Source organism: Juglans regia, chromosome 3, assembly GCF_001411555.2.
Source record: "Juglans regia cultivar Chandler chromosome 3, Walnut 2.0, whole genome shotgun sequence".
NCBI classification, from domain to species: Eukaryota; Viridiplantae; Streptophyta; class Magnoliopsida; order Fagales; family Juglandaceae; genus Juglans; species Juglans regia.
Genome location: NC_049903.1, coordinates 32,603,951 through 32,747,688, shown reverse-complemented (window position 1 = coordinate 32,747,688; position 143,738 = coordinate 32,603,951). Strand labels below are relative to the sequence as shown.

The 143,738-nt window shown below is 35.6% G+C and overlaps 10 protein-coding genes and 1 long non-coding RNA gene across 12 annotated transcripts; 4 read left to right on the top strand and 7 right to left on the bottom strand.

Moving 5' to 3' along the window:
• Positions 1-4,882: 4,882 nt before the first annotated feature.
• On the top strand, positions 4,883-8,225 carry LOC108994850 (probable 2-oxoglutarate-dependent dioxygenase At5g05600). Its single transcript, XM_018970244.2, has 3 exons — positions 4,883-5,513; positions 7,035-7,365; positions 7,663-8,225. Exons 1-3 carry the CDS (start codon positions 4,978-4,980, stop codon positions 7,909-7,911), a joined length of 1,116 nt encoding a protein of 371 aa, XP_018825789.1. The 5' UTR covers positions 4,883-4,977; the 3' UTR covers positions 7,912-8,225.
• An 18,545-nt stretch (positions 8,226-26,770) lies between these two features.
• On the bottom strand, positions 26,771-29,016 carry LOC108994869 (myb family transcription factor PHL7-like). The gene is made up of 6 exons (XM_035688786.1): positions 28,911-29,016; positions 28,658-28,734; positions 28,265-28,304; positions 28,069-28,126; positions 27,618-27,687; positions 26,771-27,235 (listed from the first exon to the last, which is right to left on the bottom strand). The coding sequence occupies exons 1-6, from the start codon at positions 29,014-29,016 to the stop codon at positions 26,771-26,773; spliced, it is 816 nt and encodes a 271-aa protein (XP_035544679.1).
• A 618-nt stretch (positions 29,017-29,634) lies between these two features.
• LOC108994901 (PHD finger protein ALFIN-LIKE 1-like) lies at positions 29,635-34,613 on the bottom strand. Its single transcript, XM_018970300.2, has 5 exons — positions 34,269-34,613; positions 34,150-34,182; positions 33,371-33,593; positions 30,984-31,104; positions 29,635-30,135 (listed from the first exon to the last, which is right to left on the bottom strand). Exons 1-5 carry the CDS (start codon positions 34,399-34,401, stop codon positions 29,887-29,889), a joined length of 759 nt encoding a protein of 252 aa, XP_018825845.1. The 5' UTR covers positions 34,402-34,613; the 3' UTR covers positions 29,635-29,886.
• A 1,207-nt stretch (positions 34,614-35,820) lies between these two features.
• On the bottom strand, positions 35,821-41,322 carry LOC108994900 (dnaJ homolog subfamily B member 1-like). Its single transcript, XM_018970299.2, has 3 exons — positions 40,881-41,322; positions 40,369-40,787; positions 35,821-36,456 (listed from the first exon to the last, which is right to left on the bottom strand). Exons 1-3 carry the CDS (start codon positions 41,043-41,045, stop codon positions 36,015-36,017), a joined length of 1,026 nt encoding a protein of 341 aa, XP_018825844.1. The 5' UTR covers positions 41,046-41,322; the 3' UTR covers positions 35,821-36,014.
• Positions 41,323-47,781: 6,459 nt separating this feature from the next.
• On the top strand, positions 47,782-52,461 carry LOC108994945 (carboxy-terminal domain RNA polymerase II polypeptide A small phosphatase 1-like). Its single transcript, XM_018970385.2, has 6 exons — positions 47,782-48,215; positions 48,751-48,879; positions 48,963-49,083; positions 49,164-49,245; positions 51,857-52,010; positions 52,112-52,461. The coding sequence occupies exons 1-6, from the start codon at positions 47,877-47,879 to the stop codon at positions 52,244-52,246; spliced, it is 960 nt and encodes a 319-aa protein (XP_018825930.1). The 5' UTR covers positions 47,782-47,876; the 3' UTR covers positions 52,247-52,461.
• A 1,116-nt stretch (positions 52,462-53,577) lies between these two features.
• LOC108994911 lies at positions 53,578-78,172 on the bottom strand. The gene is made up of 27 exons (XM_018970320.2): positions 77,661-78,172; positions 77,099-77,258; positions 76,000-76,092; positions 75,818-75,923; positions 75,529-75,697; positions 66,799-66,973; positions 65,728-65,856; positions 65,074-65,631; positions 64,250-64,858; positions 64,015-64,083; positions 63,691-63,807; positions 63,370-63,612; positions 58,166-58,213; positions 57,934-58,071; positions 57,650-57,814; positions 57,498-57,560; positions 57,228-57,335; positions 57,064-57,147; positions 56,921-56,968; positions 56,573-56,647; positions 55,890-55,985; positions 55,725-55,805; positions 55,562-55,633; positions 55,183-55,227; positions 55,007-55,090; positions 54,373-54,476; positions 53,578-54,203 (listed from the first exon to the last, which is right to left on the bottom strand). The coding sequence occupies exons 1-27, from the start codon at positions 77,876-77,878 to the stop codon at positions 54,041-54,043; spliced, it is 4,020 nt and encodes a 1,339-aa protein (XP_018825865.2). The 5' UTR covers positions 77,879-78,172; the 3' UTR covers positions 53,578-54,040.
• A 3,972-nt stretch (positions 78,173-82,144) lies between these two features.
• Positions 82,145-83,033, top strand: LOC108994883 (rhodanese-like domain-containing protein 10). Its single transcript, XM_035688545.1, has 2 exons — positions 82,145-82,654; positions 82,753-83,033. Exons 1-2 carry the CDS (start codon positions 82,188-82,190, stop codon positions 82,952-82,954), a joined length of 669 nt encoding a protein of 222 aa, XP_035544438.1. The 5' UTR covers positions 82,145-82,187; the 3' UTR covers positions 82,955-83,033.
• A 361-nt stretch (positions 83,034-83,394) lies between these two features.
• Positions 83,395-91,581, bottom strand: LOC108994934 (E3 ubiquitin-protein ligase APD2-like). 2 transcript variants are annotated; one of them, XM_018970370.2, is made up of 11 exons: positions 91,403-91,581; positions 90,958-91,268; positions 90,570-90,676; positions 90,356-90,481; positions 90,133-90,226; positions 89,475-89,549; positions 89,308-89,390; positions 85,457-85,603; positions 85,036-85,108; positions 84,543-84,894; positions 83,395-83,786 (listed from the first exon to the last, which is right to left on the bottom strand). In XM_018970370.2, the coding sequence occupies exons 2-11, from the start codon at positions 91,265-91,267 to the stop codon at positions 83,711-83,713; spliced, it is 1,443 nt and encodes a 480-aa protein (XP_018825915.1). In that variant the 5' UTR covers position 91,268; positions 91,403-91,581; the 3' UTR covers positions 83,395-83,710. The 2 variants fall into 2 exon arrangements, with proteins under 2 accessions (XP_018825915.1, XP_018825914.1); XM_018970369.2 differs by having other exon boundaries at positions 90,958-91,581.
• Positions 91,582-112,757: 21,176 nt separating this feature from the next.
• Positions 112,758-114,386, bottom strand: LOC108994896. The gene is made up of 3 exons (XR_001996775.2): positions 114,320-114,386; positions 113,846-113,967; positions 112,758-112,873 (listed from the first exon to the last, which is right to left on the bottom strand). It is a non-coding gene; the product is annotated as an uncharacterized LOC108994896 (long non-coding RNA).
• A 1,723-nt stretch (positions 114,387-116,109) lies between these two features.
• LOC108994929 (LIMR family protein At5g01460) lies at positions 116,110-125,423 on the top strand. The gene is made up of 14 exons (XM_018970363.2): positions 116,110-116,810; positions 116,920-117,005; positions 121,295-121,407; positions 121,573-121,683; positions 122,178-122,276; positions 122,409-122,531; positions 122,813-122,875; positions 122,954-123,018; positions 123,586-123,695; positions 123,771-123,885; positions 123,991-124,056; positions 124,429-124,539; positions 124,628-124,694; positions 124,799-125,423. Exons 1-14 carry the CDS (start codon positions 116,461-116,463, stop codon positions 124,844-124,846), a joined length of 1,527 nt encoding a protein of 508 aa, XP_018825908.1. The 5' UTR covers positions 116,110-116,460; the 3' UTR covers positions 124,847-125,423.
• A 9,135-nt stretch (positions 125,424-134,558) lies between these two features.
• On the bottom strand, positions 134,559-136,993 carry LOC108994951 (GDSL esterase/lipase CPRD49-like). The gene is made up of 6 exons (XM_018970392.2): positions 136,657-136,993; positions 136,388-136,465; positions 135,603-135,743; positions 135,236-135,312; positions 134,962-135,108; positions 134,559-134,822 (listed from the first exon to the last, which is right to left on the bottom strand). Exons 1-6 carry the CDS (start codon positions 136,765-136,767, stop codon positions 134,603-134,605), a joined length of 774 nt encoding a protein of 257 aa, XP_018825937.1. The 5' UTR covers positions 136,768-136,993; the 3' UTR covers positions 134,559-134,602.
• Positions 136,994-143,738: the final 6,745 nt, after the last annotated feature.

The following is a 143,738-nucleotide window of genomic DNA, read 5'->3' as shown; positions in this document are numbered from 1 at the left end:
AGGTAGATAGATAGCATGGCCGAAATGAAGTAGCCTTCTTCTTCATGCATGTTTTTTTGTGTCGGCCCGGCGTCCTCTTCTCTTTAATTTGTGTGAACTGACAGACATGAGCTCTGTGTAGTTCTTTTTCACTGTCACTTTAATAATTATAGGGTGTTCCAGAACCGAATTGTTTGATCGTGGGCGTACTCGCTATAAATTATTTTTTAATAATAATATATACAGTCATAAATATATAAATATTTTATAATTATTTAAAAATTAATAAAATTTATTATTAAAAAATTAATTTTTTTATATAAATTTTATATATATTCATTATTTATAAAATAATTATATAATATTTACATACTCACAACTATAATTATAATTTCTCTTATTTTTATAAGATTTTAACAAGCAAAAATTACTATTGTCCGTATGTTGTTATTTATAAATTCTTTCCTTTTTTTTTTTGAAAAACATTATATATAAATATTGACCATGGATGCATGATGCATATATATCTTGTAGTTATATATCTCGATGGAGACGTACTCCGAACGAACAAAAGACGAAGTACTTTCTGCGACATTTCTGGCCCAATTTGTCCTTCTCATTAATTAGTATGAGAATTTTTATTTATAATTGTATGTATAGATTTTTTATTAAATAAAAAAATATAGATTTTATAAAAAATAATATTACGTACAATCTTTAAATGAATATTATATTACAAGTCTAGTTAACTTTCTATTTAAATTTTTTTAAAATTATAATAATATTTTTATTAAAATAATACTTTTTTCTTATTTAAAAAAAAGTTTGTACATACAATCTCTATTTTAAAACTGTAAATAGAATTTCTTTTTTAAGAATGATAGTTTTGTAATTTTAAAAAATTTTAAAGATAAAATTATCTAGACTTATATTACAATCTCAAATGAAGATTGTATCTAATATTGCTCAATTAATATATATAACACTACGATATATATAATCGGCTTTTTAAGATGGATGCAGGTAGGTGGACGCAGGTAGGTGGACGCCAATATTGCAAATTAGCCACTGATCATCACTTAACAATAATTATTAATAGGGTTTAATGTAAAATAGGAAATTAATTAGTACTTTGATTTAGTAATTTCTCGTTCTATTTTGTTCTTAATTGGCACCAAAAAAAAAAAAGATGGTAAAGATCGATGATCATCAGTACGTAGAAATAGTATATATATATATATATATATATATATACACACGAGCAAATGATCAGATATTATACGTGGCTTGCCTGAGATTAAAATTAGGAAAGAAATTAGTAGGTTTTAACGCTTAATTTGGAGTTTAACATGACGATGGAGCTAGAACAACCTTTTGATCAGTACGTGTATTTTGGATCAAGTTTGGTTATATATATAGTATAGACCTGCACAACATCCAACCCGTACTGAGTTTGGCCCCGACCCAATCCGTCTGCATACTATGCCCACAACAAACTGACCCGTAATAGTTGGGTCGGGTCGAAAACGAGTCCGCTCAGCATTCACACAACATCACTACACTCTTGACTAATTAGAGTTTAAACAAATAAAGGAGGACTGAAAAGATATCTAAATCACTCTGTTTGTTGCTAGTCACTTGAGTTTTGGGGGGGAGAGAGAAGATTTGGAACGTGGGAAATGGCGAGCGGAGGAGGGAGGTGGTGAAGAACTTTGCCCTAACTACAGACGCAGCAGCCATGGAAGGTTGGATTATGCTCACTATTTTCAGCCTCGGTCTCGATTTCCTGATCATCGACAGCACAGAAACCCAGCAACGTTGATCTTGTCGTCGAGGATTTGTTGCTGATGAAAGCAAATTGAGACCATCCATTCTCGACGGCATCGTTAACCAACGATGGATGATCATCCCAACTAAACAGAGGTTTCATCGAAACCCCTCGTGCGAAAACGTACTGATTCCCTCTTCTTCTGACATATGAGTATTGAGGTTGATGATAAAAACTCGTTGTTTGTTGAACTCTTGCAGAACTCCCAACTGTTGCTCGAAAGCTTGGAGCTTTTGTTGCGAAATCTTTACGCTCTCTGAAACAAAAACACCGCCAAACCAGAAGAATCAAAAGAAACGTAACAACTCCAACGAATGAGGTCGCCACTATAACCAGCATGAACAAAAAGCTTGTTTTCATTTTTAGAAATGGATTGCTGCGCTAGGGATTTTCGTCTGAACAGTTAAGAAAGTTAAGAGTTAATATGTCCCGTCATTTATCTGGTTCAACCCAACATCGAAGCAAAATCGTATTTTGTCAGACGGATCTGATCGGATCAAACAGATTGCTCGGTCTAACGGATTTTTTGCACAACCCTAATATAATACGTTAGTTGTTCAATCTCTCTTTCTCCGGATAGATCTTTATCATCAGAAGTTGATGTTCAAACTACTTACTTTTCTTGTCTCGATCGATATGTGTTTAATTCTTCGGTCATCATCGATCGTTATTTCCATATATAGTCATCATCACATAATAATTAATCAATTAAAAAGGTAGAATTACCACCTTCAAATTCAAACAAATTAATAATTCCTCATATAATTGATAGACAACTGTAACGTACCTTGCTAGCTATCTATCAAATTAATTGAATTTATATAGCTATCAAAGCGACTATCCTCTGTCCCCCTCTCTCTCTCAATCTCTCTCATACACAGTATTGATTAAAAAGTTGATAAATGTTTTGGATCTCGAATTTAGAATCTAAAAGATGTTTCGGATGAGATTTTTTTTTTTTATCCAATGATTAAAAAAATATTTTTAAATAATGTTGTGAATTTTTTATTTTTTAAAATATTTATAATGATTAAAAAAATACATAAAAAAATAAAAATAAAAAAATTTAACACTTTTTGAGATAATTTTTGAATCACGAATTCCAGACCGTAGCATAACTCTAAAAAGTTACATGAAGCAGCTAGCTAGCTAGCTAGCTATATGAAGTTCCAGGTGCAAATTTGTGGGCAGATATAGACGTTTGTGGTACCGGTTGTCAAACCGGCCTAGCTACTTGTAGAAAGAAATATCGGAGAGTTTAATTATAAATAGTTATTTTTGTATATATTTTATTGACGTAATAAAATATATAAAAAAATTACATAAAAATAACTATACATAATTTTTAAATATTGAAACACACTATCGTCTCAGCTTGGAGGTGGTTGGTTAGGTGGTACTACTGGTTCCAATGCTTAACTAATTGGGAACTTATCAAAATATTATAGGTTTGAAGTTCTTAATGATGCTTGCCTAAAATAGGATGGTTCCAAAACCAGAAAAAATACACGCAGAAATGTAGTTCACTTTTGATCACTACTAAATATTAGAAAAGTTTTAATCATCATTTCATACCTCATGCATAATTTTTTTATAAAAAAAAATTTTAATTAATTTAAGAAGAAAAAAATTAAAAAATTAAAAGAATTAAAAGAATTATAAATAATTATAAATAATTATAAAAATAATTAAAATAATATAGGATGTATGGGATGATCAGCAAGAAACTCTTGTTATTAATGAGCAGTGTACCGCTGGTTGCAGACTTACAGCTGCATGGGGAATTGAACTCCACAGTATTTATGATTTAACCTGAGCCTGACACGTCTATCTGAAATTGCTTTTTCGCCATTCATATTAGACACGCGGATTACAACTGGCCACCGGCTCCTATCCCTGCAGATCCACGTGTCTGGAAACTTAAGAGTCAACTGCAACTTGCAACAGATTTTTTTTTTAAGGAAAATACTTTGGAGATAAAAGAATTATACAACAACGAATTTATAAATTATAGTGGTTTAATGTGATATATTAAATTATAAAATTATTTTAAAATAAATTTAATAGATTTTATAAAATTAAGTAATTTTATAGATTTATTTTTTGTAATTTTTTTGTGTATATAGTAATTCTCTTTAGAATTATATAATAGTAAATTTATAAATTGATATGACTTGATGTGGTATGTTAAATTATAAAGTTATTTTTATTATAAAGTAAATATAATAGATCACATGAAACCACATTAATTTATGGGTTTACATTATATAATCTAAAGAGAACTGTTACATATACAAAAAAAATTATGCAAAATATATAAATCTATAAATTGATATAGTTTTATGGAATCTGTTAGATTTATTTTATAATAAAAATAAATTTATAATCTGACATATCACATCAAACTACGTCAATTTGTAGATTTACTTTTGTGTAATATTTTTGTGCCTAAAATATTTCCCATTTTTAAAAAGAAGCATATTAGTACACTAATGTTGGTTTGGATAAAGAAATGATTTCACTTTATTTCATTATTACAATTTTTATAAATTTACACAAATATAATAAATAATTTAATTTTCTTAAATCCCAAAACAAAAAATAATTCGATTTTTTCAAATCTTAAAAAATAATAATATTAAAAAATAATATTTTATTCAACTTTTAATTTATAATCTTAAATAATCTCATCTCAACTCACAATTTGAATCACTAATGTTTAAATATTCTAGATATGTAATGATTTACATAGTCTTAAATATATAAATTTTGTATAATTTTTTTTAAAAATATAGATTTTATTATTAATTAAAATTTTAAAAAATTATTTTAAAAAATATTTTTATATGCCGTACATTTTTATAAAGAGTTATGTAAAATTTGATATTTCCGTTACTCTACTTTAGATTAAGAATGTTAAGAAGATGATAATAAAAAGTAGGGTAGAATTTTCCATTTTTGATATGGTAGGAAGAAATCAAGTTTGTCACGGCGCCGAAACTAGCCGATTCTTCTTATACATCTATCTTTTCATTGTACGTATGTGTCACTATATATGTATGTGTACAGGTATAATCTTCAACTCCAAGTCCTTCTTGTCCACTTCGCAAAGCCTATATATCTAATGCCCACCAAAGCATTTCTCAAACAAAGATACTAAATAGATCATCATGATGAGTTGCTTGCAAAGTTGGCCTGAGCCGATTGTCCGAGTCCAAGCCTTATCAGAGAGTGGGATAAGAGCAATCCCGGAACGCTACATCAAGCCCCTCTCCGATAGGCCTAACCGGCCGGACACTTCCGCCACCGTCGCCGCCAAGAAGAATTCAGGGACGTCGTCTCCTCCCATTAACATCCCGGTCATTGACCTGCAAAACCTTTTCAGCAACGATCAGAGCCTCTGCGACGAGACTCTGAGTCTGGTATCCCACGCTTGCCGCGAGTGGGGTTTCTTTCAGATTGTGAACCACGGTGTCAGCCCTGAGCTGATGAAGAGTGCGAGAAAGACCTGGCGCGAGTTCTTTAGCCTCCCGCCCGATGTGAAGCAGGAATATGCCAACTCTCCGACCACGTACGAAGGGTATGGCAGCCGTTTGGGAGTGCAGAAGGGGGCGATTCTTGACTGGAGCGACTATTTTTTCCTCCATTACATGCCTCGGTCGCAGAGGAATGAGAGCAAGTGGCCTCAACTTCCACCATCTTGCAGGTATGCTGTATTCTGTTTGTTTGTTTGCTTGCTTGCATGTCTACGCGTAGTTGATCTCTCGAATTCGCGTTGAAAATTAACACGCTTGATCCCATGCAAGTAGTTCAATGTTTTCTTTTTTATATGGAAAAAAGAAGATATTTTAACCTTATTATTCCCAGCAGTACTAGTACTCCCTCGTGTCCTAATTTTCCCGAGTGGAAAAAAGTGTCATTTTAACTGTAGAAGTTATTTTAAAAATCAATTTGTTTTAATTTCATTATTAAATAAGTGAGGGAATAGCTTTAAAAAAAATAATGAGATCCTCTGCCGGAGATCATAAAAGTAGACTTATATATAAATATATATATATATATATATATTATAATGAGAATTGTTACGGACATAAAAAAAATTACACAAAAGAGTAATACTATACAACTTTTCCAATCTCCACACATCATATTTTTTAAAATTTTAAAATTTTTTAAAATTTTTAAATTTTTAAATTTTTTTTTTACATTTATTCTTTTTAAACTAATTCAATTATTCTATTCATTATTCATATATTAAATATTTGATAAAAGAAAAAAATATTAAAAATTAAAAAAAAATGTGATATGTGGAGATTGTGTGAATAGTAGGAGGTTGTGTAAAATTTTTGTTACACAAAATAAATCCACAAACTGATGTGGCTAGGTTTATGAAATTCGTTAGATCTACTTTATATATAATAAAAATAACTTTACAATCTGATGTATCATATCAAGCCACATCAATTTATGTGTTTATTTTTTTGTAAACTTTTTGTGGCTAAAGTATTTTCCACATATAATATATAAACCTTACATATTTAAGTTAAAAATAGACACAATAACATTGAATAAAAATAGATCATGGATCGCACGATATATTTCTATTCAAAATTATTGAAAAATCCTAGAAATATGAATATACATGCATGCATTAAGATACATTGAATATACGAATTCCTTCTTATCTATGCGCCTTATCAATGTAAACCCATGCAGCTAATTCTTTTACTAGTGATTGATCTGTAGATTCTTCAGGTTTTCATATGATCCCAATCATCCTAATATATTTTAAAATGAAAAAAGTATTCCCGATCTAATTAAGGATCATGATATCATGCATGTAAACGCATTAATAACCACGTTGTTGACCTGATGTTAATTAAGGATCGTGCGGATATGACTTTTGTGAGTAGATCACGCCGGTCGCGATGCCTAACCCCCAGGCAACGATATTTATGTGGTTTACTTTTGTTGATCACGGGGGTAGTTGAAAGTGAATGATCATGAAATTATATGCATGACTTTTGCATGCATATTATAACTTATATAATTATTTGGTGAAAGTAGCAAGCGATCGAGCAAGACGACGACTAGTCAGTCTTCTCATGATCTGGTTTACATGCATGCATGACTTATTTTGATGAATTAAACTTGTGAGAAATGATGAATTTGATGAATTATATTTCATTATTTTGACAAACTTTGCATGGCTTTGCGTGGGATTTAGGAAAGTGATTGCGGAATATGGCGAAGAAACGGTAAAGCTATGTGGAAGATTGATGGAGGTATTGTCCATAAATCTTGGGCTTGGGAAGGAATACCTCCAAAATGAATTTGGAGGTGAGAACATAGGTGCATGCTTAAGGGTGAACTTTTATCCTAAATGTCCACAACCAGACCTTACACTTGGTCTGTCCCCACACTCGGATCCCGGTGGCTTGACCCTTCTTCTTCCTGACGATGACGTGTCCGGACTTCAAATCCGCAAATGCAATGACTGGGTTACTGTTAAGCCGGTTCCAAATGCCTTCATTGTCAACGTAGGAGATCAAATTCAGGTCCGTCTCTCTTCCTAGCTAGTGGATTAGAGAGTAACGATACACACACAACATTAATTTTTACTATACATGATATCAAATGAGAGTATTTTTATAAAATAGTGTTACTTTTATATGATATTTTATAATAATACCTCTCGTTTTAAAACATGATTATGAAATATGTTGTAAAAAGTACAACGTATTTATCATTTTTCGTGGATTAAAACACTTTTTCTCGTCTCAAGTTTTGCCTTAATTAAAGTGAGAGAGATAGATACGTACTCATGTAGTAGTTTTTTTATATATATAATATAGGTACTGAGTAATGCAATTTACAAGAGTGTGGAGCACCGGGTGATCGTGAATGCAGTGAAAGACAGGGTATCTCTGGCCTTATTTTATAACCCAAAGAGTGATTTACTTATTGAACCTGCCAAGCATCTAGTGACAGAAGATCGACCTGCACTTTATCCACCAATGACATTTGACGAATACAGACTTTATATCAGGACAAAGGGTCCATGTGGCAAGGCTCAAGTTGAATCCTTAAAATCTCCCAGATAAATTATTAATACAACATATATATTTATATGTTGTTCTGATCATGAATAATATTCCTTTCCTTTGTAAAACTACATATATATATATATATATATGTATCCAGTACTGCTAATCGTGCGTTTATAAAGATCACTTGATGAATTACACGAACGAGACAAGGAAGATCATCAGACAATATGTGAGTCACAATGTGAACTTTTGATCTAAAAAGGTGCCCTACTTTTAATTTTAATGAAGTTCGTACATTACTTTTCGTGTCAATCAAGCTGGAAGAAAACAAAATGAATCTGCATATATCATCCGGCCATTTAGATTAATATTGTTTTTGAATGTTATATAAATATATATATATATATATATATATATATTATAGTACAGCTTTTTCTTTGCATGTTTTTCTTGAGAACTTGGTGAAGTGATTTGATTGGTTGATGATATTTTAATTGTATATTAATCTTCGGGCAACAAAACGAATCCGGCCATGATCCAAAGATGGAATGAATTTTATGAACCAACTTTTCAAGTTGCGTGGGAAACTTTGTTCTTTGTTAATGCGGGAAAGAAAATCCAATCATAGACTGATATCCAATTATTATATAATTGGGGCAACATTTTTCAGAGCCTCGTCAGTTTCCAAAAACATCAAGTCGGCAACCAAAAGGAATCATATATATATATATATATATATATATATATATATATATATATGTATGTGTGTGTGTGTATGGAAAATGCTAGATCAACCCATAAAAATGATTGATTAAATTTTTATTTAATGGTTGAGGAAGTACATATTAGTCAATTGATATCTTTTTATTTTTTAAAAATGTTTAAAGATGTATAAAAATGATTAATGAAAAAGAAGAAACAAAAAAATGTATTTGCATTTAACGATCACGGTGCATATAATAATTATTAATAAAACGTTTTAGCAAATTTTCTCTCTCTCTCTTGAGAGTAGAGCCTATACGTATATAATATATGGAAAATGTTAAATATACAATTAAAAAAAATTTACAAAAAACTTACTTCTCCACATGTCAGTTATTAATATACTGAAAATCATGAAATTTGAATTTAAAAAAAATTAACAAAATGAGTCTTGTAAGTAAAATTGTAAGTAAAAGTACTGTAAGTATATGTAGCACTACTTGTGGCGCCCTCGACCCCCACGTACAGAAATTCGAGAATCGAGACGCCCAAATGATAACAAGACGGTCACGCATCCCGACGATAAGTGCCAAGTGTGTATACATGCAATAATGTACAACCAAAACAAAGCAGCGGATATGTAAATAAGTCGACTAAGTACAAGAATTGTTTAATACAAATTCACAAAATAAAAATGTTTTAAAGAGTAATACAATTATCCCATAAAAACATAATAATTCCAAAATACATAATTCAACAAGCGAGAAACAAATCCAAAACACGAGCGAGTGATCCCAAATCACTCTTCCGGCGGAGCCACATCCTCAAGCTCAACATTAGCATCATTTGCATCAAAATCTACTATCATAGGTAAGCAATAATTCAAACAACCCACGAGATAAAAATGTATTAATGCAACTAATAATTATGCATGAATATGATGAAATATGCATTAGACCCAAAACATCATTTTCTCAAAAAATGAATATTTTTCAATGCACACCAAAATCTCATTTTGGCCTAAAACAATAATCTACCATTTTCCCAGAAAATAGTCCACATAAATCCCTCTATTCAAAACACGCCATTTTTCAAGAAAACGGCCCACATAAAAATCCACAATTTTTCCAGAAAATGGTCCACATATCCATTTATCAAAAACCGTTATTTTCTCAGAAAATGGTCCAATATCCATTTTAACCATATGCACCATGATCTCCCCTAAGAATCATCCGCACACCCTGACTCCATTCATCACACCACGGGTAATGACCATGCGAGTGACTTCGAAACGAGTGATGCCCGATTCCAAGCCTAGCACGCTCATGACCAAACATCCTCTAACCCCCGCCAGCAAGAGGGGCCACGGAGTCGGCATGACAGCATTATCATCCCGTATGATCCCGTTGTCGCCCAGCAACAATCCAGGGGACGTCACTCATTATATTCCGATCCCGAGTGACTAGAAGAGCTCCACCAAGATAATATCTCATCTCAGCTTGAGGTCGTGATACACACCCACCCAAAACCATTTCTCACATAAAAACCCAATTTTCAAATATACACATGAACATATATGCAATTATGCGATATCCAAGTTTTCATTTACAAACATAAACATGCGTGCAATTATGCAATGTACAAGACACGACACAAATATCCAATAGCCAACAAATCCCGCATAATCCAATCACACAACAACTCCATCCTCCAATCCAACAGACCCATTTGCTCCTCGGACTTAGTCTGGCACAACCAACCAGTTCACAGTAAATATGAGTTAGCGCAAAAATACATTTAAATCTCAAAAATTTTTTGAATATATACTTACAATGTTATAATATAATTTTCAAATGATCACGAAGGTGCTAGAAGTGGCGGCACAGCAATGTAACAGTGCAAAATAGACAAGGGTTGTGGGTCTAAAAAATCTAACTTTTGAACAGGAATAAACGAAGACTTGGAATGGCTAGGGAAGAGTTTAGGGGTGTTGGTGAAGCTACTGGTAGTGGTGGTTGGTCGTAGGTGGCGGCGTGGACGACAGTCGAAAGCCAAAAGGCACAAATCGAAAAATAAAATGGATGGGCTCCACCAGTGGTAGATTAAAGTTGAGGTTGAGTGGTTTAGGTAGTTGCAGGACCGATGGTGGTGTAGTGAAAAGATGGTGGCCAATGGTGGCACGACAGCGGCATTGGAACGAAAGATGGCCGCAACTTTAAGCCATGCGTGGAGGCTAACAGCAACGAACGGCGCATGGTGGCGCTATGGGATGAAGAGAAATCGGATGGGAAGATAGGGGAGGGTTGTTGAGCGTGCGGGAAGAGAGAGATGCAATGGAAAGGAGGAAAAAGAAATGAAGGAAAAAGAGAGAGAGAGAGAGAGAGAGAGAGAGTGAAAGGAAAGAGATGAGATCCAATCCTCACAACTTGGATCACAAAATTGATCCGATGAAAAGAATTTTAAAACAATAAGTTTGATAAAATAATTTAAATGCAGTGACTAGTTAAAATAAAATAATAATAAAAATCTAACAATACAATAATTTTAAAATCCAACGTTAAACTAATTTAAAGTAAGAGCAATTTAAATGTGAAACAATAATTAATATTAAGAAAGCATATCAAAATAAATTTCACAACTTAAAAATCATAAAAATAAACCAACAAGAAATCCGATAAATTTAAAACAAGAGAACCAACATTTAAATTAATTAAAATACTTATTCAATTAAAATACACTAAAATACGGGATATCACACTACTCAATTTATTAAATGAAAAAGAAAAATTCTACTCATCATCCCATACACTACACACCACATTTTTTTTTTCTCTTACAAAATGTGTTTTGTATGGATGATGAGTAGAAGAATTCAATTAGTTTAAGAAGAATAAAGCCAAAAAAAATAAAATAATAAAATAAAAATTAAGTATGGTGTGTGTGGATGATGAGTAGTAAAGCTCAATGAAAAATATTTTATAAAACTCTACTTATTTTAAACGATTCGATAATTAATATAAGAGTAATGTCATTACAGTTTTAGAGTATACAAGACTCACGCAATCCCTTTGAGAAAAAGTGGGACTCGCCATTAAAAAAAAATAAAAAATTCATGTGAGTCTCAGATTTATCCATTTTTTTTCAAATGAAATACGCAAACCTGCACACTCTAGAATTGTAGATATCATTTTTTTAATATAAATTTTAAAGAAGTTTCGTGAGTAGTTTGTAGAATCTTCCTACTAACATTAATTATTGACCTCTTTATCTCAAAAACTTGGTTGAGGACATTAATCTCTCTTCGACCTAATTACTCTCGATCGTTTGCTTCTATAATACTAGCAAATATGACGAGAAACTTCACAAATTTTGTTTAATTGAAGAAAGGTTGCAAAAGTTCTTTATATATATAATGTTCCAAAACACTAACCATCGTTTGTTTTTAAAAAATATCTCATCTTATTTCATTTAATCATTACAATTTTCACAACTTCCAATACAAAATAAAATAAACAATTCAACTTTTTTAAATCATAAAATAAAAATAATATTAAAAAATATATTTTAACAATATTTTATTCAACTTTTTAACTTTCATCTCATCTAATCTCTGAAAATAAACGAACCCTAATTTGATTATAAATTAGAATCAACATATGATATAGTTAGGATATATCTTTTACTTTGAATAAAATTTAATAACATTTATGATCAATCTATTGATTATAAAACTAATTAAATTGGAGAAAAAAAAAACTCTTTAAAAAAAAAGCATCAAGAAAAATAAAAGAATCTACAAATTTTAAAATTTGATGAGTTATATTTTTAAGAAGTCAGGCCAGCTAATCAAATATTTTTCAAAATTGTTAATGGGCTGATCGGGCTGCCAAATTACAATTAAAAATAAACTCATGTACCTAATTAAGCCACTTTAATGATAGGGAGGTACTACACCCACCGATCGATGATGAAAGATATCGTCGTATCGATTAGTAATTTTTTTAATCATTTGTATGTGTATTTTAAAATAAAATATATTAAAAAAATAAATACACACAAATACTTTAAAAAAGAAAAATATTATTATATCCACTCGTTTTGACCTCTGGTCAATTTAATTTTTTTATTATTTAATGATTAAGGAAGTAATTTTAAATGTATTGATATATTTTTTATTTTTAAAATATATTTAAATATGTTAAAAAATTGTGAAAAAAAAAAAAAAAAAATTACGCTGGTACCGCCCAGCGGTCGAGACTATGGTGTCATAAGCATTTTGGTTGATCGGTCCAATCACTCATAGGAAATATATAGTCCAAGTGATCGTAATCTTGGAAATGAATGAATTAATAATTAATTAATTACTGGGCCCTCATCAATAAATCCACACGTTTCTAATAAGCAAGTACTTTAGTACTAAAAGTAAAATAAACGACATGATATGATCACCTCGTTGACGCGTAGTACGCGACACCATAACAACCTATTCCAGAAGTGGGTCATTAGGACAAAATTTCTTAAGTTTTTTCAATTTTATTTTTTCCAGATAAACATAAATTGAACAAGAAGGAAGAATCAGGAGACAGAGGTTAGGGGCCGACATTACAGACATCTCAAATCATGCGACAAATTAATAAAATAAAATAAAATAAAATGGATAAGATGATCATGGTTTGGAGGTGGAAATCAAATCGGAGGTGCCTTACTACCAGGAAAAAAAATGCTATTTCCGACGAGCCCACCGGAAATAGTATCAAAGGTTGCCGGAATTGCACATTGGGGACAATTTTGGATCGCCAAAGCGTGTCGCTTTTGTAAAACATTGCAAATAATAAGGTTTTTCCGGCGATTTAGCTTGTCAGAAAAAGTAACACATTTTGTAATAAAAAAAAAAAGGCAAACCATGGTTAATTGTCGCTGCAAATCATTTGTGATTTTTCTTGATGCAGAACGTTTTTTCGCACCGCAAATGAATTGTTTGAGAACAATATTATTTTTGGCGAGCTAAATTCGTAGGAAATAACCAAACAGTTGAAGTGGTTCCGACCCAAACAGTTGAAGTAGGCTTTTCGCGATTCATTTTTACTCGCCGGAAATAAAAGTAGTCGTAAGAACTACTTTTTCTTGTAGGGGATCCTCTGCATAAAGCTAATCTTATAGCCTAGAGGATTATTGGACTACAACGACTGCTGCTTAATTAACTATCCACATATGTACAAATTCCTTTAATTCCCATATCAGAAAATATATATAACTAATTACTAATTTAGGATTTTTTGGCCACTCGTCCGCCACTCAATTCATCACAACCCAAAAAGAACTCGAAATTAATGAAATCACAAATCAATGAAATTGCAAAACAATCAAAAAAAGATGAATACTAATCGGAGAAATCGAAGCACAAATTAGAAAATGGATTGATCACAAGGCAAAGAACAAGATCAAGAAAAATGAGTAGGAAAAGGAAAGTGGAGGCCAAGCCTTTGGTGGAGTGGATGGCTTGAAGATACCCACACAGCATACAAAGAACCAACAGCTCCAAATACACATATGGAAACTGAGTCACATACCATCATCATTGACCCAACAGCTACATATGTATATATGGAAACTTAGCACAAAATCCTATGTCCTTAATCTCCTTTATAACGCTCTTTTATTTTCCATGTTCTTGTATTTTATGTTTACACCTTTGTACATACTCTATATATAATGGAAGGATCTCATACATGTTCTCACGATGTGTGAAACATTTATATAAACACTTGGACTCCATTTGTCTTTATGATATCAAGAGCTGTGTGAGAGTTGAGTTGACTTGAGTTGAGATGATAAAATATTGTTAAAATATTATTTTTTAATATTATTATTATTTTGAGATTTGAAAAAATTGAATTGTTTATTATATTTTATGTTGGGATTTGAAAAAGTTGTAATGATGAGTTGAGATGAGTTGAGGTGAATTTGATAACCAAACGTAACCTAAGTGTTAACAATTTTGTTACTCTCAGACTCAACGAAGAGAATTACCCTTTATGGAGGGAGCAACTATTGGCTTTGGAAGAAAGCCAAGACCTCGTCAACCACCTCACAGGCGACTCCCCTCCACCACCCAAGCACTCCATTGGTGACTCCTCCAATGCAAGAATTAAGTCAGTTATACCTTCAATGGTGCAAGATTGTCGTCTCCTCCATGGGTGGATAACTGGGCCTTCGTCCGAAGAATCCCTTGACTTGGTGGTTGACCTTGACACCTCAAATCAAGTGTGGGAAGCCCTCAAAGCAACGTACGCTCAAGTCTCCCAAAAGAGAGAATTTCATCTCACACAGTAGATCTCGTACCTGAGGAAGGAACCAAACTCATCTCTTGTGGAACACCTACGGCAATTCAAAAGCTCATGTGACAATCTTGCAACAATTGGCTGGCCAATGGAGGACAAAATGAAAGTTTTTTTTTCTTGAACAACCTTGGACCAAAGTTTGAACCATTCACCACCTCCATGCTCAAGCCACCGATGCCGATGTACACTGAACTCATGCCGCTCTTCCAAGGGTACGAGCTTCGTTCTCATCTCCATTATTCTTTCTCTAACCCATATGTGGCTTTTTATGGACGAAAAACAGGGCCTAATGGTCTACAGCAATCTGACCAAAATTTATCATCCAAGCGGCTTGACCCAATCTGTCCAACCCACTCACCCATCTAATCCCTTCGCACAATCTGGTGGGTCTCAAGGTCGTGCATCTGTTGGCTTGGCTTTTACACGTGATAGTCACAGAAGTGAAGTTTGTCAGATTTGTGGCAAAAAGGGACACGTGGCACTTAAATGTTAGCATCATTTCAATCATGCTCTTCAACCATATGATTTCCCACAAGCTTTGGCTGCACTCACTCTTAATAACACTGTTCCAGTCAATGAATGGACTACCGACATAGGGGCTATTGCCCACATGACAAGTAATTCACGTATGCTTGAAAATCTTTGTCGTTATTTTGGTAATGACGTTGTTATTGTTGGTGATGGTATTTTACATAAAATAACCCATATTGGTGATACTATTATTGGGTCTGGTGCATCTCAAATCAAATTAAAAGATGTTTTATTAGTTCTCGGTCCTGTCAAAAATATTTCATGAAGGAATCATTGTAACAAGATACTTACAAACGTTCCCAAGATAACACGCAAAAAGCCTTTGGAATTTGCCCGAGAGAGCTTGTAACACCCCATTCCCGTAGGCTAGGTGTGTCACGTATTTTTCATGAAAATAAACCCGGCAAGCGATTCTCTAATTTCATAATTAAAAATAAACTGAAGTAATTTATTATGAAATAAAAGGTCTAATAAAATTGTCTTCCCAAAAACATTAAAGGAATAAACTGAATAAATTCATGATCTAAAAGACACATTTTATTTTAGAAAGTCTGGACAAAAACTAAAATGCTCCTTCTACTCCTGGCCTGTCTGCTCGTAATCATCATCTTCACCTGGGTGATTAAAAATATAAAAATAAACTAAAATGAGTCAATGACTCAGTAAGAAATCTATCACAACCAAAACATAATAAATATAAGATTTTCATAAGAACTTTCATGCTGAGCTTAAAATTCATGACTATTCATGCTGATGCTTATGCTATGTATGACTGATTTATCTGAACTAACTGACTGATTTATTTGACTTATCTGACTGATTTATCTGACTTATCTGACTGATTTATCTGACTGGCCAACACACTTAACCCTGTGTGCAAGGTTGTGCACCAGCCCCACATCCCGCTGCAGCAAGGGGAACTGCTGATAGTATTCTAGCATACTATGGTGGACCACGACTGAGTTCGTGGTTTGCACACCACCCTGAAACTGAACTGCATTGGTACCATGCATCTGAATGGTCATCTTATTAACTGATCTGAACTTATCTTACGCTTGAAATTAAGATGGCTTACATGTCTTATACACATGAGATGCATGACATATTACATACATAAATCATAATTTCTGAATTTAAACGTGATGCGGAATGACATGATCGTATGCTATGCTGGATGACATGCTTGTATATGACATGAGCGGTTCATAAATAATGGCTATCAAAGAACTGGCTTGAATAATACATACATATAAGCTAACTGTGATGATCCTAATTTATGATCAAATTTACTTACCTCGATGCATTTCTTCTTGAATAATACTTCGTAACTTGATACCTATATTCAATAAATAACTATCACTAAATTGTTTGGAACTAAAATAAATGCTAATATTTTACTTAACTAAATCCGGAATTCTAAAATATAGTCAAACCAATATTTGTTTAACACTAAAATCAATAATTCATAGTATTTAAATTACTTAAAATACTAATTTATAATTTAGTAGAAATACTCGAGCTATTTTAAAATAATTCACAAAAACTTAAATTCTTAAACTAAGTTTCATTTCTCAACATAATTATTAAATCTTATAAGAAACTTAATAAATTCCATTAAATTCTTAACATAGAAATTTTATTAAAATCTTACTAAATTGACAAAGGAATTTAACTCAAATATTAGACTTAAAATTATACTTTAAAACATATTTCCAATTCTTTAAACATTTTTATTAAAAAGAAGCTTTAACTAACTATATTTATTTAATAAAAATAAACTCAACTAGTAATATTAAACTCAATAAAACTCACTAAAATAATTAATGAAATAAAATAAGATCAAGTCTAACTTAAAATATAAGTTCAATCAAACATTATTATAATCTGTAAAAAGTCAAAACTCTGGCCCATAAATATAATACTGTACTACATGAGCCCAAACAGGAAATAAGCCCATCCCATCCTCATATGGGCCTAAGGCCCAAGGCCCATCAAAAAGAAACCCACGGGTTCTTCAAGAACCCGAGTACACGGCAACCAAATAACACAGAGTAGAGAGAAAGGGTCTGCGATGGTCTGAAACTCACCAAGAGGGAAGGGCTGACTCGGCGACGGCTCTGGGTGGCTGGGAGTGGCTGGCGGCGCGACTGGGGGTTCCTATGGTGGTGCGGCACCGAGTGAGAGAAAGAGAGAGAGAGAGCTGTGGCGGCTGAGGCCTTACCGGAGAAATGAGTGGCTCGACGGGGTTGAGGGTCGGCGGCTTCTGTGTCGTCGAGGAGAGGTTCTGCGCCTCTTGAGGTGGCTACTGAGGAGGAGAGGCGATGGCACTGGTTCGGCAACAGGGGTTTTTTCGCAGCTCACCAGTTTGTCTTCTCATGTACGGGTAAGCACGTTTTATAAAGGTAGATGATAGAGAATTAGAGAAACCCTAGAAGAGCATAGACGTGCACGTGCAAGAGAGTGGAGACATGCATGTATAGAAGATACTAGGCAACAGAGTTGGATTTTCCACTAGGATGCTAGCGAAAATCACTCAGAAATATACAGTTTGGTGGTTTGAAGTTTTCAAACAGAGGCTAACAATGTGATGAGGTTCGGTGACAAGAAGAAAAAATTAAACTTTAAATTTCAAAACAAAACCGTAGTAAACATAATCTGATACACTTTAGAAATCCTTATTAAAACAAACTCTAACAAATCATAAATAGCAACTATAATAGAAAATATAAAGATAAAGTAAATATAAATTCTGATAAAACTATAATCATAAAAATATAAATTCTAAAATAGAAGTTTACTAGGAAAAATTACTTATATACCCTAAAACCAAAACTGGTATGTCACAGAGCTTCTAAGGGTTTCTTCCCAAGAATGAGGGTGAAAAACGGTGAAGTGAGGGAATTGGTGACCTTCCCACCTCAAGTACTTCTGAAAAGAGAGGTATTACTTTGTATGACATCTTGAGGTATGGTGATTAAGTCACAAAAAGATAATAATAGTGAAGGAGAGTGGGCTGCTGTCGTGTAGCAATGGGTGATGAGGTGAAAGGGAGTCGGCTACTGTTGCTGGCATGTAGAAGGGGGTGATGGGGTTGTCATGGGTAGAGTTTAGTCTACCATGGATGGGGGGAAACTTCCTCCCAAGGTGGCCAAACTTCATAGGCCTTAATGGGTCTTAAACAAGTTGGCTTCATTTGGGATTTAAAGAGGGTTTGAAATTCTATCAAGTCCAAATCTTTTTTTTTTTTTTTTTGCCCAATCAAATTTCCAAAGTTTACAGGCTTGGATAATGATAACCATATTATCGCCCAGAAAGACCTTTACAAGGTTAAAATAACTTTTGACCAATCAAATAACCACAAAATCAAACAAACAAGATACTCGTGAAAACTAGACTCAAAGACTAACAACTTTCATGAGGAATCATTGTGAGAAGATACATACAAAGATTCCAAAAATGGCTCGAAAAATCCTCTAGAATCTGCCTGAGAGAGTTTATAAGGGTTTCTTCCCAAGAATGTGGGTGAAAAGTGGTGAAGTGAAGGAAATGGTGACCTGCATGCCTCAAGTACTTCTGAAAATGAAGTTATGACCTTGTATAAGATCTTGAGGTATGGTGGTTAGGTCACAAAAAAGTAAAAATAGTGAAAGAGAATGAGTTGTTGCAGCTGTCGTGTAAAAAGAGCTTGATGAGGTGGATTTTTCTCTCACATCAATGGACTATTTAGGGTTGTCATCGGCAAAGGTTGGTCTGCCATAGGTGGGAGGAAACTTTCTCAAGAAGTTTTGTCAAGGTGGCCAAAATTCGTGGGTCTTAAACAAGTGGGTTTCATTTCGACTTTAAAAATGGTTTGGTTAGGGTTTGAGATGCTACCAAGGCTAAATCCAAATTTTCTTGACCCAATCAAAATCTCAAGGTTTACAGGGTTGAATAATGCTATCCAGATTATCGCCCAGAATGACCTTTACAAGGTTAAAACAACTTTTGACCAATCAAATGACCATACAATCAAACAAACAAGATACCCAAGGAAACTAGACTCAAAGATGAACAACTTTCATTGATGAATCATTGGAGGGGATACTTACAAATGTTCCCAAATTGACACGCAAAAAGCCTTTAGAATCTATCCAAGAGAGCTTCAGAGGGTTTCTTCCTAAGAATGTGGGTGAAAAGTGGTGGAATTAGGGAAGTGGTAACCTGCACGCTTTAAGTACTTCTAAAAATGGAGGTTTGTCCTTATATGAAATCTTAAGGTATGATGGTTAGGTCACAAAAAAGTAAAAACAGTGAAGGGGAGTGGGCTACTGTTGCTGCCTTGTAGAAGGGGGTGATGAGGTGGATTTTCCTCTCACATCAATGGACTATTTGGGTTGTTATGGGCAGAGGTTGGTCTGCCATGGGTGGGGGGAAACTTGCTACCAAGGTTTCCAAAATTCGTGGGCCTTAATAGGCCTTAAACAAGTTGGCTTCATTTGGAATTTAAAGAGGGTTTGAGATTCTATCAAGTCCAAATCCAATTTTCCTTAGCCCAATTAAATTTTCAAGATTTATAGGGTTGGATAATGTTATCCAGATTATCACCCAAATTACCTTTACAAGGTTAAAACTACTTTTGACCGATCAAGTGACAATGAAATCAAACAAACAAGATACCCATGGAAACTAGACTAAAAAAATAACAACTTTTATGAGGAATAATTATGAAAAGATACTTACAAAGGTTTCAAAAATGGTAATAAAAAAAGCCTCTAGAATCTACATGAGAGAGCTTTTAAAGGTTTCTTCCCAAGAATGGGGGTGAAAAGTGGTGAAATGAGGGAAGTGGTGACATGCACACCTCAAGTACTTCCGAAAAGGGACATATGACCTTGTATGACATTTTGAGGAGAGGATTTGGTTAGCGTTTAAGATGCTATGAAGTCTAAATCTAATTTTTCTTGACCCAATCAAATTTTTAAAGTTTACACAGTTGGATAATGCTTTCTAGATTATTGGTCATAATGACCTTTCCAAGGTTAAAAGAACTTTTTACCAATCAAATGGCCATACAATCAAACAAATGAGATAATCACGGAAACTAGACTCTAAGATGAACAAGTTTCATGAAGAAATCATTGTGAAGATACTCACAAACGTTCCCAGATTGACATGCAAAAAGCCTCTGAATCTACTCGAGAGAGCTTCTAAAGGTTTCTTCCGAAGAATGAAGATGAAAAGTAGTGAAGTTAGGGAAGTGGTGACCTGCACGCCTCAAGTACTTTTGAAAATAGAGGTATGGTCTTGTATGAAATCTTAAGGTATGATGGATAGGTAACAAAAAGGTAAAAATAGTGAATGAGAGTGGGCAGCTGTTGCTGCTACTGTGTAGAAGGGGGTGATGAGGTGGATTTTCCTCCCACATCAAGGGATTGTTTGAGCTTGTCATGGGCAGAGGTTAGTTTGTCACGGGTGGGAGGAAACTTCTGCCAAGGTGGCCAAAATTCGTGGGCCTTAAACAAGTTGGCTTCATTTGGGATTTAAATAGAGTTAGAGATTCTATCAAATTTAAATCTATTTTTTCTTGACCCAATCAAATATTCAAGGTTTACAGGGTTGGATAATGTTATCCAAATTATCACCCAAAATGACATTTACAATGTTAAAATAACTTTTGACCAATCAAATGACCATGAAATCGAACAAACAAGATATCCACGGAAACTAGACTAAAAAAGATGAACAGCTTTTATGAAGGAATGATTGTAAGATAATGCTTGCAAAGGTTTCAAAACTGGCATGAAAAGTGCCTCTAGAATCTGTCCGAGAGAATTCTAAGGGTTTCTTCCCAATAATGGAGGTGGAAAGTGGTGAAGTGAGGGAAGTGGTGACCTGCACACCTCAAGTACTTCTGAAAATGGAGGTATGGTCTTGTATGAAATCTTAAGGTATGATGGATAGGTCACAAAAAGGTAAAAATAGTGAATGAGAGTGGGCAGCTGTTGCTGCTACTGTGTAGAAGGGGGTGATGAGGTGGATTTTCCTCCCACATCAAGGGATTGTTTGAGCTTGTCATGGGCAGAGGTTAGTTTGTCATGGGTGGGGGGAAACTTCTGCCAATGTGGCCAAAATTCGTGGGCCTTAAACAAGTTGGCTTCATTTGGGATTTAAAGAGAGTTTGAGATTCTATCAAATTTAAATCTAATTTTTCTTGACCCAATCAAATATTCAAGCTTTACAGGGTTGGATAATGTTATCCAAATTATCACCCAGAATGACATTTACAATGTTAAAATAACTTTTGACCAATCAAATGACCATGAAATCGAACAAACAAGATATCAACGGAAACTATACTAAAAAAGATGAACAGCTTTTATGAAGGAATGATTGTAAGATAATGCTTGCAAAGGTTTCAAAACTGGCATGAAAAGTGCCTCTAGAATCTATCCGAGAGAATTCTAAGGGTTTCTTCCCAATAATGGAGGTGGAAAGTGGTGAAGTGAGGGAAGTGGTGACCTGCACACCCTAAATACTTCTAAAAAGGAAGGTATAACTTTGTATGACATCTTCAGGTATGGTAGTTAGGTCACAAAAAGGTAAAAATAGTGAAGGAGAGTGGGCTGTTGTTGCTACCTTGTAAAAGGGGGTGATGAGGTGGATTTTCCTCTCACATCAAGGGACTATTCGGGACTGTCATGGGCAGAGGTTGGTCTGCCATAAGTGGATGAAAACTTCCTCAAGAAGCTTTGCCAAGGTGGCCAAAATTCATAAGCCTTAAACAAGTAGGCTTCATTTGGGGTTTAAAGAGGATTTGGTTAGGGTTTAAGATACTATCAAGTCTAAGTTCAATTTTTCTTCGGCCAATCAAATTTCCAAGGTTTACAGGATTGGATAATGATATCTAGATTATTACCCATAATGAAATTTCTAAGGTTAAAATAACTTTTGACCAATAAAATTACCATACAATCAAACAAACAAAATACCCACAGAAACTGAACAGGTTTTCCTCGAACTCTCGTCGTCACCTGTCATCTTCTATGAAAACTTAAATGCCCTTCATATGACAGGTAATCCTGCTTTCCATACTCGTAGCAAATATATTGAGATTGATTACCACTATGTATAAGAATGAGTTGCTCTTGGCCTTCTCCAAATGTGACATGTCCCTGCGCCACTTCAACTTGCCGATATTTTCACAAAACCTCTTGAATGTCTTGCTCTTTCTTCGCTACATTCCAAACTTGGCCTTCCACCTCAGCACAGTTTGCAAAGGAGTATTGAAGATACCCACACAGCACACCAGGAACCAATGACTCCAAATACACATGGAAACCGAGCCACAAAACACTACCACAGACCCAAAGGCTAGAAACACCTATAGGGAAATCGAGCCACACACCATCACCACAGACCCAACGGCTAGATATGTATATATGGAAACTTTGCACAAAATCCTCTATACCTAATCTCCTCTGTAATGTTCTTTTATTTTCCATGTTCTTGTGTTTTCCGTTTACACCTTTGTATATACTCATATATAATGGAAGACTCTCATGCATAATATCACGGTGTGTGAAACATTTATACAAACACTTGGACTCCATTTGTCTTTACTAGGGACAAAGTGGATGAGTCTCAGTACTAGTCAACATGAGCTTGGACACAGTGAAGAAGAGAAAGGAGAAGTAGCTAGGAGCGACCGAGAGAAGAATAATTAGGAGAATAGATGGTGCAATGATAGGATGAAAAAAGTATCATTTAATATCTCAAGTTAAAACATAAGTTGTAAGGTGAATGATCCATTATGTGAAATTACTACTTATCCTATATTAAGCTTAAGTTGATGGGGAAAGGTAAATTTAATTATTTGTATCATATTTTTAACACTCCACCTATATTCTGATACCATATGAAATCATCACTTATCCAAAAAACTTAAGCTAATGGGAGAGGTACATTTAGTTATTTGTATTATATTCTAACACATTTAAGACATTACCTTCAAAATTGTATCATATCACAATTTTATTTTTTGTTTATCTTCGTGATTAATAGATCTTCACTAGTGCATATGTTGTAATTTTATGTTCCAAATTGGAGTGCAAAATCATAAACTCGGTATTTTTTTATATCAAGTTAAAAAGTAGATCGTGATTGGTTTCATTACTTATGGTTATAGTAAGATGATGATCACTTTGTTCATCTTTTAATACTTCAGCTAATTTATCTTCAGTCAACTACTGTTTTTGGGGCAAGTAAAAATATATTAAGCCTTAACGATAGTAGAAGTTTCATGAAGTTTTGTAAAAAATAATATAAATAATTAAATCTGTCGGCCGCATGCAGTTTTGTAAAAAATATATTATGAACTATAGTAGAAGCTGCATGCAGTTCTGCAGAAAAAATAAAATGGTGTGGCATTTTTAGCAGTCACAAAACCTGGGCTTTAGTGTTTTAAATTCGGCCCAAACCCAATATAAATAAGGTAAGGCTGGTCCTTACAGGTGGGTTTTCACTTTAAAATACTTTCAAATGGACAGGTTGAGAAAGTTTAGGCTAAGGCCCAATTCGTTGCCATTTCGCATTATCAGTTTCTTATGGTGTTGGGGCGATATGTTCATTCAAGCCATGCTATTTTTTATTTGAAATTTTATCATTTTTGTTTAATTAATTTTTTAATGATTTTCTACATCTTAACTGAAAATGATAAAATGTAATATAAACAGTATTTCTCTTTATGAAAAATGCATGAATTCCTGTGAAAAATAAGCCATAAAAATATTCCGGATCTTTTTCTATGCCAGCCAATTAAGTAATTAATTCTATTAAAAGTCTGAAAATAATTACGAGATTTTCATGAAGCTGCTAAGGCAGAAGAACGCTATAAGGATCGTGAGAACACCAAATTACCATCTTGTGTAACAAGATTGAAATACGTGTCGATATATTGGCATTTGGCATATATATGTGTGTACATATTTTATATATATATATATATATATATTAAATTGAAGCTTTTTGTAAATATGAATATCATTATTTTATAAAAATGTTCTCCATTAATTTCAAAACCGAATTGTAAAAGCTAGCGCCGTAAAAATGGTTGTCTCCATCATTCAGGTCCCTCTAGGTTAACTTGCCAATCTCTCAGCACAAGTTTCCGATATATAGAGAAACCGCAGTCTAATGCATGGTAAATGATCTCTCTTTGTTTATGTTCTTTTTAAAAAAATGACTGCATCAAGACGTACGTGTGTGTATATATATATATATGAATTAATATATCCATCAACCACTATATATTACCTCACACCATATGAAAAAAAAAAAAAAAAACTCTCAAGTGTGAGATGTGAGGTGAATAGTGACTAATGTATAGCAAAACTATATATATATATATATATATATAAAAATAAAGTCTTGTAGTCGAGTGTTGAAACCAAACCACAGGGAGCTTCTCAGTTAATTAAGATGCCGATGCATAAATTAATAATTAAGGCACATGCATGAAGCGAGTGTTAGGAATGATAAGAGAGAGCTAAAAATTAAAAAATTAAAAGTACATAAGACACAAGGTTCGATAATGTAACTACGTCTACAAAACTATAGAGAATTTTTTATTTTAGATAACAACAAAAAAAAAGGCAAAGGTTGTACAAAAGTGTTAATGTAAAAATGAGTGTGTTGACATATTCTTGTGAAAACTTTTATAAAATTGTGTTGTAACAAGTGTTGAAGTGCGTCTTAGTGAAAAGTGGGTCAAGTGAGCTCAACTGGCTCAAGCATAACACATACAGGAAGTGTGCAAGAAGTTGGCTTGACATGGCTTGACACAGCGCTCGAGCGAAGTTCACTCTATATGACTTAACACACCGCTCGAGCTACATTCAAGTCAGAGAGTTCGCTTGATATGGCTCGACACTTCGCTCGAGCGACGTTCAAATCAAAAAGTTCATTCGACATTGCTCGACACTTCGCTCGAGCTACATCAAGTCAGAGAGTTTGCTCGACTACGCTTGACACTTTGCTTGAGCGAATTTCAAGTCAAAGAGTTCGCTCAACTACGCTCGACACTTCGCTAGAGCCAATGTTCTGAAAACTTAATTTTTCCTTAGGTTTGAGTGTCTTTTTCTTGGGAAGTATAAAATGAAACTTTTTGTTCTTCTCTTTGGGTGGCAAATCAAAGCTAAAATAGAGCCCCTTTTCCAAGAGCATTTGAGGGAAACTTTTCTCCACATTCATAGTTGAATCTTTTGGAAAATATATCTTCACCAAATCACACTCAAGATATAAACATAGTTGAGTCCATTGGAGTGGACGTGTTTGTTGGCCGGAAGGTTTCTGGAACTGCTGTTATTGCAGAGATGGAGAGGTTCTCGTGGGATGCTATAGAAAGGTCGGAGTTTTGATACTACATGCATGTAGAGATTGAGTGGGTCACTCATGGAGTTGCAAGCCAAGTTTAGATACTACAAAGTTTTGTGAGTCTCTAAATTGGTTGTAACAATTAAAGTTTCTATAGTAGATTTGAGGTGGTGTCTTACACCCAAAGTGGTTTTAGATTTTGAAGAAGTTCTTCAAATGAGTTACCACTTCGTGACCAAATTTCTGTGATGATTATTTGTGTGATTTGTTTCATTATTTAATTGCTTGCTTGTCAATATTTTTTATTAGACTAGAAAAATCGAACTATACCTATTCATCCTACTCTAGGTATTGTGTTGGGTAGAACCACTGCTTTTTCAAAAAGTATAATATAATATAAGTAAATCTTAATTACCAGGTCATGAGAGCTCTTTATCTAAAACGGGTCAACAAATTCTTCTTCATTGAAAATTCAACAAATAAAGCTGCAGCGGATCCTTATCGGGTCAAGTTATCAACAAGATCACCGCAAACAAAATTAGGCTCCACACAAAAACAAAAACAAAAAAAATATCAACAGAGTATAAATTTAAAAAATAAAATTATATATGTAGATCGATATTCTCCTCCGGTACATCATGAGACGTAGCACACAATATAATTTTTATTTATTTTCAAACTCAGATAAAGCAGAGCATGCTCAACATATATATACATAAAAGATCAAAGACATCATGGTTTCAAGTATATATATAACTGTTGCCATGATCGATGCATGCATATTCTTATTAGCTAAGAAACACTCGTTATTGAAGATATCTATAGTTGCTTCCAATAGATCATCATAGAGAGCTACCCACTCCATGCATTAATATACGATCGATCTAGTGAGCTAGCTGTGGAAGTAACCGATAATATCTCTGATGATTATTTATTTATATATAGCAAATTAATGTATTGCTCTCTCTCTATATATATATTTGAGAAATCTAGAAAAAGCTGGGAACCAAAGGGGATGAGCTGCAGGCTGTGAGCTGATTCCATGCAAAGTTGATATCATGGGCGGCAGGATATGAAATTTGAGCTTGATGGTCGTTTGAATTAAGAAACATGCCTTGAAAGTAAGATTCCACTTCGAGTGAAGCAATATCGTTAAATCTCGGAGATAAAACATCATCCTGATGTTCAACCCTAAGCCTCTTTGGAGCTCTGTATTCTTCCACAGGATCATTATAATGTATCTCGCCGATCTTGTCAGCTTCTGAATCGGAATCGGATTCTTTTGCATTAGACTCGGACTCCTCGCAAAGGGAAGGCAGCATTAATAATATTGGAGCAGAAGGCAGCTTGCCCGGTTTTGTAATGTTATTGGTCGTGCGGTTTCGACGTTCCTCAGCAATTGTGTCGAGGAATCTCCATTGGGCTTCCATTTTAAGCTTCAAGCTCTTTTGAACCTTCAGCCCGAGATTGGATGAGAAGATTTTATATAAAAATTAAAAATTGAATAAAATATTATTATAATATTATATTTTAATATTATTATTATTTTGAGATTTGAAAAAATTGAATTGTTTATTATATTTTATAAAAAAATTATAATGATGATATAAAATAAAAATGTTTCTATATCCAAACAAAATCTCAATGTATAAACCGAAAAGGGAAAAAGATGTTATATATTATTGATCATGTAAAAGCTTAAGTATTTACGTGTAATTTTTCTCTCTTTTTTTTTTCCCAATAAATTGGTTTCTTCTTGATCTTTTAGTTCTTGCTCGACCTCATGATCATGAAGTTATTGCAAATGCAGATATACGTATAATTAATCAAGATTACCTCAAGTTGATCACTCATTCGCCTTCGTACTTCCATCTGCATTTGTATAGCTTCACCGAGTTGTGCAGCCCTGTAGAAATCAGGTATTTATATCAACGTAATTATATAGAATACTAATTAATATTCATATAAATATTTTACTATTTATTTTCAATGTAATAGTATAATTTCTTATTAGGAATATTATAATTTTAATTTAATTTCAAATCTAGCTTATTTAATAGTCCTCCTCTATTTAAAACATAGTTAAAAAAATTAAAAAGAAAATTAAAAAATTCTGTGTGTATATATATATCTATGTATGTAAATTATATATCATTACTCCAAAAATTAATTAACGTACGTACGTAACTAGAACAAGCTGCCAAAATATAGGGTAATTATCAGAAATTAAGCACGATAAGCTCGCACTAAAAAATTAATATACGATCGAGTAATTACAACAACTCACGATGTTGTACTGAAATTAGGCAACATTTCTGAAATAGTTCTATGCTCAAACTTGCCTCCTATAAAAACGAAAATAACATTAAATAAATTAGAGAATTAATGAAGCAAGAAGAAATATTAGTAATTAGTTTATTATTTTAGAATTTCTTAGTGATGAGAGAATTCATTTATAACATTTTTATTTGTTGACTTACCACGGCCTATCGTTTCTGGAATATATTTTGAGATCCTGTATTTCTGGGAAAAAAAGGAAAAACCCAAAAAGATTATTAGCATAAACATAACCTACATGGATAAAATTAATTCAAAGATTTTTACAATAAAAAAATTCATATTTATATATATACATATATTAGTATTTTTTTTTAAATATATAAAAGTAGTACTATGCCCGATACAAGAATTCTGGAACTGTACTCAGTTTGAAGTCTATTTAGAGAAAAACACCGCAACTGCTCATCTTGTAATTATTATCCAAAGTTCGTTCTAAGCTAATGATCCGAAGTTGCACCATAGTCTCCCTAGCAGCTATATATATATATATATATAGAGAGAGAGAGAGAGAGAGAGAGAGAGAGAGAGAGAGAGACCTGTAAATGGCTTTTGACATGATAGATGTTTAGCTCAGGAATGCCCATGGTCTTCAGAATACCCTTTGGAGTTGCCCCTGCCAGTGCCAGCCAACCCAAAAAATAAATAAACGTAACTTAAGGCCTGAGGTTGACAAAATGTTCCAACTCAATAAAACCAATTCATGCAATATATATGAAATCAGCTGCTAATGCAATTTCTTCAAAATTATCTTTAATTTCCAACAGATTTTATCATCGGATCGAGACTTACTATCGGGACCCCCAAGCTGATTAACCGCCTGTACAAACTGATCATGTAGCTCTTGTGTCCATCGCAGGCGTTCTTTCCCGGAGCCATCTGAGCGACTCGAACCCATTTCGATCCGAAGTGGGGAGCGGAGCAGGGCCCAAAAAATTGCATGAGCACTGGCCTGTTAAAGAGGAGGATTATAGTGAAAAGAATCGAGACAAAAAAACGTGTTGTTGGCTGGAAAAGGACAAAAATATAAGCCGGCGATGGGCACTAAGGTTGATTGAGAACTTTGGATGCCATAAACTGTCTCTAGTTGTCGGAATTAACCAAGTACAGGCATTCTAAAATTTCCTTTTCTTGTCTCTCTTGTCGAAAAGACATGCTGTTCAAACCTGACTTGACGAGCAAATCTAAGGTTAGGACCTCAGGTTCCTAGGAATAGTCTTCTTTACGCGTAAGTCAACACAAACCATAGACGTATGAAAGCGAGAACCATATGGTTGGATTGGTATTAACGCCTAGAAACATGGAGAGTGAAACAAAGCGAACAAATACAATCAATCTCAGCCCATGCCTTGAGTCCTTGCAAATGCAAGCCAGTGTAAAGAAATGCCCTCTACAAAACTATCATAGCATGATTTGATATTAAAGACAAGAGAATACTCGGAACAATCATGTCATTACAATCACAATACAGTTAGGTACTACGTTTCTAAAATTTTCTTGATAAAGAAAAACAAAATCCGGACATCAACTATAGATGCATATCATTCATGATTTCTTCTTTCATAAAATAAACATTGTCATTATACAAGCAAATATTTAACCAAGGATTCACAGGGGAAGACTAACTTAAACCCAATCAATACGCTCCGTTAGACAGAAATATCACAGCAAATTCATTACATAACATTAAAAGGTGACACTGTTACACTACTTTGTCAGCCACTGGAACAATGCTATCCATCCACCAACATTGGCTTTATAGTGACTACTACTGCCTCCCCCTCTTCATACAAGATGGGCATTTGTATTGCTTGATGTTCTCCGCCTTAGCAGGTGTTATCTTCACACACTTTCCATGGAACCACTTCTCACAAACGTCACAGCCAATCCAAAACTCATCTGCACTGTAATTCCCACCACAGCTCCCACAAAGGGCTTCGCTATGCTCATCGTCTTCCTCTTCATAAGTCTCATCAGCAAGCTTAGGGTTGTTCTTAACTTGTCCATCAATTGATCTCTACAAAAGAGCAAATCCAGTAATGATTACGGATCTGAGCATGAATTTTTACTATGAAAGAGTAGTAAGTAACTAGGTCTAAGGAGAATAAAATTTCTTCTTGCAGGAAGTCAATTGTTTATATTAAAGTGCTCTGCAAGACTTAGGGTATGTATGGTTATGAAAGATTTAGAGAATATTTCCAACTTTTTTTTAGATGTATTGTTTATTGGGTTTTTGGAAAGGAGAGATTTTTGAATAAAAGTTTTTTGAAAATAAATTTTGCATTGGAGCTTGTTAAAGCGAATAGGTAGAGTTGAAAAGTTGTTTGAATTTATTTTTTTAAGATTATTTTTGTTGTGAACTTTGTAAAAGTTGTATTGATTTTTGTATTTGGGTGATGATTGCATGAAAAGTTGAAATAGAAATCTTTTTTATGATTGGGAATGAAGTTATGAGAAATGTTGAAAAACTTTTCCAAACAAGGCCTTAGTCATCTCAGGGTATCCCTTATTTGAATAGCATTTTTTATTTTTTATAAGTACTTGAATATCATTTTTAAAAAAAGCACACCGTCATTCTCGAATACAGATCATCAGAGAGGATGTTCTAATAGAGTTCTTTTTTATTTTTTGACTATCATTTTAAAAAACAGAACATCGGATAACCAGAGGCCGATACTCACTTTTCTTTTCTTTTTTTGATAAGAAAGACAATTTTATGCAAACGAATGAAATAGGTGAAGCCTATGTAGACAGGGCGTATACAAAAAGAGGCCGAAACTCCCCAACTTAAGTACGAGATATTCAACCAAAGATACAAATCAAGAAATTATTAAAAAAAAAAAAAAAAGAGTTAATATATCTAACCTTTGTGCTACCCCGAGATTTGCTTCCACTGTCCACGCTGGGCTTGTCTTTCATAGGCTTCCTCTCTGTCACAACTTCAAAAACGGTGGGCAGATCATTGATCAAGCTAAATAGACGCTTCCTGTCAAGCAATGTCAACTTAGCTGCTGATGAATGAAGCCATACTTGAAGCACGTTATGTTAAATAGACATTATAACAAAGAAATGTTGCGTGATACACAAAGATCCTTCTAGATCATTCCAATAGTGGACATCAAAACATAGTAAAAAGTGAATAAATTTTCATTAGAAGGTGTGGACGAAAGAGCGGCCTGATTCCTATGTATGGTGCAAACATATATGAAGAATAACTCACTCTAAGTCTCAGTCCAACATCTCATCTTTTTTTTCTGAGTTCTTTTTCCTTCTGAATATTCCAACTTCTCATAAACCGTAAAATAAATTCCAGCATACCACTCACGGGTAATATCTGACCCAAAACTGCCAACCTCGCAGGATGAGATGGGCTTGAACTTGAACAAACATGGCCTTGGGCACCTTGTCATAGCATGGAAGAGAAATAATATTCACGTCTGCTAGTAATTTGCCATTGGTGCTATAGTTATTTTAGAGGCATATGAAATCATTATAACATATAAAGTATCTCGAGTTATGCAATATGAACTTAAAAAGGCATGAGAAAAAAACTCAGCAGATTTACTGAGTAATGATAACATAAACCAACATAACGGTTGGAGATAGATAACTTAATCACCCTTCCCCTTCCACTAAAAAGACTAAAGTAACCTGAAAAGCAAAAAGGAACTAATGTTTCCTTGTGCATTCTATAAATAATCGGCTAGCAACACATCACAATATCTTCTCATAGTTTTTTTCCTTAGTACAATGACTGAAACTCTTCCATAATACACAGACCATGCTCATGAATCATATTTATTTTCCATCAATAAAAGATTAAATGATGTAAAACTTAATGAATTAAATGTACATCAGTGGAGAAATGAAATAGAAATACTTTTAAATTTTAAACAAACAAAAAAGAACTATGGCAAGCAAGCAAAATCACATTTGGAAAGAGAAAATTACAGAAAGAATAAAGCATATTTGTTTTATCAATGAATCAATCCTATTAAAGAAACATGTCATGATAATGCTACTTGTAAACCAGGCAAAAAGACACCTTTCAGGAAAGGAGATTTGAGTTAGAATGTATGACACGCAAATGAGCAGATTAAGGCTATGTTTGTTTCAGCTGAGAATATTTTCTAGGAAAAATTTTCATCTATCGGCCTATTTGAAAAGCGCAGAAAAGAACGGTTAATGGAAAATGGCTAGTGGGTCAATGGGAAAATCATATGCATGAGGTGGAAAATGGCCTACCCCTCTTCAGGAGGGTAAGTCATTTTCCACCCCTTGCTTTACGCATTATTTTTTCACTCAAACAATAAATAGCCGTCATTTTTCACTCAAATAAAAGAGAGAATCTTTTGTGAAAAAATGTTATTAGTGCAAAAAACCTTAAAGATTATTTTTTTTTATAAGTAAAAAATTATTAATATCAATAGGCATAACCAAGTATACTGGGTGTACATAAGAGAGAACACCTAGCCCATAATAGACTGGGTGTATACAAGCAAATAACCTTACAGGTTATTAGATTTGATGTTTTCTTCCACTAACATGCTCTCTCTCTCTCCATCTCTCCATCTCTCCATTCCTTAACTCTACATTTATAGTGAATCAAAAAATTTTTATTGAAGCTCATAAATCTTAAAAAGTATTAGATTGATTTTCTATTTTTCTAAAATATATTATTATTATGAATTAAAATTATTAATATACGAATCATACGAATACAGTCATGGTTTTCAATGCAACCAAACAATAGAAATTCTTTTCAGTATCATTTTCAAGGTGTCAACCAAATATCAGAAACAGTAATTCTTCCAGAAAACATTTTCATCTGAACATATTTTCCTATTTTCCTCGTTTTACCTTGAAACAAATGCAGCCAAAAATTAGGAAAAAGAGGAACTGACGCACACTTAAGTCAAATGGCTCTAGTTTCTAAACATACCATTTGAAGTTAAAATCCATTGACAACAATGGGGCCAGCAGCGATAATTAGTCATTACCACAACTTATGTTGTAGATCCATGAACTTCATCTGTGAAATGCATTAACTCTTCAACCTTTACCATGATGATGGCTGACCCCTTCATTGTATATGGGCTTTCAGCAGAAAACTAAATATGAAATACAATGGGGAATTCAAATTACTAAAGCCATCCAAGATATCAGTAACAAGCATGTCAATCATGATGATCTCGAATTAACAACCCAGATCAACCACATCCTCAAACCAACACCAAAGTGAAACACTTTACCTTTCATTGCGGTTAAGACGGGCTCCAAGATAGAAAGCTACAGAAAGCAACCAAGAATCGCTGTGCACGGCAACCAACGAAAGCCAATCTTTCCGGTTCATGCCATCTCTTGCGAAATTAATTCCAAGTGCTGGCTCGGGAAGCTCTGGTGGAACTTCCTCGGCTGGCAAAGTTACTTCCCAGGTTTCATTTGGATGTCCATACAAACACAAGTTCTCCTTTTCTAAAACAAATAAAAAAATATGGTGTAATAAAAAATATATATATATTAAAAAAAAAAAACTCAAAATCTCCACTTGGATTGAGAAAAAAACAGGGGACTCAAATAAGTTTTTTCTACAATTGCTTGGCCGACGCTGTTGTTGCACCGAGTTGAATTTAAATTCAAACTCGAATTGCATGAACGTAATTACTCCATTTTCCAAAGAAAATGTCTCATACAGTCCACACCACAGATCTACCGAATTTCAAATTGAAAGAGCAAATAAATGTTGCACGTAAAGCGCAACAAAGAAATAACCCTTTGGACCTCCAGATCCAATCTCCGGGCTCTTATGGCATACCAAGCAACGAAACATAATCACCGGAGAGTTTCTACAAACCAAACGCAGAAAATACGTACAAAACTTCAAGATTCCATCCTTTTCTCTCCCTCGGTTTCTCGAAAACCAAACGGGACTCTTATCCACACATCGAACAACAAAAGACTCGAAGCAAAGATCACAACCGAAAGCGAGAATATTTAAAGTAAATAACAACAGAGGCAGATAACACAATACCTGGATCACAGAATCCATAAAATTCATCAACATCTGCGCCAAAGCAAAAGAAAAACATGAAACCAAACAGTCTGATATACGGAGAGAGAGCGGTAGAGAGAGAGAGGGAGGGAGAGTACCATGAGTCAAAGCCCGAAGGAGACCAACTCTTCGGGCACTGTAATCTTTGAAGATCTCCTCGACGGTTCGCGGACTCGAAGAATTGGATCTAGCGGAAGAATTGGAATTGCTGAGAGGGTAAAGGGAGACCATTGAGGACGGATCGAAAAGAGAGAGTGGGAGACAGTCTCAAGAGCCTCAGAGATGCACGTAAAAACGTGGGGAGGAAAGCGAGGCGGGGCAGAGAAGAAAAAGGGAGAATTTCAGGTGGAGTGTACCAATATAACCAACCCTCTCCCCTAATCGCTATTTCCACTCCTCCTTTATGTTTCCTTTGGGAATCCGAGGACGAGGAGTTGGACAACAAGACCACCTCTGGAGTGTACACCGTAAAAAGGGAACTGTGTGAATCGTAATTTTCTCTTTTCACCTTTTTCTTCGCTGTATTCGCACAAATGCCCATTCTTTTTTGTAGTTTTGATCTTGAACCCCCTCGCTATATTATTCTTTACAATCTTAACCTTATGAGTTCTTGTTGACAATTAAAAAGAAAATATATAATATAAAAACAGATCTAACGTGTCTTTTGTTTATTTTACAGTATAAACAGTTTTATAATTAATATCAAATATCAAATCATATCAATTTATAAACTTTATTTTTATGAGATCACTACGTGAATCGGGTACTTCTCTTTATTCTAGGGTTTTCTTTTTCTTATTTTGCAGATAAGAATACCACAAAGAAGACTTGAAACATTTGAAATTATCATTTGCTTAAAAACTTAACTGATGAAAAGAAGTATATTTAGGGAAGGTTTGAACAGTAAGTTAAGATAAGATGAGTTGAGATTAAATAAAAATAAAATAAAATATTGTTAGAATATTTTTTTTTAATATTATTATTATTTTAGAAATTGAAAAAATTAAATTATTTATTATATTTTGTATAGAAATTTAAAAAAATTGTAATAATTAGATGAGATGAATTGAGACAAATTGGAGACCTTTTTGTATCCAAACCGGATCTGAATTATTTATATTATATCCTTAAACAAAACAAAAACAGATAGGGAAAAAACTCGGAGGATGTCAACTGCTTGTCTTCAATCTGAAGACTGCAACTTAAAACGTTATTACGTTAGCACCGAATATGGAGTAGCGTTATCTGTTCCAAAATTCTCCATTTATGCCTGAAAAGTGTCATTCCACTAGCAAAAAGAAATTGCAGATTTGAACATTCCAGAATTTAGGTGTAAGCTAACATTTTTCACCAAAATGGTAGGCATGCATGCTCGAGTATTTAATCATTTCATTCATAACAGTGATCTGGTGAACAATTGAGAAATCTGAAAATAAACTGAAGGATGGGAGAAGGGAATATAGCTCAAGCCATTGTTTTGGAATAGATATTTTGTTTTGTGATAGATGGGAAAGATCTCAGTGCTCAAAGAAAGATTGGAAAAAGAAAAGAAACAAACACATGTATTTGGTAGGTCTTCAAGTCCACGACTTCACTCCCCTGCCTTTCCACCCTGTTATTTAGCGAGAGATGTCATTTGAACTACAGCTCTTTACCACTCAAACAAAGATGATTCAATAAAAGAAAAGAAACATAATCAATATTCAACTACTAAACAACTGTTTTTGTGAAATCCTCAGTTCAGCAAAAGCATCAATTTTCTTTCCAGCATGAAAATCAGTAGAGGAAACAGATGTAAGTTTACACAAGTTTTGGAAGATTGTAGGGAGAACCACCACCAGTTTCTACGGAGACGTTAATAATCGCTTGATACCAGTTTTTTGCTCTGAAGTAAGCCTGGTCGGGAACTTGATGTTGAATTTGATTCTTAAGTTCCCTTTTTTGGAAGGTTCCTTTGGTATTGGCATCCCCTCTCCTTTAACAACTTCTTCATAAGTTGGACTAATGATGGAATTGATGGGAACTGTCAGATTCCGACCGTCGAGGGTTGTCAGCTGTGCTGTATAACCAGTCAAAGCCTCCACAAGAGATATCTTCTGGTTGACTATCAGATCATTGCCATCTCTCTTGAAGACACTATGAGGCTTCTCGTCAATAATAAAGATGAGGTCTGATGGTATGACACCTCTCTGTTCATGTCCCTTCTCTGGGAAGGTGATTTTTGTGCCCTTCTTCCAACCTGGCTTGATCTCAATTGTGAGAATTTCCTCCACTGTGACGGTTCTCCTGTACAAAAGAACAAGATAAACAAAACAGTCAAGTACAAGCAACCATAAGAAGCTCCATATACTGTATGCTGGGATCTCATCAACCATTCTACTTTTCTAGTCCTCATCATACCATTTTATTCCGTACTGTAAGTCAATAGATTAAAGTTATGCTATTTACTACCACCCAATCTCACTGCCATCTCACTTTGGTAATGTGGCATTGCCTATGAACCCTTAGATCAGCTCTTAACTTTTAAAATAATGAATTCAAGAGTTGATGGACAATGCTCATCAACACAGTGGAATAACAGTGTGTAATATATGATATATTTTCCATAGATTTATAACATGAATAAATACAATCTTAAAGAAATGGAAATTAAAAGGGAGATTTGCAATAATAACCGAAAATAAGAAAGAAATGGCATTGATTCTCAAAAACAAAAAACAAAAGATAGCAAATTGCATTCTGCTGCACACAAGTATTTGGAAATTCCTGAATCCAAATGAAGTCAGAGACACTTTCCATTCTCTCACTCAGTTGATCCAATAAAGATACATTAATTATCGATTGACAAAAGCAAAAACTCCTGAAAGCACCATTCTGAGTGCACTCTTTCCTAAACTGATCAAGCGTCGAACATGCAGTAGTTTTGGAGCAGTTTTTTTTATAAGTAGGTTTGGCGCAATTATTGACCTGAAAGTGACATAAAGAAAACATGTTTTTTTTATATTGGCACCGGGTGTCCGGGAACGGCGTCCCGACTAACCCGGGAGTGCACCGGCCCTTGGCAAGGAGTTTTCCACAAGTGCACCTCGGCTAATTTAAGGAGAAAATCCTCCAGTCCGATGGCCCCTAGAGATTGTTTGCACCAAGTGAGATTCGAACCTTGAACCTTGGAGGGAGCATACCACCAAGACCAAGGCCTTTACCACTTGATAAAGAAAACATGTAATGCCATGAAGACTTCATTCTATAGTCAAATCTGGAAAATTTTTAAACAGGCAGCATCTTGATTAAAATAAAAAATGGACTTTCCACTGGCTCAGAAAACAAGACCTCAAGGACTGGAGACTTCCTTATAAAGAACAGGCAAAAAAAGAAGTACAGCACCAGTCTTAATTAAAAAAAAGGGCTTTCCACTGGCTCAGAAAATAAGACCTCAAGTATGGAAGCCTCCAGTATAAAGAACAGGCAAAAAATGGCAGTAAAACTAGGGGTGTAACATTTTTTCCTTCGGATCGAGAAAACCGACTGGTTTCGGTCGGTCTGTTCAGACTGGACCGATTAAGGAACTTGTCGGTCTCAGTCCAAGAAAGTAAAGAAATTAAATTTCCGTTCCAGTCTCAGGGTAGGATTTTTTCACCCATGGATCTTAAATCCCCGGGGAGACTAGAACAGCAACCCACCGCCATGGCCTCCCACTTAAATCGCAATTTGATCTCAAGGGGAATCGAACCTGTGACATGGGGCTCATGCACACAAGTTTGCCCTTTTTTTTTTTATTATTGGAACTAGGTGTCCGGAACAATGTCCCGACTAATCCCGGGGGTGCACAGGCCCTCAGCAAGGAGTTTCCCGCAAGTGCACTTCTGATAATTCAAAGGGGCACACAAGTTCGCCCTTACCACTTGGGCTACCCACGGGTGGGTTTAATTCTCTTCTAACCTAATTATTTATGCTTAGATTATATAAAAATTAAAGGTTAAGAATTTTAAGGCAAGGTATTAACTATTAATTTTTTTTTTATAAGTAAAAAGAAATATATTAGATCAAGAAAAGGGCAAGGCCCAAGTACATAGGGAGGTATTAACTATCAATTATTGATAGTACACATACTATTAACATTATTACTTATAAAAAAAAACTATTAACATTATTAATTTATTATATTTAATTAGTCAAGTATATACTTAGTAAGACAACTTAAATTATATCATTTTACATCATTTTTGGTCAAAAAATTGAAAAAAAGAAAAAATGGCCTGGACCGAAACAACCCTATAAGACCAACCGGACCGGACCACCGGACCTCGGTCGGGTCCGGTGCAAAAGCCTTATCAGTCCAGTCTGGTCTGGATTTTTGGTGGACCAAAAAAATCGGTCTAGTCCAAAATTCTCATCCAAGACCGACCGGATCGAACCAATTACACCCCTAAGTAATACGCGTGCAACATCAACACAATTCACTCATATATATATATATATATATATATATACCATGAATCTTTCTGTTTGCCGGCATATAAAGGAACTATTTGACATCCATTCAACAATGGCATTATATACCCCTCCTAACTGCAGCACATAAATCTAATCGGATGTATCTTTTGCATGTCTTCCACAACTGGCATAGAAGTACAGTACACTTTTTAATAAGTAAACAAACTAGAAATAAATATGTTCATACATACACATGCCCTTTCTACCATAACACAATAACATTTCCGCAATCTATCTAACAAGTTATGCTAGACTATTTCAATCAGAGGGGGATTTTCATAGGTGTTGCCATACAAAAAGCCTTACTTTAACTTTACAGACATATGAATAACAGAGCCAAGGCATAGCATCATGCAAGCCTAAACACTGGCATCATCCAATATATTGGATCAGTAGCATTATCAGTTGGCATAAAATATGACAATAGGTAAAATACTTTTTTGATAAGAAATCTTTCATTAGAAAGCAAAAGACGCAACCATGCACACAGCATGTATACGTCAAAATAGGTATGAAAAGTCACCAAAAACTAAAGTTGATGTTGCAAATTTGTATTAGCAATTTAACGAAGGTTCAGTGGATATTTAAAGCTGTTCTCCTAATTAGGTATGTTGGCATGAATCAAGGTAAAATTATCCCAGAGACTACTAATAAACAGGGATAAATACACAATTACACTTCAAATTATGCCAACATTAACAATGTCAGCTGGCAACAAAACAAAGATTGGGCACATTGATCAACCACAAGGCAGGACACACAGAGACACATGTACATGCAAAGAGGAATCTTATAAATATTTAAAAAAAAAAAGAAGAAGCAGAATAATCTTTTAGTTCTGAGAACCAAAAATATTTGCAAAGTAATGATGTTGCAGAATGCTTTCAAGAATAAGAAACAAAACATGAGGAATTTCCTAGGAAGGAAAAACTTTAGCATATAGCTGTAACACCCTGTCCCCTAATATTGGATTGGGTTGTTACAATAGCAGAAAAATTATCAACATAATAAATACGATTCTCTTTTTTTTATAAGCAACAATAAAATATGTGGAATGAATCATATTTGTTGAAGGAACAAATATGGACCATAGTTATTCATTCAACGTATTTTATCACATAAATGCTAAAACTGCATTATGAACCAAACATATAACAAGTTGCAGAAAACCTCAAACGAATTAAACAGAAGAAATAACATATCTATGCACTTGGCACCCCCATATTACTTTAAAGACCATCCCATTGTCTTATTTTGTCCATAATTAATTTCTCAGTTCACTCCATTTCATGTTCAGATCAAAATGAGAACTACAGGAAAGAAAATATCAAGTAGATTGATTCAGAGTGATACCTCGTTACATAACCACATCTAGCCCCTCAACATTTTCTTGAGGTGGTTTATTGGAGAGTGAACATTAAACAGATTTTTTAAACAAATGCTAAGATCCATTAACGAATAACACAGTACACTTGCTAAAATCTATACGCTTTATTAAATTCAGTTTCATTCTCGAAGAAATTATTTCATAAAGAAAATTATGAGCTTGCAAAAGCATAATTACATATAGATCTCGAATCTAAACCCATCTCTAATTCTGCCCTATTATTTGTATGAATGCGATCAATGTGAGACAACGTAACTACCAGAATAGCCAATCCAAATCACACCCTTTAAGAATTGATTATGGGTTCCCAAGCTTACCCACTGGAATCGTTGACGTCCCTCGAGATTTTCATCTTCTTCGTAGTCCCTTTGTACAAATCCTCCAAACTGCACGGCAATGTGCGCTCTATCGCCGAGGCTTTCCTGGGTGCGTTCCCGGAGCCCTCTCCACCTCCACCTCTAAACGAAGCAAAAATATCGTCGCCAAACATACCCCTCGGAAACCCGGACCCGCCGGCCCGTGACCCACCACCGAAGTCGCTCATACCTCCAAAACTCGAAAACCCGAAAAGCTCAGAGAAGATATCGTCCGGACTCCTAGTGGAGAACCGGAAAGACGTCGGTCCGCCCTCAGTCCCACCCGGAAAGACACCGGCACCCGGCGGCGGCACCTGACCTTTCAACCCCTCCTCTCCGTACTGATCATACACTGCTCGCTTTTGCGGATCACTCAAAACCTATTCACATATATACACACACCAATTATCAGAATCTTCCGTTTTTTTCGCAAATAATTAAGAGTGAGAAGGAAGGGATTTTGGTGGGTTTACATCGTAGGCCTCGGAGATTTGTTTGAATTTGGCTTCGGCTTCTTTCTTGTTGTTGGGGTTCTTATCGGGGTGCCACTTCATGGCGAGCTTCCGATAGGCTTTTTTGAGGTCATCGTCCTTGGCGCTCCGGTCTACCTGGAGAATCTTGTAGTAATCCACGCCCATGCCTCTTCTTCTTCTTCTTCTGATGCTTCTTCTTCCGTCTCTGATTTCTTCTCTCGACCTTTACCGTTCTGATTCTTCCTTAGCTCGGCGTGGGTTTAGCTTCGGCTTTTCTTTCACCAGCGCCTCATTTCCTCCCGTAAGGAACTGTGTGCTGAGTGGTGAGTTATCCAACCACTTATGACTCGACCAGGATCTGCAAATGGGCCGGTCCACCTTTCTCACAAAACTAAGTTTACAATTTTTTTTTCTCGCAAGCAATTCCAAGTTCCAAGAAAAGAGTTCTTAGGCTGTATTTGGTTCTTAAAACAAGTTCAATTTATTTTAAATTAATTATTGATGAAATTAATTATTTTTTTATTTTTTTATAAAAATATTAAATTTATTTCAATTTAATTTATATATTTTAACTTAAAAAAATTAAACATATCTCAATTTCAAAAAGTTAAACTCATTTTAATAGGATTTAAAAAATATTACTATTCACAACTCAACTCAATATTTTAACGTAGCATTATTCATTTTTTTAAAAAAATATTAGAATTATTCTTTCATATTCATTAATATTAAATAATTAATAAAAATATAAAATAATAAAAGATTTAGTAATTTTATACAAAACTAATAAAGAGTATTTTATTCAGATAATATCATCATCATTTGATTTGATTAGGATGCCTATCTTATGTTTTTTTTATCAATATAAGTTAACCAAGTTCTTGACTAAAGTTTTGTAGAAAATGATAAGTCTACATTGGACTAGGACTACCTTTCTTGCCCAAAGTCTCCCATTTAGGGGTGGTGCCCACCCCCCGCTATCCCGCCCCCGTCTGCCCCATCCCCGCATGATTAATAGGTATTATCACATCAATAAAATGAAATGTATATAGCATAACTCTTTTAGAATATAACCATCAAACCATTTAACTTTTTCTAATTTTACTTACCAACCAATTGTCTTATAATTTATCGACTTCTTTAAGATCTAACCATGTTTTTCGTCAATCTAAGTCAGATATTAACATGCAAGTAAATTGTAACTTATGTTTCAAATTATAAGGAAAAAAAAACTAACAACCTTGGTGATTTGATTGTCAAACTGCAAACAAAAAAATAATAATAATAATTTGAAGATGTAAAAAATAATTTTTCCTTCGCAAAAATGTTGATTTTGATTAAAATCTTCCTTGTGAAAATTATTTTTCTTATTAAAAATAATAAGGCTGCCAAGAGAAGAGCATATGAGCTAATGAATTTTACTAAACTCACTAGGCTGAATATCAATATCTCACACATCTAAGTCCAATAACTTACTAATGAATTCCTTAGATTTCACAATTTAACCCCCAATTACATTTATTCTTGAATAATGAAATTCTTAGATTTGGGATGTCCTGGGTTTTACTAGTCACTGTGTACATTCAGACTCTTGGGGCTAAGTATCAATAGCTACAAGAGCTAATGACTTTTATTAAACTCACTAGGCACAGTATAAATAGCTTGGATGGGCAAGCGTCACGTATTTAAAATAAAAAATAAAAAAGAGTGGTATTTATCATTAAAAAAATTAAAATTTTTATATAAATCTTATATTTACTTAATTTTTAAAAAAAAAATATACAACGCTTGCGTATTATATTATTGCAAATATTTCTCACAGGTGTATACATGCACAGAGAAAGAAGAGAGATGAAATATTATGCCGGCTATCTATATTAGTCATTGGAATCAGATTACCATAACTTAAAAGAGGAGCAACTCGAAAGTCAAAGGTGCAAAGGATGCAAAGAAAGTGGGCACAAATATAATAGCTTCAGGTCCGTTTGGTTCCCAAACTCCTCTCAATTCATCTCAACTCATCATTACAATTTTTTCAAATTTAAACACAAAATATAATAAACAATTCAACTTTTTCAAATCTAAAAATAATAATAATATTAAAAAATAATATTCTAATAATATTTTATCATCTCAACTCAACTCAATTCAACTCACTTCAACATCCAAACACAACCTCAAATGTTGGGCCTGGAATTGAAGTCTCGATTGCCGCAGTTTTTTGCACAAAAGAGATGACCACAAACATTGCCACAAAAGAGGAAAATCGACTTTGGAACCCCACCTAATTAGATAGGTTTTAAAGAAGAAAAACTCTGGTTGCAGCCGCCTCGTGTAGACGCGAGGCAAACGGGTCCTATGTGGTGTAAATAAAAACGCACCGTTTCGTTAAAGGCGATGCTCCCTTCTCGACATTTCTCTCCCTTGAAGACGATTTCCTCCATCTCTTTTTTTTCTCTCCATCGAATCATCAACGATAACTTCTAAAGAAACCCATATTTCGAATCCGATTCTGGATGACCATCTCAAATAACAAAGAAATCCATAAAATGAGTTACAGAAAAAATTCGATATATTGGAAATAGTTAAGGCATCCAACAACAAAAATAACAACACCAACACACCCGAGAAGAACACTGTCCCAATCCTAACACAAGTACAATACATAATTTTAAAATCGCAAATCTCCTCACCTTTGCAAATGGAGCAATTAACACAGAAACAACTTCCTAGAAGCAAAGAAAACTCAGATAACAACCAGTGCAAACCAACTCAACAAAGTAAAAGGTAAACACCCCAAAATGAAGTACCCCAAAATGAAGCACATCAAATAAAGTAGTCAACCAACAATTACATTAAAAAACAAAAAAAAAACCATTTCCCTCTGTTTTATGAGAAAACACAGGTTTAAATTTTTTTTTAAAAAGGTTTCAACTATTGAAGTGTACACATTATTATTTCTTCGACTTTCTTATACCGAACAAGACTGCACACGCCTCCTTGCCAAATGGGAATTTCTTACCAAGCCAACCTAGACGATGACCCCGAAGACTAAACGCAAAAGATCAGCATTTTTTCCTTTTTTTTTCTACTTTCTTTCAACAATCAAAGCACAATGTAAAGTAAGAAGATCAGCTCATTCTAGTTTTTCCACTTTTCTGCATAGCTCATTCGAAAACTTTTAAAACAAGACAACATTTTCATCTTTCCTCCATTTCTTCTTCTTCTTCTTTTAAATAAAATATAACGGTTGACGTGGAAGGGCCGACTGCCCACCGTTTGCAGGGGCCAACTACCCCTAGAATAATTGTTTAAAGAAAGAAGTTATAGCATTGAGTTCTGTTACATATAGTTATTTTTATATATTTATTGTATACTCTATTGATTTAATTGGTCAAAACAGTATTTTATATTTAAAAAAAGTAACGCAGTCAACCACATTAATGAAGTACGTAAAAAATATATAAAAATGACTATATATAAAACTTTCCTACAGAGCATTACTTGAAGTATAAAAGTGACAACATGCTATCCCTCTCCAAAATGTCAATTAAATAAAAAATGACTCTTAAATAAAAGATCAAGAGTTGTATAAAATAAGCAAGAGTGTAATAGACAGGGACAACTCAATACAAATTGAGGTCTAAGGCAAAATTTAAGTGTGTCATTCGTAATTATAATATAATAAAATATAAATTATTATATAGAATAATTTTCAAAATTTTCAATAAAATAAGATTTTATTTAAAATCTTTAAATAAAGTTGTTTTGAGTTTATATTTAATACAACAATGTAAAACGAGGCTTCAATACAAATTTTGTACCTCAATTTAATAAGATCTTAAAAAATAGTTAAAATATAAATAATTCATTATATTAAATATTAGATTTAATATTATAGGACCTTGCATACATTAAAAGATATAAAAATTATTTAAAATTTTATTTAATGAAATAATTTTTATTTAAAAAAAAAAATTAAAAATATTTCATTTTTATTTTTGGAGCCTTACATAGGGCGGAGCCTTTGGCAATGGCTGGACTTACCATTGCCCGGCCCGAGACTTATAATTAAGTTTGGAAACCCAACGAACTGAAAAATGAGTGGCTTGAAAACTGATTAGCCTGAAAACTAAATGATGTTTAGTAAATAAAATTAATGTTGAGATGGTTATCGAATTGTTTTAATAACTAATACAAAGTGCAAGAGCCTCTAATAAAGTAGTAATAAAGTGTGGAATCTGATTGGAATTGCAAGATATGGGCAATAAAGTGGTAACAAATGGTGGAAGCTAACGGGAAGTTCAAGAGGAGGGCAATAAACGGTAACAAAGGGTGGAAGTGTAAATGTATTTATATTATAATTAGATAAGAACGATAATTAAAAAATGAGGTGACGCAATATTTTTCAAAGATGATGCTTAACTTTTATATATTGTAATAGATTTCATAGTTCAACTCCTAGTTAACTTGTTCTCCAATAATTAAACCATTAGATTCGGTCGTTTTGGTTTTAAGTAGTCGCTGCATGCATTCACACTCTTATGATTATCATATTAGAGAAATTTAGTTGTTCCTTAAATTACTTGATGTGCATTTGTTAATAACTCTATCTCGAAGGTCTACGCACCCCTAAAATTAATCGAGAGTATTGATGGCGTGTTTTGCACACCTGATATTGAATTTAGTCACTTGCAACACAGAGGAAATGGTGGGCTCGGGATTATTTTGGGAAATTTCCGATGCCAAAGTTAGCATATCTCAAACAATTTCTTTTCTAAAAATAAAAAAGAGCCCATTATTACCTGGTGTATGACTTTTATACTAGATATTAGGGGAACAACTCGTACCCTGTGTCAAGGGTCAGCGTCTCGAGCATAAGTGTCAAGCCGTAGTCTTTAATAGGGCGTGACCTCCTGAGTTGTGCTTTGACTTCAAGCGGGCAGAGCCATCACTTCCCGTGCAATCCGTCAAAGGCAGGGGTGTTGTTCATGATCCCGGTCCGTTTGCTGGATACAATCCTTAAATACAAAGTGTTCTTGCATAAGGGTGTTAGAGTTGGTGGGTCTTGTCTGTCCACGTCGACACGGGCCTGCTAGCTCGGGGGCTCATGGGTTGGTGGGTCTTGTACGACTCGTGGACTGGCTATGTTGATGGTTCATGGGCACACTGGAAGGGCGCAACACAGGCTATGATGGACTTTAGTATCTCGGTCAAGTCCAACCCAGAAAGAAGGGATGAGAAGATGAGAATATCCCCTCTGAGATTTTATTTTAGGATATCTTGTAACCTTGTTACGTCCATATATATATGTGTGTGTGTATGTGTGATATATATGATCAATTAAGGTACCATTTAGATAATAAGTTGATATGAAAGTTAAAAATTAAAAAAATATTGTTAAAATATATATTTTTTTAATAATTATTATTTTGAGATTTGAAAAAGTTGAATTGTTTATTATATTTTATGTAAAAATTTAAAAAAATTATAATAATGAGATGAGATAAGTTTAGATCGCTTCTCAATCCAAACAGAACTAAGTGATTTACTTTAAAGTTGGCCATGACGTTGTCAATGTTACGGAGACAAGGCCAAATTCGCAATGCTCATCTGTGGTCTACTCCATACGGCGGATTTACTTTATCACGCCAAAATAATAACTGTATGCCTAATAATTGACTATAGCGGCTCAAATGAATGTGGTCCAATTACATAATAAAAGTTTAAACTTTACTACTTCCCGTGAAAAAGGACTATTACACTTTATTTCTATTTTTCCACCTCATTTTTAATTTTTACAAGATATTACTTAAAAATTTATTATTTAATATTATTTTATACGTGCGGTGTACTACGCATTACCTATCAAGTAAGAAAAGAAAAGAAAAAATAAGAAAAGAAATTATATATATAAGTTTCAAATGCACAAATCTCTTATAAGTACTTTATAGAAATGTGAATTCTATCGTGAAAAATAGAAAAACGTGAAGAAACCAAATTTAGACATGTCTAGTTTGTTTTTAGAAAATATTTTATTTTATTTTATATAATCATTATAATTTTTTTAATTTTTAATATAAAATAAAATAAATAATTTAATTTTTTCAAATCTTAAAAAAAAAATAATATTAAAAAATATATTCTAATAATATTTTATTTTATTTTTTATTTTTAATCTCAACTCATCTATTTCATTTATACAAAAAAATTAAAACTAATTAGAAAAAAGCTAATAACTGTACGGTACATCAGAAACAGCAAAAATACTAAAAGCAACAACGATAAAAATAAACTAAAATTAAATAAAAGGCTAAAGAAAATAAACCTGAAACCAAACCTGTTATTTTCGATGAAGAATGTGTAAACCAGTTTAATCCATACGAACAACTTTACATAATATCTTTATGCAGACTATGAGTGGATTCAAAGAAAACCTTCTTACCACTAAAACGGAATCCAATTTGACAAGTCTGTAGGCTATGTGATTCATTTCTTGAAAAGAGTGAGAGATTCGTATCACTATCGAACTCGTTATCGTTTTATCATTGAACAATTTTCATCTCATTTTTAAATATTATTTAAATATAAATTTTTTTAAATTAATTATTATAAATTTTTTTCAAACTAATTATTATAAAATTTTCAGATTTTTAAATAAAAAATAAAAAATAATTCAATTTTTTCAAAATTTTAAAATAAAAATTATATTAAAAAATTATATTCTAACAATATTTTAATTTTATAATATTTTTTATTTAATTTTTTTTCTCATTTTTCAAAAACTCATAAAATATTAACTCAAATTATCTTATTACTAATCATAAAATTACCATTTCTATCTCATTCCCAATTACGAATAATTAAAAAAATCTTCAATTTTCACGTCAAGTGCTTGATTATGGCCCCAGCATCGGATAGAATTGGCTAAAGAGAGAGAGAAAAAGAAAGTTCCACGGAGGCGCTCAGTGTCTCTCTCTCAATCTCTGTGCAGCTATGGCGGAAATGGGCCAGGCCGAAGTCGAAGTGCGGCGGCCACTGCAAGTGTGGCGAGCTCTGATGGACTGGGTGGCGTTTTTGCTCCACATAATCCTTCAGATCGTGAGGGGCACGCCCTCTGTGGCTCAGTTTGTTCTCTCATACATGGGCCTCAACAGACTCCCTCCTTTTCTGGCTTCTTCTTCTTCTTCCTCTCCCTCCTTCAAGCCTTTGCCCCTAATCGAACTCTCTCTCCACGATTCTTCTTCTCCGTTGGCCAAGGCGCGCGTCAGCGTCGACAGTTGCGTGGGCGAAGATAATGGCGCCGATGAAGATCATCGCATCGCAAAGCTCACGGTATTTATTTCTCTACTAGAGAATTTTGTTGGATGTTTTTATCTATTTCAATTTAATATACTAATTTAGAATTCCCCTGTGTATGAATTTAGACGAGAATGACTTCATTTGCGTTATTTGTAAATCAGATAGACACACTCACACTTTTTGATCGGAGGACTATGAAAACAAATTGCACACCTCCTTTTTAAATTTTTATGGGCTTTTAATGTTTAAGTTTTATTGTATTTCGCCAACACTAACCTGTCCCACTGTGTTTGAATGAATTGACCGTTGTACAATCGGTTTCCTTGAAAATTAAACGCTTGTGGCTTGATTAAGCTGGTGCTCCTGGGGGTTTATGAGCTTCCTATTTTAAGGAATCTGCAATTCTTCGAAACTTAATTATGGTGGTTCGTGTACGTTAAAAAAATGTGCCGGTTTTTTTTTTTTCTTTTTAATTATCAGAAAAATAAAAATGTGTGCCGCTTGATTTGGTTGTACGAGCTTGTCCTGTTTTAGAATATGCCTTTAAGAAGTTGGCTTGGGCATGTAGGTTGTTCTTGACTTGGATGAAACTCTAGTGTGTGCATATGAAACTTCTAGCTTGCCTGCCATTGTTCGTGATCAAGCAATAGATGCCGGGTTGAAGTGGTTCGAGATGCAATGTGTATCCTCAGCCAAGGTCTCTCTCTTTCCGTGTGGACTTATTATCTTGGTTTCTTTTTCACACAAAGGCAATATTGATATGATATTTTTGGGTTGAAGGATTTTGAAGGGAAAGAAAAGGTCAACTATGTGACAGTGTTTGAACGTCCTGGCTTGCAAGAGTTTTTAGAACAGATTAGCGAATTTGCAGAACTTATTCTATTCACTGCTGGTCTTGAAGGTTTGATGTTGCTTCACCTTCTCCATTTGAATTTCTTTTTTCTGTTTTTATTCTTTTAATCGTCTATGGGAACTGTGCAGATTATGCTAGACCACTTGTAGACAGAATAGATGCAGGGAACAGATTTAGCCTTCGTCTTTATCGGCCTTCAACAAGTAGAACGTAAGTATCCCTGTCTAATTATTAATCAATGGGACTCGCATGTATTTTGTTTCTAGGAGAATGTATTGTAATCTCTTCAGCAAATGCAAATGCAGCCATGCAAGGTTTGATAATATATTCTAAAAATCTCTGTGATTGAATGATTGAACCAATTGATATTTGAATAGGTCTGGTGCATCGTAATAAATAATCTTGGTTGATGGTAGGATGTGTTGACATGTCTGTCGATTAATAGGAATCTAGTTGTAAACCTATGGATTAAATGAAAAATATTTTATGTATCTTAGTTAGCATACTTTAAGGTTTTAAACAAGTCATGGAAACTTTTCTTTCTTCCATATTTGGATGCGCTCTCCATGTAACAATATGCTACTGTGGAAACACAGAAGAAATGAAATCTTAGATCAAACCGTTATGTATGGATGGTATGAACTACCTAAACAAGAATTCTTGAACAGAAGAATTCAAAACATTTCCATTAGCGAAAGATGTATATGCATTGGGATATAAAAAAGACACAGGTTGGATTTAATGGTTGTTGCTATCTGTTACAATTCTGTTCTTTGTTATTCTCTAAAAATGGATTCAAAAAATGAAATGTATTTTCAGGAGTAACTGAAAGGCAATTAAGCTTCCATTCCTCAAACTGCTAGAAAGCAAAAATCTTTTTTTTTTTTGGTTTTTTACCTTTCTTTTTAATTGGATCTTTATTAGGGAATCGTATCTTAGATCTATGCCAAGGTTTCAGACAAAAGGAAATAGGTTCTTTCTCTGAATTCCGTTTGTTAACCAGTTTTTCAGAAATTATTTTTTTTGTTAATTGAACGCACTTACAGGTGCATTTAATGGAGATTTTTTTCTTCCAGTCCTTAACTAGAACCTTTGAAAGGGTGTCTGTTGACATTTTGATCTCAAAACTTTTTGTTGAACAATTTCACAATCTAACCCTTACTCATTCGTTTTTATATCAATGATCAGAAACCTCAAACTTTGTTCAAGCTAAGAGAGGGATAAAGATCTATTTATATGATGTACCAAAGTAAAAGGGCATAAGCTGATAAAACAAAAATACACTCATTTGGATAACTAAAGGACACTAATTTAAATTAAAACTTCATAATTTAAATAAATATATTGTTTTTCATTAGGAACTGTAATTTTAAATAACATCAGTAATTTAATTTGATATATTATTTTTTCATTTGGTAATAACATAGCAAGATTCTTAATGATGCAGTTGCATCAGACCGAAACTTATAGTACTGGTCATAAACATGCGCAATGCACTTAACTAAATTTAATAGATGAAAAAATAATCTAAGTAATTAAGTTAGTATGCCTCAAAGGAGTATACAATATATAGAACCTTAAAAAAATGTCAGTCTTAGCATGATGATCTCCAAAATCTTGGTTGACTAACTTTACCTTCTATTCACTACTTTGTTTCTATGTTAGTGATGAGAAAACTCTCAAATTTTACTTGAGTGACAAGAGCTATTTGTATTGTGTCAAAGTAAAAGGTCATAAGTTAGAATAGATAGACACGTGTTAAGAAAATAAAAGGCTATTAATCTTGAATAAAAAATTAGTAATTTCATAGAATTTATTATTTTTCATTTAATAATTTTAGTTCAGATAAAATTAGTAATTTAATTGGATATAAGTTTAACTTGGGTATAAAATAGAAAAACATGTGTTAGGAAAATCAATGGCTATTAATTTTAAATAAAAAATCAGTAACTCAAATGAATTTATTATTTTTCAAATTTTAATTCAGATGAAATTAGTTATTTAATTGGATATAAGTTTAACGTCATGATATATTATTTAATTTTTTTAATAATTACATGAATTGGAAGTGGATGATGTGGTTTTATAGCACTACTTGTCATTTAATAATAATATAGTGGAAAATGAATTATATGGCTTCATAGGAACAAAGTTTCATTCTCTGAAAATTATATAGCATATAGATTTTATGGACAGGCTCAGTTGTCAACCTACAGTGCACTCTTGGTAACTGCTTTTTGTTGAATGTCGTTTGCTTTAGTAGTTCACATGCTCATGTGCTTAACCTTTGTTGTGAGCGTATAAGGTCTTCTGATCATATTGATTTGGAGTTTTATACGGGTACCATCTTCTGATCAATTGAAAGCCAAGATATTATGAGAAGCCGAGATTGGCTGCTATGCTGTTGGTTCAGAATGCATGAAACGGAGAAATATGATTGTAAAATAGATCTAGCACTCTAGCTAAATTGAAGATTCATTAATAAGGACTATAACATTAGTTTTCACTGTTTGGGAGAAATAGAAGATTCGTGTAAATTATAAATCTGGGGTTAGTTGGTCCAGGTGCATGGAAGTGTCCCCCTGTGGTGATTCGAGTCTTGAAACTTTTCTACTAGATGAACGAAACACCAAGCTGAAAAGTACTGCAAAATAACATACCATTCAAATTTTTTTTGCCCTATTGAATTACAAATGCCCTGGTTGATGTTTCTTGTAATTGGATACATAGTGTACAACGTTCAATGATAGGGACTAAAAGTTTTGGACATCAAATATAGAGCTTTAGATTGACAATTTCTTTGACATTTGTGTATTGACAGGGAATATCGAGAACATGTGAAGGATTTGTCATGCTTATCAAAAGATCTCTGCCGAGTTGTTATTGTTGATAACAACCCCTTTAGTTTTCTGCTGCAACCACTGAATGGAATACCATGCCTTCCATTCTCCGCTGGACAGCCATATGATGACCAGGTAATTGGGCCTTATCAATTCAAAGGAAGAATCGAATGATTACATTCCACATGCTAACTACATATCTTGGTTTTATCTCGTCTTTCATGTGGCCTGTGTAGCTTTTGGAGGTCCTGCTTCCACTCCTCAAGGACCTCTCCCTGCAAAAAGATGTGAGGCCTGTACTCTATGAGCGGTTTCACATTCCTGAATGGTTTCGAATGCAAGGGCTTCCCGTTTCTCGATCAATGGTGTAAGATTATTTAAATCATGTGAGCAACCTGTGATATTCTGGTAGCCGAGTATATAGGTGTCATAAAAGCAGTTGTTTGTCATCATTTGAGCAGCTGCCAACCTATGAATTCAAATAGAAATACTACTACGAAGACATCTTGTAAAAGTAAGTTTACAAACTGATATGACTTAATGTGATACGTCATATCTATTTTATATAAAGTGTTTTACAATCTCACATACTATATCAAGCCATGCTAAGTAAGTCACATCAGTTTGTAAACACTTTTTGTAAGATCTTTTTGTAAATCAAACATTCCTTGAATTCAAAATCTTTGGGATAACCTAGGGCCACTATGGTTTAATCTACCAGAAAAATATCTGCAGAGAAGGCTTATCATTGTTGAGTTGGCTCCATAAAAGTCGTGGGAAGACTAAAGGGAGGGCATTATGAAGACGTCCTCGTAGAGGGAGTTTCGGGTGGAGTATTAGTCTTACGGGAGTGGGGGTTGGGGAGGTGTGTTCTATTCAAATTCTGGCTTGATGTATTTTGGATAGATTTCTAATTTTCATGGGCTTTTTGGGTCATTTGGGGCTAACTAGTATGGGCTAGATGTTTTCTTGTATACAATTAGTGTACTTGGTTGCTTCTATTGATATATATAATATGTTTACTTTATCAAAAAAATTGTTGTATCATCACAAGGTCCCAAATGAATTTGCATGATGTCAAACACTCGGTTCAGATTTAGTTTTTGTTCATGTAACAACATTACTATTTATATGTAAATCAGTCAGAGTAGTGAGCTTGTCTCATTCAATATATAATCAATTTGCCTAGCTCACCTACTTATTTAATTGTACATGTGATATATTATTATTTTTTATTGCCTTAAAAGATATCAAAGGGCGTAATGTAACTGGACATGAACATTCTGCCGAGATTACTTATATAAATTATACAATTTGGGTCCACTTCATCTGTAAAACAACAAAACAAGTCCAACAGTTCATTATTAGAATGAGTCATGCTAGGCTGCCATCCAGCAAGACAGCTGGGGGTGGTGCCTAACACAAATCTGAGTTTTTTTTTTCATATACTTAAATATTTTTAAAAAATTAAAAAAATATATCAATATACTAAAAATTACTTATTTAATCATCAAGTAAAAAAAAAATTTAAATACACATACGGTCAAAATAAATCGGCAAAGTAGCATTTTCCTATTAGAATACTCTCTCGTTGAGAGCCACGTAGTACCCAGAACTAGGCATTTGATAAGAAGTAAGGCATTCAGGAAGTTAGAAACTTAGGCATGCTGACAACTCCGAATTTCGATCCTGCACTGACACATTTGGTATGAAGCAGTACATGCACTAGCTACTGCAATTTGCATAAGTGTGTTGATCCACAAAACTATAGCATTAAGTACAGAAGTAGATCCATATCAGTATACACTCAGGTAGTGAGAGAGAGCCACATTTCATGTACAAAATTTTAACACCTTTTACACCGTCCGATATCCCTCCTAATGTCTTCCTAATTGGAAATATTTTTCAGAGTAGGATTGCGATTCCAGGGTACATGGCTTTGGGATAACTGATAATACAACATTCAAACGCCCCATCATATCTAGTTCTACTGATTTGGAGCGAGATAATATCATAGAAGTTCTGGCTTTGGGAGCTTGGATAACCCAATTGCTAAGCTGGGGCACTTTTGGTAGAATAAGCAAGACCAAACTTGAATAGTAGAATGTAGAATCGTACTCGTTAAAATTGGCTTCTTGCAAGGTCAGCTAGAACCACATGGCTCTTCAAGATTTCTCTGTCACCACCTTATCCGAGTTACTCATATGTCCACTGTCAGCCTGACTTGTTTGCACCTGACTAGAATTCTGAGAATCAGGGGCAACTCCAGTTTGTGCTTGACTTGAAGTCTCAGAATCTGGTACAATTCCAAGAACCGCCAAAACAGATCTGAACAAATACATCCAAAGCAGCCCTTTAATTAGCGGCGGAGAAGAAGCTAATTCATCAGGACTAAAGATGGCCTCTTTTCCCCACTTGTCGCCCCATTTTACAAAATATTCATGTGCAAAAGAAAAAAAAAAAAAAGCTAAAAAGAAAATGAAATGTCATTATGAACCTTGGAAGGGAAGAACGGATATTTGGTTGGCTAGCATGAGTGATCAATGGTGCTTTCAGTGCTGCAGTTCTAGCCAATGCGTTTTCTAGCTGTGCTGGAGGTAGCTGAAAGACAATACACGATTAAAAACAGATGAAGAATGAATGTTGTTTCACAACACTATCCTAAAACTGGTGGAAGGCTCGGGTTTAGGAACCACTTCCCTCTTGCATATGGTTTGTTTATCTTACATATAACTCATATTGAATTAAATGGTAAAATTTGATTAAATTTGGGTTTTCTGCATATATTTTCAAGCATGCCTCCCACGTAGTTTTCTGGTCTTTCCTTCGCAGGAATTTTAATTAAATGATAAAAAAAATAGATTAAAAAAAAGCTAACTTTGTATTTTTTTTTTTTTCTTCACTGAATCATTAGGAAGGATAGATATTTTAAAAAGCAATTGAATAAAAATGGAATCGATATGTGATTAGTAACTAACATGATGGGGGGTACTGAGCAGACCCAGTAAAAGTGATATAGTTCAAAAAAATATGATCTGCCATAGTTTCTGTGGCAAGCACATCAAACATGATAACAAATTATGAGGAAAAACTACTGAAAAGAAAAACGGATAGAATCAGAACAGCCGCACCTTAAGCAACACACCAAATGACTGAGGCTTTGTCAAGAAAGCACACTTCAAGAATCCTACCCACAACTTTGGGTATTTCCAAATCTGCAATACCACACCGAATCGGAGATTAGTTAAGAATGAATTACAAAATCACTAGCAATTTAGCTTACAATAAAAAAGTAGTCACGACTCACCTCCTTGCTCACAAGACGAGACAGAATCTCCATTATAAAATCCACCTACATCATGTAAAGTCATAAAGTAACTAAAAGTTCTGATATGTTAAGCAAAGGTAGAAAACTTGAAAAACATGGGTAAAAAAAAAAAAAAATCAATCAGTTGAATGCAGCAGCTAATGATCGGACTTAACAATATAAGCTTGAAAGGACTTTTACGCATTCTAAATTTTAAGTCAACACATTTTTGCGCTATGTAAACATAAATCTAAGGAACTTTATACATATAAACATGTTACAATACACAATGAATCTGCCAAAACACCTAGGGGTGCACAAACAATAATATAGGTCTTCTTTGGAACTTCAAAAGAGAACATTCTGCTTAACTTCTCACCAGTGCTGGGAAAGCACCTATGGCTTGTAATACGGTTCGCATGAACAATAAAGGAAGAGGGATCTGCTCAACCTACAAATGGAAACCTTGGTCATCTGTGAGCTCTGATAGAAGCAATTAGAATTTAGGAGATAAAAGGTTGAGAGCTCTTGAGGGTACAGACCAATTGATTCAAAACTTTTGCAAGCACTTGTTGGGTGAATACTTGCCTCTGCTCAAAACATGCATTGCAAGCGTCTGTGACCTGCTCAAAAAATAACATCACTTAGTTATGGACTAAGGCTTTTTGGCTAGGTTACAAGTGAGAAAAACACAAAACGAGTCGTGCCTTCTTCAAGGGAATTCCATCTTTTTCGGGGTCAATCCCATGGATAGCAATTAGCACTTCAGCTGGAGTGAGCACTGGACCCGAATGAGACAATCCCTGCATATATGTTTTTGTTATATTATGCATATTCCTCTGCCTGACCAAACTATATATAAGGATTGAGCAGTTGATACGGATATGCATTTACAAGCTATCTATATGTCTGCCTCCTTTAGAGAAGATAAGCTGACAAAAATAAGAATAACAAGACATCAAGCATGAAGTGAAAAAAAAAAAGTAACATCAACATTTGCACTCTCGATTTCTGATATTTCACTAAAATGGCAATTGTTATTGTTTGATAATGGTTGAGACAAGCTCTAATATGATGGAGGATGCAGAAAAACCCAGCAAAGTCACTTATACAATGGTGAGCCTGATGTTAGCAAAGTGCAAGGAATTGGAAAATAGGATACAAAAAACCATATGATCAACAGTTATCGGAGTGCATTTCCATAAGCTACTAATGCCAGGTTGTAAAATTCAGATTTTCTATAAAATATGATACAATCAATTGTAAGGCCAATGGTCTAGTCTGCACATTCAGCTATAAGAGATGTAGAATATGGAAATTAGGAATGAACAGCGCTTCAAATACCCAGGGACCACTAGTGTTACAAAGCATAATCATGGAAAAAGTATACCTTTAGTATGCGGGCAAGTGCTGACTGGAACTTTTCTGGTGGAAGATTCACAACATGGGGAAAAATCAGCTTAACCTAACAGAAGAAGTTAATTAAGTTATTTGCAGCAAAAGTAAACGATCAACAAAATATTTCAAATCAATATATGAATACAAAGAGAAAAGTTAAATAGAAGAAGGAAAACTAAAAAACTGAAAAGGAGTAAATCCAGAAAATGCCAAGGATAAGCTAGAGGTTATTGATATATGAGAGAAAATCCAGGTCAGTGAGAAGAATAATAGCAGCTATTTGATTACTTCTGTCAGCAGATCAAATCAGTTATATCAAGAAAAAATAAAAGGAATGAACCTCATCCTTTGGAAGGAATGGCAAGATCGGGATAACAATCTCTAAATCCTGAAATCAACCACAAGCGAACATATATTAGCTAGTAGCTTCACTTCTTTTCCGCTTCACTTCTTTTCCACCTTTAAGAAAACAACATGATATACCTTTACTTTTGAATCATATAACTTTCTTATTGTAAACAATAATTCTGAGGAGGGAATCGTCCCATCTGTCAGTATTTGCAAAACCTGATGCCAAAAAAGGGTATTGTTACGAAAATTTATCTGTTGCATGGTGACATGAAAGTTAGATGGTTAATTCACATAACCTGCATTAGAAGGTTCTTGCTTCCACTTGGAGGATCCGAAATTATTTCAAGTAGATCTGATGATGAGCCCATAGTACGGACTAGTACTGGAATCTGGCGGTGAATGGCCTGCAACATACAATAAACAAGAAGCAAACTTATAGCAGGAATGACAAGAATTAAAAAAAAAAGAAGAAGAAACAAGTTTATTATAAGTAAAAGAAATATTAAGTTGATCATGAGTAAAAAAAAAAAAAAGGAGAAGAAATATTAAGTTGATCATAATCAAACCTGCTTAACCGTCTTTGGCATGCTCTTATAGACTACAAATATTTCGCGGAAAAGGGAGTGCTTCTGTCAATTAGGTCACACGATTAAAATATTAATACATGGGTAAATGATTGAACGCTAGGAGTAAAGAAGATGAAAAAGTAAAGTACCACCTTAGTACACAAGGCAAAATACAGAGACATGCAACGCTGTGCCTCTGAGACTGAAAGGGAGGAAACACTGTGACACATGCTCGATTGATGAGTATCAGAGGAAATATCCTTACTGTTGGCACTCACTGACAGACGTTCATCCACAGGCTTTTCAATCTCAGAATCCTGGATTGTAATTAAGTTACAGCTATGCAATTGAATAGAAAGGGAAAAAGATAAAGAAAACATGTATAAATGGCCTGGCTAATGTGGAACTTCACATTGGCGAAACAAAAATCCAATACCTTCTGTGCTTCTCTGACTGATCCTTCAGTATCAATTCCATCTGCCACATCATCACCTATTACAGAGAACAACATTTCTTTTGCAAAACTTTCAATCTGTTTGGCATTCGATGATAAAGGAAAAAGCTTGTTTGCCACCTGTAAAGTGAAATCACCCCCAGAACTGTAACACAGTTATTATTTAAAAAAACTGACTTTTTGCTGCTTCAATCGGAAGTTATGGGCTAATTACCAGACGTATTGCCTTCATACGCACTTCCTCCAAGTGATGGACTGCACTCTTTCAGAGGTAAAAAGTATAATCGAAGTCAATTTTTTTTTTCGATCGGTAATCAAGAAATTTTATTCATAATAATAGGCAATAATTGAAGTCAATTAAGAGACAGGAATATTGAAAGTTCAGATTCAAAATCAATGACTTTCATAGAATATCCATCTAAGAATTGGAATTCACAAGTTGTCAGCTTTAATGCTGGGAGAAATGTCCAAAACAATAAATGAAGATGTGGAAGAAAAAGATCAACTACCATATTTTTAAATTTATGGAGGATTTTACCAAATGGATTACTCAACAATTCAATATTTCCACGAGAAATAAATACAAGTCAAGCAGATGTCAACAAGGTTCTTTGCTTATTCACTCAAGTCTGGCTGGAGTTGTTGTTAACAAGTATGAGAAGGAACATGCATTTCTCAACAGCAAACATTTTTTTTTAAGTAAGAAAGACATTTTTATTCATCGAATGAAATAGGCGAAACCCATGTACACAGGAAGTATAAAAAAGAAACACCTAATCACATTCTAGAAGCATAAAACAAAAACAAAAACTCATTAACAGACCCTCCATTAAGTACAATAGCAGAAAACCATTGAAGTAAGGAGAACACAAAAAATTGACAGATTTCCTCTACAGTACACTCCTTATTGTTAAAGCACCGTTCATTCATTTCCAACCCAATACACCACATAATACACAAGGAAATCATCTTCCACGGAGCAGCCACTTGAGGAAAACTATGAAGCCCATTCCAACACTCAAGTAAATCCACTACTCTTTTAGGCATTACCCAAACCAGCTCAGCTCTACAAAGCACACCATTCCATAAAGCCTTAGCCACCTCACAAGGTAGAAGTAAATGATCCACTGATCACCATATTTCTTACACATGAAGCACCACTCCATAACAATCAAGTCACACTTTCTCAAATTATCAATCGTCAAAATATTCCCCAGCAATGCTGTCCAAATAAAATAAAAAAAACTTTGGATGGCACGTGAGCCCTCCAAATGCTCTTCCGTGGAAAAGAAATGCGATGTTGAACAGTCAACACCTTATAATATGACCGAACAGAAAACTTTTTACTCCTTGTATGCTTCCTTAACATTCTATTCCTCTCATTTCTATCCCTCTCATTTCCTCCAATATCTACAGAATACAAAAAACTGAAAATATCCGCAACCTCATCAAGTTCCCAATCCTTTTTTTTTTTTATAAGGAAAAAGAGATTTTATTAATCCACGTAATTAGGCAATGCCCGAGTACACAAGAAGTATACAAGAATGAGCCTAATTACAAACTACGCGCTACGGAATGTAGCATAAAAGTCATTAAAACTCGTTCCATTCAATACAATAGATGAAGCCCAAAGCAACAATGTATGAAAGAAAAAGGCCCTAAACCATCCGGAGAGCATTCCCTATTGTCAAAACAATTACCATTTCTTTCATTCCATGTGCACCACATTAAGCATAGAGGCACCATCTTCCAAACAGCTACAATGTGACGATTGCCCCAAATCCCTCTCCAACATGACAATAAATCTATCACCCTCCTAGGCATTACCCATGCGATACCGAGCCTAGTGAAGACTTCATCCCATAAAGCCTTAACTACTTCACAATGAAGAAATGAGTGGTCTGCTGATTCACTATTATGTTTGCACATGAAGCACCAATCTATTATGTAGAGGCCACATTTTTTCAGCTTGTCGATAATCAATATTTTCCCATGGGACGCCAACCAGCCGAAGAAGGCAACCTTGAGGGGAACATTGCTCTTCCTAATGCTCTTCCAAGGGAAGGCATTGGAAGAGTGAGTCATCAATGCCTCGGCCTGAAAATTTATTGTTCCCTGTAAGTGTCCAAAGTAATATGTCCTCCCCTCCTGCCTGTAGTTTCAGCGCATATAACACTGTAAAATTCAGCAATGTCTCCCACCTCCCAATCCTGTACAGCTCTAGTAAATCTCATCAACCATTGAAGGGAATCAATGGAGATGCTCATATTATCGGCCACAGATGCACCCTTATCTGACGCAATCCTATAAAGAGAGGGGAAAGCGTTTTTCAAAGCAACATTACCATACCAAATATCATGTCAAAACCTGATTCACGTGCCCCTTCCCACCTCAAATCTGAACAGCTCTAATAAAACAAAAATCCCACTGCACAGCTCCATTAAAGCAAATCAACAAATCTGAAACGAATACCTGCTAATTAGCTACCATACGAAAAATAGCCAGAAACACTCTAAAAAGAGCACGTTCACCACACCAAACATCAAACCAAAAGCGAATCCTTGAACCCTCACCAACATCAAACTTAACATGTTTAGCAAAGTCATCCCGCCCCTTTCTAATAAATTTCCAAAGACTCACACCATAAGTTCACCTCTACTTAGAACCCACACCAAAAAAAAAAAATCACTCCCATATCTCTGATCAATTACCTCCCTCCACATCGATTCCCCTTCCATTTGATACCTCCACAGCCACTTTCCCAACAAAGCCTTATTAAAACTACTCAAATTTCAAACCCCCAAACATCCATTAACAATAGGACAACAAACTTTATTCCAGCTCACAAGATGAAATTTGTTCTCCTCTCCAGCTCCACCCCAAAGAAATGCACGAAATAAATTCTCAACCCGATTTGCCACACCTACAGGTAATCCCATAAAGAAATGAAATAAGTTGGAAGGTTGGAAATGGTACTTTTGATAAGAGTGATTCTACCCCCTTTTGATAAGTATAGCCGCTTCCAACCCGCCAATTTTTTCTCAATCTTCTCTATTACCCCGTCCCAAATATTCTTAGCTTTGTAAGACACCCCCAACGGAAGACCAAGGGCACGTTTGGATTCGCAAGTTATCTCAACTCATCTCAATTCATCTCACTACTATTCATTACTATTCAGCAATTTTAACTCACAAATCTCACTACTATTCATAACTCATCTCATTACTATTCACAATTTATCTAAACTCATCTTCGAATCCAAACATCTCCCAAGATATTTCATAGGAAGAGAAGCGACTTTACAGCCCAAAGACCTGCCAATCAGTTGATATTCCGCACATCATCCACCGAAACCATCTCCGACTTTCCCAAATTCACCTTAAGGCCCGAGACAGCTTCAAAACATAATGACACAGGCCTTAAAGCTTGAATCTGCCCACAATCAGCATCACAAAAGATAAGAGTGTCATCTGCAAAAAGGAAATGAGAAATTGAGATAGTTCCATTATTAGCATTTCCCCCCGAAAAACCGGAAAGAAACCCCCCCTACAACAGCCTCCACCATGCGGATCAACGCCTCCATAACAATAACAAAGAGAAAAGGAGATAACGGAACCCTGTCTCAAACCCCTCAAACTCTAAAAGAAACCACAAGGATTTCCATTGACTAACATTGAAAACCGAGTAGTCGATACACAATGTCTAATCCACCCACACCACCTCTTCTTGAAACCACATCTCCTGAGCATGTAGAAAGGAAATCCCAACTCACATGATCGTATGCCTCTTCCATGTCAAGCTTGCATAAAATTCCCAGGACACCCTCCTTCAACCGACTATCTAAGCATTCATTAGTAATCAGCACTAAATCAAGTATTTGCTACCCAAAAAAAAAGTATTTTGGGGCTTAGAAATAATCTTATCCATCACCATACTCATACGATTTGCTAGCACCTTAGAGATTATCTTATAGATCCCACTTACAAGGCTGATGGGGCAGAAATTCTTCAACTCAGAGGCTCCGGAAATCTTAGGGATGAGGGCAATAAAAGTGGCATTAAGAGACTTCTCAAACTTATGAAAAGAATAAAATTCTTGAAAAACCCGCATCACATCTCCTTTCACAATGTCCCAAAAAGCCATAGAAAAGTCATCCAGGCCAGATGCTTTATCTTTACTCATCCCACATACCACCTGATAAACCTCAATATCCTCAAACAGTCTCTCCAACTAGCTTGAAGTGTAGAAATCCAGTGACTCAAAATTCAAGCCATCAAGATTTAGTCTCCAATTCGCTGTCTCGGTTAGTAGAGTTTCATAAAACTGCACAATGTGATCCTGTATCTCATTAGGGGATGAAAACACACTATTTTCATAATGGAGTAACTCAATAACATTATTACACCTATGTGAGTTAGCCATTTTATGAAAAAAAAACTTAGTGCACTTGTCCCCCTTTTAAACCAAAGGACCCTCGATTTTTGCCTCCAAGATATTTCTTCCATCAATAATACATTCTCAAACTCAGACACCACTTCTTTCTTCCTTGACAAAGACTCCTCATTCATAACCTCATTCTCCTCTCCAACCTCCAAAGCATGCAACTCCTCCCAAAGAGAGTTTTTCTGCAAATCAATATTCTCAAAAACTTCACAATTCCACTTCTTTAAGGCTCCGTTTGGATATAGAAACACTCTCAACCCATTCCATCTCATCTCATCATTACAACTTTTCCAAATTTTCATACAAAATATAATAAAAAAATTGAACATTTTCAAATCTTAAAACAATAATAATATTAAAAAATAATATTCTAATAATATTTTATTCAACTCATCTAAAACCATCTCATCTCATTTCTTCTCATCTCACCATCCAAACAAGCCCTAAATCAGCCTTCAAAGCTTTAAGTTTACCTGCCAGCGTGAAACTTGGAGTTCCCATGAACTGATAAGAAGACCACCAGCTCCTCACCCTATCAACAAATCCATTAGCTTCAAGCCACATGTTTTCAAACTTAAAATAACGCCTACCCCATGTATACCGCCACAATCGAGCATGATGGGAAAATTATCAGAGCAAACACGAGGCAATCTCTTCTAACATAAGTTCGGGTAATGAGTCTCCCAAGAAGGAGAGGCTAGAAATCTATCCAGTTTTGACCACCCTCTACTATTGGACCAAGTAAATACTCCCCAACCAAGGGAAGATCCAAGAGATCCAAGTCAAAAACAGCTCCGAAAAATCCTCCATAGCCGAAGAAAAAGTAGATACTCCCGCCCTCTCACTGGGAAACCGAATTATGTTGAAGACCCCACTCAACAGTAAACATAACAAATATAAAACTAAAGTAGATGCCATGCTGCCAAAAAATAACACAAACAGATATTATGAAGTTCACGGTTAAGAGAAGAATACCTGTAAGGCAATTTTCAAGCAGACATCTCGAATGGGTGGCCTCTGTATAATCAATCTCCACACAACACTGAGACCTTGAGTAACACGATCCCCACTCTGTAACTCCTCAGCTTTATCAAAGTTTCCAGGAGAACACATGCTTTCTAGTAATTTTAAAACTGACTTCGGCAGATCAGGAGCTTCATCAAACAATCTACTTAGTGATTTATCTGAAGGTGGAAAAGAATCTCTAAGTGTCTCTGCCTGCAAAGGAAAAAGAAAATGCTCAGCATTTACCTTGAAAATGGACAAGCGAACAAAATATGGCATATAAATACACACCACAGTAAGAAGGAATTTTTCATATTCAGAAGCCGCAGCTGTGTAAGAAAAGAAGTCACGGTCCTCTACTTGCTCGCCATATAACCTGTAGAGGACACGCAAGGTCAACTCATGTCCCTGAAGACATCCAGTAGTTAGTGCCAGTTGGTAGAACTTTAGATAAACGCAATGAGCAAAAACAAAGTACATATGGAAAATGTTATATCTTGTAGGTTGCCTTGCAGATGTATATATGCAAGGTTGGTAAATTTCTGAAATCCAAACCCATCATGTGAGAGCTAAGATATTATCTAAGTATAAAAGAAAAAAGAAAAATTTACTGACCTCATGACCCATGTAATCTTCCAGTATATGCTTTTGTAACAGTTTCCAAGGGTCTAGCTCCAAGGGAAACTGCCAAATAGAGTCAAATATATAAAGTAAAGAAATGTTGACAGAATCTTATGAGGCATCTTTTTCATTATAAAACTTATTCTATCTATATATAATATAAATCGCCTATTTCTGTTATGAACAGTGAAAATGGTAAGAAACATCTTTTAAATGCTACAATTTTTACCTCAAACCCTAAATATGCAAGCAGTGAAAAGCGGACTTGTGCACCTCCAGCAACTGCTACTTGCTTATATGCCTCAACAATGCGTATAAAAGCCAATTTCTGCAAATGATCCTTCTGTTCATCATCAAGGTAAACAACAGGTGCTGACATCTTGGGCAAGATGACATGAAAAGACAACCCAACAGAAGTTTCTGTTGATGAGACCAGACTGCTGACATCTGTAACAGCTGCCTTTGGGCTAAGTTCCTCGGACCTGTCTGTTGACATTGATGGATGTAAATTCAGTGTTGTCTGAACCAAACTTGTAACTTGCTCTTGACTGGCATCTTCCAGATCAGTGGAGGCCAAGGAGGAAGCAACCTGTGTCTCTGACAATCCATCAGTAAGAGCAGAAGAATCCAAGCCAGGTATCTCACTCTCTAGATTCCCCATGTCATGGATATCAGATGTAATTGGAAAACAACCTTTCTCCATTTCAGACAAAACAATATCAGAAGAAGCTGATACACCAGCAGGCAAAATTGCATCGTCAGAATCATGGTCCATGTCAGAATGTGCAACAACACTATCAGCTACAGAAGCAGCATGTTCTTCCTTGCTATGAGGTTTCTGCAATCTCACCAACATGCAGATCTTAGAATAGAAAAACTGAAAAACAAACAAAAATAAACTAGAATACAGATTGGAATAAATACCTTTACAAAGGACTAGACTGGAAAATAAAAACGTGAAATCACCAGTCTCCAACATAATTGGAGACCCAAAAAAAAAAAGAAACACAAAAAAGGAGCACTTGGAATCAAAATCAGTAGAGAAAACCATACCACTATTTCATTGGACATAGACTGGTGAGCATCTAACAGTGAGACTATCGGTGGGAAAGTACTAGAAAGTGACAGAACGTCTGCTATAAATGATGGAGGATATTTAGCATCAGTATCACTCCCAACTATAGTCATGTTCATCAGCAAATCATCTCCTTCAGCTTTGGAAAGATTGGGAGGAAGGTAACGCATATTAGCCATCACTACCTCCGCTAGCAAGTCAGCAGAGATACTTGATATAAGAATCTCTAAAGAGCCAATGGCTTTTTCGCCTTGAGCAACCAAGGCACCAAACATAGCAACAAGTTGCTGCGCAGGTCCAGTATCAACATCTCCTCTGGAAGTGGTTGGCCGAGTTGATGGAATTCCATCTTGAGGAATTGTGATACTTTTATCCAACTCTCTAGTAGATTCCTCTGAGACACTAGGCGATGCTTTCATACGCTTTTCAGGCATATCTCTATCTTCAGCCGGATCACTGTTTCCTGGTGCTCCAGATCTTTTTCTTCCCAAATTACTATCCACAGCATCACCTGCTATACATGTAACCTTCTCTTCCTGTAAAATGTTTAAGCCACTGTCAAAAACATCTGGGGTAAGTGAATCTATCTGTATATGCCTATGAATAGAATGGGAAGCAAAGTCGAGAGGTACCTTAATAACTGGGAAATCTTCTTTTCCTTCACCTAGACTTCCAGTAATCTTAGAAAATTGGTGAAGAGTTTGCTCTGCCAACCCTCCAGCTTTCATCTCTCTCAAGGCATCCACCAAACTATCTCGCCACTGCAGAAACCAATAACTCCCTTATTTTTCAGTTCTGAGTAACAAAGCACAAGTTCAAAGTAGAAGCTGCAATTTTCTAACAAATGATGAGCCCACAGTATGATAGGTAAATAACAAAAAATAATACTGCACTTACCCAATACCCAAGGGAGAAGTGATAAGTTAGTTCGATGATGTGTTAAGGGAACTATTGATGGATGTGCATGGGAATACTGAAATACCTAAGAACTTCTCCCAGTTCAACATATCATAGATATAAACTATCTCAAACAATTAGAATCTGCTAATCTATTCATAACTCTTCTAGATAAACCCACCCTCAGTCAAGAGTCCTGTGGAAACCAATTGATAACTGAGGAAGAAAGAACAAAATATAAGGTGACGTGACAAATTTTATGAGCATGACACTTTTATAGTTAACAAAAAAAGGGGCCTAAGCTTGAACACCATTTCATTAATGAATATTTAAAACATACTTGCATATTACATCCATCCGTATATGAATACATACATTAATACATGCATAAAAATATACACATATTTTGGTGTGTGTATATTTGTGGATGTCAACATAAATGGGTTATGCCAAATATTATGCTACTATTACACTTTCATCCCACTAAGTTGATGTTGCATTATCTATTAACACTTGAATTGTTTTTTTTTTTTAAAAGAATGACCTGATCCAAGGATTATGGACAATATTACATATTATATACCAGAGATTTTATGTTTTAACAATTAATCAAGGATGAAAAAGAAAACAGTAACCAAAGTAAAACCATATTACAAATATCAATATTTTATTAGCTTTATGAGTGATGCACACATTGGACAACTTTAATGCAGTATCTTGTAAACTTATCAGTGCCTATCTGTCTTTAGGCAAGCCTAGTAATTCACTTATGAGCATCAAGTATGTGTTCGGTATAAAAGAGATACCGGTGCAGCACCCGGGTGAGTACATTTCAAGCAGGTGAGGAAGGCGCCTTTTAAAGCATGATGTGCCGCAGAAACATGCATTCCATTGATTACAGAGCTTGAGGGCTCCAAACCAAGTAAAACTGGCAGAATCCGTCCATAGAATGCAGGCCTTTGTTTTGCGATTGCTGAGAGACTGGTAAGAAACATATACAGTACAAAGAAAGATAAAGTAAAATCTCAATGCATGTGATCCAAAAAAATCATAGTAACGGAAAGGACAAAGTACATTGAGTTTTGGGCTGAATCATTACCCATTTTTATTTTTTATATTTTCTAAGTTTACCCTTGAATTACTGGTTGTTTGAACCTTTTATTTGTTTCATTTTTTTAATTAGGAACAACAGTTTGAGGTTAGGTGTATTAAGGGAAAATAGTCAAATAGAAATTTTATATTTTTGAATTTTTGATATCAGGCATATATTTAGAACCAACCACAATTAAAAACTCAAGAAATATTGTTGAAGTTGGAACTGTGGGCATTTCATGTGAAGGTTTTGAAGAACAATTTCGAGCATTGCTTATAGCTATTGAGTCGGGACACGAGGTAAATACAAGGGAAGGGCACCAAATTTATTTTTAAAAGGCACAAGATCCTTTCTTGGAATGTACGGGGGCTAACTAATCTCAACAAGCGCCTCCTTATAAAGAATTTGCTTTGCCTTTGGAAAGTTGATATTGTGTGCTTGCAGGAAACTAAACTTAGATGTGTAGATAGTAGTATCGTTAGAAGTGTGTGGGGTTGTTTGTATGTGGTTTGGGCTTTTCCTGCTTCTAAGGGGGCTTCAGGTGGTGTTTTGGTGATGTGGGATAAGAGGGTAGTGGAGAATTTAGAGGAGTGGATTGGGGAGTATTTGGCAGCATGCCTTTTTAAAAAATGAGGAGGATGGATTTGATTGGGCTTTTGCAAAAATATATGGACAAAACTTGGATAGTAGTAAGAGACTTATGTGGGAAGAGATAGCTGGTTTGTATAGCTGGTGGGATGTGCCTTGGTGCATTGGAAGGGATTTCAATGTTACCCGATTCCCTTGTGAGAGATCGGTGGAGCATTGTATCATCCCGGCCATGGCGGACTTCTCCAAGTTTATTTTAGTTGGATCTCCTGGATTTACCCAAGTGGGGTGCATACACGTGGTCCAATAATTGAGCTTGGTCTCAATTGGACAGATTCTTGGTATCATCTTCTTGGGAAGCTCATTTCTCGGAGGTGTATCAGAAGAGATTACCTCGGATCAACTCAAACCATTTCCCTATCCTGTTGGATTGTGATGCATTCATGGAGGTCGAAGATACTTCAAGTTTGAAAACATGTGGCTTAAAACCGAGAGTTTTGTGGATTTGGTGAGATAATGGTGGTCATCTTACCAAATTCAGGGCACCCCAAGTTTTATTTGGGCAGGTAAACTTTTTTTTTGTTTTGTTTTGTAATTCGCTGGGACCTACTAAATCCCTTCAATTTAGCATTCTCCTAATCTTTTTCTTTTTATCGGTAAACTGTCATGTGTGAAGGAATTGTGGTGTACCCAGCCGCTAAAGAGTCCAGAATGCTATGCGTTCTCCACTTTTGAACTTATATTGATGAAAAGAATAGGCAAGAGCCCAAGTATACGGGACGTATACAAGAGCAACGCCTAAGCGTGCTAGTTTAGTGATACAAAGAATTCATGAAAGGTCATGCCATGAAAATCAATTACAATCGACCAATGTAGTAAAGTAGTGGAAAATAAGTTTCTAAGTTCATGTATTGACCGCTCATGATCTTCAAAACTTCTTGCATTCCTCTCCCTCCAAATACACCACCATAGGCACGTTGGGACCATCTTCCATATTGATGCAATTTGAGAGTTACCCCGAATGCCTCTCCAAGAAGCTAGGAGGTCGCTTACCCTTCTCAGTATCACCCAAGCTAGTCCCAACCAAGCAAAAACTTCATTCCACAAAGTCCTGGCAATCTCACAATGAAGTAGTAGATGGTCAATGGACTCTCCACTCTTTTTGCACATATAACACCAATCCATGACTATGATTCAACGTTTCCTCAAATTGTCTAGAGTGAGGATCTTCCCCAAAGAAGTTGTCCATACAGAAAATGTTGCTTTAGAAGTGCCTTTGTCTTCCAAATGCTCTTCCATGAGAATGGATTTGTGTTGTGTATAGTCATGGCTTGGAGGAAAGAGCAGACTATGAATATCCCTTTCTTAGAGCATTCTCATTGGATTAGCTAAAAGTTAAATCCAATGAGAATTTAGCTATTAAGTCATAAAATAGCTCACATTGAAATAGCTATATTCCAAATATTTGGAATATAGCTACAGTAATATCTAAAATAATTTCCAAATTTGAAAGGAACTATTCATTCATCAAATATATTTTATATTCTTTTTTTCTCTCTCATTTTAATATCAATTATTTCTCTCTCCATTTTAAATGACAATTGAAAAAATATAATTAAAATACAATTACTAATTAATATATAATATTATGAATAGTAAAATATGATAAAATAAAATCAATTCATAATTAAAAAAATTAAAAAAATTTCAAAATTATTTACTCATTACTATATAATGAATAAATGTATAATCTAATGTGGAGCTTTGATGTGAATAGTCAAAATTAAATTCATCTTATATTATTTTATTGTCATATAATGAAAAAATGGCTATTCCAATGTAGAAACTTATGTGAATGTAATAGCTAAATGTAAAATTCATCTTACATTCATAAAAAATGTACTTTAACTTTAGCTAATCCAATGAGAGTGCTCTTAGAGGGGCACCAGAAAATCTTATCTTCAAATCTCCCCGACAAACGAGTGTAATACACAAGGTCAAAGAACATCGAAAAAAATCAATTTCTCAATCTTGTGTATCTCTAAGAAATGTAACATTCCATTGGGGAATTGGAGGTGATTAATAGGTCAGCAATCGAGGCTTCTTTCATTCTTGCTAAACCATAAACTTGTGGATAAGTTTCCTTGAGTGCCCTATCTCCGCACCATACATGATGCCAAAATTTGACCTTAGCTCCATTACCCACAGTAAAGTGGATATTACTTGCTTATGTATCCCAATCTCTTCTTATATACTTCCACAACCCCACTCCATAAGGTCCACTCACCTCATTAGAACACCATCCTCCCCATGGTTCCCCATGCTTCAATTCAATGACGATACTCCACAAAGCCCCCCGTTCATAGTGATATCTCCATAACCATTTACCAAGCAAGACTTTGTTGAAGGATTTCAAGTTTCGGATACCCAAACCTCCTTCTTTGATGGGCAAGCATATCGTGGCCCATTTCACCAAGTGAAATCCCCCCACCCCAAATAAGAAGTCACGTTGGAGTTTCTCCATGCGATGAAGCCACCTTGGCAGGTAGCAGGAATAATGAGAGGAAATAAGTTGGCAAATTGGAAATAGTACTTGATTAAGGTGACCCTACCACCTTTGGATAAATACATCATCTTCCAACCAGCAAATTTCCTCTCCATTTTTTCTAGAACATCGTCCCAAATAGATTTTGATTTGAATGTAGCGCCTAACGGGAGGCCAAGATATTTCATGGGCAGCTAAGATATTTTGCATCCCAAAATGGAAGCCATACTCTCCACATGAGGAACATTCCCCACTGACATTACTTCTGATTTGGCCAAGTTCACCTTCAACCCTGATACAGCTTCAAAGCATAATAGGAGAGCCCTCAAAGCACAAATTTGATCATGGCTAACCCCACAAAAGATTGAGGTATCATCGGCAAATAATAGATGAGATATGTTAAGTGAGCCAGTAGTTGCCTTCCCTACTAAGAATCCATATATGAACCAATGTTTTGAATCCCGTACCGGAAGACGTACCGGTCAAGGTACTGGAACGAAATATTTCAGTACCAGTACCGTTTCGGGATAATATTTTGGGATAGTCGATATATAAATAAATTATATTCTAAAATTATATTCCAAAATAATAGTCTATATATAAATAAATTATATATAAATACATATATATATTATAAATAGTCTAGTCTGAATTGGGGGTTAAAAAATAAGATTGTAGTTTGAAAAAACGAAAAAAAAAAAAAAAAAACTGGCCGAAATATCGGCCGGTACAGATCGAAATATCGTCCGGTACGACCGGTACGAAATAGATATAATACCTGTACCGGCCGGTACGGTACGAAATTCAAAACTATGATATGAACCCACCCTCTACGACGCTTGAAATCATCTTACTAAAAGCTTCCATCACAAAAACAAAGAGTAGCGGAGATAAATGGTCACCTTGTCTCAATCCTAGTGAGCTTTTAAAGAAGGCTTTTGGCATGCCATTCACCAATATAGAGAAACATGCCATAGAGATACAATGATGGATCCAAGTACACCATTTCCTACCAAAGCCACATCTCTCGAGCATGTATAGTAAGAAACTCCAGTTGACATGATCATAGGCTTTTTCCATATCAACTTGCACAAAAGCACCAGCTCTCCCGACTTAAGTCTACTATCCAAACATTCGTTGGCGATAAGTACCGAGTCAAGGATTTGTCTACTTTTGACAAATGCATTCCGAGACTTCAATATTAACATATCCAACACCTTCATCAACCTATTCACCAATATTTTGGAGAAAATTTTGTACAACTCGCCCACCAAGCTAATAGGACGATTCTTTTTTTTTTTTTTTTGATAAATAAGAAACTTTATTGAACAAATGAAACTAGGCGAAGCCCATGTACACAAGAAATATACAAAGAGACACCTAATTACATTCTAGAAAGCTGAAAAGAAAACAAAAACACATGAATATTCACTCCCTTTAGTACAATAGCAGAAAACCACTGAACCAAAGAAGACACAAAAAAATTTCAAATTTCCACCACAACTCACTCCTTGTTGTTGAAGCACCTCCCTACCAAGCTAATAGGATGATAATCTTTTACCTCTACCACGCCAGGCTTTTTTTGTATGAGCGCCACAAAAGTTGCATTTAGGCTTTTTTCAAACCTCCAATTTTCAAGAAATTCATGGAAGACCCCCATGATGTCTTCTTAAACCCCATTTGGATGTTAAACTGAGTTGAAATGAGTTAAGTTTTTTATGAATAGTAGTGAGTTGAGATGGTAGAGTGAGTTTGGTGGGGGCCGCCTAAGATGAGTTTAGATGTGTGTTTGATATTAAGATGAGTTTAGATATATTTATGGAAAGCTAGTCTCATGTGTAAAGAGGTGTTGAGTTTAAAAAGGTTGTGGGTCCCACGTATAAAGAGGTTTTGAGTTGAGATGAGTTTAGTGATTTGAGAGTTAGATGTTTGGATGTTAGACTCATCTTAAAATTAAACTGAACTGAGTTGATCTAGTTCAGGCCAAATTCCAAACAGGACCTTAAAAAATGATTTAAAGGCATGGAATGCACACAAGTTTTTGAAAATGTTGACAGCTGGAAAAAATCTCCTTTTGAAAAGCCGTAGGGTTTGGAGAGTAGGGTGGAGGTAAGTGCTCTTTCAAAAGATGAGATCTTGAGGATAATTCAGATTATTTCGGAACTTGAGAGGGTGATATTGATGGAGGTTTCGTGAAGACAAAAATTAAGGGCACTTTGGCTAAAAGAGGGGGGCAAGTGCACAAAGTTTTTCCGCCAAGTAGCTAATTCTCATCGAAGGAACAATGCTATCAAGATTATTCAGGTTGATGATAACATCCTCTTATAGGTTCATGAGACCAAGGACCATATTTGCCTCTTTTATGAAAGATTGCTTACAGAGGAGTTCACTTGGAGGCCTAGGCTTGACGGCTTAGCCTTTGAGACCATTGACATGCCGAGTGCTAGTTGGCTGGAACAACCGTTTAAGGAGGAGGAAGTTAAAAAAGTTTTAAGAAAGATGACTAAGGATAAAGTTCCTGGGCCAAATGGCTTCACTACGGCTTTTTTTTTTTTATGCCTGTTGGGATTTATTTATTTATTGAATGGGAAAATATCATTAAGGTTTTTCATGAATTACATTCTTATGGTAAGTTTGAAAAAAGTCATAACGCGACCTTCATTGCTCTTATCCCAAAGAGGGCAAAGGCTTTGGATGTGAAAGATTTCCACCCCATTAGTCTTGTGAATGGGGTCTATAAGATCATACCCAAAGTTCTTGCTTATCGCATGAGTACAGTAATGGAGATGATCATCTTGAAACCTTAATACATTTTTGTCAAAAGGAAACAAATTTCTGGAGAGTAGGATTTAAACAGGAGTGCCAAATATTTTATGCAAGCTGGACATGGAGAAGGCTTATGATCATGTTAATTGGGGGTTTCTTTTGTACTTGCTAGGGAGATGTCGTTTCAGGAAGTGGTGGTCCAATTGGATCAAGCATTGTGTATCCATGCCTTGTTTCTAGGTTATGGTGAATCGCACCATTGTTGGCTTCTTTAATAGTTCCCGTGGATTGAGACAAGGGGACCCATTGTCTCCTTTTCTCTTTGTTATAGTTATGGAGGCACTTACTCGGATATTGAGGGCTGCAGTTGGTGGAGGTTTTCTTGCTCGTTTTTCGGTGGGGTGTACTAACAACGGACTTGATAATGTTTCGCATCTTTTGTTTGCAAATGATACATTACTTTTTTGTGAGGAGACAGATCTTAGCCATGTCCAGTTGCTAAGAGCTCTTACTTTGCTTTGAGGTTGTCTCCAGTCTTAAGGTGAACCTAGGAAAGTTAGAGAAGGTGCTGGTGGGCCCTGTTTTACAAGGTATCGCCTCTACCCATGAAATACCTCGGTTTTCCCTTAGGGGCTGCTTATAAGGCAAGAGCTATTTGGGACAGGGTGATTGAGAAGTTTGAAAGAAGGTTTGGTGGGATGGAAAAGGCTTTACTTGTCAAAAGGGAGAATAATCACTTTAATAAAAGCACTCTTTCCAATCTTCCCACATATTTTCTTTCCCTTTTTCCGTTACTTGCGGGTGTGGCTAATCGGATTGAAAAAATGTTTCGAGATTTCTTGTAGAGAGTACCGAGGAGAAGACCAAGTTCCATGTGGTTAGTTGGGACAAGGTTTGTTCCCCAATTTATGTGGAGGGTTGGGGGTACGGAGGGTGAACCATTGAAGACCTTTAATAAACCCTTTTAGGGAAATGGCTATGGAGGTATCATCAGGAAGGTGAGTCATCGTGGAGAGCCATGATCAATTCCAAATATGGGAGTGCTTGGGGGTTGGTGTTCTAAAGAGGTGAGAGGTGTGTATGGTGTGGGGTTGTGGAAACATATCAGGAATGGGTGAGAGGAGTTTGCTAGACACATTAATTTTGTGGTTGGTGAGGGCTCCAGGGTCAGCTTTTGGCATGACACTAGGTGTGGTGGTGTGGCCATTAAGACTTTCTGTCCCACTTTTTCCGAATTGCTCATGATCAGGATGCTTCAGTGGCGAACCTTTAAGAAAATTCTGGCGGTTCCCCATAGTGGAATGTGCATTTTCTGAGAGCTGCACAGGATTGGAAAATTGATGCAATTTCCGAATTGTTTCACTTGTTGTATGCTATGAGTATTGGTAGGACGACAATGGACAATGATTTGGAGTCATTCTAGGAATAAGAAGTTCACTATTCACTCTATGTACAAGGCTTTGTCATGCCAGAACATTGTACATCTTTCTCTTGGAATGCATATGGAGGAGCAAGGTGCCTTCTACAGTCGCTTCCTGCGGATGAACTGGATCTATTGAGAAAATTCTGACCATAGATAACTTGAGGAAGTGGGGATTAATTGTTACGCATGTTACATGTGTAAAAAATGTGGCAAAGCGGTTGATCATTTACTACTTCACTATGAGGTGGCAAGGGTGTTTAGGATGAGATTTTAAATAGGATTGGATTGGCATGGGTGATGCCTACAAGGGTGGTGGATCTCTTGGCTTGCTGGAGAGGACTTTGGGGCAATTTTCAGATTGCTGCCATTTGGAATTTGATCCCTTTATGTCTCATGTGGTGCATTTGGCTTGAGAAAAATAGTTGAAGCTTCGAAAATCAGGAACGCTCATTGGACAAACTTAGTTGTTTCTTTTTCCATAACTTATTTTTTTGGGGTTTGACTAATGTATTAAATGGAACTAGTGTTCATAATTTTCTTGTATCTTTTTCTAGTTCTTAACTTGTAGTTAGGTTTTGGCTTTCGTATACTTTCTGTGTACTTGGATTTTGTCTATTACTTGTTTCAATAAAATCTTTCTTACTTATCAAAAAAATTAAAAACTCAAGCACTAATAACGTAATGGAGTGTCTACTTCTTATTCCCTTTTCTCTTGCATCAGTCGGTACTTGAGAGGAGAAAATTAGAGTGAGGCATTAGAGGAAAATTTGTCATGGGCAAACAATATTGAAACTTTTTTTTTATAGTAATCGAAGATATTATTATTAAAAATAAAACAAAGGCATAACCCAAGTGCACAAGATGTATGCATACAAAAGAATTGTTACATCTTCATTCTTACAAATCTCTCTAAAGCCGTGAATTATATTTTTCACACTTGTCACATGAACTTAAAGTTTTTTTTTGTTGTCTTAAATATTAGCTTATGCAGAGACCAGGCACCTAACACTTATCCCTTTTGGCATTAAGAGATCCAGTGGTCTCAAGTGACGGATTAGTTAATATAGCATGACTCTTGCAGAAAATTTGAATAAGCATATGACCAAGAAAGGCAAGCTTACCTATTAATGAGCACAATTATTGCAGAGTTACTAAGAGATCTGACTGCTGGAAACCTAAGCTGATCAAGCAATAGACCCAAACTATGAGTGGCTTCAATTGACAAATTTCCAACATTAAGCACTGGATGACCCGCACGAAGCCAAGATATATTAAATTGCACAGACTCTCCTACAAAGTATGTCAGCATGTTGTGTGAGCAAATACAAGTTGTCTAAGTCATATTGTATCCACAAATATAAATTGCATATCCTCGTCTCTCAAGCCCACTGAGCCTGAGATGCTTATTACCTTCATTAGTAGGAGGCTCTGACAAGCCATTAGGATCAGGTGTATAAAGAAGAATGACAGCTTCAACAAACTTCAGTGCCAGCAACCTTGTTCCACCACTTCCCAGCTAGTAAACATGCCGTTACAATGAATCAGAACATGGGAGATCTCCAGTTCTATGTTATCATAAGATCATTGTTTACCTGAAAAGCCATGGAATATATTTTGTCCTTGAATTTTAACATCCATGCCCATGATGACTCAACTGAACTGCTCAATTCACTTGAATAGAGACCCTGACCATCACAATCAAAAGCAAGTAAGGAATGGTAAGGTCACAGAATTTTATTTTTTTTATAAGTAAGGTCACAGAAAAATGTATACTGGAAGATACACAATATCTAAATTCGCAACCCAAGTACACAGGAAGGTTGGCAAAAGGTACTGAAAATGCTCAACAATTTTCAAGATTTCTTTGATAAGTATGAAATATTAAAAGCACAAAAGGCACAACCCAAGTACACACGAAGATTTAAAAAAGTTTATACAACCAAGCGATCATGGATGTGACTATTATCAGATCCAGTAGTTATATAAATATCAAACAAGATAGAAAAGACTCAAATATATCAAACTACAGACAAAGCGCCTGAATTGCAACTCAAGAGTTGAATGAAATAATAAATCCTTCTAGTGATGGCTTGTCGAGTAACAGCTGGTGTGTGATACCCCATATGATAAGTGTAAGGGTAGATGGTGAATGGGATCCCACATTGTTTGGGAAGGAAAAAAATCTTACTTTTTATAAGGTTCCAATGGGCTCCAATTGTATCATTGACTAGTTATTTTGGAGTATAGGCTATGTGGTTTAGGTCTTTCATTGGGGCGTTAGAAATGGTATCAGAGGCTATCACAACCAGAAATGTGGGACTTGAGCCGTGCCACCTACAACAGACAGGCCCGACGAGGACGTCGGGAATTTAAGGGAGATAGATTATGATACCCCATATAATGAGGATAAGGATAGGTGGTGAATGAGATCTCACATTACTTGGGAAGGAAAAATTATTTTCCTTTACAAGGTTCCAATGGAATCCAATTGTATCATTGATTAATTATTTTAGAATATAAGTCATGTGGTTTGGGTCTTCTATTGAGACGTCACAACCAAATACATGCAAAGATTTAAAAAAGTTTATACAACGAAGCAATTATGGATGTGACTATTATCAGATCGAGTAGTTGTAGAAATATCAAACAAGATAGAAAAGACTCAAAGATATCAAACTGCAGACAAAGCACCTGAATTGCAACTCTTTCAAGAGTTGAACGAAATAAATCAATCCCGCTAGTGATGGCTTGTCGAGCAACAGCTGGTGTACCATCGTCCACAACAGTAATCAGCGCAGGTACAATTTCAGGTAGGAATTCCATGTGCTTTAAGCCGATTTCACCTATCATCCTACACTTAGAAGAAGGAACAAAAAGCGGGTAAACTTTAACATGGTACACAATATTGTTATAAAATAGAAATACGCGAGCTGCAACCCAATTCCTTTTTTATAAGAAATATACATTGAGAAAAAAAGACTGCCGAATTCAATAAAACCTAAATTAATATATACTCGTCTCTGTGCTATAACGTTGAATCATTCGAGGAATTCTCGTCCTCATACAAAAGGAAGTGATAGAACATAACTTGATGAATGGTTTTTTCCACTGAAACTTCAACTCAGTTATCTCTTATTCTCTTCGTCGGAAATTAAAGTCTTGTATGATTATAGAAAGATATATATAATAAAAGAGGGAAAACGAAATTGAGTTGTAGCGGGGACAATGCAGCTAGGGTTTTGGCAGAGCGTACTCTGCAACGAGCTTGCGAACCGGACTGAACCGATCGGACTGGAGGTCGAGGAGGGGAGAGAGGAACTCGGAGAGCAAGGAAGGGTCTTCATGGAGCAAATTCTGCTTTAATTGACGCAAGGATTCAAGTTTGGACGGTATATCGGAAGCGGACTTGGCCGAATTTATCAGACTCGCGAGCTTCTCCCTCTTGTTCGTGGCCATCATCATTGCCACCATTGCGGAAGAAAACCCTAAATTGAAAAAAAGGTCATGAATCTTTAGCCTGTGTAGGGTTCAGAGGGAGAAGAAACATTTGAAATGTTGGGGGCCCGCACGACGAGGTTGCTTCTCTCCCACGCTCACACACCGTCGTCACTTTTAAGTCACTTCCCTGCGTTCCGTAGCGTTATGATCCGCACTTTATTCGGGTCGGGACCGAAGCTTCATGCGAATTGCCAAATGGGGGTGGCTGGGCTGGACGAACCCGACGAAGGCCCGGCAAGGAAACATTTTAGGGCCAACGTTGACTGACGGCGATCCGAAAGAGCTCCACTCCTAGTGATAAAATTACATGGCTAAAAAAAACCGAAACGTCGGTTTCGGTTCCCCATTTCATAATTTGAAAATTGAATTCGGTCGGATCGAATTGAAATATATATAATTTTTAATTTTACTAGTAGTGACTCAACGTGTGAGCCATTTGTTCAGATGGAAGAAAAAAAAAATTAAAAAGTTTTAACGGAATATAAAAGTCTTTTATAGAAGCAGATTATAGCACAAATTGATTAAAAAATATGTTCATTACATTCAATACAAAGGTATTGATATTAAAGTTGTAATAGCTTAGAACATAGAAAATGATTTTATGTATAATTATTTCAACTCTATCAGTATATATCTAATATGAAATAATTATGTGTTCACCAAACAGTAAACACAATATAACTTTCTACATGTAACACAAAATTACATCTCATTGAGTTACTTGTTAGTTCACAATCAATAAAAAGACTTAAAAGTATGTAAGACTGATCAGTAAATTATTTAACTTACAAAGACACAAAACTCAATATTAGTAGCCAATTATCTAAATTTCCTAAAATAAATAGCAATGCATGAATAGATAAAATGCACGAAGAGATAGTAATGATAGGGTAAAGATACACAATAACTACATTCTATTCGTAAAGTACCAAGTCAAGCATAAATAAATTCAAACAAACCATAGGTTGATACAAGTTTAGTAAAGAAAGTAATCCATGGGAATTGAAATTACAATTTTTTCCCAGCGCTAATTTTTTTAAGTCATCAAAATAGTGGTTAAACAGTTTGGGAAAAATGTGTATTTAGAGGTCATGTTGTTTCTTCGGCATTGATGAAGAGGACATCCCTATTTGGTTGATAGACTCAACTGAGTTCAACTCAGTTTAGTCTAATTTTAAGTTGAGTTTAACATCCAAATACTCAACTCTCAAGTTATTAAGTTCATCTCAACTCAAAATCTTTTTACATGTGGGACTCACAACTTTTTTTAATTCAACACTTTCTTATGCGCGGGACCCACAACTTTTTTAAACTTCTCATAAATATATATAAATTCATTTTAACATCTAAACACATTTAAAACTCATCTTAATTAGGCCCCACGAAACTCACTACACAATCTTAACTCACTATTATTCATAAAGAACTCAACTCAGCTTAACATCCAAATGCTGCCTAAATCTTTTATGACATTGTTATTGAAGTTGATCTATTTCTACGCTGAGTTGGATGATCCATTCATTCTCTGAAGTTTGTGTTACAATATTTTGTAGATAGGGTAAATGCCCCTGCATTAAATGAATTTGGAGTCTTAGCATAGTTATTGAAGAACTGGGAGGAAAAAAATACAGAACATCCAAAGTATGATAAAGAAACATAAATGCAGGAATTGAGTAATGGTTTTGAGTCTATCTCAAAAAAAATACATAAACAAAATTTAAATATTGTTCTTCCTTGTTAGGTTGGAAAAAATAGTGTGATTCAAAGCAGGGGCGGAACTACCAAGGGGCTCGGCCCTCCAAAATTTTTAAAATTTGATGAAAATTAAATTTTGAAATGTGTTTTTATAAAGTAAATTAATGAAAATTAGTATTTGGCCCCCCAAAATTATTTTTTTGTAACTTGGCCTCCCCCAAACCAAATTTTCTGATTTCACACCTGATTCAAAGGTATAAACTCAAATAATCATCAAACTAACTGACTATCCAGCAACACAATTCTCATGCCAAAAAAGAAATGAAAAGCTATAAGGGGATAGTTCTCTTATGCATGTCAATATATATGATCAATCTGTGTTAACAAAAGTTTTGTTTTGCATTTTCTTTCAAAACCACCATATAATTAAGATCGCATAATTCTCTCTTACTAATAAAAAGCTTTTTTTTTTTTATAAGTAATAAGATATTTTATTTATCAAAGAGTAGGTATAGTCCAGGTACACTGGAAGTATACATGTGAATACACCTATTTAGAAACTAAAAACAATTACAAGGAAGTCATGGAAGCTGAGACCATGCATATCTAGAGCAATGGCACACATAAATAAAGTCTTTCACATAAAATTCCTAAACTCTTCTAAGGAATGTTCATTATCTTCAAAAAGTCTATCATTTCTTTCACTCCAAATGCACCAAAGAATACATAAAGGAGCCATCTTTCACACTGCTGCAATCTGTGGTGTCCCAGTAATCCCTCTCCAACTTGCTAGTAGTTCCACCACTCTTCTCGACATTACCCATGCAATTCCCATTCTACTAAAGAAATAATTCCAAATTTATCTTGCAAACTCACAATGTAAGAGTAGATGGTCCACCGATTCGCCACTATTTCTACACATACAATACTAATCTGTGATAATTAAACCACGTCTTCTAAGATTATCAATTATCAATAGTCAGACTCTTCCCTAAAGCTGTTGTCCAGACAAAAAAAGCCATCTTTGTAGGTGCCTTATTCCTCCAAATGTTCTTCCAAGGAAAATTCTACCTCTGTTGTATGGTAGATGATTCATAGTAGGAGCGTACAGAAAAAATCTCTTTCCTATAAGGTCTCCATACCATCTCATCTTCATTTGTGATAGTAATATCAGTAGTATACAGCAAGTTAAGAAACTCCACCAACTCCGCCACTTCCCAATCATGTGTATCACGAGTAAGGCTAATGTTCCATTCTTGTATGCCATTAGTAATAACCCTCAACTCAGCCACCATAGCTTCTTTATCCCGTGTAATTCTGAATATAGGGGGATAAGCCTCATTCAACGCCATGTCTCCCATTCACACATAAAAGCTAATCCGATTGTCATTCCCCAAACATAGCCGAGTATGACGAACGAAGGAGCACCAACCTTTCCATATGAACTTTCATAACCCCACACCATATGCCCCCCCTCCCCTCTCTAGAACTAGAGCGTGAAATGCAACCTATCGGTGCTCAATGCGGCTCGAGGTCAAGGGAGGTCGCCCACATTTGGTTTTGGGAGAGGAGGGGATCACATAGGAGAGGTGGAGGGTAGGGGGCTTTGGTGGAAGAGGGGAAGGGGAAGAGTTACGATAGTTACTGGGGGTTATCAACTGTATGCAGGGATATTGGATGTGAAATGGAAAAGCTAAGTGGCAAACATCTATTGGAGGGCAGTTATTTGAGGGATATTAGACCTACCGGTAAGAAGATTTCCTCTATTGTTTATGGAGTTGATATATTCAAATCAAACTCTTTCGTTTTCAATTTAATATTATTAATTCATAGGTTTAAATTGAAATTTTTTTTGTTGATTTAAAGTAACTAAACTTATGATAACGATAAATCAAGCATGTGCCCGCTTAACTAGTATTAACTGTACGGTAGGTTTAGACAAATTTTAGGCTCATTTTAGATTGAGAAACACTCTCAATCTATCTTATTTTATCATTATAATTTTTATAAATTTTTACATAAAATATAATAAATAATTTAATTTTTTCAAATTTCAAAACAGTAATAATATTAAAAAATAATATTCTAATAATATTTTATTCACATTTTAACTTTTATCTCAATTCATCTCCTCTCAACTCCTATCCAAGAAGTTTTCAAGATTTGTTTGGTTACGCAGTTCAGATAAAATGAGATGAGATATTTTGTTAAAAGTTGAATAAAAAATTTTAATATTATTTTTATTTTAAGATTTAAAAAAATTAAATTATTTATTATATTTTATGTAAGAATTTAATAAAAATATAATAATTATATCATAAGATAAAATAATTTAATTTTATATAACCAAATCACCTTTTAGACATGTCAACAAACAAACTTGTATTTGTCAAAAAAAAAAAAAAAACAAACTTGTAATTAGATTCTACTCTTCAATAATTGTTTGGTAATAAACTAGCCTCATCTATGGGGCCTACGTTGAAATCCAACTACGCAATGGCAGCTCTATAAATAGTTAGGGAAAAAAAAAAAAAAAGTAAGAGTGAGTTCAGGATAAGAGAGAGGAGAGGCAGGGACAGACAGAGAGATGGCCGTCCAACTCCAACCGAGCTTTTTATCCATATTCAATTCGTTGAAGCACGAGAATAAACCTAAGCCGCCCTTTCCCACAACCCAAAGAAGACCGACACTTGGAGTCAAAGCAGCGTCCAGCAGCAATGCCCGGCAGCTCATACAGTCTGGGGCCATCAAGGCCATACAGCCAAAGGACGCCGCGGCAGCCATGGATACCGAAGGCTTCCAACTCCTGGACATCAGGCCCGTGTGGGAGAGACAGAAAGCACATGTGGAGGGTTCGCTCCACGTTCCATTGTTTATCGAGGACAAGGACAACGGTCCCATTACTCTTCTCAAGAAGTGGGTGCATTTTGGCTACATTGGGCTATGGACTGGCCAGTATTTCACCACCATGAATCCTGATTTTCTACTGCAAGTTGAGAAGGCTGCTCCTGAAAAGGACTCTAAACTCCTTGTAGCATGCGGTGAAGGTCTGAGGTGAGAGTTAGTTTCGCATCTGATGAAAATGTGCATGAATATTATTCAGCAGGACTTGAAAATTCAACCAAATTATGGTGGTTTTTTTTCTTTCTCAGGTCCATTATGGCAGCTACAAAGTTATATGAAGGAGGATACAAGAACTTGGGGTGGTTGGCTGGGGGGTTCAATCGTGCGGGAGAAGATGATTTCACAGCCGTACAAGGGACTGAGAAGTTGCAGTATGCAACAATAGGGGGTGTGTCGTACTATTTTCTTCAATTGCTCATTTTCATAGAAACTGTGGGAAAGAGTAAATAAAGCTTTTGGTGATGCTGTGTTCGAGTTTTTGTTATATCGAGGGAGCTGCAGGCATTTTGGCCTCTAAGCCAGTAGACTACACCCGCTGTACACAAATTAAAAAAAAAAAAAAAAAGAAAAAGAATGGCTGAGGGAGGCCTGTGGAAAAGCCTTTTTCACAGGAGGAATGGTGAAGGCAAAGGGGACCTAAAAAAAGGCAAAGTGAACCATGTGCATCGTGATTTGTTGTATAGTCATACGTAATTGGTATAATTATAACCGGGGAAAAATTGGAATAAAATATCCAAGAATCTTCACTATTGGTAGTATTAATTCCATTACTATTTATTATTTTATTATTATTTTTTACTACTATTAATTACTATTTAATATTCTATTATTATTTTTTTACTACTATTCACGAAATATCTGAAGATCACCTAAACCCAAACGCAACAAAATGAATAAAAAATTCGTTGAATTTAATGCGCGTACTGTGAGATTCCTATACCAAGAAATTGTATTACATTGTGGAAATATCCACCAGGGAAAAAAAAAAAAGCAAGACATGGTCATTCCTTACACCTTCAAATGCTGCTACCCGATGCTCCAGCTACAATTTGTTATAGTGATGCGCGCCCTCCCCCCCCAAAAAAAAACAATTTACTTTATGAATGCCATAGAGCAAGCAGCATGAAAGCAAGGGTGTATATGAGCAATCCACTTGCAAATTACTCAACCAGGTCTTGGCCATCTGACAAGAAGCAGATATGTTGCTTAAACTGTGAAAATCCTTCTCACCTTCTTCATGTTCCTACGACAGACCGGGCAAGTGCCAGCTGCCTCTGCTATCCTGCAAGCATTAGATTGAATAAAATCATAAGACTGGAATCACCATTGTTCTCATATCCTGTCAATATAGGTGCTACAATAGTTCGAATTGTAAAATTAGATTGAATCAGCAGACTTGCAACTTGGAAGAAGCCAAACTTTCACCATGCTTTAGCTAGCAGTGAGAAATAAAATGCTTAATAAACATTCTGGCAGGTTATATTAACACCTTTACCCACAACCATTTGTAAGTCATCAATGATTACTCGTGCTAGAGTGAGGAAGAAGTCTCAGCATGGGGAAAAGTCAATGCCAAGGAACGTAGTTGTAATTCAGATGACAATAGAGTGTAATTGTGTTGGACTAGAAAAAGTGAGATGTACATCTCACCAATTAAAAAATAAAAAAAGGAAAATGATTTCTAGTTTTATTCTTGTCAAACTTGGGTTTCAAGAAGGTTCGGGCTTGTTGGAAATGAAGTACTGAACCTATACCATCACCGTACAATTGCATCATTTTATATTTGTTACGGGATAAGGTCACTGGGCAATACTTTTTATATAATAGAACGCAAGCAAGCAGAGTGAATTCCAATAATTCGAGATCTGGATAGCTCATTGAGCTAAACAGCAGAAATTGGACCAAAAGGGCCAACATTTGTCCGCCGGACAGCAACACCACAGGGTAAAATGACAGGATGAGATTGTAGTAGTCCTATTTAATTTTCCTCATCACAAAAGACAACATAAGGAGTGCAGAAATGATGAAGAGTGATTACCTAGTTCCGCATTCAAAACAAGCCACACAGTGCCCACATGGAAGGAAAAAGCAGTCCCTAGGAGCATCAAAGCAAATTGCACAAAGACGTCGGGTATTGTTACTGTTTTCACCATCTCCCAGTGACTTCCCTTCAGGAGCACCTAATGCAAGAATGTCCTCAATATCATCCTCGTCTTGTGACAAAGAATCATACGATGAACCCCAACTTGAGAGATCATCATCTTTGTATGAAAGCAGAGGGGCTCTTTCGGATCTTATATCCCCATATTGAACATCTCTTCCATCTTCATGGACAAATTGGAACTTGTTTAAGTAGTTGAAGGCCAAGAACATGAGCAGAGTCATTCCACCTACAAGCAGAAATATTTAGGTACTACATTTATGCATAAAGTTTCTCTTATAGGAAGGAATAAGAAAAAATACCTTTACTTTTTTTTTTTTGATAAGTAAAAAATACCTTTACTTGTAAAAAACAAATAAAGAAATGATACCTATGCCAACAATATAAGTGGCCCATCTTGGTCCATAAGACAGTTTGACATGCCACTCATCACTGGATTTTCCCTGTTGCAACCAAAGCAAATTCTGAATAAATGTAACATTAGGAGTTGATGATAAATTTATATTTGAAAAGGTTCAGTCCAGTAAGAAGGGTAAGAAGGTACTTTTCCAACGTCTCCATTTTGAAACCATGGAATACAATTTAAAAATTTTGGTGATATCGAGTGAATTAATTATTTAAACAACATGAGGCATCTATGGCACAAAGTTTTGAAGATATGAACCATCCACACTGATACATAGTTGGATTTTCTATGTTTTCACATCTATTTTACTAAATCCTGCTTCTTAGTATTATTCTAATTCGTTAACCATAAGAAGGCATTAATCACCAATAAACTAGAGTTTTACCTCTTCTGGAATAGAAGAGGTTAAGACAGCAGCATTTCCATTGGGAAACAAAATGTCCAAGCCACAGAGGCCATCAGCGAAAGTACACTTATAATAAGCTCCTGTCGTATTGTACAAATAAGCCTTTACTCTGAGGTTTAAGCGTACCTGCATCATGGTGAAGAGACCAATATAAGTTATTAGCATAAATGGTGACGAGGAAGAAACATCACAACTGCTTAGAATAACATCAAACAATGCTAATATAATCTAGAAAAGATCGGCAAAATTTTATCGAGGAAAAGGTATTTCTTGTAACATAATTAAATGTTTCAGTCACCTTATAACCATCTTAACCCTTAGTCAAGACCTAAATTCCATTAAAATTGTGTCCTTAGTTTTTTTCTCCCATACTGTCCCACCTAGGGCTACTTGAAACTTACCAAACTAGCAGCTCCATGATTACGCGAATTCTACAATTCTGACAAGCAATTAGCCTTTTTGCCTATAAAGCTCTGTGCGTTTCATTGTAAAATGATTTCTGCAAATAGATTTTTATTATTCTCCGGTGTTTGGAAGTGCTTGAACAAGTTGATCAACGAAAAATTATTTCTGTTGATCAAAAAATTTTTATTTACCTATAAAAAAATTAATTTTGACTTTAATTTCATTTCTTATGTGTTTCCTATTAATGAGGGTGGACAAAATTAGTAACAGATGGACCCGATCCAAAATGAACCATGGCATGGGGTTTTTTTTTCCAAAAAAGCACATGCAGCGAATCTCAACGTAGTCAAATCAGAGGGGTATTTGACGAAAAATCCTCACAAATAACAGCATAACAGCATATTAGTCTATGAATTTTAACGATGGCGCAAGCAAGGGGGTTCCTTCAAAAAACAGTTAACACAGGAAAAAAAAAGAAAGAACAAACGTCATGCTCAAAATATTCATATAGATTGATTTGGATATCAAGCATAGGCCACCTGCCATGCCTCCACCATCTTCATCTCTGTCTTCACATTCAAATTTACGTAGTGCTTCAAACTCTACCTGTTGTTCCCAAAAACGATACCCGCTCTTATATCACAGAAACCCTAAAAGTCAATTTGTCTCTTTTCATGCCTTATCTTCTTCATTCTCTTATTTCACTTCTCTATTTTCAAAATTCAATGCTCCTAAGATATTCAAGGATTATCTAACCCGGGTTGGAGGAAAGCTATGGAGGCTGAGATAGATGTCCTTCACCACAATGGGGACATGGGATCTTGTTCCTTTGCTTCTTGTTAAACCAACCATTGGATGTAAATGGTTATATAAAGTGATGTTCACTCTCGATGGTTCTATGGGATGTTTGAATGTACATTGGTTGCTAAGGATTTTATCCACAAGCCTATGACATTATGAGGAGACCTTCCCAGTTGCCAAAATCTCCTCTGTTCAATTGATGATATCCCTTACGGCTAATCTTGATTGGCCATATTTCAATTGTATGTTAAAAAAACATCATATACATGGTGACTTACTTGAAGAGGCTCACACGGTCTACCACCAGGGTTAGTTGTCTCAGGGGGGATATTGGGGTGCTGTGTGCAAGATAATGAAAGCATTATATGGCTTAAAGCAATCCTAAAGAGCATTGTATGGAAAGTTATCTAATGTTGTATTAGAGTTTAGTCTTCTTCAATGTCAGACAGACCATTTGGTATTATGCCAACATATTGATGTAGTTTACATTTTGTTGCTAGCATACGTGGGCGACACTGTAATTACTAGAAATGGCTCGGGAGGCATTGATATGTTAAAACAGTTTTTACACTGTCAGTTTCACAAGAATGACTTAGATAAACCCGATATGCTTTCTTGAGATTAGGTATAAAAAGGGTATTAGCATATCTCAGAGGAATTATGTACTTAACCTATTGGAAGAAATTGGTTTATTGGTTGGTCGACCTATTGATATACCTACTAATCCGAATTGTAGACTCTTCAAGAGGAAAATCCACCAATCCGATGGCCCTTAGAGATTGTTTGCACCCAGTAGAATTCGAACCTTGGAGGGAGCATACCACCAAGACCAAGGCCTTTACCACTTGAGTCAACCCCTACGGCTTAGTTAGGACGCTATTCCTGGACATCCGGTGCCAATAAAAAAAAAGGGGGGGGGTTATTTTAAGACCCAAGCAAGTATCATCAACTTGTTGGAAATCCAATTATCTTATTATCACCAGAACTAACATTTCTTATACAATGAGTGTAGTGGGTTAGTTCTTGGAAACTCATGGGTCTCACGTTGGGATGTTGTAACCTTTAGTTTTCGCTATCTTAAGTGAGCTCCTAGTCTTGGATTATTATAAAGGCGAAATGGACATGTCATTGTAGAATCCTTTTCAGATGCTGATTGGATAGGGTCTCCTTCAAATATAAGATTTACTCCAGATCTTGTACCTTTTTGGAATGAAATTTGTTTACATGGAAGAGTAAGAAACAAACCATGGTAATTCATTTTAGCAACAGACATTGAATACAGGGCAATGGTTCACATTACTAGTGAGTTGACATGGTTGCAATACTTCCTTCAAGAGATTGGCTTCCCAGCTCCTACTCCTCTCTAATTATTTTGTGATAATAAACTTGCATATAACATACTGCTCCTAATCCTATGTTTTATGAAAGGACTAACTAACCATATAGAGGTTAGTTATCACTTCATTCAAGATAAGATATTGAGCGGTTATATTTCTACATTTTTTAGAATTTTGCAGAACAACTTGCATATATATTTACTAAGTCCTTATGTCATAGCCAGCTAAGATTTTAGAAGTCATAGTTGTAGTAAGTATACCCCATTAGGGCATAATTGTAAAATGTAAGCTAAAGTATATACGATGCAATAGCATGAGGGTAGGGCATAATTTTGAACTACCCATCACTTTCCCTTTATCCATTTCTTCTTCTCTATCTCTAAACCCTAACACTTAAAATTGTAAATCAATCTTAGAAACTAATGTTCTACCTTAGATGTTGCGCAAGCAAATAACTTGTAACGCCCCAAGGAAAGCCTTAGCCATATCTGGGCCTATAGTCCAAAAGGAATACTCAATGGTACAATTGGAGCCCAGTTGAAATCATAATAAAGAGCAAGAACTTTTCTCTCCCAAACAATGTGGGATCTCATTCGCCACCTACACTCATTAGGCAGTATGAGGTATCAAAATCACCCCCCTTAAATTCCCGATGTCCTCTATTGGCCATTCCATCATAGGTGGCACGGCTCTCAAGTCCCATATTTCTAGTTGAGATAGGCTCCTATACCATTTGTGACACCCCAATGAAGGCCCAAGCCACATTTGAGCCTATACTGCAAAAGAACTAGTCAATGGTACAATTGAAGCCCCATTGAAATCATTATAAAGAGCAAAAATTTCTACCTCCCAAGCAATGTGAGATCTCATATACCACTTACACTTATTAGTTAGTAAGGGATATCACATAACCTTGGTGGTTCAATTGGTTCTCCCACAAAACACTTTAGATATTACTACTATTTAAGCTTGCAAATCACAACAACCAAACCAACTTGTCTTAATTTAATAATCTCAAATACCCAATCCAAATGTACCATATAATGAGAGATGGGCGTCCAAAGCTTCCAAAGAAGAATTAAACACTCGTTACTTAATTTCATTTTTCAGTTATACCTAAATCTCACTTCTCATGGAACAAGAAGGATAAGAAGCAGTAACATAATAAGTAATGGATTTGTGGACTTCTTGTCACGAATGCTTCAGCAATAATGAATAGATCAATTTGGAGGCCAGAAACTTATCAAACCGATTACTTTTGATAAGAATTTAAATATTTGTAATTACCTCCACTTCCTCCGTGTTTATGTTTCCCACTGCAACATAATAACTAGAAGACTCAAATATGTGCTGTGTAATCATACCATTTCCTGGTAAGCAGAAGTTGCCAACATCAGTTTAGGATTAGAAATTCAAAAAGACAGAACAGACATACTTTCTAACTTGCATCTCACCATGAATGAGGTTCCACGATAAGGTAGTATTAGGATAGTTAGGATCCTCAAGCCACTGAGCAAGGCCTTCATTCCCTGCAATGTGCCAGATTCAGAATAATATGGAGACTGAATGCACAATTGCAATCAGTTTATAGAAATACAAGAAAGATCACAAGAAAATTTCACATTATGCGCCTAGAAGATTTTGTGAAAAGTATAGGGAAAAAAAGTAGTTGTGATTCAAGTGGGCCTTATTGTAGGTTAAATCTGGCTTCAGTGTGAAGCTTGATCTCCAAACCTCACTCCTACTTTATGGCTCCAGATTGACCCAGAAAGAAAAGGGAGAGAGCAGACAACTAGACATTATTAACAAAACATTTGAATGTACAAATCTACAATTGACTTGGAGAAATGAAGGCAACAGGATCCATTCCAAAATATTCGCTTTAGGGTTCTATCAAATAATGTAGGTTCAATTGCTTGCCATGACCTGTGACATTGACCATCATTACTGGCTATCAAACAAATTCGCGTAGCAAAGATAAGTAAATATACCGTAAATATACTCCATCTTCAAAAAATATGACCGAATTTCATACATGAAGGACAGATTTGAATCAACCATCAGAAACCCAATTGATATATAACACTAACAATTTCTAGAAGAAAAATTTACCTTCAGCAATTACGAGAAAAGCCGCGGAGCTTGGGGGGTTCAGACTATATGAAATATTTATTTGAGAGCCCTTGTTTAGGAAATATATCCACTCCTGAAAAAACAGAAAAATCCCATCAAATCAAGAAGAATATATCGAGGTTCAATAAATGACTACAAATGTTAAAAAAGCAATAGTTAATAAGAGAGAAGGAGAAGGAACATTCTAAAAATTCAAACTTGCCTGGTGAGAATCACTTTGAACTGAGACATTAAGAGTTTCAGACCAAGTGGTAACAGTATCGAGTGGTGGAGTTTTATAGAACCCGTATAACAGAGGCCCAGGGGCTGACTCATTTAACTCTTCCACCTATTAAAAACCAACCAAGATTACCACACATCACCTTAAAGAACTACTAGAATCAGTAAACGAAGTAGTACAAAAAGGGGCTAATTACCTTTATATACTGCACAAAAATGGGGTTAGGTTGCACAAGAAAGGAGCAACTAGGGCCAAGAAGTATATTCACAGGCCCGTAAACCCCCAGGATAAGAGTCATTGATACTGCATTATTGAAATAATAACCAATATATTAGCGAAAATCAGAATTACAGTGGAATGTGTGAAATACTCAAAACATGATCAGATTTGCCGCAATAAGAATGGAATGTGCGAAAGACTCAAAAAATGGTCAGGTTATCACACCAACGAATCGCAGTCAAACTAATTATTCCAAAAATGGAGGACAAAACCTAAATTACCAATAATTGGAGGGGAAAAATTAAATAACCAATGAAATAGTGGAACGAAGAGCAAGAGAAAGAGAAAGAGAAAGAGAGACAAACCGAAGAACCAGAAGGTGAGAAGGACGACGACGCAAGACCAATTATCGTCCCGGATAACCGTCGATGAGTCATCAAAAGCCGGTGGGTTAGAGTTTCCTCGGTAAGGCACGTCAAATTGTCGAGGTTCTAGCTCTGGATGTGGAAATTGGTGTTGGTATTGGTCGAGGTAATCTTCCGATTCGCGAACTCGAGACGAGCTCGAAGACGACGCCGCCTCATTGGCTGAAGACTCCCTACGCGTCGCCGAAGAAGATGAAGCAGAAGAAGAAGAAGAGGGAGCTGTATTCGCACCCTGATATGGTTCTGCCATTCTAGATATAGAGAGAAGTTAAAAGAGTGAGTGACAGATTCAGAGTAAGAGCCGAGATTTGAGGAAGGAAATTGAAAGTTGAAACCCAAACCCTGGCCCTAACCATAGGGATTGGGGGGGGTAGAGAATAGGCACCTTGGCGTCGCGGAAGAGAAAGGTCCATGGAGCGAGGGAGGGAGACAAACAGACAGGGACGGAAGCTGAAAATTGCACCAATCGGTCGTCGTGTTCTTCGCAGGAATGGTAGTTGGAAAGAGTGGCTGTTATGGAGGTTGGTGTGACGGTGTGCTTCTCTGCGGTTCCGTCTTTCACAATTGCACCATAACAGACCCAGTAGAAAAAGAAAAATCGTACTCATGATCGTGTACACATAATTTTTTAATTTGTAATTGTTTTTCCCTTATTAAATATGTTATATATAAATAATGAATAGCTAAATTCAATTAATATAAGAAAAATAAAATATAAAATAATTAAAATATAAAAAAATAAAAAAATAAAAATAAGTATAATATATAATATATAAGGATGATAAATAACAAAACTCGATCCAATATAATCACTGTATTGGTGTATTCTCGTCATTTCAATAAGTTTTTCTATTTATTATTTTCACACAATTCACATCATATTTTTTTTAATCTTATTCTTTTTAAATCAATTGAATTATTTATTTATTATTTATATATAAATGAAGAGTAAAATTATATGATAAAAATATGTAAATGATGAGTAAGAGAAAAATATATAAAATTAAAAAATTATGTGACGTAGGAATGGGGAGTAAAATTATGCTACCGGGCATCTGAAGATTATTAGTCAAAGACTCAAACGGCCCTGTTAACCTCGTGGTATCAAGTAGTTTAATGTTTATTATTAAAAAATTATATATTTAAAAATGTAAAAAAAATCGATATTCTAGATTTTATTCTACTTTTATATTTTTTTTGTTTTTTTAATAAATTACATGGTCCCACGTACAGTATTATTGAAAAAAAACAGCGATAGAGCCACGAAGATTCATAAACGGTAAATTGTTTTGCCAATCAAGTATAAAATATAAGTCCCACGAAAGAGAACCGTAATTTTATCATTAATGAAAAGAAGACATTGTTAAGATTAAATACAAAAATATTTCTATTATAATAAGCAGCTATCCAGCTGCTACAGGATTGAACAGTAAATTCATTGTCCTTGTATTTTGTTTATGTTTATTTTTCACTCTTTTATTTTACAATTCTGCTAGGGGCAGTCGACATTTACAAACGGCGCATAGTCGGCGCTTAGAATAATAAATTTTAATTGTCACGTCAATAAATAAAAAAATAACAAGGAAGAAGAAATGTAGGAAAAATGAAATAAGATACACAACCCAAGGGCGTGAACCACCGAGGCCGTCCGATCTGATTATCAATTCCTTCGACTGCTCAAAGTACTCTTTCAAGCTCCTACGCTCCACCCCTGAATCCTCGGACGTCGCTGCTGCAGAAGCTACCACCTCAAGTTCATCTTTACCCATATCCAGCCTTCTCTTGTCTGAGAAATCACTTCTCGTTGAAGTATAAGGCTTTTGTTCGGTGGAAACAACAAGTCTCCAAGAAGAAGTCGAAGATGCTGCCATCATCTATAATGGTAGAAACCCTGTACTGGAAAGCACCAACTCTCAGCGGCACACCTACAACAATTATGGCTGCCAACCTCAGGAAGTATAAACTTGGGTTTTTAGAATCCGTCAACATGGGAGTGAACTTGTACGCCGGAGATGCTGCCAAAGAAGATTCTCCAAGGGACAAGAAACCCACTCCGGTAGATGCAGTAAAAGCTTCAGGGAGACAGTAGGAGAAGGCATAGTCGTATTTTGAAGACACTTGACCGGAGAGTTGGTCACGGGCTAAGCCCACTATACCATCAGTTCTTCCAAACAATCCCTGGTTGTCTTGTCCACAACCATAAAGAAAAGGGGCAATGTATAAAACGACGTTGTTTCCTTTTTCCACGTCAGCGGCGTTTGCTTCCCGCTTGCATCCCGCGTTTGCATTAAGCGTTTTTCTTTATTTTATTCTGTTTACGGTTCGTATAAGTTAATTTATTTTATACATGGTTTTTTATTATGAGTGATGGCTTCTGTCACTCAGTTTGTTTTATTTTTTTATATGTATTTTTCATCTGAGTGATGGATTGTGTTAGTGCAAAATTGTGTTTTCCGATTTTGTGTGGGTGTGTGAGGGTGGGTTGTGTCAGTTATTTAATTGGGTTTTGCTATATACAAACGAGTTCGTACACCATATCACATACCGATGATCTTTTTTATTTAAAAAAAATAAAAAAAAAATTTTAAGAGAAGAAGAAAATCTCATATATCATAAAAATTATTTTCATTTTTAATTCACATCGTTTCGTTAAACATATATATTATATATCAATATTGATGCACAAACTTGCTTGCAATAAGATTTTTCTTATTTAATTTCTGTGATTTTCTGTTGATTGTTTTAGTGCATGCATATAGATAATGGCAGTTCATCAGGCATGCATACGAGTAATTGTATCAATTTACATTTTTAAATATTTAAAAAAGAACTGTATAAAAGTCGTGCTCACTACGGAAGAAGGAAAAAAAAGATACATGTCTCATCTGAAAAAATCACAAATATTTAAAAAATCTAAAAAACAATCAAAATAAAAAAAAAATCACAAAAACCATTAAAAAATTATTCTTAATTAGTGGATATAAAAAATCTTTCTCATTACTGAAAAAAAAAATAAAATAAAATTCATGCATGTCTTATGCCCGTTCATGGTCCTGTTATTGGTCAGTCTTCTACCAACACTTTATTTTTTTGATACTCCAAATTGCAATTTCCTACAAAGTAAAATAAAATACATGTCAGAAAGATTTTTAAGAAGAATACATCTATGTGGGTAAAAAAAATTGTACTCATTACTAAAGGAAAGAAATAAAAGAAATCATGTTATTTTTGAAGTTTTTAACTGTGCTCATTATTGAACAAAAAAAAAAATGCATGCATGATTTCGCTAGTTTTTTCTCATTTCTGATTTGTAAGTTTTTATTTTTCCATATTTGGTTTGATTGGTTTTGCAGTGTCTTGATTGATTTTGCAGTAATTTGATGGGTGATTGGACGTCTGGGAGGAGAGTTCAGGAGATATTGCACGTTAAAAGAGTCTTTGAAGGTTATTTTCTTTTACTTACTTATTTTGTTTGGTGATTTCTTTAAGACCTCTAGATTTCATCACATTTTCTTCTTGGGTTATTTTTCTTCCCCTACTAGCTTTTCCATTTTTCTTTTTCTCATTGTTTACTGCTGGTTTTTATTAGTGATTTCTTTTCAAGTCTTCTTGGTTTGGGACTTTCAGAGTTCAAAATTTTTGGTTTTTATCTTTGTAAGTGTTCTGATTTCTTTTCATTTGTTGTTGCTTAGATTTATGTTGTTTTCTGGTTTGGTCCATGCTGGTTTATGCTTATATATAAGAAGGTTCAAAATATGGAAAAATCTAGAAAGATAATGTGTTGTGTTGTATTTGTTTTCTTGATTCTTTCCATTTTTTGGTGTAATTTATTTTGTTATCTCCCTCTTTTCGATTCCTTTCATTTGTTGTTGTTCAAATTTATACTGTTTTCTAGCTTGGTTAATGTTGTATTTAAGGATACTACTATATTCAAACAGACTATATAATATAAAAACGTACATTATATATCCAAAGATCTAAAAATAAAAATGTGTTCCAATATATATACTATTTTCAGATCTAAAAAATGTGCTCAAACCTCTAAAAAATATTGTTCAGATTCCAATATATATTGCTTTCAAATCTAAAAAATGTGTTCAAACCTCTAAAAAACTTTGTTCAGATTTATGTTTTTTTTTTGACTTGGTTGATGTTGTATTTAAGGAACTTTTGCCATATATATAAAATCTTGTAGCATACGCTACACAGAAATAGTGGATGATTAAACTTTTAGTAGACCTCTATTGACTCAACCAACATCAGCATAAGAATTTCAATGTCGTCTCTATTAATATTGTATAGGATGACACAAAATGATGGATTATAGTAAAAAATCAAATGACTCATATTTTGAACTGATGTTTTTGTTGGGTTTGTTGCTAAAACTATCGATGTTATAAATATGTGTTGGACTATGTTATATTGTGAACTAATGTTTGTATTGGACTTGTATTAAACTTATCGCAGACAATTTTACTAAAACTATCGATGTTATAGATATGTATTAGACTATGTTATATTTTGAACTAATGCTTTTATCTTTTAATCTATGCAGGCATGTAATTATTATACTCTACTTGATTATCATTATTCCTAAATATTTGTTAGATTTCATATTTTTTTTCCATATCCCTTAAAATATTTATTTTAAATAATTATTTCATCCAACGCACTTTTTTTTAAAAAAATATGGAGTCTATTATTAAAAAAAAATTATTTTTTCATAGAAGTGTCAAATTTATCTACTTTTTTTTTTTAAGAGAGATGCATGAGACTTACCTATCTTAAAATGGTAAATATTATTTTTTTAATATATAAATCCAGTTATCAAAAGGCAAAGCACATAAATTATTATAATATCTAACTATTACATATAAAACAGAATGGATAACAAAGACGATCACTTTTATTTGTTTTTTTCAAGTAAACAGAAAATAATATAAATAAACAAAATGAAAGAAGCCATGGCCAATCATATTCCTAATTGATAACAGGTTTTTTAAAGTGTCATCCCTCCGAAAGATCCATGACTGGTTTGGATTTAGAAATTATCGTAATTTATCTTATTTTATTTTATTATTATAATTTTTTTTAATTTTTATATAAAATATAATAAATAATTTAATTTTTTTAAATTTTAAAATAATAATAATATTTTAATAATATTTTATTCAACTCATCTAAAATATCATATTTCATCTCATTTTACTATCCAAATCATCTTTAATTGAACTCATGTACTGTTGTACTGGCACTGTGCGCCCATCCTCCAAAGTCCTGGAAGTCTCAGGAGACAATCTTCAATTATTGAGCTGATTTGCTCTTGCTCTGCCATTATCCGACTTGGAATAATGTTTGATTAAGCGACAAAGGAACAAGTTAGTTGAAGCTGTGACTCTCAGAAGACAAGCCCAAACTTTGCTATACTAATCATTCATCTTATTAATTAGTTGGGTTAAGATGCATTTGAAAATCTGACTTTGCTCTCCTTTATTATTCATCTTATTAGTTAGTTGGGTTGAGAATTGGAACTTTGACTTTGCTTCCCATATTAATGTCTCTATGGAGAGTTGCAACGCAATTTCAACCAAAAAATAAATAAAATTAATAAATCCACCATGGACTAAAAATTTATGGGCTCTCTCCTTTTGAAATGCTAACTAGATAAAGTCTTCAATAATTATAAAAATAGCAAGTTTTATTTCTCTATTTTTCTACTAATAACTTCGCTTGAGTTTAAACTAGGAAAGCCAAATAATTAATGAAAGAATAATGCTAGTATGTCCTCTCATTTTACCCGCTTATTTTGACCGCTCATGTATTTATTTTTTTTACTTATTGATTAAGAAAGTGACTATTAGTATATTGATATTTTTTTATTATTTAAAAATATTTAAAGATGTTAAAAAAATATGAAAAATTCTTTTGCCTAAACGACACGCCAAACGATTATTGCTGGTCGGCAACCTAACATCAATCTTAATGAAATATTATGGATCTGTTGATATAAACGGCAGCCAAAAGGAGAATACCTTGAAGCACAATCTCTATGTTCAAGCCAAACTCTTTCTCAACAAGTGAATCCAAAATGTTAAACATTTAATTAATAAATGGAATAAAATATAGAGTTAATTTAAAATCTCTACCCGATGTCATATTTAATAATCACTGATCTTAAAACTTCAGTTGGTGAAAGAAAAAGTAAATATAATTTAAATTATATCTTAACAAATTCCGGAAGATGTGAAGAAAATGATTATATTAATCGCCTGATGATATTTTTCTGCAAATATTTTTGTTAAAAAAATTAAATGTCTATTAGTTGTAAGATTTTTGATAAATGTTTGTCTTATCGAGAGTGAGTATCGAGAAAGGCTACCGATTATATATTTTTTTTTTACTTAATAGTTAAAAAAATATTTTTTAATAAGTTTGTGATTTTTTTTAAATAATGTTTGACAAAAAAAATTACACGTTGGGTGACTTTTCTAGGTAGATCTAGCATGATCCAACATTTTTAACTTGAGAAGTGATACAAAAACAATCATTTCACAATTATTTTACATCTCTATAACAAAACAATATTTTTTTTTTTTGAATTCAAACACGTCAAAATTAAAACCAAAGTCGAAAGATTTTTTTTTAAAAAAAAACCTTTAATTAATTATACCAACTAGTTGTGTGTAAAAATTGTGCACTGGTGGTATATTTATCACTTCTGAATAATATGACAGACAACCTTGACAGTACCAACAGAAAAAAAAAAAAAATGCTCATTGAAGTCACCAACGATGAGAAAAATACGGAAGCCCGGAGTCAACCTTCCGGAAAAATCACCAACGATCTATAACTAAATCTGACAAAAGAGAACGGGTCAAAGTGATAACAGTATTAAAGGTTGGAATCTTGATGGCTAGCTACGAGATAAATAATATATATATATATTTATATATATATATATAGGATTAGGAGGGAGACAAAAGGAAGGAGAGTCTGAAACCAGATGGGCAATCTGGGGAGCAACGTGAAGGAAAAGACTAAGAAAGTGAAGAAGGTGATTGTCAAACATGGGGAGAGGGTCATTGTCGCTTGCAAGAAAGGATGGTGCAAACTCCGGAGCACTCTCAAGATATAAATTAAACAAAAGGCATTTAGATGCACAGCTCTCTCTCTCTCTCTGTGATCAATTCTTTTATATATAAATCAATGGATTTTCTTTGTTATGGTGCACATGATGTTTCAGTTTCTGATCTTGATTCAATTCAAAAAGAACCAAAATTCCAGAATTTGGATGTATATATTTTGCAGTATGTACTGTAGAGTTGAGGAAATTTTAAATATAATGAAGAATATACGAGTTCAAAACTACACGTCTTGCATTTTTTTTTTTTTTTAATTCTTGAGCATTATTAAATCTGCAGTTCAAGTGGTTTTGTATTTTGGTTCTGCATAATGTTTGATCAACAGTATAATAAGAAGAGAGCATCAAGGAAGTTTGAGGGTGATTTGGAGGACTTTACACACTGCAGATCGTGAAATGAAACTTTGAAAATGCATGGATTTTAATTGAGAGCACCTCAATGCCGGTCGGGTGTTTTCCTTCAATCTACATCCGTAAATTACAAGCTACCACGTAGGCAGTTCAACAAAATACATCTTACACTTGTACACATGTGAAAATTTCTTTTTTTGGACACATCTATGCTTGCTCCGAAACAAAGCATAGATGTGAGAACCAAGCACCGAGAGATCTGTATCGCCAAGAAACTAATATGCATTAATATGAATAAAGAGTAATGTTACATATAGTTGTGAAGTGTGCAAATGTCGTGTAGTTACTTTGAAAAAGAGTGGGGTTAACTATTAAAAAATTAAATTTTTTTTTTATGTGGATCTCATATTTATTTACTTTTTTCAAAACGACTGTACGGCGCTTGCACACTCACGACTGCAAGTATCATTTCTCATTAAGAAAAGGGCAATTTCCGAATACACTAGTCAAGAATACATTGGTCAATGTCTTCTGCCATAGCTTTGTACAAATCCGAATACACTAGTCAAGAATCATTTGCTAGTCTGCTGTGACATTTGCTGAAGTGCTCGGGGCAGATTTAACACAATCTCCACAAATGCTGGGATGGGAAAGTGGAAAACAAAACCATGAAAAGGAAAAAACCATAATTATTTATCTAACTGCTAGGCTGCTAGTTCACTAAATAGCAAACACAAAAAGAAAAAGAAAAAAAAAAGAAAAAGGAACTGCTATATACAAACGTGGTATGCAACCGCGGTATAATCGGTTGACTTCTACGTCAGAAATTTGGAGTGGTCTGAGGATCGTGGTAATTTGCCTAGTAAATTAAGAGGGCTTCTGCGCATGGATAGAATTGGATTTCCCTATTTGCGTACATCGTACTGAGGTATTCACTTACTTTAGCTGGTTTTTACACTTCCTCTTACTTGCTTAAGCTAACTTTTTCTTGCAGGTGATCTTAAGATTGGTTATCTTGAGTCCAATGTACTTTCCTTAATATTGGTTTTTATCTTGAGGTCTAGGTTTTTTGCGAGGTCTGGGTTTTGGTCCTTTTTGCTTATGTGTAACTCCCAGACCTCTGGATTGTAATCACGGTTTTCCTCCGCCACAAGTGAGGGTTTTCTTAATAAAATTGGGGTCCCGTCCTCTTTCCAAAAAAAAAAAAAAAGACAGAAATTTGAGAAAAGTAGAATCTCAGGAATAGTAGACATCTGAGAAGAAGTAGACATTTGAGAAAGATAATTCATCTGACTATAAACATTAGAGAAAAAGTATAACCTCGGGAAGAAGATTTGAGAAAAATTTCATATTTGAGTGAGAGCATTTCGCACAGATCGCGTAGAGAATTTACTGCAGAAAATTCTATGTACAGAAAATTCTACGCCAACCCATATGCATTTCACTTTCCTTAAACCTATTTTCCAAACATTCAAAACAAAACCAAAAGAAACCCAAAAGTGTGAGATTATTTCTAACATCACCGTAAACAAGCAAATATTTCCTTTCAAAAGCACAAAACTCGTTCGTTTGAGATCAGGATCTCTTAGAAAGGCCTTGAAAAGCTTGCACTTTAGCTTGAATTTTGTCGCCATATGATGGCGTTGGTGGTCGTGGTGTTGAAGCCATGTCAAAATCCATTTCAAAGGAAAGATCATCTCTCACGCCTCACCCTTAGTTTTTTTTAGCAGACTTGTTTTGGGTAAGAAGTATTTTACTGAATTTGGATTTAAAACTTCAAACTCAATACCGACACTAGCTAGAAGAATTCCAAGAATTGCTAGACGAGTGGATTTTTTTTTATGGAGCTTTGAAGATTGGAGACTGGATACATTGGCTTGATTTCTTGGGCTTTCAGGGATACCAAAAGTGAATGAAAGTTGTAGTAAAAAACTGGATTGATTTCGTGACCATGTTTTTTATGAACACGATAAAAAGAGAATGAGATCTTGTGCCAAAGGACATGGTGGATTTACTGGCTCGGCCTGCCATGGCTTGAGGTTGGCAGTTGTGGCAGTGGAAGGGAAGAAATGGAGAGAGAGAGCCTGAAACTAGAGAAAACTGAGACAGAGAAGGAAACGAAATGAAAGAGGTAGAATCAATTTTTTTATGCAGCCGATTCAGCGGGGTTCCCTCAGCCAGTTGCAAGTAGAGTTTCTGAAAAACAAATAATGAAGAAACAATGTACGATTTATTGTTCACATAGACACAAGGATTGAAACAATCAAAGTTGTGATACAATTCTTTCTGCACATTAATCTAAATTTGTCTAGTAGCAGTCCAAGCACAGAGAACGAGTTAAGCAGTCAACCAAAATACAATGCTATATACAAGGTAAATCATCATCAACTTCAATCAGAAATACTACCTTGAAAGAGTATCACAAAACAGAAGAGAATGGTCAACACCATGGAAAATATGATGCTGCTGTTAGAAGATGAAGACTTAGAAGCTTTCATCTTCTTCAAGGCTTTCATTCGCTCAATCCTTGCCCGCTTCAACATGACTAGTTCAGAGATCGCCTTAATTAGCTTTTGGTCAGCCACATCCAATGATGGACCTCTAGGAGGTCTGAGTTTGAAGAACAATGGGTTCAAGGGAGGTGAAAATGACCTCTTTTGAAGGAGACGAAAATGGATGTGAGAAGAGAGACAAGGGAAGAGAGAAGAAGGCCAAAGAGAGAAAGGAAAAGAGATATGGTAGAATGGATGTGATTCCACCGTTACTTTAATAAATCCCCTAAGTATTACAACTCTGCTGGCAGGTGTAAAAGTTAAATCTACACCCGACCGGTTTGAAGTTAATCTCATTTTAATTGCCATCCTGTATTCCTTCATTCAAAGGCCGCAAAGTCCCGTGTAATTCAGAAGAAATGATCATGTTGTATTACCTAAGAAGAACGGTGTAATTAACCTGAATTGTCCTTGATATACAGATTATTTAGCATTTCAGTAGTATTTTTGTCACTTCTTCAATGCCAAATTTCTCTAAATTTAACTAATGGTTAGGAAAAAAAAAAAGACGAGAGAAAGTGAATGAATACAACCAAGCTTCATAAGCAGCACTAATCCAAATATTGAAGACGCCACACTAGCATTAATGGCATTACAGGAAGTTGTGGCAAAAAATTTAAAGAAAGTTATCATTGGAGGTGACTCAAACATGCTAGTTGTCAAGAACTTGATGAAAACTCAACTGAGAATTTGATGAAGGTAGAGAGTAATAGCAACAGTGGAGAGAAAAGTGAAAATGTATTGAATTGAGCGTAATGAATGAATTGTATTTACAAAGTTTACACTGTATTTATACTAGAATAGGAACTTAATAACATAATTAAGAGAATATTAATTCTTCTTCTCTAGTTTGAATTTTTCTTCTTTTGACTTTAACTCTATATTTTCAATAAGTGAAGCTATACTTCAACACTCTTCGTCAAGATGAACATGGATATTGAGAATGTTCATCTTGCAAAGAGTATGATGAAAATGTAGTGAACCAAGGTGCTTTGTGAGTATGTCTGCCAGTTGTAGTCTTGAAGGAATGTAGAACGGCTTTATAAGGTTATGTTGTGAGATCTCTAATTTTTACTTATCTTTTAAATCCATTAAATTGGGGTGTTATTTTGTTATTTTAATTGATTAATGTGTTATTTTATTTAATTATTGTTTTTATAATTTATTTTGGTATGTTTTTATTTTGAGTTTTATTCCCTTACTTTTTATTTATTTATTATTATTTTATTTTTGTGTAATTTTATTTGTAGTGATTATTTATTTGTGGGCTCTGTGTGTGTGTTTTTGGGCCGTGATTGTGTGAAGCCCGAAGCCAGCCTTTTGTTTTAAACCTAGCCTTGTGATTGAAGCCCAACCCGTGTGCTTGATTGACCCAGCCCAGCCTAGCCCAGCCCAGCCCGAATACCCAGCCCAGCCCAGCCCGTGTGGCCCGTGTAAACCCAGCCCCCCACTTATCAAAACGGCACCGTTTGGAAGTGAACCCTTTAGAGTTTCATAAGTTTCTCTTCATGCACCGCACGCCCCTTCTTCTTCTTCTTCTTCCTTCGAGCCCCACGCAGCAGCTGCCACGAGCCACCTCCACCTTCCCAAGGCAGCTCCATGTCGCTCGGTTGCGGCTCCGAATGCTAGCTGTCTAGCTGCCACCCCACGCGGCCACCACTCTCCACCTCAAGCTTCATCGGTTGCCCCCGTGTCCTTTGGCAACCATCTGTTGTCAAACCGTGGCTTCGCACGGCCACCACCAACTTCCACCTCCAGCTTGCGTGATCTTCTCCGTGTCGTACGGCTGTGCTCTCCGTTGAGCTGCCATTTTTTCTTCCCCCATCTGTGCGACACGCATGATTCGCAAACCGCCACATTTGGCCTATAAATAGGCCACGGGTTCCTCATCTTTTGGGGGTTCCGAGTTCCTGATTATATTTCTCTCTTAAGCTTTTTATCTCTTAGTAATTTGAGTGTTTGGTCTGTGAATTTTGGAGTGAGCCCGAGTGGTTGTGCCGAGTGCTTTTTGATTATGAAATTGTGAGTTTTAGGTGTTAAATCCGAGAGCTTGAGATTTTGTTGTGCTTGGTTTTGTTCTAATTTGAGGGAAAATAAATCGGTTTGTGTTTGTTGTTGCCATGTGATAAAACCCAATTTTTGGGCACTGTTCTGCCGTGTATCGCCGCCTTAAGCAACGCCCTTTCGCTTGATCTTTCAGATTATTTCCAATCTTCGTGTGTATGTAATTTTTCAGTTTTATAATATAATTATTGTAATTGTATTTTATAAACAGTGGTTTCTGTTGTACTGTTGATTGTACTGATCTGTTGGATTTGGGCCTTGGGCCGTGGAAGCGTTGAGTTGTAAATTGTAGTTGTTAGAATTGGGTCTTGGGCCGGTTTGGAGGACGGAATTTTACTTGTATTTGTAAAATGGTGAAATTGTAATTAAAGGAATATTTTTATGTAAATGAATTATTTTAATTGTATATTCCTATTAATTGTTGAAATGTATATTATTGATTTTCATTAAAAACGTGTTGTGATGTCACGTGGTCTGTTTGTAATGGTAACTCAGTGGAGCTCCTCTAGTCACTCAGGAGTGTAACAGACTGACGTGACGTCCCTGAGTTGTCGTAGGGCGACGACAGGAACGGACGAGATGGTAATGCTCTCGTATCGAGTCCGTGATCTTTGGCTAGTGAGGTTAGAGGATGCTTGTCCATGTACATGTTGGGCGCAGAACTGGGCATCGCTCGTTACGAAATCTCATGCACGGACGTTACCCGTGATGTGACACGTTACTCGTGATGTGACAATGAAAGCCAGGTCGTGCGGACGGTCCATAGGGAGACTGTGGCGCATGCTTATTAATTAATGGTTGTGATTGAACCAAAAATGAAATTTTTGGCGTGAGTGGTTAAAAAAAAAGGTATTTTAAGAAAAGAACATATGGTGTTGTTTTATGTGGATTATGTCTGTATGGAAACGCGTGTTATTTTTATATATCTCTTGGATGCTATTTTTGGTTAGTTACTTGCTGAGATGTCATAATCTCATTGTGGTGTTTTACCTTACGGTTTCGTCTTATGGTGGCGTAGAGTCTTACGCAGAGCTCGAGGGATCAGCTCCGCCGGAGGTTTGACTTGCTGAATTACTGTTCAACGTTATGAGATTTGTTTCCTTTATGTTATTTCCTGTTTTTAATTTATCTGTCGGATTACTGTTTAATCCTTGTAAAGTTACTTTTCTGTTTTTGAATAATTCTGGTACTTAATAAAAAAAGACCTTTTTTATTTTTTCGCTGCATATATTATTTTGTACACTTATTGCATGATTGTACACACTCTGAGCACTGGTTGTTGGGGTGCGTGATCCGTATAGTCATCATCCCGGTGTCACGAACTCCACAAAAATAATACGTGGAGGTCAAGGACGCCACATCTGTTGTATATTCTCTCTAACAAGATGACAATCAATTTGGATATGCTTGGTTCTTTCATGTTGGACTGAGTTTGTGGCAATAAACAAAGCTGACTTGCTCTCAGTATAGAGTAATTATAACATTCGGGTCTAGCACCAAGCCGCTTTTTAAAATGTTTTTGGATTTATATGTATGAAGAGTCTAGTTAATTTTCAAGTATTTTTTTTATATTGATTGTGGGTCCAAATTGTATTTTAGCGGATATCGAATTTTTATTAATGGGCTTGCTATTTTAGTATTTTCCTTAAAATATTTTTGAGTCGGATGGAAAATCTTTTTATGGGCCGAGAAAATTTATGGAACAAGTATATATTTTTTTAAGGTTGAGTTAGGGCCTAAAACTCAGGGAAGAGCCCATTTATTAACTTCTTTTTGTTCACTATGAAACATGGGCCAAATATTTGAAATGGGCAAAAAGCCCGAGCCCATGAGATCGGTATCGGCCCCCCAAGACATGAAAGTCCAAAATCAACCACTGCAAACTCCAGTCCACAGTCCCGTCGCACTCCTCACGGCAACAACCGAATGGTAGTCCTAACAATCACCATACATGCATCACCGTAAGCCTCATGCGTGATATCAAAGACCAACCCCTTACCCCACGTTCACCACCCCAACAGCATGAGGACTCTCTCTCCCATGTCGAAAATTCCACCCAGCCACAACCGCCAACCGCCATCTCATGGAACCACCTCCTTGTGAACCAACATGAAGACCCAAGTTGCTGCACAATGAGACCATCACAAACTCAACGTGAAACCACCATTGCCCTCCCCCTCCTATAAATTGATATTGCCTAGCAGAGGACCTAACCTCACCATGCACGTCGGGGAGTAGATAGTACCGCCCAATTTCTCCGCTTAGCAACCACCTATCGACATCATTGAGGGTAGCACCAGAACCAATCGAAAGCTACCTAGTTCCTCTAGTCCATCAAAAGTCACCATAGCGATGCTCTGCCTCTATTGCCCTACATGCCCCTCCATGTTAAACTAAGCCATGGCCACAGTGAACCACCATGGAAACTACCAATGGAAATGCCCCTATTTTCTACACCTAAAACAGGGCACATTTTCTCTTCCTCAAAGCATGACAGTTCCTGCCAAGCCACCCAGTCGTGGACGTCAGCACCTGCATAGGAGTGCCGCCCGGGCACCTACGCCACCCTAAAGCCACCACTCTCTCTCTCTCTCTCACACACACACACACACACACACACACACACACACTCATTGTGATCTGTTATGCTGTTATGGCAAGCACCACCATCCACCTCACCCAGCCCCGTCGCGACTCCTTTGCTCTCTATGAGTTGTGGTGTGTTGCCTTGGGTCGCACGCTGGTTTCCTCCCGTAAGCCATTATTTCCCTTTGAGTGTTTTAGTTTTCAGTCTCTTACATACAAGTTTTCCTCATTACTAAAATGTCCTTATAGTCAAACTTTGGTAGAATATGTATTAAATTGGGATAGGCTATGCTGCATTATGGCTGACATGTTTATGGGCCACAACTGGAATTATTGGTTAATGGGTATAGTTTGATGTCAAGGCCACGTGTCTGCATAGAAAATATTATAAGACCAATTTATGGAATAATATGATGTTAGGTTTTAATCGTGTTTTCATTTGGAGAAGTTTTGTGAAAATCAAAGCATTTTGGGGAGAGTAGATATTTTAGGATTTCGATGATGTTTAGACTTTAAGAAGAATTTAGATTTTTCTTAATATCTCAGGCTTTTATTACGAAGTACTCGATAAATTGGAGACTTACATAAGTTACGTGTATTTTATAGGCGACAGTTGATACTCGTTTGGCACTGTTGTGGAAAAATTCAGAAAAAGTTAAAAGTTCAGGTAAGCAGGTTCCTATACTAGACTTTGCATAAAAGAAATGAAACGAGGTTGATTTTAAAAATATGCATGATTGCTTTGAAAAGAAACCTAAAAACAACTCAGATATGTGTTCTGTATATTCATGGAATCTGTATATGAATGAAGTATTTTCTGTCATGACTGATGTAGACATGAATTTATTTTATTGCATCCCGTTTCTAAATTGTGCAAAAAGAGCAAATATGAGATCTAAAGGTTTGCTTTGATTAAATGAAATTGTTTTGACTATGTTATTTTGAATATGTGAAAGGATCGAAAGCTGTTTAGTACTGTGTTTTGATATTATGTGTCATATGAAAATCTTGGCATGAATTTCTGATTCTGTATCTGAATATGATATGTTTTCGATGTTGCCTCTGTTCGGTTTCTGTTAAGGCCTCGCCATGGATATAATAGTGGCATACGACCCCACCACGGGTATAATGGTGGTTTATAATCTTATCACGGGGGTTAAACATGGTATATGGTTCCGTCATGGGTATAATAGTGGCATACAACTCGTCACGGGTATAATAATGGTTTATAACCATATCACGGGGTTAAACATGGTATCTATCCCGATGTGATGCTCTGATATGGTATGAAGATGCTGTTTCAGATTTTGATATGCCAAAGGATTTTTTAATAATAATGTTTTCTGAAAGTTTCGCTCTAATATTTTTTATAACATTTTTTGATTTTGCATTCTAAAAGTAAATGTTTCTGATTCAACATTTTGAAAGTAAATATTTTGTTCTGCATTCTAAATTTTGAAAATGCTTATGTTTACATATTAGTATATGCTTTCTGCTTACTGAGTTGTTGATAACTCACCCTTTATCTCTACAATATTTTTCAGATAATTTAGATTTTTCAGTTGAGGATCAAAATTATGAAATATAGGTGAGATGATTTAAGTATAATGGATTAAGCATAGAACGTTTCTATGATTATTGATGAGTTTTATTAAGAAATTTTGTTATGTACTGATGACTTGACATTTTGGGAGATTGATTAAATTGAGTAAATTAATTTGAACCAAAATTTTTTATATGATATTGGGAATTTGGAGTCTATAAATATATTGTTAGAATGTGAGTTTGAGTGATAAGAAGTAACTCTCTAACCACATGCGGGAACGGGGCGTTACAATAATGTTAGCTGAGGATGATTGATGTGTAAGTCTTGTAAAGCATAAAGTAGCCATTGAACTTCACAAGTAGTTGCTAGCAAGTGTTCGATATTCTGCTTCCGCAGAAGATTTACTAATAGTTGCTTGCTTTTTAGACTTCTATGAAATTAGTGACTTGCCCAAAAAGATTGCAAAACCTGTAACATTTATTCGAGTATCAATACAACCTGCCCAGTCACTGTCTGAGAAATTTTTGAGCTACAATTCTAATGAGGATGAAAATAATAGACCTTGTCCTAGTGTAGCCTTCAAATATGTTAATACTCTAATTGCTGCTTGATAGTGACTAATAGGAGGTTTAGCAAGAAATTGACTTAGAACCTTAACAGAATAGGCTAAGTCTGGTCTTGTAATTGTTAAGTAGAGCAGTCTATCAACAAGTCTTCTATAAGCTAGTGGATCCTCATAGAGATTAGGATTAGTGTCAGTTAATTTGAGATTAGACTCCATTGGGAAAGCAGTAACCTTTGAACCAATAATACCAATATCTTGAAGTATGTCTAATGCATACTTTCTCTGGTAGAGAGAAATGCCAATTTTTGATCGTTCTACTTTCAAACCAAGGAAATATTTGAGCTGCCCTAGGACTTTGATGGTAAACTTATCATGCAGAAAAGTCTTTAACAACTGAATTTCTAGTAAACTGTCACTAACTAGTAATACATCATCTACATATACTGGTAGTGCCATGAAAGAAGTTGCAGATTTTTTTTATGAACAAAGAGCAATCAGAATTGCTTTGAACAAAACCATAGCTAAGAAGAGCAGTGGATAACTTTGCAAACAGTTGTCTAGAAGCCTGCTTTAACCCATAAAAACTTTTGAGAAGCCTGCAAACCTTGTTATCCCCTTTAACAATCAATCCAGGAGACAACTCCATATAGACATCCTCATGCAAATCACTATATAAAAGTGCATTATTTACATCTAGTTGGTGAATATGCCAATATTTAATTGCAACAACAACAAGTAATAATCGAATATAGGTTATCTTAGCTACAAAAGAAAAAGTATCAAAGAAGTCTAATCCTTCTTGCTGAGTGTAACCTTTTGCCACCAGTCTAGTTTTATGCATTTCTATAATTCCATCCGCCTTGTATTTGACTCGAAATACCTATTTACAACCAATGATCTGTTTATTTTTATGAAGAGTAACAAGCTCCCAGGTTTTATTTAACTCTAAAACATCAAGTTCATTTTTCATAGTTGTCTACCATTCTGGCAGTTTAACAGCTTGTTTGTAAGTTTTAGGTTCTGGAAAATTTGAAACTGGAGCAAGAAAGATTTTATGTGAAGCTAACAATCGACTAGTAGAAAGAAAAGAGGAAATAGGATAGATATTACCTTTGGTAGAAGAGCAACCAGTAGAAGGAGATGAATGGTTTGCATTTGAAGAAACATTGCCACAATAATAGTCCTGCAGAAAAGTAGGTGTTTGTCTAATTCGAGAGGATTTTCTTATGTGTGGGCTATTTGAAGTGTTATGATGAACAGCCTGGTCAATACTTAAAAGGTACTAATCATTAGATGAAGTTTGTGGGATAATTTGATCATTAGATGAAATATGTTCATCAATAAACAAAGCTAATGATGGACTCTGACCAGGAAAAACATGTGGATTGATATGAAAAGAATCATAGGAAAATTCTGAAAGAGGAAATAAGAATGAGTGATTTTCATATTTAGTAGAAAAAGCTGCAAAGAGAAAGATAGTTTCATAGAATAGATATGAGTTTTTTGTTGGTGTTAAGGTCCATTAATTTGTAACCTTTAGCATTAGAAGTATAATCTAGAAATATGGATTTGGTAGCTCTTGGATCAAATTTATGTCTATGAGTTTGAAGTGTAGATGCAAAACAAAGGCAACCAAAAATCTTGAGATGAGAAAGATTAGGTGTTTTATTAAAAATCATTTCATAAGGTGTTTTATTTTTAAAAAGAGGAGTTGGAATTCTGTTTATAATGTGTGCCATAGCTAGTACACAATCACTCCAAAAAGTTAAAGGAATATTTGCTTGAAACATTAAGGCTCTAGTTGTGCTTAGTAAGTGTTGATATTTTCTTTCAACTACTTCATTTTGTTGTGGAGTTTCTACATAATTTCTTTGATGCAAAATACCATTTTCATTATAGAATTCAGTGAGAAAAAATTCTAGTCCATTGTCTAATCTTATAATTTTGACAAAAACATTAAACTGTGTTGCTACCATTTTACAAAATTTTTTAAGTAAAAGTGACACTTTAGACTTTGCCTTAAGCATGTATACCCAAGTACATCGTGTGAAATCATCAACTATGGTTAGGAAAAATAAAAAATCAAAGTAAGAAATAGTAGCAAATGGACCCCATATATCACAATGAATCAAGTCAAACATTTTATTATAATTTCTTTAAGATACAGGAAAATGAAGATTTCTTTGCTTTGCTAAAGGATATATGTCACAGGCAATTTTATTACAATCAATAGTTATAGAAGATTCTAACTGTTTAAGAGAAGACAACCTTGAATTAGAAACATGACCTAGCCTATAATGCCAAAGATTTAATTGTTTTTTAGTAATAGTTGAAACAAAAGGTATGGAATTATACTGAGATTGAATGTAGGAAGAAGTTTGTGAAGAAGCTTGAGACAAATGATAAAGCCATTGTTTTTCAAATGTAATCCCAATCATTTTCTTCATTGATTGGTCCTGTAAAAAGCAATAAGAACTAATGAAGTATAAGCAAAGATTTTGGTTAGCTTAGAAACAGATAATAGATTGAAAGAAAATGTAGGAACACACAAAACATTATGTAAGAGTAATGTGTTAGAAAGACATATAGTGCCAACATGTTTGGCTAGAACAATATGGCCATTATGTAGATTAATAGAGGCAGTAATTAATTTAGAAGGAAAAGAATATAGTAATGGTGAATATGATCTATTGCACCAGTGTCAAGAATCCAAGAAATATTGGATTTTAGAGTAGAAGAAGCAGAATTGTAAGAAATACGATGATTTACTTTACTAGAAAGCTGAGAAGAGGTAACAAGATTTACAGTTGCTACTGAGGTATTATTCTGAATGGATAAAGGAGATTGAGGTGAATTGGCAAGTGCTAAGAGTTTATTAAATTCTTTAGTAGTTAAAGAAAACCTTTGTTGCTCATTACTGTTTTGAATATAAACCTCTCTAGTTGAAATGACAACATGTGCAGAAGACATATTTCGTCTTCCTTTTGGTCCAGTTCATCCAGGAGAGTACCCATGAAACTGAAAGCACTTGTTAACTGTATGTCCATTATACCCATAGTGAGTACAATGCAAAGAAGACTTCTTGGACTTATCTTTTGAGAACTTAGGTTGAATAGCTGGCTAATTTAACTGCTTGGCCATTAAAACATGCGTTTCATTACATATAGAATTGGTGAGTTGTCTTTGACTATGCTCTTGGAGTAATAGTGAAAAGACTTTAGCCATGCTAGGTAATGGGACATCTAGAAGTAATTGACTCCTAACAGAGGCATATGAGTCATTTAGCCCAATAAGAAACTTCAAAACACGGTCAGATTACTGCCGAAGTAACAAGAAATTGAAAAAATTACAAGTGCAGGTTGACATATTTCCACAAGTACATGTTGGAAATCGCCGATAGCTAACATATTCATCCCAAAGAGTTTTGAAAGCATTGAAATATTCAGTACAGATGAAGAACCATGGTTTATGCAGCTTTGAGATTCTTCAAGATGAAAAACTCTTGGTCTATCACTTCTTAGATATCTAGTCTTCAGCTCATTCCAAAGATCAACAACCGAGACAACATATAGCAAGCTATTTCTAATTTCTTTAGAAATGGAATTCATCAACCAAGAAAGTACCAGATTATTTGCACGTAACCAAGCTGTGTGAGCAACAAGTTGAGCAGCTGGAGGAGAAATAATCGAACCAACAACAAAAGCAACTTTGTTTTTGACATTCAAGGCTATGATAATCAATCGGCTCCAATCTACATAATTATCTCCATTGAATATCTTTGAGACTAAGAGGGCACCAGGGTTATCACTTGGATGAAGATAATATGGGTTAAAAGAATCATCTGAAGGGTTTACAACAGTAGAGTTGGTAGAATTGACAAAATCCATACCAAGAAGCTATTGGAAAATACAAGAATCTTTATTGAAGATCACTACAAAATCTTGAAGAAAATTTTGTAATGCAGAGAATTCAAGAAATAGTATAGACAACTGCACAACCAAGTTATGTGTTAGATTGAATCTGCAATCAATAATAAGAAACATAACCTATTTGTTACATTTCTTTGAAGAATGGAAAGTGCAAAATATTCATCGACCACAAAATCAATACTTACATAGATCAATTGTGTCAGCATCCAACCAAATGTATAGAAACATTCCCCTTATTTGCATCCTCAATGTCTACTGAAATTTCTTAATGAGAAAGACCCACCTCTATATGCTGTATAAATAACATACTACCACTATATGTACTTTGATTTATTTATTAATGAAGTTTATTAGAAAGAAATAATCTAGATGTGAGCTCAAAACCAAAACTATAAATAATAATAATAATAATAATAATAACAACAACAACAACAACAACACTACAATCGCATTTGCGTGCTTTTGGGATAACTAGTTATTTACGACTTTCTTTTATCAAAGAAACTTTTTATTAAAAAAAGAGTGCTTCTAACTAGGGGTGTTCATCCTGGTTCCAACCTGGGAACTCAGGTATACCCGGACCGAGTTGGTCCGGGTCAGACCCGTGCCGGAACCTGGGTGAATCTGGGTTTTTCAAAACCCGGATTCTGGGTTCCGGGTTGAATCCGGATTTTATTTTATTTTATTTATTTATTTTAACAAAAACTTTTTTATTATTAATTAGACTTCAAAAATTTTGTCTCCATTTAGAATTTCAAATCATATTCTCCATACAACATAAGCCTATAATATAACATGAGCCTATAAACAATTAATTAAACTTTTTAACTAAATGCATGTAAAAATAAAAAAATCAATAGTCATAATGTAAAATGCATGCGACATACAAGATGTAATCAACTATATATTACATTGTTTGAACTAATTTGCTAAAAATATTACAAAACACATACATTGTTTTAATTAAACTCTAATACACAACAAATTGTTTGCATTTTTCCAGCAATTAGCTATTCTTCCAACTATCACATGATTGTGGTTTTGACAAGCTCTATTGGCTGAATCAGAAACTAGTATTTGATGCTGTTGCACGCCATATGGGAAAGGAGCATTTGTTACAACCTGTACAAACTAGAAGCTATAATGTAAGTTCCCAATCAACGAGCTTAAAGTTAATTAACCAGAAACAACTTCCATAGCACATCATATTATTTGAACTACCAATTAAGAAAATGGAACAACAAAACGGAAAAAGGTAGGATTTTTTGTTTCTTACCCTTGGTGAAAATTAATCAAATTGAAATATAAGTTTTCTGGGGCAAAGAAAAAAGAAGAATAATCTCATGACATTTCATGGCATACCTTTATTGAAGTACTAAGAAAAAACATGTTCATGAAACAAATATATCGTGAAACCAGGATTTTGCATGAATAGATACGTATTTACACATCGTGCAATGTAATTTTGGAAAAAAAATAAAAAGAAGAAATAAGAAAAGAGCTTATTTTTGGGATAGTTTGTAATTTAAATCATGATGAAAACCACCATTACTATCGGCTAATGTTTCTGGGATAGTTTGTAAGTTTGAAATTGCATCACACAACTTTATATGTAGGTTCATCATGTTGATGCTGAAACAACTGCTACAGAGCACTAATTGTCTAAGATTAAGATTATATTAATATTTTCGTATATATTTTAGATATTAGTCATTTGGATATATTTAGAAGTACGAGTGAACGGATCAAATTATATGATGTTATTGGGATCCAAGTTGAATGATATAGTTGCGTCCTATTTCTGAAAACATGATTCAACTTCAAGTAAACTCAAAATTTTAAACTTACTAAACTTAAAAACAAAAACATTCAAACAAACTCAAAAATTTCACCGACAATAGCAAGACTTTCGTCGAAATCAACAAAACAAACTCAAAATCAACAAACAGAGATAAGAAAACATACCCACGGATGAAGACGACGGCACGAGGATCTAAGTCATAAAAATACTCCTCAAACATTCAAACATTCTCATCAAAACAAACTCAAAATCAACAAAGAGATAACAAAACAAACAGAGAGAATAAAACATACCCAAGGATAAAGACAACAGCACGAGGATGAAGACAACGCTTTACGCAGAAAACCCAGACAGAGCACCTTGCAAATCAGGAAAATCTTTACTGAAAGATCGACGACAGGACAAATCTTGGTCACTAGGGGATTATCAACCCAAAAAAAACCCAAAATAAAAAAAAACAACCCAAATATCAGAGCACATCAAGGATTCTAAGATCAACAAATAAATAAAAAATATAATGCAAATTATAGGATCAGATATAAGAGTAGATCTAGAACAAAAAAACAAAAACAACTCAAAGCCACGTCTTAGATCCAGGAGTAGATCTAAGAGTATTAGGGTTTCGGCACTTGGCAGAAGAAGGCTAGGGTTTCGGCACTTAACAGTCAAAAACTCAAACCCATGATAGAAAATACCGAAATTTCTCTCACCTAGTCGCGAAATGACCCTGGCGACGCGAGAGAGAGAGAGAGAGAGAGAGGACGGACCAAAGGAGGTGATGAAGGTAGAGGAGGTTAGGGTTTCAGCGTGAGAGAGGACATCGGCGCAAGTTGCGGAGAGAGAGAGATCTGAAGGAGTGATGAATTTGCTTTTGCATTAGGTACTGGGTTTTGATAGGTGGGTTTAAAAAAAAAATCCGGGTACCGGGTTTAAATTCGGTACTCGAGCCGGATGAAATCGGTTTTAATCATGCGGGTATCGGCCCTGGTATGTCCCGGGTTGGAATTCGTACCTGGGACCCGGTTATCCGAGTTCCGAACTGGGCCGGAAAAAAATTCGACCCGAATAAATAGTCTTACTTCTAACGTTGTAAATGAGTGTTTGGGTGTTGAAGCGCTTTTTAGAGCCCCAAATACAAAACAAAAAAGATCCTTAAGGCTTCGTTTGTTTTGAGAAAACATCTCATTTCATTTAATCATTATAACTTTTCAAACTTTCAATACAAAATAAAATAAATAATTCAACTTTTTCAAATTCTAAAACAAAAATAATATTAAAAAATATATTCTAACAATATTTTCTTCAACTTTTTAACTCTAATCTCATTTTATCTCATCTCCGAAAATAAACGATCCCTTAATGTGACTTTTCATGATCACTAATATCAAGAAGCATAATATAGTTAATCGACTCTATTAAAACATAATAGTGAAAAACAAGTACAAAATAAATAACAAATAAACAATGTATCCACATTTAACGTAAATAAAGTTAAAAGAACTATGTCTTTCTAAACCTACTAGACTTTCAATTAATGATATGCGACTTATGGACTAAAAACTTCAAAATTATGGATTTAAGGGTTGGTTTGGATGTATTTCAGAATCTTATAAATAACAGTAAAATAATTTAAGTTAAGATGTTTTATTAAATTTTGAGAAATAAGAAAAAAAGTTAAACAACAATATTACAAAATTAAAAAATTGTTTGTATTTTTATTTTAAAATTTGTATTGATTTTTATATTTTATTTTGAAATTTATAAAAAATTTATTGGTTTTTGTATTTAAATAATGATTAGCTAAAGATTATGGCCTGGTTTGCTTTTATCCTGGTTTGTTTTTAAGACTAAAATTTAAAATTTTGAAAACCTTCAGTTTCATCATTACAATTTTCACAAATTTTCATATAAAATAAAATAAACAATTTAACTTTTTCAAATATCAAAATAAAAATAATATTAAAAAAATATTTTCTAACAATATTTTATTTAATTTTTTGATTTTATTCTCAATTCATCTCATCTTTGAAAACAAACGAGGCCTAAAATCCAAAACTTTGAAAATTTTAAAAACCTCTCGTTTCATCATTGCAACTTTCTCAAATCTCCATATAAAAAAAAATAAAAAATTCAATTTTTTCAAATCTCAAAACAAAAATAATATTAAAAAATATATTTTAATAATATTTTATTCAACTTCTTAACTTTAATCTCAATTCATCTCATCTCATCTCATCTTATCTTTGAAAATAAATATGAAAAAAATTAAAAATTATTTAAATTTTAATAATATTTGATTTTTTTTTAATTTTTTTAATTTCATATCTTTATTGTTCCGTCCAAAATCCCGTCCAATTTCAAATGTTGCATCAAATATTTATGTCAGGTTTGTTTTTGTGTTCTTTTTCTCGACGGTAATAGTTGTTTTTCCATGTCCATCTTGTCGACAATTGCGACAGTCACGCTCCCTTCGTCGCGGAGCTTACGATGCCGTTCTGTCAGAGTGTTGAAAACCAAAAGAACTACTTATATACGAGTCGTCTCGCTTTGACAGGCTGTTTCTTTTGTGTATAGCAGGCCGAAGCAAAATATTGCCCGTTTTTTCAATTAAACCCAAACCAGCTCAGTGCTGCCTTGACACCTCCTCGCAATTAAACGATTTTCCCGATGATAATACCGTAATTTCAGACTCACACTTCAAACCCACCCTATTCGTCCTCCCTCAAGTAACGACCTCACCGGAGCCCAACCCCTTCCTTCCCTCTCTCGCTCTCGCTCTACTAATTCCAAAAAAAGAAAAGAAGCCAGATCTACGAAGCTCCATTTTGCAAAAGAAAGCCCTAATCTCTCGATCTATCCCTCTCGGTCTCGTCGATTTCGATTGGGTTCGGTTCGGGAGCTCTGAACGATGGGCGATTTCAATCTCGCTCTTGTGATCGTCGCCATAGTCGTGTGCATCCTCGTCTTCATCTTCAATGTCTACCTCCTCGTCAATTACCAGCACCCTGACGACGCCAACCAGGCCTATTTCCCCAAATTCGTCGTCGTTTTGGGTCTTTCCGTCGCCGCCATTTCTATACTGATGCTACCGGCCGACGTGGCTAACCGGCAGGCGTGTAGGCACGCGATATACAATGGCGCGTGTAATCTAACCCTGCCAATGAAGGATTTGTGGCTCGCTGTCTATATTCTCGACGCCGTGCTCGTATTCTTTGTTATCCCCTTCGCCATGTTCTACTACGAAGGGGACCAGGAAAAGTGGGTACCTCTGAGATGTCAAACGTTAATATTATTAACTTTTCTAAAAGCGAATTTGATTAATTATTATTTTGTCTTTTATGGTTTCGGCACTGGTATATGTGTGCAGGAGTGTCGGTAAGAGGATCAAAAGCGCGCTGCTGTGGGTGGTGACGACGGCTATCGTGTGTGGTCTGGTGCTTGGCATTTTATACGGTTAGTTCTAAACAAAAGCTGATTGTTGTTTTGAGCTACACTCATCACGTATGAATGTATTTTTGTGGAATTTGATGGTTCATGCTTATTTCTGATTTGTTGCTTCGCGGGGGTGTGAAATTATTTATATATTTATTTTTTGTTTTAGTCATTTCTATTGTTCTGTTCTCCTCTATGCTTCTAACTTCGGCTGCTTTTCAGCTCTAGTACCATGATTGTATTCCTCTCTATGTTGGTTCTAGTTTCCTTTTGCATTATCTTTGTGCATGTACGTTGTTTTACTTGAAAAAGGTCGGGTTGAAAACTGTGATAAATTGGTGTATAGTTAAAAGTAGCAACTCCTTAAGCTTTCAGAACCAGGACTCTGAGTCAGGGATCATGGAAATAGAATGTCGGATATTCGAGTATAAGTCCTAGATATTACATGGCTTTAGTTCAACATAGTGGCCTTCTAGACTGAGTAATAATTTGTAATGGCTGTTGTTCATTTGCAAGGCATAGCTCAAGTACATGGGTCATATACAAGAGAAACACTTAGCTAGAGTTAGAAACCTATACAAGGAAATCATGGACATCAAGTCCATTAAAATCTCCCACATGAGCCCAAAGGAATAAAGTGTGAAAGCAAATTACATGATTTCATCCATGGTCCTCTTGTGATCTTCATAATTTTTGTCATTTCGTTCCTTCGAAATGCACCATCGTAAAAATATAGAAGCCATCCTCCGTATTGCTACAACTTGTGGGCAGCTGTTTAAGCGTCTCTAAGATGCAAGAAAGTCTACTAACTTCTTGGCATGATCCAAACTAGCCCTGCTCTACCAAATAAGTCATTCCAGAGAGCCTGGGCTACCTCACAGTGAGATGGTCTATATTTGATATCCCATACTAAATAACTATAGGTGGCAAATGAAATCCTACATTACTTGAGAGGGAGAATTTTTTGCTCTTTGTAATGATTCCAATGGGCTCTAATTGTACTCGTCAATCTCAACTAGAAGGTTGCCAATTGAGCCGTGCCACCTATGATGGAACAGCCCAACGAGGACGTCGAGATTAAGGGGGGAAGATTGTGATACTCCGTATTGAATGAGTATAGGTGGTGAACGGGATCTTCAAATTGCTTGGGAGGGGAGTAATTCTTGCTCTTTATAATGATTCCATCGGGCTCTAATTGTTCTATTGACTACTCTTTTTGGAGTATGGGCCCGTATGTGTCTTGGGCCTTCCATGCGTCTTCCCTGTCCTTACACATACAACTCCAATTGCTTATCATTATCAAATGTTTCCTTGCTTTTCTCATGTCATAAAATTTATAAGCTATAAGATGTTAATGTAGGCTCAGAGGCATGCCTACGATTATGGAGGTCTATCTATGGTTGTGCATATCCTTTTTGATGGAGAGCAAGCTATTGTGAGCCATTGCTTGAATTATGGGTTTTGCTACTCATCGTCCCCACATACCATACGCCATATTTATTTTAATTTATTTTGGTTTTATTCTTCCTAAACTAATTGAATTCTTCTACTAATCATCCATACACCACACATTTAGTAAGAAAAAAAGATAAAATTTAAAAATTATGTATGGTGTGTGAGGATGATGAGTAGAATTTTTCTTGGATTATTTATATAGTTAGTGTGTCAATTTCGGCAAGACATAATGAAGTATGATAATTCTTTCTTTGTTGTTTGCGAAGCATTAAAAAACTTATATACATAAAGAGTGGCACATCTAGGGAAATAGGTATTTGAATGAAACGAGGAAACCCACAAGGTAATGAAAATTAATTTAGCCAATCAGTGTTGCATTTGTAAAAAGAGTGGTGAATGAATGGTTCATTTGCATTTTCATTGTGAGGTTGCTAGGGTTCTATGGGATGAGTTCTTTAGTAGAGTTGGACTCGCATGGGTAATGCCTGGGAGGGTGGTTGATCTTCTAGCTAGTTGGAGAGGTATTTATGGTAATCCCTAATTGTAGCAATTTGGAAGACGGTACCTATATGCCTTATGTGGTGCATTTGGAGGGAGAGGAATGAAAAGAGTTTTGAAGAACTTAGAAGTCTTTTTAATACTCTGTTTATTTGGGCTACAACTTTAGATTTTAATGGAGTTAGTTTTCATGAGTTTCTTGTATCCATCATTTCTCCTAACTAGTCGTTTTCTTTTGTATAGTGCTTGGGTACTGGGGGTATATTGGGGCTACGCCTCTTTCTATGATTCAATAAAATTTGATTTTTTTTTTTAGCATAATCTATTAATGAAAATTAGAAGTACAATAGGAGGGGGGGTGGGGGACCCCAACAAAACACCCCAAAACAAAGGTAACAACGCTTGAATTAGAAAAACAAAAGCAAAATAAAACTTAATGGTTCCGGTCCCATATTTCTCGACTCGCAGTTTAGAGAGAGGACCCCTTGAAATGCTGAAGGAAGATCCTACAACAATAGGATGAGTATTGAAATGGCATCTGTTGAAGTGGTCACTGGAAATCTCAGCACCCGCACCCCAGCTAAAAGCATCCAATCTCATAGAAAAGGGTAATGAGTGAGACATGGAGCCTTGGAGGCGTGAACAAATTGCTGGAACTGGCGGCACAAGGCTGCCGCAGTGGAGGGGCATGGTGGAGTGCATGCTTGCTGGTTGTTCACAAAACGAAACGGATATAGCTTCCTACAACCATGAAATTAGACAAAAACATAAACAAAAAAACTAGCATACAAATAAATAAAACACTAAACCAGGAGAGGAGGGGGAGAAAGCCAGTCCAAAAGGATGATATTAGCTTTGGAAAACAGATTGAAAGAGGTTGAAAAATCGCACGGGGAGGGTGGCTTGTGGCAGCCACACGCGCTGGTGGTGATGGCAATGTTTTGAATACTGTACCAGAAGCTGTACCGATCAAGACACTGGAACAAAATATTTTGGTACCGGTACCGTTTCATGTACCATTTCAGGATAGTCGATATATGAATAAATTATATATATAAATATATAAATTATATTCTAAAATAATAGTCTATATATGAATAAGTTATATATAAATACATATATATATATAAATTATAAATAGTCTTGTCTGAATTGGGGGTCAAAAAATAAGCTTGTAGTTTGAAAAAATGAAAAAAAGAAAAAAATGGAAGGCCGAACTATTGGCCGGTACAGGCTGAAAATGAATCCGGTACGACCGGTACCAACTGGTATTTGGGCCGGTACGAAACGTATGGGGTACCTGTACCGGCCCAGTGGCCGGTATGGTACGAAATTGAAAACAGTGGGTGGTGGTACCGACAATTTTTGGAAGATCTGATGACGGTAACTCCATCTGTACGGCGTGTGCCGAGTTTTGGTGGGTGGAATGCGATAGATCTAGCCTCTAAGACCTGAAGAAAACTTGAAGAAAACTAGGAAGATGGGGAGGAAAATGGTAGGAGAAAAGGAAGGAGAAGAACCAGGGGAAAAAGTACAATTTCGGGGAGGAAAGGGAGGATCTTGATCCTCCCTCCCGATGTGATGGTTTCTCTTTGGGGTCTCTCCTTGGGTGTGGAGCTCTCTGGAAAGATGACTCAGGTTGTACTTCAAGAAAACTTGATTCTTACTTTTAAAAGAAAAGAATTTAAATCGAGTTTGAGTGTTGGGTTCATATATATTTAGGAGCATGTCTCCACAATTCTAGCAAAATAGATTGTTTATTACTCCATACATATTTTATCACAGATGAGCTAGTCTTTGTAAGATAGATCTGACTATTAACTAATGTTGAGCTTAGAAATTAACGGTAACTACTTATAAAAAAAATATTAACGGTAACTGTAGTGATGGATCCAATTTTAAACCAGAGATTATTGTTCTTTTAGAATTCTTTCTGTAACTACTGAACATTCCATTGACATGATCAGGAAATTTAATTTAGCATCTTATAATATATTCTCTTTGTAAACAAGATTTGCCTATAAGGTTATATGTGCAAGGCATTGATGAATGATTTCTTGGAAATATTGTATGTTAGTTTAAATGGAGTTTTTTTGTTTACAAAATTTATCATCCTCAGCTTGTATTCACTCTCTCCCCTTCTTGGGATGTTTTCTTGGATGATATAAAATTTTGGCAACATAGCTTTGTCTGATTCTAGGTTCTCACATAATTACTTCTTTTGTTGATTTGCAAGAGTAGTTTGTTTCCCCCCTCCCCTCCCCTTTCTCTCTCTCTCTCTCACACACACACACACAAGGTCTGTGTGGATATCTCTGAACCCCATCTAACTGCCAATTGTATTGTATACTATGCAGGACTGATTGGAAAGGTGGACTTCACTGTTATGCACCTTTCTTCTTCCACAACTTCCTTCCCTACTACGTGGGAATTCTCTAGTAGTCAACAGTGTATTGGAGGCACACACCAGGTACTGCTTCCTCTGACCAGTTTCCTATTTATTTGATCAGTTCTATTCTTTTGAGATACTAATTTTTCTGATGGTTCTTTTGAAGCTTTTGACGCTAGCATACGGCATTACTCTCTTTCTCATTCTGGTGCATTTTTTGTTCTTTTATTGTTTCACTCTTTATAGTGCTCTGCGTATACTGCAAGTGCTTCTTCGGAGAAAACTTGGACTATGCGCACTACCTTTCCAGAATATGTTGTCGCCCTTGCTACCATTGTTGGATCTGTACTTTTCGCTGTAAGTTCCTTCTTGAAAATCACTTATCAAGAAAAGGTTCATTCTTGAATATTTTGAACTCTTCCCTATACGTTGAAGCATTTTCTTGTAGTTAGTCATGGATGTAGTTTTAAAAGTTGACACTGCTTAAAGCAAATCGAAGTCCTTTCTGTTTGAGATTTCTCCTTTTTTCAGTCCTTGGAGATGTGCTCCAATGTTACTGGATTACATTTTTCTTTGAAACCCATGAATTGATACTTGTAAAAAAAAAAAAAAGTTGACACTGAATACACTGTGATTAGCTGAGTGGTGAGTTGTGATGTTTACTCACATGCAAGTATCTCAATAAGGATCTGATGCTGTTTCTGCAAGTTTTGTCACCTTATTTATGGTCCCCATGAACAAAATGTTGCATTTGATCAAATTCAGCTTGTTTCAAAGTAAGATCATTTCATTTTCTATCTTTTCTATTCTTACCAATAGTTAACATTCACTATTCCTCTTGTTATATTCAGATATTTGGTGGTGTTGGTATTGCTTGTCTGCCGTTGGGACTTATATTTTCATTCATCAAGCGCCCAAAGGCTGTTATCACTCGCTCGCAGTATATCAAGGTGCTTCTTGATAGTGTCTCATATAGAAAAATTGACGTGCCTATTCTTTATTTATTTTTGGTTTGTCGAGTGCTGCCATAATGATTCAACATTGGGATTGCTCATAAATAGTTCCTGTTGATATATGAGTAGGAAGCCACTGAATTAGGTAAAAAAGCGAGAGAATTGAAGAAAGCAGCTGACTCCCTACAGCAAGAAGAAAGAAGTGGTTCTAAGGGCCGAAAGTGGCGTAAAAATGTCAAGGCAGTAGGAAAGGTAGATCTAAACCTTTGGCATTTATTAAATTTAGTTTTCGCACTTGGCATCAGGTTCATATATATGCACCCAATACCACATATCATGCTTGAATATCTTGAGAATCCTCAGACTTTATTTATGATGCTTATGCATGTTGCTCTAGTTACGTATAAAAATAACAAATTTTCATGTTGTTCTAGTTGTGGTGGGGCAAACAAACTTTCACTAAACTTTGGATGGATTTCTTTACTCCTTTGGGAACTGTTATACATATATATATTGTGCTTGGAAATCTGCAGGAGTTGCTCCAGTTGGAAGAAGATGTGAAGCTCCTTGAAGAGATGTATCCTCAAGGAGAAAAGGTAATGGTTATTAATTATGCGACCTTTTGCTTTTGATTTCCTCTTCCTGTTAGTAACTTATGGTTTGCTTCTATTCAGGCTGAGACTTCTTGGGCGTTGACTGTTCTTGGGTACTTGGCTAAACTTGTGCTTGGAATTTTAGGGTAAGTATTCATATTAGATGTTTTTTTATTTGGATAAATACCATGGTTTCTTTTCTACTTGAGGAACTGCTGATTGTATTTAGGGGAAAACATTATGTCACTGCTTTTTGCATGTAATTATGAACTAGCTACCTTTCATGTTTTGCGCAATGTTTATATAACTGTTCATGTGATCTTTGGTTTTATGGCCTCAATTTAGATGAAGTGGATTTTAGATGTTTTTTCTGATTTGATATAGATGCTTATTCTTTATTTACTTATTTTGGTACTACCATGCATTATTTTTTGACACATTCAGTATTATGATTTGGACGATGACAACTCTAGTCTTCCTAAGGATTCTCATTGCTTGTGTATCTGGTTGATTGTTTCAGTGGCTTGGGTTGCACATATTGTCATATATCTGTAGTGGATTTTAGATGTTTTTACTGATTTGATATAGATGCTTATTCTTTATTTACTTATTTTGGTACTATCATGCATTAGTTTTTGATGCACATTCAGTATTATGATTTGGACGATGACAAGTCCTAGTCTTCCTAAGGATTCTCATTGCTTGTGTATCAGGTTGATTGTTTCAGTGGCTTGGGTTGCACATATTGTCATATATCTGTTGATTAACCCTCCTCTTTCTGCTTTTCTGAATGAGGTTTTCATCAAGCTGGACGATATCTGGGGTAAATTTGGAATTTTGTAAATACCATTCTCCTTTTACATTTTGTTCTAATATTCATTCTCTGCTACTTCATTAGGTCTTCTGGGTACTGCAGCATTTGCATTCTTCTGCTTTTACCTTCTCCTTGCCGTTATTGCGGGGGCAATGATGCTTGGTCTGAGATTAGTTTTCATTACGATCCACCCCATGAAGTAATGGATTTTGTAGAATTAGCATTTTGGTTTTTTTTTTATTTGCCTGTCACTGTATGCTGTCATTTCAATGTTTGCTCATTAATATAATTAATCTGTTCACAGGTGGGGAGCCACACTTATGAACTCTTTTCTGTTTAATGTTGGTCTTATTCTTCTTTGCTCCATCAGGTTAGTATCTCCAATAGTTTCATTTCTTACTTGCACGTTTAAAGTAGAACTCTTACTAATTAGTTCTAATGTAGGAGCAGGTGATGATTGTTTTGAGCTAGGAATTTTATTTAAAGCTGGTCTTATGAATCATTTTTCCACAAAACTGTTAAATGTCTTGCTTTGCTTTTAACTGTACAACAGTGCTAAATCTGCATTTTCTTAAAGATCCTTTATCTTTTAAGTTAAGCTATCCATCCTTTTCCTATGAATCGAGTTGCCATGGTGAGAAGCATCTTTGAAGAAATAATTAATCATCTAAAATGGCCATAAGCAGTCATGTTAGCACCATTACATGGAAAATCAGTTTAATTTTGGTTTATCCTATTTCAGTGTGATTCAGTTCTGCTCCACTGCATTTGCATACTATGCTCAAGCAACTGCAGCACAAGAAATCTTTGGCCACACGTTGGAATCACTTCGTGGAATTAAATATTTGTACAAGTGAGTTATAATGGTGTTTATGCACTGATAATTCAGATTTAGCATGCATGCTACTGTTTCGTTTGGAATGCTAATTGTTGCATTGCAGATACAATGTCTTCCAAATTGCATTTGTTGCTCTTGCGGGATTGACCTTTGTGTATTATGCTGCCTTTGTAAGCTTCCTGTGCTGAACCTTTTGATTTCATTGTTCATGAAAGCATGTGTAATTCCTTGCCTGAACTTGAGAGAATCTTACACGTTTCCTTCAAAATTTTAGGGATGGAGAAGAAGAAAACCCAGTGGCAGGTTCCAACTTTCTACTTAATGTGTGTTTTGCCTAGAAGAGCTTGCACCCACCTGTCGGCATCAGGAGTCTTAAATTTTATTCTCTCTTTTGGAGTGATTTCATGTTGGATTTGTATGGCCTATTGCTGTTCTATGCTGAAAGGTCAGATTTGAAAGGTCAGTGAAGTAGGCAGATATCATCCGAGTTGAATTGGGTTACTGCAGCAAGAGCGGCATGGTGAGTGCTGCTGATATTGTTATTGTTTTCTTCTTTGTTCCCCCCCTTTTGTATGTATTATTCCTTTGTTTAACTTGTGTCATACATTGGCTTGGGCATGCAAGTGAGAATATTTTGCACCTGTGGGAACTAGGTTTGAGAACTTCCCTTGATGTAATATAGCCATTAAGCTTTAAAAGTCGTATTAGCCACCCCTTTTCCGCGCATATTTTTCTGTTTATTGTCTTCCAACGTGGGTATCGGTCTGTTTATCTTCTCTTGCATTGGACCCTCGAGTCCGTGACCTAGGAGTTGTGCTCTACTGTATTATCTTATTTCTAGGTACCATGCCAAAGTTGATTTTCTGATCCTCCGATTTTTTTATTTATTTAAATATTCATTTTCAGTGTTTTTATGAGCAGATTTGTGGTTTTTGACAATGCTTACTCGTACGGTTTTACCTTTTCGTTTCGTATTTTAGATACTAAATTAGTCTCCTTCATTTAGTTTTGTTTTTTGGAAAGCTTCCATTATTATAAGTTGAGAAATGATAGTTGCAGTGGTGAATGTGTAAGCGTTGTTTAATCACTTTGAAAAATATGAATAAATATGAGAATAAATATGGGACATGAAAAAAAAATTTAATAGTAAATTTTACTATATTTTAATGTGACTGTACAGTATTTGCCCACGTTACTCTTTAAAGTTTGATAAAAACTGATATGCTTTGGTTCCTGACTTTTATCGCTAGGGTCCATTTGTCGATCTATTAACACGAACTGTGTGCCTTAGGGCGGGGGAGAAATTGAACGTGTACATAATGCCAGCATTTTCCTTAATAAACAAAAAATAAAAAATAAAGGTTGTGGGGGATGGGGTGTTGCCTCTATTGGATTTCAGTCCCGGGAGTTTACTCACTGATTGGAGGGAAAACGGAATGAAAAATTCTATTCCTAAGCCTCATACATCACATACCATCCTTTTTATGATTTCTTTAATTTTATTCTCTTACCAAATATGTGGTATATGTATTATGAGTAGAATAATTCAATTATTTTAAGAATAATAAAACCAAAAAAAACCTTAAAAAAATTTTAAAAAAATAAAAAAAATTTAGTGTGTGGTGTATGGGCTTATGAATAGCAATGCTCAAACGGAATTGGGTTCTCCGCTATGTGGGATTGGGTCACGTGGATCTCTTTACCCTCCTCGCCTTGAACTCACGAGTCTGAAAAGTTCTCAAATTTTTAGATTTTTTTTTTTTTTTTAATTTGGTTTTGTGAAAGGTAAAATAGTTAGAACTTAGAATGAAAAATTGCCTAGGTAAAGATTTTTAGAATAAGTTTTGTAGTAAATTTTGTGAGAGTAGAGGTCAAATGAACAAGTATGTTTGGATAAAAAGTTTATTTAAATGTAATTTGTATTGGGTGTTTTGAAAGCTATTTTTACTCATTAAAACAAGTTAGTTTTGTTTTTATGATAAAATCTAGACAAATTATGAAGATTAAAAAAATTTGATTGAACTCTTTTTAATGGTTTAAAGGACGTTTGGATGGAAAGAAAAATATTTAATGATTTTAAACCAGAGATTATATTTCTTAATAAGATTTGCTTTTGTTTTTATTTTTATTTGATAAATGAGTTTTTATCTTTGCCGTCGTCCGTGAAGTTCAGCGTTCCTTCCTTGTACAAATAACATCTGTTGGATAGATTCCTACTAATTTCCTAGAACATAAGAGCATCATTGTTGGATTAGCAATGATTAGTCATTAGAACTCCACATTAGATTAATCATTTGACTTTCTATAATAATAAAACACAAATTTTATTTTTATTTTTTAATCTATTTTAATGCATTTTTAAAAAATTTTTGAATACTTTTTTATTTTCATTTTTATAATCTCCAACAATCTCCGACAATCATTTTTTTTTTTTTTCATTTTTACATTCTAACAATCTATACAATCATATAAAATTAATATAAAATTATGACCATGCGACAATATTAAGTCATATTTGTCCCTGACTTCGATTTTACTGTAGCTCATGGGCTGAATGAGTTGAGCTTGGCTAATTCAATGTAGTTCAATTTATGATGACCTTAGCTAAATTAAGAGCATAAGTGGCATTTGATTAATCCAATGAAGATGCTCTTAGAGCATCTTTTGATATCGGTTGGACAGTCTTCGAACTAATATATGCCAAAATAGGATTTGCTCTAGAATGGTAATTTAGGGGTGTCATATCGTATTAACGGGTCATGTTCATATCGTGTCAAGACATATACATTACATTTAATAGGTCAACATGAATACCGTTAAGGATTTCGTGTCAAAATTTCAAACCCTAACATGACATGATAAGATAACGGGTTGACACGACACTACCTATTATGACCCGTTAGTGAATACAAAATAAATTGACATGATATGACATGACACGACCCGTTTCAATCCGTTTACGTTAATGGGTTGAACATACACGATACGACACGACACATTTGATCTGATTAATTTTATATAAATATAAATAATATCTATAAAAAAATTAACTACAAGTCTAAAATTACAATAAAAACAAATATGATCCACACACATTGTTATAAAATATTAAAATTACATCCCAAATATAATAAACAAAACATACATTGTAAATATATTAATGTTATAATCCCAAATATAATAAAAACACAGATTTAAAAAAATTTAGAACTTGAAGAATAAAGTGAAGCGTTCTCCTTGCCCTTGTTGTTCTCCAACTCCATTACATTGTCGGTTAACTCGTCCAATTTAAATTGTGATCTGCACAATAACAAAAATAGAAAAGAATCAAACTTTATACAATAACACATGTGAATAAAAATTTCTCAAATCTACAATAAAATGTCTACATATGTAAGAGTTTATAAAGATAAGCAACAAAAAAAGGCGCATCTGAAGCTAAAGTACATTGATCTAAATGAAATGTCTACATCTGCCACGTTCAGAATATAAACAAAAAAATAGATCTGAAAAAAAAAAAATTCAAAATATACAATACAACAGATTTGAAGCAAAAATTTCTCAAATCTATAGTCAACTGTCTACAACTCTTCACACAATCTATGAAGACCTGTTAATTTTTTTGCAGAAAAAAATAATTGGAGAAGAAGGACTATATGACCAACAACAACAAAAATAGTAAAATAAAAAAAAAATAAAATTTTAGGAGAAAGTTGTAGTCCAACAGATTTGAACCAGAAATACTCAGGTTTAGAGTAGAAGTAAAAATCTGTTATAATTTATAAAGATAAAAAGACAAAAAGAAATAAATGGAGGGATCTAAGTATCTAACACATGCAAACTAATTTACCAGAATCAAATTTACACATTCAGAATCAAAGACTAGCCACCGATTTATAAATCCAAATGATTAGGGTACTCTACCACAAACAAACTAATTTACACAACCAGAGAAGAAATCGTATTAGGATCCCATCTTTTTTTCTTTTTTCACAGCAACCAAACACAAGGTAAAGGTAGAGTAGAAATCTCGACTGGATTGACTTACAGTGGGCGACGCGGCGTGGGCAATAAGTGTGGGCGATGGGTGGCGTGAGTTCGTGACTCTGAGTCTGTGTGGGTGACGGACGGCGTGAAGAGAACTGGATGGGCGACGGGCCCTGAGTCTGCGTGGGCGACGAGCGAGTTGAAGAGGCCAAGAGTGGCGTCGTGAGCGTGGCGGAGCCATGGGCGATAGGGTACTAGGTTGAAGTCGAAGAGGGGGGCGGCGTGAGAAGTTAGAAACTTAAGACTTAAGAGTTAGAACTGATGAGGGGTGGCGTGGGGGGGCAGCGTGAGATGAGAACTGAGGGGAGAGGGAGTCGTTGCGGGGCCATGGGTTGAAGACGAAGAAGGGGGGCGCGGCGTGAGAAAAAGAAAAGTTAGAAAACTGAAAAAGTTAGAAAAGTGAGGGGGCGGCATGGGTTAGATAACAGGTTTAGACTTCTTTTGAATTTTAGGTCAAGGGTATAAATGTAAATTTAATTTTCTTAACGGGTTATAATGGGTTAACCCGTTAGTGACCCATTAAGCAATCATGTCTTAACGGGTCAACCCGTTTTGACCTGAACCAGTTAAGGCTAAATCCTAATCTGCTTTTATCGTGTCATGTTCGTGTTGGGTTAACGGGTCATGTCACATATTGCCACCCATATAGTAATTGCATAAATTATGGGTTGGTGGAGTTTCTAGGTTGTGAATGCCTTAGTGGCCCTCGATGTTAGGTTGTTTTTAAACCATATGTTTAATTTTAAAATTTCTAAAAAAAATTAAAAGAACAAGAGTACAATAGAATTAGGGTGGGTGGGTCAAAAAGTCAAGGAGTGGTGTAGACATGCCAGGGGAGACTCGAAATGGGAATATCTCCAGAAGTGGCTCAACTGGCGAGGTTGTGCATGACAAAATTCGCCACTTCTGTGAGCTTTTGAACTGAGCATGTGCAGCTGAGATTGGCTACAATGCGTTTTATGTTGGGATAATTATTTGGTTCTGTTTGGATTCGAAAAGTGTTTCATCTCATCTAATCATTACAATTTTCTCAAATTTTCAGACAAAATATAATTAAAAAATTCAACTTTTTCAAATCTCAAAACAATAATAATATTTTTTTCAACTTTCATCTTTCATCTAAAACTATATCATCTCATCTCTGAATCCAAACCAGCGCTTAGTATGCTGTTAGATGGTTGTAATTGATAGATGTGATAACATTAAGACCCTGTTTGGATGTTGAGAGGAGTTGAGCTCTTTATGAATAGTAATGAGTTGAGATAATTGAATGAGTTTATGAGGCTAGTCAGAAATAAGATTTCCTTGAAAAAATTCTATTGCTCACCTGAATTGAAGACTCGGGAGTAGAATAATACATGTTGTCCTCGTGAAATACAACATCAAGAGTGACATACAGTTTGCGAGAGGGAGGATGATAGCAGCAATAACCTTTCTGATGTTGAGCATAACCAACAAAAACACACTTAAGAGCTCGAGATTCTAATTTCTTAATGATTTATGAAGATAAACAAAGGCTACACACCCAAAAACTCTAGGTGACAGATTCGACACAGTAGGGGAACTCACAGCTTCATGAAGAACACTCAAGGGGGTCTGAAATTGTAATGCACTCGTGGGAATTCGGTTGATAAGATAAGCTGCAGCTGTGACGGCTTCACCCCAGTAACTAGTCGACATATGAGCTTCAAACGGGAAAGCACGAACAATTTCAAGAATGTGGTGGTTCTTTCGCTCTGCAACCCCATTTTGCTGAGGGGTGTAAGGACAAGTATTTTGATGAGTAATGTCGTGATCATCTAGATATTGTTCCAAATCTTGATTAACAAATTCTCTACCATTGTCATTGCGGAGGACTTGTATTTTAGATTGATACTGAGTGTCTATCATTTTATGAAATTGTTTGAACAATGAACTATTTTGATTTCATTAAGCAAATCCAAGTCATACATGTGTGATCATCAATAAAAGAAACAAACCACCGTTTATCACTAAGAAATAGGGTATTTGCTGGACCCCAGACATCAGAGTGAATAATCATAGAAGGTGCTGGACTTTTATTCATACTTATGGGAAATGGAACACGGTGGCTTATAGCCAATTCACACACATCACACTTAAATTCTGAAACAAATGATTGAGTAAAGAGTTTTGGAAACAATTTCTTTAAATATCCAAAGGATGCGTGACTCAAACATCTATGCCACAACCAAATTTCAGAATCTGCAGATTTATTCACTAAGAAAGCTTAAGCTAACTGATGAGAACTTGCCGACATTAAATCTAGGTAATAGAGCTTTCCCCTTCTAGTGCCATAACCAATTGTCTTCTGAGTTCAGATGTCCTTAAAAACACAGAGGTTAGGCCAAAAAATCACAATACAATGCAGAGTGAGAGTTATTTGAGCAACTGACAATAAATTATGATTGAGGGTTGGAACAAATACTACAAAATTGAGACTCAGATTTTCAGTGAGTGTGATAGAACCTTCTCCAATAACAGGAGAGGGAGTACTGTTTGCTGTGGATACTATATGTTGTTCAGATGGTTTCATAGATTGAATATGATGATTGTCAAAGGTCATGTGATCAGTAGCCCCAGAATCAATTATCCATTCACTACTACTACTAGGAGCGGAAGTATGAAGAACCTTACTAGATGTAGCAATTAAAGCTGAGGCATCCTCAGGAGTGTTGGTGGTGGAAGGTTCTGCGACTGCAATTGAGGCATGATGATTTGGTTTAGAGTTCCATTTGCGGGGTGCCTTTCCAGAATCCCACCATTCTGGATACCCAATAAGTTCATAACATCGTGACTTAGTATGCCCAGTTCCACCACAATGAGTACAAATGCGTTCTGATTTTGTTGTTCCAATCTCATAGCTACGATTCTGAGATCCCGATGACTAATTTGGATTAGTGGTAGGACCCGTTGATCGATCTAGTTTAGGCTTAGCTCGATATGCCACCATTGCAGATGACTCAACACGATCAACTTCACCATTTAGTGTGGTTCTGCAAACAGAGTCACGATGTACGTAAGCATAGGCTTCTTCAAGATCCAGTATCGGGTCCTTCCTAAGAATCTCTCCTTGGACTTGTTCAAATTCTGCATCCAATCCATTCAAAAAAATGTGTACACGCAGTCTTTCAACTGATTTTCTATAGGCAATAACATCATCAGGATCTTTCATTACAATCTTATCACGATGATCCAATTCTTGAAAAATTTCCACAAGATCACCATAATAGATTGATAGAGGGCGACCAGTCGGTTTGGTAGAGAAAGCTCTATGATTTAGTGCAAAAAGTTGTGATTCATCTGATCCATCATAGAAAGCTTTGGCAAGAGCGCTCCAGATTTCATATGCGGTACGTAGTTGAATATAGCGCTTCATAATATCTGGCGACATAAAGGTTAGCAACCACCCCTTGACCTTTTGATTTTCAGCATACCACTTTGCATAGGAAGCATCAGTATCCAGTGGAAGTGGTGTTTTGCCCAAAATATATTCAAGCTTCTCACGTCCTGCAATTTGCATCTCTATGATTTGGGACCATACATCATAGTTAACTTCAGTAAGAATGATGCTGGTTGTGAAACCAGAGTTTTCGGATTGAACATGAATAATTGGTGTTGATTCAGTTTTGTCATTTGACATGGTGCAAAAGAGAAAAAAAAATATGAGAGTTCAGCGGTGATCGAAACCTAGCTCTGATACCAAGTTAGAAATAAGATTTCCTTGAAAAACTTGTATTGCTCTTCTCAATGTTGGCATAAATAGCCACTGTACATGGTAAGATCCTGAAGTTAAGGATCATGATAGACTAATTTAGGAAAGCAGTAACTACCTAAATAATTATAGAGATTCTAGTCTATTTTGTACAACTAACAACAAATGAAAGAAATGAAGAAAGGAAATAATCTTTGAGCATTAATAGAGGTACACTAACTTGGAAAGAATCACTCAAGAAATGTCAACAAGGCCCACCTAAGATGAGTTTATGTGTTTGGATGTTAAGATGAATTTAGATGTATTTATAGGAAGTTGAAAAAGGTTAGAGTCTTGCGTATAGAGAGGTGTTGAGTTGAAAAAAGTTATAAGTCCCACGTGTAAATAAGTTTTGAGTTGAGATGAATTTAGTAATTTAAGAGTTGGGTGTTTAGTTGTTAGACTTAACTTAAAATTAGACTAAACTCAAGTTCCAAATGGGACCTAAGAGAGTCGCCCTCTATTAAGAAGTTACTCAACCACGATGCTCAAGCTTTCTTGACTACTAGCAAGGCTGATTGTGCTTCACCCACATATGGTTCATCTCTCTCCTATTTGGATGCCCATGCAGAGAGGGGAGTGCCTTTAGCATCATGGCATGTGGCTGCTGCCATGAGGAAGATGCTCCTAACTACTACGTCAAAATTCATTTTGTGCTAATTTTGGGGTGGAAGTTTCTATCACTCTTGTTTCCGACCTGGAATGTTTGTCAAAATGTCAATATTCATTTTGACATCGTTCAGCTAGCCCATAATAAACATTGTTGCAAATAAGCCATTCATGTCCACAGTTATCGTACAAAGGAGAAAAGATTGAGTTTCTTCGGGAGGAATGTTAAGAGAAAGATGAGGATTAAGAATACTCATGATCCAATTCAATATGACATTCGAGGGGTTGAAAGTTGAGAGGCCATTAGGACTCCTGCCATAGGATCTTGGGCCTTGGCATACTGGCAATCCAACAAAAGGTGCTCGAATGTTTTGTTGGCGACTTTGCATAGAGGGCACAATACAACATCATCTCCCCTATAATTGTGTATGGTATGCACTGTCCTCACTCTGGTGATCAACATCTTCCATGCATCTTTCATAGGAGAAGCTTATGCCTTTCATAAATGTTAGCAGATTGAAGCTTTGTCCATTATGTTTGGAGGAGTGGTCCTGGGTGTGTGAATCGGTCTCTTTGAACAACCGAATTGCTGTCTATCTGGTGGTCATCCCATCTCATTAGGTTGTTTTAAAGTAAGCGGATTAGAGATTGCGATTGCGCGAGAGGGATTTGTGTGTTTTACTGAAGTTAATTCTGGGTTTCCCTCTGTTAATAGTTTGCCTAACCATGTCTCATAAGGTGCAAAAGTGTTGGCTATTGTGTTAGCTTCACGCTCGGTTGCATGGCTAAAGAGAATCGGATCATCAGTGAAAAGGAGGTGATCGGTGTCCATCTACGTAGATTTCGACTCCTCATAGGTTACCTTGTTGTTCCTCTTGTAAGAGAAGTCTGGAAAGAGCTTCGGAACCTAAGATGAAGAGGAGAAAATATAAGGGGTGGCCTTGGCGTAGACCTCTGGATGGTTTAATGAACTATGGGGTATTCCATTGACCATTATAGAGTAGGCGTGAGTAGGGATGCATTGATAGATTCAAGTCCATTGATCACTAAAACGCAAACATTTAAAGATGGCAGTTAGAAGGAAGAATAGATACAATTCTTACTTGATGGACCTAATCCACAGATGGTATTAGTATATGAGATTATTATTATTTTTTTAAAAAGTATTTAATCTCGAGTAGGTGATTGGTCAAAACATAAGGGGAATGAACAAATTTTTTTTTTCCTTTTTTTATTGGGGATTCAAATATATTAGGACATAATTAGATAAACCTTTGATTTCGTTTTAAAATCCTATAAATTCCCAAAGGAATAAATTGACACCTCCAAGAAGTTATCCTTTTAGCATTTACCATCACTTATTGTTTCTTTGGTGGTGTCAAGGGTTAAAGAACAATTTTCCATTTTGCACAACAAAAACAGGTTGAAAAAAGAGAGACAGGTTTACTTATACATGAACCAAATAGAACAAGAAGTAGAAATTACAAACATTTATGGGAATTATTTTTGGCTAGATATGTATTTTCATAATTTGAACTCAAGGTTGCCGTCAATTTATTCCCTATAATTCTAATTTCAACATCATCAACCTCAAAGTTTCAAATTGCTGCCAAATATTTGACAGGAAAAAAAAATTTGGAATAATACATATTAGAACCTATCCCATTGACTGTATCTGCAATAGCTAGCCTTAAAGATACTAACCACGGTCTTGAAATCAGGACTCAGTTGAGGAATGGATAAAACCTGTTCAAATTCAGTTGGAATTGACTTCCAGTGTAGACTTGGTTCCCAGTCGGCCTCTCTAAGGACATTCAGTATCTCTTCCACAACTATCTTGCTCCCCTCAGCTGATAAATGTATGCCATCCCTGCAGAGGGATATTCAGGACTGGCTTTCAGTAGATTTCAATAAGCATTTTTTTTAGTATTGGGGTTTAATAACTGATAGGCATTGCACTAAAAATAAATAAAAAAAACTCAATCTATGACACATGTAAGCAAACTTACGTAAGGCAATCAGTTTCCCAATCGTCCTTTTTCTGAAGTGCAGTCCAGAGATCAATACCTTTCACATCCATCTCTCGGCACAGTGCCAAACAGGCTTCTGAATATATTCGGCAAGACTCAATTGTTCGCAGCTCTGCTAATGTATCACTAGTACGTTCCAATTAAGTATATGCCATTAGAAAAAAAAAATTTGTTTCCAGCCTACAATATGCTATTAAAACTGAAAGTGTTTACATGAAACTAACACACAATACAAGATTATCGCTATAAGCACCTATATATTTCGCTGATTTTTTCCTTACAGACAGGAGGAGCACTGAGAAAGATAATGCGAGTCTTCTCTGACAGTTTCTGGAAACAAAAAGATCAGTGTTATGCACCAAATTAATTAACCACTGCTTGAGATGAGTGCCAAGGTTTCTACACCATAAGTTGTTGTAGTTTATAATGATACTATCTTACCTGCTTATTTTAACCTGTGCAGGCTACCACCTTTTCAGCAGAAGAGATGGAAAATCAGTGGGAAAGACATGGAGGACCTATTTCTCAAATTAAATCATGCATTTTATACACATTCAAAAATGCTAACTCTAGGAGTCGAAAAGAAGAAGTGCCAAACTCTAGGCTGAAAGATTACCTACCTTCAGATGCGTCGCTATCTTCCTCATATTTTCAATATATTCAGGAAGTGGTACATGAGTGCCAAAGCCAGATGGGTGAGGGTGCATCGAATCGTTACCACCAAAGTAGACTATAACCAATGAAGGTTGTAGAGCGGCATCCTGGATTTAAAAACCACAGAAGATAAGCATTAAGCAAAAACTGAGGCATGAAATCTACATTTTTCAAGTAACAATGCCGCCACTTACATGACAACATGAAAAAGATGAAACGACAAACAATCGATCACATTGCACACCAATTTTGTTAGAATAATGGTTAAGGCTAAAATGCACCATTTCTTGGACTCACCTTGGTCTCTCATCCAAATAACAAAGTTCATTTTTTGGACGATGAAACAGACAAACAATCGATCACATTGTACACCAATTTTGTTTGAATAATAGTTTAAAGGCTAAAATTCACCATTTCTTGGACTCACCTTGGTCTCTCATCCAAATAACAGGGTTCATTTTTTGGACCAGAACTTCATTGCACACAAGACAAGAAATTGACAAAACTTGACCTGGTTCTTCAGATTTATTTTACATGAATAGCCTTTGGTTTGTAACATAATTTTTGTAATTCTTTTTACGGATCAAGCTACGTCAATTGGGTGATAGCATTTGCACTTTTTAGGAGCAAATAAGACTGACAATGTCAATCCACAATCTTATAGGTAAGGAATCTGCTATATGAATAGTCTGTTTGCAAGAAAATTATTAGTCGTGGTGTGATTAAGATGTGACAGAAAATTAAACAATACCAGTGGAAAAACTTGATCCAAAATCCGTAAAGCATGCCTCGAAGTCCAGCCAGCGTATCCTCGCAGCAATATGTCTGCCTATACCCATAGGAAGACCATAATCAACAGTTATGCCAACAAGAGATTGAACAGGGTTAACAGAACAATTTATTGGGCTACAATCTCTGCGCTAGGATTTCATATTAAGGTTTCTGGCTCTATTCCATAATCCCAGAAAGAAATTGGGGAAAAAAAACAGAGGGATTAGAAAGAAGATCATGAAGAAGTACCTTGCGAGCGTATATGTCGGCAAGAACAGCACCCCATCCTTCGTTGCTGCAACTGAATTCAACAATGGAAGAACCGAACAGCACAAACTGCGGTCTCATTGGTCCAACCATTCTGACTCTCTCTCTCTCTCTCTCTCTGAATAACACGCAGAGGCACAGGGACGGACACAGATACTGCTCTTCTCAATCAAATCGGCGACAGAAACGAGGGTTTATGTATACACCTTGATCTCATGAAACTGGCCAACCGTGATCGTTTGATCCGTTTTAGCCGAACAAAACAAGAATCCAGTAAAAAAAATGTTCTTCGTTCAGTTGTTGTTTGACCATACTAGACTATTCCGTATGTTACGGACCAATCGTCACGTCCAGCTGTTCCAGTAACGTGAATCAAAATTAAAAAAAATAATATATATTTTATAGGAAAATTAAAAATAAAATATTAGAGAATAAATGATGATACAGTTTACCGGAATAACTATTTTACGGTTTACGATTAATATGCCTCCTAAAAATATTATAACTTTTTAAATAATTTGGTTTTTCTTATTTCTTAAAAACATGTATAATGCTATTTACTTTTTTAAATATTATTTTTTGTTATTTAATATCACATTAGAGACAGTAGTTAAAAGAATGATTAAAATCATTTTTGATTTTTTTAAATCTCGAGTCTTTTAATTAAATCGAATTTCAAATTTTAGATAATTATTTTTTTATTTTATAAGAACTTATAAAGATTATAAGAAATATTTAATGGATTTTGTGGTGATCTCCTACCATGAGTGGAGGAGAATTTCTTCTTGTTATTTAGTGGGTTCCTATCAAATGATGATATGAAAGAAACTCACGAAAGCGACATTGAGGATGGATGTTTGAAAGCCTTTACACCACAAACTATTTATATGGTATAATTTAATTTGTAATATTTAAATTTTAAAATTTATTTTTCAAATCAAATTATACCAAATAGACAGTATGTATTATAAAAACTTTCAAATAAAATTATTTGGTGAAACGTATTTCTTATTATATTAATTTGGATTGATTAGTCAAATAGAGATTGTTTTGTTTATGCTAATTCTATCAAGAATGACATTTTATTTTCTTCTATGAGAGTTGGAAAGTAAAACACTTTCGAATAGGTATCTACACAACTCCACCCCGAAAAGGAACTATATTCCTAGCGCCTATTTCACATTTATGGTAAGAGGTATTGGTAATCTATTTATTTTGTTGCAGCTATAATATGGAAGATGAATTCAAATGGTGGATTTAACAATGAAAAATACTAGAGAGACAAAGAGATCTCACAAATTGACATGGCACAGTACTAAAGTGGCATGCCAGTTAAGTTTTTTTTTTTTTCTTTCTTTCACTCCCCCATCCCTAGCCCCCGTCCCCCCAACCTGTTCTAAAGCCCAGAGAGAAAGAGATATCGCGGACTTGTCGGTGAGGGGCGAGGAAGATGGCTGAGCTATGATAAAGGGCGACGTCGGTGAAGGGTTATGGCAGCGCTGGGCTCGAGGGTTTGGGAAAGGGAGGGGGAAGGCGGGAAGAGGGGAGAGGAGCGGGGGAAGAGGGGAAGGGAGGGACATAATGAAAAAAAAAGAAGACTAATGTGGCACACTGGCACTGTGCCACGTCAGTTTGTGGGATCCTTTTGTGTCTCTAGCATCCCTTTCTAGAAGTTTAACTTGTTCAACTTCTTACTTTGTCTCACAAGTTAAATGCCAATTTACCCTAGCTTAGGACATTTGTTTTTATGGAATTTTTGGTTCAACATCATTCATATGTAGAAGGCGGGGGGAGATGCATTGAATTGGGTAGGTGAGTCTTGGAGAGTCCTTAGTAGGAAATGGGCCTAGTCTAGTTGGGTGGTCAGTATAAAGGCCCAACTGATACGAGACCAAGGGCATAATGAAGTAGTCGTCTAGGTCTTAGAGACCAATATGACTCAATTCTGTAACCACCAAGTATGATAGGTAGGACAATCAAAACAAACAGTTGGGATAAATCCAATATCTCCGGGATGATTATCATATCAAAGATACAAGTTGATAAGAACAACTAGAGAGTCAAGCCTATCACTGGCTTATCGGTAATCTACCGTGCCTATATATACATGATAAGAAGGCTTGAGTGACAACTCTTTCTACATATTACTGACTTAGGCATCGAAGGTGAATCAGGCATCCTGGGCCGCCATCTTTATTTGTTGCAAGTAGAGAGCTTTGGTGGACCGTGGAACGTCCTTTTTCTCCTTACTTTTTTATTTTTTATTTTTTACAGTGAAGAATAATTAATAAAGGATATTATTTCCCTCCTTATAGGCGTGTTCGGAAACTAAAAGGGCACGCAGGTCAGATGATCCTTTGACCCTCCAAACACCAAATATGAGTCCAAAGACCCGCAGTGAAACAAAATGGGCGAGTAGGTCAAAAGACCCCGCAACCCCAAATATCAAAGATTAGTCCAAAGACTCGTGGTGAAATGAAAAGGGCACGCATGTCAAAAGACCCCGCGACCTTCCAAATACCAAAGATGAGTCCAAAGACTTGCGGTGAAACAAAATGGGCGCACAGGTCCAAAGACCCCACGACCCCTAAACACCAAAGTCTAGTCCAAAGACTTGCGGTGACGAAAAGGGTGCGCAGGTCAGATGACCCTGAGATCTTCCAAATACTAAAGATGAGTCCAAAGACTCACGGTGAAACGAAAAGGGCACACAGGTTAAAAGAACTTGCGACCCTCCAAACACCAAAGATGAGTCCAAAGGCTCGCAGTGAAACGAAATGGGCACGCAGGTCTAAAGACCCTGCGACCCCCAAACGCCAAAGCTGAGTCCAAAGACTCGCAATGGACAAAGCGATCGACTTATCGAGTCATTGAAATTACCAAGCATATCTCCAGCAACCCAAACAAAAGTGGAAGCAAATACAAAGCAAACTACAACAAAGAGAACAAGTACCCACAAAAATCGGTAAACAGAGGTCTACACATAGTTCAAGGTACAAATATACATGAATAAAAGAATGAAATGGCAAAGAGTCTTATGAGGGAGCAGCAGAAGGAGTTGAGGACGTGGAAGTTGCACTCAAAAAGGCACTGGGCATGGTGTCGTGCCCTAAGGCTTCAACGAATTGGCGGGAGGTTGGATCAGGCCTAAACACTTAAAAGTTCAATCGCTTCAAGTCGGTCCGAGGGTTTGCCAACAGTCCATAACCATAACCAAAAGTCCGATTGCGGACTGCCCTAGCCACCATGAGTTGGGGGAGGAGATGAACAAGTTCCTCATTCGAGGACCAACATTAATTCCAGCTCCAACACTTATTGGTCCCTCTTTTTGGCCTTTGCATTGAGATGCATCATGGAATCATTTAGTTTCTTCTAGTTCTCATCTACCCACTCCTGGTACTTCTTCATCGTCGCAAGCCTTTGGGAGAGATCCTCCAAGGCCCCCTGCATTTTGAATGGCTCGAGGCCAACACGCCCCTAGCTCTCTTCGATGGTCATCGCAGCTTCTAAAATTTCAATGCAACGCTATTTACCGGTTGCCAATTCTCTTTGGGAGGAATCCTGTTCCTTTCAAAGACCAGACAATTGGGCCCGAGCAGAATCCCGCTCCGCCCTCAACAGTGTTAGCTCAAAACCGTTATAGGCGTTAGCCTCCCTTGTCCGCATGAGCTCACTTCGAAGTCTTCATGCCTCATGAATAATATCCACCTCGCCCTCCAGTAAGTGTGCATAACCATCGGCTTGCTCAAGGAGGATCTCCAACTTGGCCTTTTCAGATTTCCACTTCTCAAACTCCCTCTTTGCCAAAAAGGTGAACATGTGCCTCAACCGAACTTCCTCTTCTAAGTCAGTCGGATTTGCCTTCAAGCAGCTAAGTTTTCCATGCCCTACAAATACTGAAGAAAGGAAGTTCCTTAGCCGGTCGATCATGTCTTTAATGGACTTACTCCTTGGGGGCAAGAGGGGCCAGGGTGCCTCTCCCCTTGGGACCTCGACAATGATGGGAACAAAAGAGACCCCACCCCTTAGGACACGATCAAGCCCCTCAGAGGTCCGAATAGGTTCCACCATAACAAAATCGGGGAGAATAGGCCTCTCATAGCCTCCATCTTCCTTGGCGGGAGTGCCCTCCTCAAGAGGGAGAAGGGATAGAAACTCGTTCCCCGTTCGTGTCTAAATCAGTGGGTGGAGTCTCGACCCCAGAAGTAGTAGTCGAGAGAGAGCTTGGAGTGGGTTTCCCCTCCCCTTCACCCAAGGTGGGGGTAGGGGGCCAGTTGTTCCTCCTCTCAGCCCGCTCCCTCGTCGACCACCGGTGAAGTAATTCCTAGGGGCATCGAAGCAGAGAGACCCAAAGTTGGGAGAAGGGATCGTACGAAGCTCGAAAGAAAGTGAGTGAGCTGAGTCGAAGTACCAAGTAGGGAGGTCAAAGTCAAAGGTAGTGGTCAAGTCAATAAGCATTTTCCCCATCAAGTCGTCAAGGTTGTCAAGACCAAGGGAAGTCCCACATGTCAACAATTGTCTAATAGTGGAAGGCGAGGTCGATGAGGGAGGTTCATCGATGCTAACAGAAGCCTTTGTACCCGCCCTGGCACCACTTTGGGCCAAGGGCGGCCCGAAGGCTCCCTTAGGGGAGGAGAACATCTTCTTCCTGAATGGCTATGCCTGTCAGGCGGGAACATTTATTGGCTTTCTTAAGTGAGTAGAGGGGCCTCCTCTTGGGAGAAACTACTGCCTTGGTTAAAAATGAACGACCACTCATACACAAGCGTTCAAACATAACCAAAAAATGGTCAATATTGGTTGAAGTTAAGAGGACCTTAGTCCAAATGGCATCCTCATTTTCTTGATCCCAGGTGAGAACCATGCCAACGCGATCTTCTTCCCACTCCGACAGCATGACCGCCACCACTTTTTCATCAGGAACTCTACCCCAGTTGGTGGCAACTAGAAATTCACTCTTTAGTGCTTCATGTCCAGGGAACTCCCAACCTTGATCAGAAATAAACAATAATTTCTTCTGCCATTGTTTAGCATTGGAATAGCGTGAATCAAATCACGCCAGGCGTCTAGAACGCGTTTTGAAGCTGTAGATGTTGCTCGCAAAGTCCCTAATCAAATAAACTGAAAGGAACTCCCAAGCAGTTAAATCTGGGCAGTCCTTTCGGGTAGGCTCCAAAACCATCTGCCAAATGGTGCAACTACAAATGAGGACCCTCCAAGCGTGGGAATGAAGTTGTGTGGGAGCCAACTTCAAGAAATTAAAAATGTTGACCGACAAGGCCATTTTCTCTGCAAAACCTTCTGCGTTGACCACACCTCGGTGAGGAAGCTCAAGAACCATGGAGTCTAGAACCCTATAAAAGTTCCTCAACTTAGTGAGGTCTCTGGAGGTGAGAACTGAGTGTCAGTCGACGCCCTCAATGTAAGGGGCATCCCTCTAAGTAAAGGATTCTGGAGCAGAAGAGGGGGAACCACGAATAGTGGGTCGGGATGAACCTTGTTGGGCAAATATGAATTGAATGAAACTAGGGTTTCACAACAAGGACAAAGAAATATTTGAGATTTTCGGAAAAATACGAAGAGAGAAGCACGCGAATGTAAAAGAAAGAAGGAAGAAGAAAGAAGAAAGAAAAGGGAAGAAGAGTAAAAAGATGATTATGGAGTAAAGGAACGACGATTACGTGATCGAGTAAAGAAATCAAAGGGAGGCTGACAACAACATCATTACACGATCTGATGATGTAATGGAAAGAGGTATTTGCCAAATCTTGGAGACGTGTCACGAAAGTGGGTGACTTTTGAAATCTCCAAGGCCCTTAAGAAATAATCGTCAAGCGGGGTGTTTGCTAGATTCCCGCCCAAAGGGGCATTAGTTCGTTACCCATTTAATAACCACCACGTTCGTACGAAGAGATTACACGTGGACAGTTACACATCTAGATTGGCGGTGCAACAAACTAGCAGCAACATTATAGTCCAAGATACGGGAAGGTCAACCGACAAGCGGAGTAGCGCCATCAATTATTTAATTCCCCTCGCGCCCACGCAAAGAGAATTAGTAACTGGAAAGTCCTTATAGTCCTTAGTAGGAAACAAGCCTAATCTAGAGGCCCAATCGGTGGTTAGTATGGAGGCCCAACTGATACAAGACCAAGAGCAGAATGAAACAGTCGTCTAGGTCTTAGAGACAAATACGACTCCATTCTGTAACCACCAAGTATGATGGGTAGGAAGATCAAACCAAACAATTGGGATATACCCAATATCTCCAAGATGACTATCATATCAAAGATACAAGTTGATAAGAACAACTAGAGGGTCAAACCTATCACCAATAATTATCGGTAATCTACCATGCCTATACATACATGATAATAAGGTGACACCAAGGGAAAAAAAAGGAACATATTCTCAAAGTTTTGGGTGATAACTCTTTCTACATATCACTGACTTAGGCATCGAAAGTGCATTAGGCATCCTAGGCCGCCATCTTTATTTGTTACAGGTAGAGAGTTTTGGTGGACAGTGGAACAAGTCCTTTTTCTCCCTTGGTTTTTCTTGTTTTTGTTTTTTTACATTGAAGAATAATAAATAAAGGAGATGATTTCCCTCCTTACAGGCATGTTTGAAACTAAAAGAGCAGGCAAGTCAGACAACTCTGTGACACTCCAAATACCAAAGATGAGTCCAAAGACTCGCGGTGAAACGAAATGGGCGCGCAGGTCAAAAGACCCCACGACCCCCAAACATCAAAGTCGAGTCCAAAGACTCGTGGAACACGTCCTTAACAAGTCTATTGCTTGTCATTGTTGGTATTATACAAGTTTGTGATTGTTTCTTCATTCCTAGTACACTTTTGCATCAATACATGTAGTCCTGCTGATAGTGATTTATGTTTGCACATTGACTTTGTTGTGTGAAGTAATTCTTGCTTTGTTGTTTATTTGCAACTACTACACCAATATCTATCTATTATGTCAATGGTTGTCTCTGACATAGTTGTGCAAGTAGGGATTATTAATACACGTCAAGACCCAATATTTTGCATTTAGTGCGAGATTTAT

What these genes read in the sequence shown, in the direction of transcription:
- LOC108994929 (XM_018970363.2), top strand. Translation starts at nt 116,461, where the DNA reads ATGGGCGATTTCAATCTCGCTCTTGTGATCGTCGCCATAGTCGTGTGC. An exon ending in TACGAAGGGGACCAGGAAAA is followed by an intron (nt 116,811 to 116,919) that starts GTGGGTACCTCT and finishes ATATGTGTGCAG; the next exon opens with GAGTGTCGGTAAGAGGATCA. An exon ending in CTCGCTCGCAGTATATCAAG is followed by an intron (nt 122,277 to 122,408) that starts GTGCTTCTTGAT and finishes ATATATGAGTAG; the next exon opens with GAAGCCACTGAATTAGGTAA.
- LOC108994869 (XM_035688786.1), bottom strand. Translation starts at nt 29,016, where the DNA reads ATGGGTTCGAGTCGCTCAGATGGCTCCGGGAAAGAACGCCTGCGATGG. An exon ending in TCAGCTTGGGGGTCCCGATA is followed by an intron (nt 28,735 to 28,910) that starts GTAAGTCTCGAT and finishes TGGCACTGGCAG; the next exon opens with GGGCAACTCCAAAGGGTATT. An exon ending in TATTCCAGAAACGATAGGCC is followed by an intron (nt 28,127 to 28,264) that starts GTGGTAAGTCAA and finishes TCGTTTTTATAG; the next exon opens with GAGGCAAGTTTGAGCATAGA.
- LOC108994911 (XM_018970320.2), bottom strand. Translation starts at nt 77,878, where the DNA reads ATGGTGGCAATGATGATGGCCACGAACAAGAGGGAGAAGCTCGCGAGT. An exon ending in AAGATTACATGGGTCATGAG is followed by an intron (nt 63,808 to 64,014) that starts GTCAGTAAATTT and finishes GGATGTCTTCAG; the next exon opens with GGACATGAGTTGACCTTGCG. An exon ending in ATGGAATTCCCTTGAAGAAG is followed by an intron (nt 55,806 to 55,889) that starts GCACGACTCGTT and finishes TTTTTTGAGCAG; the next exon opens with GTCACAGACGCTTGCAATGC.
- LOC108994883 (XM_035688545.1), top strand. Translation starts at nt 82,188, where the DNA reads ATGGCCGTCCAACTCCAACCGAGCTTTTTATCCATATTCAATTCGTTG. An exon ending in GCATGCGGTGAAGGTCTGAG is followed by an intron (nt 82,655 to 82,752) that starts GTGAGAGTTAGT and finishes TTTCTTTCTCAG; the next exon opens with GTCCATTATGGCAGCTACAA.
- LOC108994900 (XM_018970299.2), bottom strand. Translation starts at nt 41,045, where the DNA reads ATGGGCGTGGATTACTACAAGATTCTCCAGGTAGACCGGAGCGCCAAG. An exon ending in AAATCTCCGAGGCCTACGAT is followed by an intron (nt 40,788 to 40,880) that starts GTAAACCCACCA and finishes ATATGTGAATAG; the next exon opens with GTTTTGAGTGATCCGCAAAA. An exon ending in GACGTCAACGATTCCAGTGG is followed by an intron (nt 36,457 to 40,368) that starts GTAAGCTTGGGA and finishes TCTTTTGTACAG; the next exon opens with GAGAACCGTCACAGTGGAGG.
- LOC108994850 (XM_018970244.2), top strand. Translation starts at nt 4,978, where the DNA reads ATGATGAGTTGCTTGCAAAGTTGGCCTGAGCCGATTGTCCGAGTCCAA. An exon ending in CAACTTCCACCATCTTGCAG is followed by an intron (nt 5,514 to 7,034) that starts GTATGCTGTATT and finishes CGTGGGATTTAG; the next exon opens with GAAAGTGATTGCGGAATATG. An exon ending in ACGTAGGAGATCAAATTCAG is followed by an intron (nt 7,366 to 7,662) that starts GTCCGTCTCTCT and finishes TATATAATATAG; the next exon opens with GTACTGAGTAATGCAATTTA.
- LOC108994901 (XM_018970300.2), bottom strand. Translation starts at nt 34,401, where the DNA reads ATGGTCTCCCTTTACCCTCTCAGCAATTCCAATTCTTCCGCTAGATCC. An exon ending in CCTTCGGGCTTTGACTCATG is followed by an intron (nt 34,183 to 34,268) that starts GTACTCTCCCTC and finishes GCTTTGGCGCAG; the next exon opens with ATGTTGATGAATTTTATGGA. An exon ending in AATCTCGGGGTAGCACAAAG is followed by an intron (nt 30,136 to 30,983) that starts GTTAGATATATT and finishes GCTCTTTTGTAG; the next exon opens with AGATCAATTGATGGACAAGT.
- LOC108994945 (XM_018970385.2), top strand. Translation starts at nt 47,877, where the DNA reads ATGGCGGAAATGGGCCAGGCCGAAGTCGAAGTGCGGCGGCCACTGCAA. An exon ending in ATCGCATCGCAAAGCTCACG is followed by an intron (nt 48,216 to 48,750) that starts GTATTTATTTCT and finishes TTGGGCATGTAG; the next exon opens with GTTGTTCTTGACTTGGATGA. An exon ending in ATTCACTGCTGGTCTTGAAG is followed by an intron (nt 49,084 to 49,163) that starts GTTTGATGTTGC and finishes GGAACTGTGCAG; the next exon opens with ATTATGCTAGACCACTTGTA.
- LOC108994934 (XM_018970369.2), bottom strand. Translation starts at nt 91,267, where the DNA reads ATGGCAGAACCATATCAGGGTGCGAATACAGCTCCCTCTTCTTCTTCT. An exon ending in ATCGTGGAACCTCATTCATG is followed by an intron (nt 89,391 to 89,474) that starts GTGAGATGCAAG and finishes TCTGCTTACCAG; the next exon opens with GAAATGGTATGATTACACAG. An exon ending in CCTCTTCTATTCCAGAAGAG is followed by an intron (nt 85,109 to 85,456) that starts GTAAAACTCTAG and finishes TGGTTGCAACAG; the next exon opens with GGAAAATCCAGTGATGAGTG.
- LOC108994951 (XM_018970392.2), bottom strand. Translation starts at nt 136,767, where the DNA reads ATGGTTGGACCAATGAGACCGCAGTTTGTGCTGTTCGGTTCTTCCATT. An exon ending in AAAATCAGCGAAATATATAG is followed by an intron (nt 135,109 to 135,235) that starts GTGCTTATAGCG and finishes GGAACGTACTAG; the next exon opens with TGATACATTAGCAGAGCTGC. An exon ending in TGGGAAACTGATTGCCTTAC is followed by an intron (nt 134,823 to 134,961) that starts GTAAGTTTGCTT and finishes ATCCCTCTGCAG; the next exon opens with GGATGGCATACATTTATCAG.